At 50.6% G+C, this 116,067-nt stretch overlaps 2 long non-coding RNA genes across 6 annotated transcripts; both read right to left on the bottom strand.

Moving 5' to 3' along the window:
* Positions 1–25,125: 25,125 nt before the first annotated feature.
* LOC125338377 lies at positions 25,126–51,428 on the bottom strand. 5 transcript variants are annotated; one of them, XR_007208266.1, is made up of 9 exons: positions 51,251–51,428; positions 45,695–47,683; positions 39,381–39,537; positions 36,283–36,337; positions 30,995–33,424; positions 30,708–30,743; positions 29,342–29,744; positions 28,718–28,820; positions 25,126–25,440 (listed from the first exon to the last, which is right to left on the bottom strand). It is a non-coding gene; the product is annotated as an uncharacterized LOC125338377 (long non-coding RNA). The 5 variants fall into 5 exon arrangements; XR_007208265.1 differs by having other exon boundaries at positions 29,342–30,619; XR_007208263.1 differs by adding an exon at positions 26,791–27,409 and having other exon boundaries at positions 29,342–30,619; positions 30,708–33,424.
* An 11,608-nt stretch (positions 51,429–63,036) lies between these two features.
* Positions 63,037–83,747, bottom strand: LOC125338159. The gene is made up of 4 exons (XR_007208214.1): positions 83,737–83,747; positions 72,471–72,475; positions 68,134–68,138; positions 63,037–63,217 (listed from the first exon to the last, which is right to left on the bottom strand). It is a non-coding gene; the product is annotated as an uncharacterized LOC125338159 (long non-coding RNA).
* Positions 83,748–116,067: the final 32,320 nt, after the last annotated feature.

The following is a 116,067-nucleotide window of genomic DNA, read 5'->3' on the forward strand; positions in this document are numbered from 1 at the left end:
AGGAATATGGAGTTAAAAGGATTGATGCAAGCTGGAACAGCACTCTCACATCCTGGAACAACCCTGTCTGTGTGTTTCTCCTGAAATTCTCAGCACACCCTCCCTGAGTCAGAGCTCTTTCTTCCCTGTTGCACCAGGGCCAACGGTGAGATAAAGCCCTTCCTTTTCCTGGGCCGTGTCAGCTCAGGGATGCCTTATGTCACCCCCTCCAGCTCTCAGCTGAGTGCCTGGGATTTTATTTTCCCCCAGCAAATGCAATTTATTTCCCTGTTATGATGTAATGATTTGGCAAATTTCATGTGTTTTATTGGGGGGGAAAGCTCAGTTTGCTTTTCATCATCACAGAATCCCAGAATGGTTTGTGATGGAAGGGACCTTCAAGCTCATCTCATCCCACCCCCTGCCATGGGCAGGGACACCTTCCACTGTCCCAGGCTGCTCCACGCCCTGTCCAACCGGGCCTTGGGCACTTCCCGGGATGGGGCAGTCACAGTTTCTCTGTGCCAGGGGTGTGAGAATTTCTCCCTAATGTTTAATCATGAAGAAACGGACACAACTGGGAGCCTTCCCCCTCAGCAGCTCCTACAGGGATATAAAGGATTTATTGCCTGTGCCTCCCCTCAGAGTAAAATTCACTTTCACCTCAAAATATCCCACACTGCAAAGGCACCAGCTGCAAATGAATTTATTTGGAACAGGGAGGAAGATTTCCACCCAGTATAGCCATAACTTCTGCCTCAAGTATCTGTTCAGTTAAAACTATCACCTTGCTCCTCCAGGTGACAGCCCCACACTTTTAACCAGGTGCCCCTAAAGATCACCCGGAGAGATAAAAACCCCACACAATCTCCAAATATTTACTTGGTGAGGAGGGAATAAACCCAGCATCGATGCCAGAAACACCCTCTGGAAGGGAAGGGGGGTGTTGAGGCAGGGAAAGCTGGTGATGGCCTCGTGGGGCAGCAGGAGGGTGACTCAGGGGATGTCCTGCATCAGTAGCAAGGCTCAGGCCACAGGAACAGGCTCCTGGTGCAAGAGCAAGGCCGTGCCCGAGCAGAAGGGATGGCTTTTCCCAGTGCCACGAGATGCTGCCAGCGATGCTTCTCCGGATCCCTCATTTTCCAGCACTAAAAGGTTTTATTGTTTCTTCCCCTCACTGAGAATTTGTCATCTCTGGATTCTCAAGTACCTAATAAAGGACTGAACTGGCTGCTTTTCCCTTCAGGGGACACTGATGTGTCTTCACCTGCAGGGAAGTGAAAGTGGAGGATGGTCTGATGGAGCAATAGGCATGAGACTCATCCCCTCAGGCCAAGGAATCATGGCCAGGAATCCCCATTTTGGTCCAACTCCATCCCTGGCTGAGCTGGAGAGCTGAAGATGGCTTGGGCAGAGCACTCCAAAGGTCTTTAGGAAGCTAAAACTCAATCCTGCCTCTGGGACCGCCTGCAAATCTGCTTGTTTACATTTGTCCTGTGCTGAAACCCAAGAAGCTTTAAAAAAAGAAATTAAAAAAAAGGGACTACCTGGAGTGCAGTGTGAGGGAGAGAAACCATGGAGGGTGAGGGAAATGCTCCTGCCTCATCTGTTGTTCTGGTGCAGGGCTTCGATGTGGCTGTGGATCAGTTCCCTGGGGCTGGGGTGCTGCCTTGCTATTTTTGTATCTCTATACACACACACACACACACATAAATATATATTACTGCCATTACTATTAATAATAATTATAATTACTGGGCTTTGCCAGGAGACAAAAGCAAAACCAGACGTACATTGAACTAATGGACTTAATTGATAACACATGTCCTGCAGAAAACCTCTCCTGCGAGAAGAAAGAAACTGGGAAGGGCTCTGCTGTGCCTGGGAAAATGGGAATGTTCACTTGAGCTTGGAGATGTAAAACAAAATGCTGCCGTGGAGCCAGGATGTGAGATCCCAGCCCCTCTTCCCGCTTTTCTCTGTCAGCTCCCCCGGCACCGACACCTCGATAATGCGGCTCCAGCTGGTTCTCCCTGAACCTGGCAGGGAAAATCCTGCTCTTCAGGCACAAAAGGCCTTTTCCCCACTCTGAGAATGATCCGAATCCCGGGCCAGGCACTCAGAGGAAGCCTGGGCAGCTTGGGATGGAGACGAGCCCCAGCACGGCTGTGGGACCTGCTGGGAAGGGATGCCAAGCCCCTGGCAATGCCGACCCCCCGGCAATGCCGGCCCTTGCAGCAGACTAAACTTGCCCTGTTGTCCTCCCAGCCAGCAAACTGACACATTCCCACAAGCATTTCTGCTGCTTTGGGTTTATTTCTTTTTTTCTTTTTTCTAATATTTTTTTTCTAATTGTACAACACGGTCAGTGCCAAATTTATCTGGCCGACACTAACCTGGCAAGCAGAGCTCAGGGATTTATGGCAAGCAAACTCCCACCTCCTTATTGACCAGCGGCAGGAGGAGGGTTTTATCTTTTTGGAAGTCTCCATCACATGCTTTCACTCCTATAAAGGCATCATCCTCGGAGAAGCGATGGCAGGAGGAGCAGGACAGGATTTGTCAGCCGAGCACGGCATCAGCATCTCTGAGGGAATGAGCTGAGTAAATCAGGCAGCTGTTAAAGATTATAATCCTTAACTAGGTAAAACCCTTGGAAATTGCAGCCACGGGGTGAGTGGTGAGAGCTTTCCAGCCAACTCCTGGGGAAGGTGCTGCCTTTGGATTTAGCCTAATTAATATCAAGTTCAGCCAAGCAAGCCTGGGAGGTGGATGGGCTCCCAAATGGTTCTTTAATGTGCCTTGATTATTTTTTAAAGGTTTTTTATTTTCCCCCCACTTGTAAATGAATTTAGCGCCAGTGAAAGGTGTTGGATTGACAGCCCTGGAAATACAAGTCCTCAAGGAACAATGTTTTGGAGTTGTGAAGGGAACAACACTGTGTAATCCAGACGTAAGGGTAATTATTTGCAGTAACAGCTGCTTTTTGCTCTAAATTAAAAAATAGAGACCACAGGGATCCATCAGAGCATCTGAGACATTTTCAGGTGGCTGAAGCTTTGGGCACGGTCAGAGCTGGCTAAACAACACACTGTCCCCGAGCTGCTGAGGCACTCGGGGCCACGTTTCAGTATTTAATTGCTATTTTCACTTAAAAAACCGCACATTTTTTTCAGCCCTTAAGCACAGTCTTAATGTTGAGCAGGGACCTCAGCACCTCCCTGCTTGATACAGCCTGTAAGCAAAGCTGGAAGCTTCCACTGAGGTTGAATCAAAGCCTTTGGGGTGCACAGAGAGGAGAAAATATCCTGAATATATCCCTCCCCACCTCGCAAAGCAGGGAGGGCTTTTTTGTTAATGTACTCCGTGGCCTTGTCTGCAACTCTCTACCACTCAGAATGTTTTCAAGGGGCAGAGTATAAACACGTCTCCAAATTGTGCTCATTGCAGAGAATCATCGTGACAGAGCTAATGAAGGATCTCTGTGTTCTCCATGCCGTGTGCTGCCCAGGAGCAGCCCCATATGCTGTAGAAACCTGGCATGAGAGGTAGGGAAGGACATCTGGACCAGGGATGGAGGGAAAGAAGCAGCAGGATGATGAGGAGCAGACTGAGTCTATTGAAGCGTGGTCAATCTGGGCATCTTAAAAAAATCTCAGGGAATTCGGGGATAAAAAACCGATATCCCAGTGCTAGATGTTACATGAAATGAGGGACACTAAAGGCCACACCTTCATCCATCTTCGGATACCCCCAGGATTCAGGAGGTGAGATCTGGCGTTTAGGGTCTTACTTGGGGTTGTGCAGGATCATCGTGGCAAGGAATGGCCTTGATTAGAGTTTTCCCAAGCTGCCCATTAACCCCTGGGTTCAGCACTTACTTTGGAGGTGAGGATATATTAGGTGGAAAAACAAACACAGGGGAAAATGGACACTGAAAGACAGGGGGAACCTGGGCTGAGCTGCTTGCTCCCAAAGGAAGGAGAAAAAGAGTGAGCAGAGAGAAAAGGAAATGAGGAGAAAGAATAAAAACAAGAGAAACCTCAAGAGGGAGATGCTAATGCAAAGCAGATGTTATCCCACCTGAATCCTGGGGGTTTTGGCTGCTCCACATCCCTGGAGCACCACAGAGCAGCCGGAGTCCCTCAGAGAGTTGGTGCCTGCTGTGCTCCACCATCCCTGGAGGGGCTGCCACAAGGAGATGGGAGAGGAAGGGAAAATCCCTTTCCTGCTGCTCACACTGTGCTTTTTTGGGGTGCATAAAACTGTTTGAAGTGTGTAGTTTTTTGAAAAGAAGGCCTGTGGCTCAGTCCCTTTGAAAGTTTTTTCTGCTTTTGAGGAAGAGAAGGGAAGTGAAAAGAGATGACGCATCTCATGTCAGTCCTTAGACTGTGTCCTCAAGAGCTGGGACCTGGCATCTTGAAGAAAATGGGAAGCACAGGATTTTAAAGCAATTAAGATTCTCTTTATTATAGAAATTCTGTCTCTGTATAAACAAGTCTCCACAATTCCTTCCTTCCTTCCTTCCTTCCTTCCTTCCTTCCTTCCTTCCTTCCTTCCTTCCTTCCTTCCTTCCTTCCTTCCTTCCTTCCTTCCTTCCTTCCTTCCTTCCTTCCTCCCTCCCTCCCTCCCTCCCTCCCTCCCTCCCTCCCGTTTTTAATGCATCCAAGGGATTACTGGAAGTGTTGGTTTTCCAGTCATGGCTGATGGTGATGATGTTTCAGGTCCTATTTGGACCTGGAAAAGCCAAGTTTCCTGGAATTAGTGTGTCATGTGAGCTGGAGGCATCAATGGTTTGTTTCCTCCTAGTAAAGAAAAATCAAAGCCCCAAAATTGGTACAAAGTGAGGGGCACGCAAATATTCCCTCTGGAGCTGCCCCTGGGGAAGGCACAGTTGGTCCTTGGTCCCTGGGGCGATGCTGAGCAGAGCATCCCACACAGCTGGGCCCTCAGCCCGGCACGTGCCACACGCCTCCACACCCAGGCCTGGGAATTCCTCACCAAATCCAGCTGGGATTCACTCCTAACAACACCACTGGGGCTATTATATGTATTTGTTGGGGGGAGGAGTGAGTTTATATGGGAAAAGAATAACCGTGCCCTTGGCTTTGCCCAGACTGCAGGGCTTTGTTCTGCTCCCTGCCAGGGATTCCTCTTGCCTTTTGTTGTTTCCATTGTTTCTGCTTGGTGGGAAGCCAAAAGCACCAGGGAACCTGTTTCTGATTCATCCTCTGTCTCCTTCCCGCTGCTGGAGGATCTCAGCCCTCTCCATGGTGCAGAGATGTGGCTCTGGGAAGGGTTAACTCTTCCAGCCGCCTTTCCACATTTTTCCATTTAATATTGCCTCTGAGGAAACAAACAGAGGCGAATCCCACCCTCTCCCCAGAGACTCTTTCTTGGCTTGTTCCAGAGAACATGTAAATAATAATTATTTGTCCTATATTTTCTTTTTCGGTGCCTCATTTCAGCAGCGTGGGGGACTGAGTAAACGAAACGACAAAACGAACAAGGAAGGCAATAAACCCAAATAAATAACCAACTGATAAAACTGGAGTGAGAAGGAGATAAAAAAACCCCAACAACATTCCCCTTGTGGTGTGGAGAGGCTGAAAATGTGGGACAGACGGGCAGGGGACGTGGAGCTCCGCTGATGGATGCCAGCAGTGTACTGGGAGAGATACGAGCGCAGATATCTAGGAAAAGGCCTTAAATCCTCCTTACTCTGGGTAGAGAGCCCAAATGTTTGGGGATGAATCCTTCATGGAGCAGCAGTGAGATGTTTCAGTGCCTACATTTGCTCGTATTAAGGTGAAACCCACTTGGGATGGGACCTTCTGGTTCTGCATCCCATGTGCTGCTATTTCCATCCCTTTTTCTCTCCTTTTAGTGTTCCTCATTGTATTTTTAGTCCCTCAAATTGGTTCACCTGTATATCTATATCTCTATCTAAATATATGGACATACAGATACCTCTTCTCCCCTGACTGTTGGGTGTTGTGCCAAACAACATCTGAAGCCAGATTTAAACCTGAGCTCTTGCTCAAATCTAGGCTGCAGAGGCTCAGCCCCTGCTCAGGACATGGCTGCTCCTGCTGGACAGATTCCAAACCCATTGGAGTTGTGTTAGGGCTCAAGTTTGGATAATGAGCAAAAGACATGTATGGAGTTTTTCACTGGAAAAATGTGTATTTACAAGAAACCACATTGCTCTGCTGGATCAGAGACCATCCAGCTGCAGGGGATGAACAAAACTCCTCTCTTGACCCATCACCTTCGATTTCTGCAGGTGCCTCTTAAAAAAAAGAAATCCTGCAGCACAAAATAAAATTTCCACAGTTAGTTTTCCCAAATGGGAAAAAAATATCAAGTTGGTGGGTGCACCCCATGATGTTGAGAAATTCCTGATTCCTTGCCAGGCTGCAGGTCCTGGTTGTGCCTGTGGTGTGCAGGCTGGAAACACCACATTACATAGTCATCATCATCATCATCATCATCATCATCATATCTAATAATGCAACACAGTGATCATAGAAGTAAAGAATTTTCTGAGTTGGAAATGATGACCCACGAGGAGCATCGAGTTCAACTCCTTTGACTGGTACTATTATAATAAATAACATTATATAATACATAACAGATGCAATATACAATGCATAGCATATACAATGTGTAATAATATAGAATAATACAATACAAATAGAGACAATGTCTTACTCTGGATGCAGCCAGTATTTCCAAGACATTTTCACATCTTACCAAAGAGCAATCCTGTATTTTTCTTTCCTGGAGCAGTGGATTTGTGCCTTTCCCTCTAATCTCTCATCTCCGAACTCCTCGGAGCCGATAATGAAAAACTTCCCGCCGTGTTGGGCCCTCTGCTTTTCCAGATTAAGAAAGGCTCCTCGAGGAAGCCGACAACCATAACAAACCCATTTGCTAAGATAACATTATTCCAGGATCGTGGCTGCTCTCCTACGCGTGCCTCAGCTCAGCCCCTGCGGATAATAAACGTCCACGACCAACGAACCCTGCCCGGAGCGTGCCCTGCCAAGGTGATCCCCACCCCGGCACACCCCGTGGGGGATTTGGGCTGAATCAGAGCCAAACAAGGCACATGGGAGTGAGTTTGGGGATGCTCTGAGCTGCTGCCTCCTGCATCCCACCCACCGGAAAGGACCAGATCCAGAGGCCACAGCACCTCTCCCTCCTGGGTCGCCTTTTCCTTTACGCTCCTGGCACATCCCTGCCTGCTGGCCGCTCACATCTGCCAGGATAGCCCTGTTCTCAGGAGTGTTTGTACAGGCTCCGCAGTCTGCGCTTCCATGTTTACTCACATCGGGCTTGTTTAAAGCCAGCTTGACAGGAAAATGGATGTGTGTGGTTTTTTCATGACCCAGGGCAAGCTGACATTCACCCCCCTTCCCCGAGCCCAACATTGCCTTGGTGCAGGGACAGCAATCCCAATCCACAGTCCAGGGATTTGGATCCGTGTGCCGGAAAACAGGGAGAGGCGAGAGGAACATGAACAGCGCAGGAGGATTTTGTTGTACGTGGATTTTGCTGTGAAGGAGGGAATGTCCTTCCCAGTCGATGTCACCCCCATTTACACCAGTTGGTGATGAGACCTCTCCCATTTCAGGGCTGCATGAGATGGAAAACGATGCTTGAGGGCTTGGCTGTTGGGTTAGAAAAGGTGCTCAGCATCCCTTTCCCTTTGGAAAGCAAAGCCCACAAAGCCTCGGAGACGACACTATTCCCCTAGAAAGGTGGAAGTGAAGGTGTGAGAAAGACGCAGAAGGGAAAGGAACAATTACAAAAACCCTCTAGACTCGCAAAAATTGGGATGCTCCTGCTCAGAGATTAGGAGAGTTTAAAAAAAGCATATTTTCCTAAATTGTGCAAATCACATCTTAACAAATCCTATAAATGCCCGATAGAGAAGGAGAGCAGGTTTGATCGCACCTGATGGCAGCAGGATCGTTTCCCAGCAGGAGGCTTTTTTGGGCAGTGGATTGTGGGAACTTAGATGGATTGACCTTGGGCTTACATCGGAGCAGGGGGAAGGGACGTTCCCCAGGGAGGAGGGAAACAGGAGCATCAAAGCAGGGGGAAATTCCTCCTTGTTCGCTGATTTCTTCAGAAATCTAAATATCACAAACAGCCTGAGGAGACTGCGCAGCAGATGGGATTTGGGCCCTTTGGGGCAGCTTTGTGTTCCTGCCACTAAGCATCCATCATGGGAATCTGATCTTGGGAGGCTGCAAAGCTGCAGGCCCAGGAGGCTTGGGCAGCTTGGGAAACTTCAGAGTTCTGCCTTGCCCTGAACCTTGGACAGGAGCCCAGCTCCCATCCTGCTCCATTTAAGCCGTGCCACTGAGCCCCTTCCCAGCCCTCGTCCCTAAACCTTGCCTTGCTGGGTCCAGCTCTGCAAGACCCCCTTGAGTCCCACACACCAGACCCCAAACATCCAGTGAAAGCCACTTTTGTCCCAAACCCACATCCTTATCCCTTTCCTTCTTCCAAGGACTCTTGTACCCAAGCAGAGTCATCTCTGCTGTCGTCAAAAGCTTTCCCACTGTCCTTTCCTGGCACTGTTGACTTGCTCCAGCCTTTTCTGGATGTCCCTTTCGTGGGGACATCTTGCACTCATCAGTGCAATCCCAGCCCTCCTGCTCATTGCACAACCAGGCTCGAATGCCAGGAGCTGGACAGCATTTCTGCCTGCATTGCTCTGAGTGATCCTTGCAGGGAATTTATTTATCTCCTTTGTGGTCCCTTGTGCAATTTGTGTAAAGTCAGGGGTGCTGGCCTCCAGCAGAACACACGGAAATTATGGGGCTGCTCAGATTTCCCCAGATTTCGACATTTTGAGTTTAGGAGGTGGAAAAGAAGGGTGAATTTTCCATTAAATTTGGGAAATTTATTGGAATTGATTTCACAGGTATTCTGTGATCAAAGCACACGATCCAGGATCAAGAGACAGCAAAGCATCCTTGCACACAGCATCTCCTTCACGGCGTCCAAAAAAGTTTTGGGAGAATTAAGGCTGGGGATGAGAATTTTCCAAGCTCTCTGACATTTTGGGGATTGCTGCAACCCCCTAAGCTCTGGCTGGCTCATCCTTTGGGTTTTCCTTTGAAAAAATCCCAGTTTAGCACCTACTTTGCAGAGCTTTGTCTCCTCCCATCTCTCCATAAAGGGGAGCAGGATTCGGGTCGAGCATTTGGTGGGTCCCAAACCCACCCCAAGGGGTCCAGCCAGAAGTGCTGAACCTCTGGAGGTGTGGAACCTCTGGAAGTGCGGGGACCCCCTCATAAGGGGGTAATTTTGGGTTGTGCTTTAACAAGAGGAGCGTTGCCCCTACAGTGGTGCCTCCCCAGAACTCTGCTTTTCACTCTCGAGTGCTTAATGGCTTGTGTTTATGAGAGCTAAAAATATTTACACGGGGAGGAAGGGGCAGGGAGAGGGGACGTTGCTTGAAGATTTTATAGGGCATGTTTGGGAAAGAGGCTTAAATAAAAATAATGTGGTATTAAAGAACAAAAAAACCCAAGCACAACCCAACAACAGCCCGGGACAAGGCCCCTGTGTGACCCCAAGGATGATGCTGGAGGATGGAGACCCCGGCAGGAGCCCAGTCCTTTGGAAACTTTGCCCAAATTTCGCGGCCAGGAGGGTTGATGTTGTGACCTGAGCTTTCCCCAGCATTTTACCCGGTCCCAACCTCTCACATTCTGCTACCAGCAGTCCCAGGAGGAGGGAGGTTTGGGGGAGATGCCGACTCTGGCAGGATAAAGGGCTCAGACAAAACCCAAGCGGGGCTGCTGGCGAGGAGTGGGAGGAATTTCGGCACAGGACAGCCTGGATGCCGTCAGGCCGGGCCTCTGCTCCCGCCTTGCACGTTAGAAATATGAAGTGCTAATTCCCTTCTCCCTGGGGGCTGGGCCAGCGTGAGCCGGGGTTATCGGCATGGCCAGGGCATCCCCCGGAAAGGCCACGCAAGGGGGGACGCGCGGGATCCAGACCCAAGGCACGGCCAGTTCAGCTCTTTCGCTTTGTTTTTAAAGAGCATTTTGTTTCCAGGGAGGAATCGATGACGTCCATCACCCTGAGAAAGGAGTGCCTGTAGCCACCACCATAAACCCCTTCTTGTGCTGCCGACGGCCCCGCGAGGGATCGGTGCGGCGATGCGCCGACGGGCACAGGCTGTACATTGTGTGAGGCATTCCTGGGGTGGACTGGGGCCTTGTGACACTGCAGAATGTCAGCACAGCCCTCCCTGCTGGCATGAGCCCCTCGGGCAGTCAATGGGATATTGTCTCTAAGAGCTGCGGGTGGCATGGAGCAGCGTGGAGTGGTGGCATGGGGGTCAAGGGCATAAAGCCGACACCAAAGCCTTTCACTTGTGCTTTTTAATGCTCTCCATCTGCTCCCATCCCAGCACACCTTGGAGGTTTGAGCAGCAAGCACCAATATTCAATGTTAAAGCCTGACAAGTGCGAACGAGGAGCTCAGGGTACAGGAGGTGTCTCCCAGAGCAGGAATGGGTCTCTCTGGGGTGGCAAATGGCAGCAGGGTCACTGGGAGCTCCCACTGCTGCTCCATCAGGGAAGGAAAAGCACGATGAGACATGCAACATGGTGCTCAAGGACCCCGGGAGCACTGCCAAGCACTTTGCTCTGGACCAGGGCTCATGGATGGTTTGCAGGAAGGCAAATTACTGGGAGCAGCTCTGCATTGGAGTTCAGAGCCCAAATATGGTCTGATCCGAATTTTACTACTTTGCCTTTGTTTCAGCCATGAGCTGAACCCAAACCAGGCCCGAGGCCATCAGTACTTGCTCAGCAGTGATGCTTGGGATTGGTGGTGCAGGTTTGCACACCAAGGAGACGAGTGAGGGCAGGGTCCCTGCACAGGGTGTGGCAGTTTTAGAGGTGACAGCCTCTCTGGTTATTTCGGAGCCTTGTGCCAGCAGGTTTTGGGATAACCAGAGACAGCAGCTGCATTTGTTGAATTTTCGGTGTTTGGAGCATGGTGAAGTCAACAGAAACCTCCTGCGAGTTCTAACAGGAATGGGGTTGGGGCCGGAAGGAATCTGAAATCTAAACGCCCACAGACCCCATGGACATCTGGACATGGACCTGACTTCTTCCATGGTCCTGAGCCACTGCTGAGGTCACACATTCCTCATGGAATAAGCCCCAAACATCCTTTGATGTTGCAGATGGAGTGAGTTTGTTCAGCAAATCCCTACCTGGGATCCTACCTGGCCTCAGGGAGCGATGGCACCAGGAGACATCAGCTGGCACGTCCCACCAGCAGGGACGATGGCACCAAGAAGTATAATTTGATGGCCTCCAGAAGGAGAAATCCTGGGTTGCTGAGGTTGATGAGACCCCCCCCAGTCCCTCACAGCTGAGCTCAGGAGATGTCTGATTAAAGGACAGGGTCCTCAGCAGTTAACCCTGAGAAGGAGAAGGCAGCATCAGTCTCTGTTCCCAAATTCCTACTTCATCCACACGGCATCATTTTCCCCACTTGAATTCCTCATGTCTGCTCAGATCACATCTGACTTCTATCCCCAGCACGTTTGGATGACTGGAAAGGGAAAACAAGAGTTGGGAGGATGGAGATAAGGTTTCTGCTGCTGGAAATCTGTTTATCTCCCTCGTCCCGGGGGTTACCTGCAGCGTGTAAGAAATTCTCTGTGAAAAATCAAGTTTCTCCAAGACTCCCAGGAAAAATCTGCATTCCTGCCTGTCTCACATTGTATCGATGCTCTGCAGACAAAATCACCCTCTGTGCCCAACACGGATGATTTTTTTCACGTGTCTTGGCCCCACCAAGCGGCCCTGAAGCCTGGCCATAAACAGTGAGTCAGCTAATCCAAACCACACGGCCGTAAAACGCTTGAGGTCAACCCAGTGCACGGTCCCGATCCTGAAAAGCAGAACTGCTATCTTTGGCAAAACCAATAATGAGACAGGGATGGAGAAACAGCCTCCCCTTGGCAGGGCAGCAGAGCCGAGGCCCCAGCAGCAAGTGGGACAGCACCCAGTGCCACCAAGGAGCAGAGCTGGCTCTGGTGGCACCCACCTGGGACACAGTTCCCGGGAAGGTGTTGGCTTCCCCATCTCCCGGACTGCTTTGCTCTGCAAATCCTTCCCACTTCACAGTCTCTGGACCAAATTCTCTGTTACCTTGCTGCCCCATCCCTCTTCCTTTGGGGCTTATTTCCACCCCCAGTTCCCTGCACTTCCCTCTCTTTTGTTTGCCACCTTTCTCTCCTGGGAAGGTCTGGCTGGGACATGCTCACATGAAGTTCAACCCGACCTCCCAGCTGCCAGCTCTGCCTTTGGCCTATTGCTCCAGTTTCATATTTGACTCTAATTCCACAATTTATACAGCAGAAAGCTCTGGGCCAAACTGACTGTCTCGGGAACCTGCCAGAAACCTCAGCTTTTCCTAAGCCTTATAAACATTTCCTGCCCCCATCCCTGCACCTGCTGTCCGTGCTGTGCCTCCAGCCAGGATGCTGGGCCATCCAGGGGAAGGGATGCCCACAGGGTGCCCTGAGCTGCCTGATCTCACTGGCATTGAGACTGCTCCTCGTGCTGATGGGAAATGAGCTAATGGCACTGCTCCCCTGGGATAACACTGTTTTTCCTGGCAGGTCAGGCACCAGCCCTCTCCAAAAAGTGCATTTCTGCTCAAAGCCGTTTGCAGCTTTTTTATCACGTGGCGCTCCATGGCTGGAGCATCCTTTGGAGGGATGGGTGCCCACGTCCTGTGGTGGTGGCCCCAGAACCCAGGGGGAGGCTGGGATATTTAGGAGGAGGATTCGTTAGTGACTTTCTCTTCCTGCAATATCTGAGGGTTGTAAAATGCTCCCTCGAGGCTGGAACAGGGAAGAACAAAACAAGCACCTCCTGTGTGCCCTTGGGCATTCCAAGAGGAGGTCATGGGAGCAGGGACAGGAACAGGCATGCAGGTGTCCCAGGCAAAGGGATATCCAGAATCCACGAGCGGTTTGGGTTGGAAGGGATGTTATAACTCATCTCATTCCTACCCCCCACACCTTCCACTAGACCAGGTTCCTCCAAGCACATCCTGGCCTTGAAAAGGAGAGCACCAGCTTGTAAGACATGGAAAGAGAAGAAAGGAAAACCTTCAGCTCTTGCCTCCAAGGCCGCTTGCTCATCTGAGCCATTGTGCTTCACCCCTCTCCATTTGCACATGAGAAAAACCAAAGCCTCCTCTGCAGCAGATGGAAGTGGAACATCCAGGGCAGATAAAGCCAACGGCACGATTAGGGGTTTTATCTTCCCAGGCCACTGGGAGATTCTTTTGACACTGAACTGCAACGTCCTTTTTTCATGTTATTTTTCCTCCTCCAAATGTTTTCTGACCAAACAAAACCTTTGGGGTGCAAACAAGCAGCAGGGTCAATAAAAAGCTGCTTTTCTGGTTAATACCATGATGTGTTTGAAACAAAGTCAGCACGAAGCAATAAACTGTGCCTCAGCTTGCCCTGGCTCTTTTGGTGCAACAAATGCTTTTTAATCCTCCTTCTGCTGGGAATGGACCAGCTCATCCCAGCCAGGATGCTGCAAATTATTGAGCACCATCTGCTGGCACCTGATTTATGAACTCCATTTATTTGCATGCGACACACGATGTCCTTTTCCTAATGGAGCCAGTTCTGCTTTGCTGAGCAGCCAAACAGCCCCTCTCCATCTGGTCTTGCTCCTCATCCACGCACTGAGGAGGCTTTCTGTGGGTGTTACACGAGGATAACATCTAAAATAAATGTTAAAAGGGGGATGAAAAAAGGATGGTCAGCACGTGGTGCAGAAAGAGTTGCTCTGCAGGAGACTAAGGCAAAGTCTAGCACTGAGGGCGGGAGTTCATCCATAAACCTGACCAAAAGGTGAATGCAGAATTTAAATTCGTTACATTGGTGCTGTCCTTAGCGAGCACAAGGTTGAAAGCAGGAGGTTTTGCAGGTCTGTTGGCAGTGGTCAGGACTCCAGTCACAAAGGACACAAAGCTGTTCTTCCTGTGTAAATCATCTGAATATTTGAGCTTGCTCTGAGGCCTAAACCAATGACTTCAGACTCCAGTTTGCTTCTTGGTAATTCCTCCTGGCAGCTGGCTCCTTCAGTCCCTGGAACAGGCAGGTAGCTCGAGCCTCTGGCGAGTGCTGATTTACAGCTTCAGAGAGGAAATCAGCACAAAAATCATCACAGTGGTGGCTGATATTTTTCCAAGCGGCGCCTTCTCACAGGGAAGGTGAAAGGTCCTGGGACCCAGCACAAGAGCCCTTGTGCTTATTTTGGGAGACAAACCACAGGCTGTTCTCACCAATGTCCTGAGTCCTGCTCACACTGCAAAGGAGCGTCCAAACCAAATCCCTGTGGTGCGGAGGGACGGAGATGCTGGGAAAGGAGCGCAGCTGCTGTGAAGGCAGCTTGTGCCTGCATCAAGCTGGCATTGCACCGCTCTGCCAGCGGGATTTCAGTGTGGAATCTGTAGTAGTGGTGGGCTCAGTGGCTCCATCACAGCCAGGAGCTCTTCACCTGTGTAAATCCGTGTGAGATCCAACTTGCTCCCTGTTATCACAGAGGAAACAGAGGGCAGTGATGCTCCTTAGGTGAATTAACAGTGTGATGTTATGGGGGTGATGCTGGAGCAGTGTAAATGAGCCAGGGTCTGTGATTCCCAGCATGGATGTCTCTCCTGTGCGCTGTTCTGCTGGCAGTACGGGAATGTGAAATTTTCATGCTTCAAAGCCCCTCTTGCAGTCTGGGCTGTGTGATCCGAGCCAAAGTGCAGCCCTAATCCATCATCCAAAAAAGGGATGTTTGTATATTTATGTAAAATGACGGATTGGAGAGACCCAGCACTGGAAACCAGATGCTTTCCCAAGAAATTGAAAGGGCTGAGGATTTAGAAATGCAGGAACGCAGAGAGAGCCTGTGACAAAAACATCCCTGCAGCTACTGTCTTAAAATACCAATCCTGGGCTTTCCACAGGCTGAGGGGCTGGGGATGGCTGCACACCCACGAGCACCACAGGGCACCTCTCACGCAGGAGATGAGGGAGGTGAGATGACCAGGGCCACCCAGCAGGTCCATGCTGGAGTGGAAAGCAGCAGCCAGTCACCCCTTGGGATCAGAGGAGGTTCTCCTTTTGCAGTTCCCAACTATTTCACCATCAATGGGTAAGTCCTTAATGGGGTCAGTAAGCCAGGAAGTTCGAAGGAATTGCAGAAGTGAACATCCACCATCACTGAGAGCTCAGACTCTCTCCAAACAAATATCCATCAGGAGGAGGAGATGTCTGACGGATCGGTTTGTTTCTGTAAACAGTCTCTTCATCCCCCAGTCCCACTGGATCCTCCCCAGTTGGAAATAAAAAGCAAAGGACAGCAGGGTTGAAACCCATCCTGCAGCCCTACCAAGATATGAGAGCACGTGGTGATTTCATTCCTGGCTTGGATTTCTTCTTTTCCTCTTTTTGTTTTTTTTTTTTTTTTTTTTTTTAAATTTTTAAATTGTTTGGATTTGGCCATAAGCAGGAAAAGCTGCTCTTATTACAGCTGAAAATCTGCTCTGAGCTCTGGTGTCAGGCAGGTGCAAAGGAAACCTCCTGCAAGATCCCAAAATGCTGGGCAGGCCCCGCTGACCTCCAGCATCTCCTGGCACAAGCCAAAGTCCTTCCCACCTATCCCAGGTGGATTAAAATCCATCTCTGTTTCTGTAGGGCATGAACCTGCTCCTGGGAGGAGATTTGTCTCCCCAGCCACCCCCTGGGAGCAGAGGTGTCTCCCCAGCACAGTCCCACATGCATGGGGTCTGTTTGGAAAAAGCATTTCCCTCATGGATTCAGCAGAGGATGCTGCTCCGGCCCTTGCTGGTAACAATAATTCCCGAGAGCAGAGAAGGGTGTTAACAGTCCAACAAAGCTGTTAAAAATGTGCAGGGGGGGCTGGCACACAGGCTGAGTCTGTAAAAACACAGATCAGTTCCCAGGTGCTACCCAGGAACAGGGAAAACTGCTTTTTTCAGAGTGTTTTGGAAATTTCTCAGCCATCAAGATGGGATCAGCTGCCAGCTCTTGGGTCCTGCTGGTCTATGGGCATGAGGAAACCAGCAGGATTTGTTGCTGAAGACCCTAAGAAGAGGTTTCTTATTCCCTGATGTGTTCCCTGCACAGCCCAGGCTCTGGCTGTTCCCAAAAGCCCGTGCAAACAATCCTGTTCCATTTCACACGCTGTGATCAGCCCTGTGTATGATGGGGTTGACCACTGGTATGTGTGGCAATGCCAGAAGTAAATGAAACCCTTCCCTGGGGAGAAGGGTCAATTGCTTTTGGCTGCAAAACTTGCAACATTTTCATTCTTTTTCTCCAAAATGTCTCCTTGGAAAACACCTCTGCGTTTTTGTGCAAAGGGAAAATAAGCCCCTGCTTTTGATTGTGCAAGTTTTAAAAAAAAATAATAATAAAAAAAAGTCATTTATATCTTTGAAAGCTGGATAATTTTAGCCAAACATGGGGAACAGCATTTGAACAGGATCCATGGCCATTGGAAGGGCTTTAGAGGGTTTGGAGGAGTCTGCTGACAAGGGAGCATTAGCCTGTTGACACCTTTCAGATGCAATGAGCTGAGCTTCTTGCTACAACACAAAACACACTGGGGAGGATGGCAGGCAAGTTTTTGCTGGGATCTGGGGTGCTTCTCCCTTGTCTTTATCAAAAAATAGAGGTTGGAAGAAAGCAATGGCAGGAAAAGAGAGTGTAAAAGATAAAAGGATAGAGAAACTCACTGATTTTTACAGTTTAATTTCCTTCTTTGGGTGGGAGCTGCTTTAATGATATGCACAAGGAGTGAATAATGCTCTCAAATATCCCCAGAGAATGAATAATATGTAATAATATTCCCAGAGTATTTATTTGACTAATTTCCCCAGTGTTTTTGAACTGAGATCTAACAGCCCTGGATCTTAAAGTGGAGATCCGACTTCCTTGGAAGCGTGGATCAGGCCCCAAACCCGATGAACCCACGTTCAAACATCACCAAAGGGTCAGCTGACGGACATCCAGTAAATTGTTGGGTCACTTTTCCCTGCTGATCCACAAATAAATTACCTGCCAATAAATGGAACCAGAAGTGGCTTGGCCAGGTGTTCCACTGGGGCCCCAGAGAGCTGTGGTGAAGAAAGGGGAAAATGGGGGGGGGGAAAGGAAAAAAAAAGCTAATAAAAAATATAAAATATTAACATCCCCAGCTCATTTGCTGCTCGGTGCCTGCAGCAGCTGTGCCCGTGTCACGGGGCGAGCTGCAATGGCCCAGCTGGGAGGACGTGCCAAAAGCAGGATATGGGAAAAGACTGTTTCTAAACGCAGATGGATTAAACCCTTATTCCCTTTTAAATTACATTTTAATGCACTGGCTACTCTGGAGGTGTCGGTGGGACTCGCTGGGCTTGAGCAGGTTTGGGATGAGTGTCCCCAGGGAACCTGCTAAACCCAATCCTCTGTGACTTGGGGAGCCCTGTCAGATCTCTGTGCCCCCAGCCCCCCTTCCCCATCCTGCTGTTATTCCCAAGCCCATCCTCGTGGTCTGCATCACCTCTGGCTGCTCCAGGTCAGCTCCATCCCAGTTTCAGTGCCGAGGGGTCACTGAGCAGCTCCCGGCCTTTGTCCCGTGTTCAGCTCCTGTCTCCCGTTGGAGAAGCACATCTGGAAAGGCTGGGCTTGCTCCCCTTCCAAAACACCTCTTGGAGCATTTGGAGTCCTCAGCAGAGCTTCTCACTGTGAATTATCCATTAATTTAGAGATTTGGTTACTTTGACAGCATAAATCAGGGCTAAATCCAGGCATTCCTGGATTCTGCCCCTCCACCTTGCTGGGACAGCACCCCAGACCCAAACAGTGACACCCAGAGCAAGGTGCCACCCTGGGAATAAAAAGAAATTCCTAAATGTTTCCTGCCCGAGGCAGACAGGCACACAGACAGGTGTGCTGAGCTCTGTGGGTGGAAAGGGGTGTCTGCACATCCCCAGCCTGGCACTTCTTGGGGCTTTTGGTGAGTGATTTGAGTGGGAAAGGGTGATAAAGGGGCTGTGTGGGTGACCCTGGTGGTGGGAGAGCTGGCAGAGGGACATGGAGGTGGATCAGGCTCCTCACCCAGCAGCCTGTGTGAGAGGGGACAGTCCAAGCGCTCCACAGCCCACCAGAGAGTGCAGATTTACAGATAAGGAAGGGGACTAAAAGAAACTGTTCCGTTTGTTTTGTTTTTCCATCTGGAAAGAGAACGAGAAGGGAACATTCCCATGGTGCAAACACCGTATTTACTTTTTTTTGTTGCTTTTTTCATGTGATTGAGCTGAGCTGTACCAAGCAGCTTCAGCCCCCTGGAACACAGGATTTTCTCACTTTTCGGTAAACTGCAGTTACCATGGAGAGGGCTGAGCCGAGCCAAATGCAAAACATTGGAAACTACACCCAAACTCACCGCAGCCATATCAAACAGTTAATTAGAAAGCCCGTCCATGTGTTTCCCATTCCCTGGAATGGTTTGAATCAATGGCCCTGTGATTTATCACCTGTTTTCTGTGTGAGAGGTTCAGCTCTGCTCTTGTGCATGTGCTGGAAAGGGGATTTGTGCTGCACAGTGAAAGAAGGAAGGGAGATATTAAGGACTTTAAAAAAAACCCCAACACAATCATCAAATAACCACTTCTGCCCCTTCCCCCAGTATAAATCTCCCACTGGAATGACACACTTTGGATCTTGATGGGATTCCTAGGCTTTGGCAAGAGGGAAAAAGGAGACAGAGCTTTTGTCTTGCTTTGATTTTGGAGAGTGAGAGATCAGAGGGTGCTGGGCCATTCCCCTTATGCGGGGGTGCCTTATGCTGTGCTCAGATGGAAATTCAGAGCGTGCTTCCCTGGGGCTGCTTCCTTTCCCACTGCCCTGGGTGGAGAAGCAGGAAAGGGGTGGCTGGAGGGGAGGAGGGAGGAGAGAGGGAGAGGAAGAAGAAATCCAAACTTCCCACAAGTTCTCTCGATGTGTGAGGTTGTTCTCCCACTAAGCAGGAACACCTTGACGGTGGCAGAGGTGCTCCAGTGACATGGCTTATGGCTGGAAGGCCACTTGGAGGAGGTCCTGTAAGAAGCAGAGTCTGTCCATCCATCCATCCAATCCATCCATCCATCCATCCCTCCATCCCTCCATCCATCCCTCCATCCCTCCATCCATCCATCCATCCCTCCATCCATCCATCCATCCATCCATCCATCCATCCATCCATCCATCCAATCCATCCATCCATCCATCCCTCCATCCCTCCCTCCATCCCTCCATCCCTCCAATCCATCCATCCCTCCATCCATCCATCCATCCATCCATCCATCCATCCATCCATCCATCCATCCATCCCTCCAATCCATCCATCCCTCCATCCATCCATCCATCCATCCATCCATCCATCCATCCATCCCTCCATCCATCCATCCATCCATCCATCCCTCCATCCATCCCTCCATCCATCCATCCATCCAATCCATCCATCCCTCCATCCATCCATCCATCCATCATCCATCCATCCATTCATCCATCCCATCCATCCCTTCCTCCATCCATCCCTCCATCCATCCATCCATTCATCCATCCATCCATCCATCCCTATCCATCCATCCCCCATCCATCCCATCCATCCCTCCCTCCATCCATCCATCCATCCATCCATCCATCCATCCATCCCTATCCATCCATCCATCCATCCATCCATCCCATCCATCCCTCCCTCCCTCCATCCATCCATCCATCCATCCATCCATCCATCCATTGCCCGTCCATGTGCCCAGAGATGTGGATCTTCTCCAGCCTGCCCACATCTGTGACTCCTCCTTCTCTGGGTGCCGTCTCCTGCCCATTAATGCATCAGGTCCCTCTGCTGCCCAGGTGCCCCATCGCTGCCATGCAAAGTGGGTGACCAGCCAAGGGGGTAACAAGCTGATGGAAAAACACCTGGAAAATTTCACTCCTGAGCCTGATTTGTCCTCCCAACATGTGCTGGGGCAACAGCCCTGCCATATTCCTGCTCCCCCTTCACTGGGCACAGGGGAAAAACACGCCTTGGTCTTCAAAGCAGTGTTGGTTCCTCCTTCCTCCTGCTGGGACAGCCTGAGCATCCAAAAGAGGTCTTGGACGAGATCCCTCTGTGCTTCAGCTCTTTCCAAAGCAAGCTGAGCTGGTTTTATCTCTGCAATCTCCTGAGCTGCCAAGCGGAGCAGTTGCTGTGGCTTCCCAAGGTGGGATGGCCCGGGATGAACGCGGCATTATCCCGGCCAGCATCCCCCGCAGCCCTGCTCCGCTGAATCCCCTGGCTGGGATGTGTGGGGCTGCCTGGAAATCCTGCATGTTTATCTAACCCATCCCCCGAAGCAGCTGCTGGCCTGAAAGGTGGCTGCACCTTTCCACATCCACATTCCACCTTCCCTGCCAAGACCGGGGAAGAGAGGGAATAAAAACTGCTTTCCTTTCATTAAGAGATGATTGGAAAACCTTACAGATCCCCAGAGCCAAGAGTGAGAGATACCAGCCCCTCTGGGATCAAAAAAGGGTTTTTTTGGGTTTTGGGGGGCTTGGGAGTGAGGGTCACACCTGAGAGAGCTGGAAAGGGAGATCTGTGTAGGATCCCAGAGCGGAGAAAATCTCTGTTCAAGGGGAAACCGAAGCATGGAAGTACAGTCAAATCCCTGTCTGGCAAATAGGGGTATGTGCCCCATCTCTTCAGATCACACAGAGGTCTGGAGAAGGTCTCCTAAAAAGGTCAGATTTGTGCCTCAGTTTCCCCTGTTGCTGCAAAGGAGAGGGATGGTGTCAGGGAACACACGGTACTGCCGTGGGAAGGAGGGAAGCAGTGACCTCCTGGGAAATAGCTGGGAGAGCTGGAGAGGCTGTTCTGGTCTGGTCTGTTCTGTTCTCACTGGCACATCGCTGCTTTTATTGCAATCTGCAAGGAAGGAAACTGGCCTCAAGCAGCAGGAGAAAAGAGACATTTCCTAGGAATTTCCAAAAGTTTTCCCACCCTGGGAAAAAATGGAAACAGTGAATGTGAGCCCTGAGATTGCTGCACTACCCAAACCCAGGAGACCCCAGCGTGGCCCAGGGCTGAGGTCCTGCAGGAAGCAGGGTACAATCCTGCTGCATTCCATTAGGCTCAATGTACTTCTCAACACCCTCTCCCAGATCTGCTGGAGCTGCTCCTTGGGAAGCTCCTGCACTGGATTTCATTTCAGCCTCGCAGCAGTGACCCTGTGAAACCACAAAGAAACCACCAACACCTCATTTTGGGGCTCTGGGTTGCTCGTCCCAGCCTCAGGCTGTCAGCAGGAGCAAATTCTGCTCTCAGCTCTGGGTCCTGCTGATGAAAATGGACCTGTTTTATACAACAGAGGTGCTGGTGGGACATTTCCCAGGAAAGCTGAGTGAGGAGCAGGTGGTTTCACCAGCAAAAGGGAAGAGGAGCTCTGCTGAAGGCCCTGAAACCTCACAGCAGGAGGGAGGAAAATGGCAGAGATGTTTGCAAGGCAAGAGGGAACGAGGCTTGCAAAGAGCAATGACCTCTGCAAAGTGCTCTGAGGAGAAGCAGCTTGGAAAGCAGGATCACAGCTACAGATGTGTGAGGGATGGATCCAAGATTATTCAGCTGGGATCCAGCTCAAATGGGCGGCTTTTCATCACTGCAATACACTCCCTTCCATGGCAGCCCTCTTCAAACACTGCTCCCATGGTTTAAGGTGTCCCTGCCTGTGGCAGGGGGCTGGGCTAGATGGTCCTTAAGGTCCCTTGCAACCCAAACCCTTCTGTGATTCCATGATTCTATGATTAAACACCATTCTTCCTAACTTTGTTATCCAAATCCAGAGCCAAGTCACAGTTTGGTTGGTTTTATTCTGAAAATAAGGCACTTAGGGGACCCTTTCCCCACTTTGGGAGCTGAAGTTTTGCGTGGGGTTGCATGAACTTCCTTCAGTCTTACCTATTTCAGTGAGCAGGTCTCCGAATCAAAACCAGAGCTCCCAAAACTAGAGGCCTACACACATCCCAGGGGCTCACAGCTGGCAAAGGGGTGTTGGTCACCCCGCAACCTGCAGGAATTAATGGATATGGAGGAGCAGAGCCAAGATTTGCTTTGCAGGCACACAAATGCCTCGTGCAGTGGGGAAAAACCCAACTGCTAAAAACCACACAGAGCCAAACCTGCTTGATCTGCGGGTCCCCGTGTGCCGGTGGAGCGCAGGAAGGCTCTGCAGGTGGGAGTGATGGCAGCAGGTGTTGCTGGCCCAGATTTGTTCCTGGACTTGAACCTCATGATCTCAGCCCCTGCAACAGCTTCAATTGAGGATAATCACCCAGGTAAGCACAGAGCACATCCCTGCCCTGGGCTGGGGTAGGAGGCACCTTTCTGTGCTTGGAGTCAAGGTTACGCTGCCTTCTCATTTATCAGGAAGATGCTGTGGGGGTTTGCATTTTATTATGTTTAATGGGTTATTATTTTGTTGTTGCTGGCTGTTTGCTTGAGAAATGTCTCCCAGGGGAGCCTTTTTTTGATGGCTCGGTTGCCAGACAGAATGACGTCAGACAGACGCTCGGAGGGATGATGAAAAGACAGAGCCTTATTTCTTAATAACAGTCTCTGGCAAAACACAGAGCGGAGCTAAACACCCTGGAGAGCACCAGGCCCCGATGCTGACAGGGCACAGGGCAGGGGAGGGAGGAGGAGGAGGCTGCTCTGCCCAGCTTGGACACCAATATCTCCACACCAGCCAGGGGTGCTGCCAGTGTCAGCTCCAAGGGCATAGGGTGACAGAGGGAATGGGTTTTGCCAGAGGGCAGGGATGGATGGGATATTGGGAAGGAATTGTTCCCTGTGAGGTTGGGGAGGGCCTGGCACAGGGTGCCCAGAGCAGCTGTGGCTGCCCCTGGATCCCTGAAGTGTCCAAGGCCAGGCTGGACAGGGCTTGCAGAAATCTGGTCTGGTGGAAGGCCTAGCAGGGCTAGGTGAGTTTAAGGTTCCTTTCAACCCAAATCATCCTGTGACTCTGCGATTCTGCCTTTCTTCAAAGAAGAGGAAAAGGAGCAGCAGAGAATGCTCATGTCCTCGCCCTATCCTAATTATCCCTTATCATTGCCCACGGAATCTGTGCAAGTCTCCTCCATCCTGGTTTAGCTGAGATTTTCTATGTAATCCTTGGGCCCCATTGCAGTGCTGTTACTGATTTCTCTCTCAAAAACTGGTACCAGCTTAAGAAGATCTGAGCCCGTCTTTGTAACGGGGAAATCCTGTGCCTTGAGCATCTCTCAGCCTCATCCCTTACCCCACCCTGGCGGACAGAGGTTCAGCCAAGGATGTCCTTGCCGAAGGAGCCCTTGTTGGCGTTGCAGGAGCTCACTCCAGGAGCTCACTCCAGTTTCTGGTGGGGAGTGTTTGCTTTGTCCCCCTCAAAAGCCGCTTGTCCCCATTGTGAATGGGACCTTTCCTCCTCAACTCACCCCCTCCTGATCATCCCTCAGCAAAGCCAAGGTTTGCTGGTGTTCCCAGGTCAGGCCAGAGTGTGAGTGTTACGAAGAATACAACACACGAGGCCTTGCTGACCTGTTTAATTTGAACAATTTCTTTCTTTGGAGCTACTTCCCCAGGGTGTGCCTTCCAGAGGAGCTCTGCGCTGCTTGGGGTGTTTCACAGCTCCTGATTCCATGTTTTCACAGCATTTCTGCTGATTCCTGCTGTTCTCTTCCTCATCTCAGCATCTAAAAGCAAGAGGTTAATGAGATGGTCAGATACTCCCTCTTGGATGTGGGCAGAAGACCAAGAAATAAGTGATCAAAAGTTCACGGTTGCCTCAATACCCGATTGCAGACCCGTTGCAAAAATCCAACAGTTCCCTGTCAGAGCCCCTAAAAAATCTGAAACTAAACTAAAAGCCATCTAAAACTGCAGTTACATCTGGCTTTCAGTTTCTTCTCACTGCCTTCTCCTTTTAAGTTGCTCATAAATTCTTTGGATACAATTCCTTTTGGGCTAAAGTTCCCTAAGTTTGGCCATCCCTCAAAAGTACGTTAAAAAATAAATAGAAAACTTGAGAAAAAGGGTTTGGCAGTTGACATAAATTTGTCATGCAAAAATCCTGTCCTGCCCTCACTTTCCCCAAACCAGTTTCCCCCCCAGTCAGACAGACTGCATCAGTGTGCAAACTGGAATTTGGTTGGCGAGGCCACGAGACCCTCGGAGGGGCTGGGTGGAAGAGGACTCGGATCTCCGTCTTCCCGGCCCCTTCCTCCCGGCACTTCTGCAGAGAAATAGGTCAGATTATTTTCTTTACAGCTCCTTCCGCACAGCTGCTCCCTGCTCCACACCACCATGGGATGCATCACAGTGCCAGGCAGACAGGGTTTGCAGGCTGGGTGAGGAGGGGATGGAGTCCGCAACAATTCTGGGATGGCATCAGCTAGGAAAAACCTCATCCAGGGCTCCCATGGTCATGTATAGTCCCCAAAACCTTTTAATTTCTCTGCTAATATCCTGTTTCCTGAGGTGTTCAAGGTGTTCAAGATGTTCAAGGCCAGGTGGGACGGGGCTTGGAGCTACCTGGTCTAGTGAAAGGTGTCCCTGCCCTTGGTTGGAATGGGATGGGTGTGGAGCTCCCTTCCAACCTGAACTGTTCTGGGGTTCTCTGCTCCTGGAACATGCCAGACGTTGGCATGGAAAATGCTAAACCCCAGTGTCCTCTGCACACTCTGGGTGGATTTGCGCCCTCACCTTTCTAGGAAGTGGCTGAGGTGGTTTAAGGAAAATACAAAGCTTATGTGAGTATCATCCAACAGCCTGGCTATTCCGGAGGGCTCTCCCTCCTCTGTTCCCTTGCCACGCTCCTATGAGCGGATTTTGTGGGAGACTCCTCAAGAACCACCAGTAAATAAGGCTGTAAAAGAATATTTTCCTTCTCCTCTCTGTTTTTTAAATTATCCAGGAGCTGTGAGAAGCAGCAATGCAGCGCTAGGAAGATCAAAGCAGGGATTTCCTGGGGGGGAACGCTCCCTTCACCCAGGAGCTGGGAACTCGCCTGGGGAACAGAGAGCTGGTTGTCAGCTCAACACAGGAGATCATTTTCCATTCATTCTCCATCCCCATTGTCTGGATCACAGCGGCCATCCCCAGCTTCGGGCAGGGCGGTGGTACCACGCTCCGGTAGGTGACGAACAAGGGATGCAGTGTGGTCCTTCCTGGGCCAGGGAGGAAGGGGATGCACGCCTTCATTCAGACATACACAGAGGGGTTTGTAGGAATCGGGTGTTTTCTGCTTTTGCTTGTGTTGGTTCTTTCCTCCAGGCTGAATTCCCACTTTTCCAGGCAAGTCTGCAGAACATGGACACCCTGGTTTAACCTGCAACACAGAAAAACAGGAGTTGAATAAGGAAATCCAGCAAAACTCAGACCTTGGAGATTTATTAGATCAAATTTCTCTTCCAGGTTTTTGAGGGACACCTGTAGGATTCAAGACCATATGAACCTTGATTTCTCCAACTGCAGGCAAGTTTGGGACGGGTCCTTAGATAATCTGCATTTAAATGACTTTGCCTCACCTGCACATGCCTTAAAGGAGCTTAAAAATTGTGGGTTTGGAGATGGAGGAGTAAATGTTTTAACCCCTCAAGGGTGCTCTTGGAGCAAGGATCCTGGGTCCACACCCAGAGCTATACTGGCAGTTAAATTAACGTCCTTAATGCAGCATTTGCTTTCCTTGTCCCCTTCCAAACCCTTCCTCTAAGATGCAAACCCAACTTCACTGCCCCTGAGCACACAGGGATGGCTTGACCCTGTGATGTTCATCAATTGGATTTGAACAAAAACCCCAAACAACTAAGGGAGAAAAAAACCCAACCAGAGCCCAATTCCAATGCCTGGCATCACTTTCCCTCCTGCCAAAAATTGTCCATGTCCAGCTGGGATGGACACTGGACTGCAGGCAACTGGGCTCATGTGAAACAGATCATCTTGAGAGGTCCTGGAAGAACTGGCAGCACTGGAAACATCCCTGGAGAATGCTCTGGAGTGGTGGGAGGATGGGACAGTGAAGGCTTCTTCCAGGAAAGAGCCAGCTGAGATTGTTACAGGCAGCTTGTCATCATTTCCAACAAAAAGTGGCCTTGGAAAGCTGGGGTGGGAGCTGGCCTTCCCTGGAAAGAGGGGTCTGGATGGCTGGACAGCACATGTGCACCCTCCTTGCCTGTGTGAACCCCTTTGCTTTCTTCTCTCCTGCTCACAACTTTCCAAATGAAGTGGGAGGTTTCCACCCCTGCCTGTTCTGGTGCCTGTGGGCTCACACTGTCCTCCAGCTCATGCCCCAAGAGAAGGCAGTCTTTGGCCAAATTACCTGGAAGAACCCCCCAAACCCAGACCTTGCACCCCCCACTGGGATGAGCTGGGTGAGTACATGGATCCTCCTAAAATTCACGATTCCTGGAGCTGGCACTGTCCAGAAGCACTGCCCAAGAGCCAGGCTGCGGGTAAGTGCAGCAGTAGTGCCTCATACGTGGACGCTGCCTTTTGCTGTCCAAGCGCCTTTCCCGCATTATCCACCTCGTTAACGGGTAAGGGAAGGAAGTGGGAAGGGCTTTTCCAGCCGGAGCCACGATGCCAGATGAAGGATGCATGATACATTTCCCTAAACTTCAATATTGGCCCTTTTTCCTCCTGCCAAAACAAGCAAACAAACAAACATCTGAGAGCTCACTGTGGTTTTGGGGGACTGGAAGTCATGGGGGCAATGCTGATTCTCCAAGGTGTCTGCAGGATCGCTTTGCAGGGCTGGAGAAGTGCTGGCTCTGATGGAGGAGCACTCCTGATCCAGGTACACAGCTGCCCTTGCCCTGGGGACAATGCTGACAGGACATAGAACAATGGCCCGGGAAGGAGTTGAAAGGTTTTGATCACGGCTGAAGTCAGGAATCAGCAACATTCCTTTCCCTGGAGGTTCCTGTGGCATGGATTAAAAGCAGGACTAAAGTTCAAGCAAAACGTGAGCCAGCATTGCACAATGCTGGCAAAAGGTCCCGCCATGAACGCTTTGAGATTGTGGGGAAAAAGCAATTCAATCCATTTTCCAGCTCCTTTCCTACTGCTGTGCCACCCAGATGATCTCCAGGAGGTCCAGGGGGATCTGCTGAGCTTCCTGATGGCAGCCGTGTGATTTGGCAGTCCAAAGCCATGAGGTGATGGAGGGTTTGCTTTCTCTGACAGGCCTGCCTGTCACACGACCTGCCCTGGGGACAGCTCGGGGAAACCAAGGCAAGAGGCTGTTCCCCACAACTCCCCTGTCAGGCCACTTGGGATGGTGGTTTCACTTTGGGACCCTGGATTTAGGAAGAAAAGAAAGGGGCTTGTTTTCAGAGCAATGCAGCACAGAAACAGGGGCCAGATCTCTTTCCAAATGACCCTACACACCCACCTGCACCTTCCTAACCTCTCACGAGTGCTTGGCCCTGCATCCCCGTCCTGGATTTGTTCCATCCCTCTTTCCGTCAGAGATGTGATATCTATTTCCTGAAACAAGTCCAGCTCCCAGCCATCCCGCTGTTCCTAAGGGGAACTTGGGTCTCAGCTGTCCCAGAGATCACTGCCTGCACCTCCTTACAGAGGACATAAAGCCCATGGTCCCCCTCTGGGAACTTCAGCCTCCTGCAGGGGCACTGAATCCTGAGAAAAGGCTCCCAGATCCACGTGGGCAGCGTGTCCCCGGTGGTTTAGGGGAAGAAGGATCCTCATCTGCACAAGCCACCAGGAGCACCCCACACCTATGCGTGCATAGGCACAAGGAGGGGCCACAGATGAGGGCTCAGGGCTCAGCTCCCCCTCTCTCCCTGCTGCTGGAATCTGTGAGCTCAGCAAGCCGGGAGCTGCCAGCTCCAAGCAGGATGTGGAGCAGCCTGGCACCAGGGCTGGAGGGAGCCAGGGATTTTCACCCCTGGGCTCTGTGTGATCCGAGCTGTGACACCGATGTCCCCTGTGGCAGCGTGGCAGCCCCGAGCTGAAGCATTTCCACGGAATAGCAGGGCTCTCCACCCCATGGAAAAACCATCCCTGGCAGGGGAGGCGATGAGGAAAGTATCATGCCCAACACAGCTGGAATTCAGAAACTCCATCTCTCCCTGCCGAGGCATGAGCCTCTGACACACCAGAGCGCTGGCTTGTGCCTGCTTTCACCACAGCCAGATGAAGTCCAGGAGATAGGCTAGGAAAAATATGGGCTTGGAAAGCGGAGACACGGCTTTGATGTGCAACCACCACCCCTCTCCTCTTTGTTATTCCTTCTCCCTCATGCCAAGCTGCTCTAATAGATGCTTTCCCTCTGCCCCACGATTCAGGGGTCCCTGTGCAGATGAATTCATCACTCAGATAACTATCCAGCAGCCACGAGGCACACAACGCCAAGGAAAACACACATCCGTCAGCAGATGCGTGGTGAAGCTCTCCCCCTCTGTGAGGGATTCACCTTGAGGGTTTGACTGCGAGGTGATGGCTGCAGTAAGGAGAGGTGGGAGGGAATCCAGGACCCACCAAATCCCACAGAGGATGCTGCCAGTGTCCCTGCCAGCGTGATTCACTGGAGAGGAACACAGCCCCCACCTGAGGTGCTCCCAGCCTTTGCCAGCCAAACTCACCTCCTGCGAAGTCTCTGAGGGGAAGGTGTTGGTGCTGCCTGTGCTGGTGGCTGCATCAGGACAGGACAGAGGCCATCAGCTCATGGCCACCGACCTTCCTGAGCTGTAGAAAAACAAAAATAGCATCTTGTGGTTTAAAATATCCCCCCAAAAAGAAAAATAATTTTAAAAAAGTGAAAGCAACACAAATTCCCATGAAGACACAGCTTCACCACGTCTTCCCTCTTGCCTTCCCACGGAGGCACGGATGGCCCCTGGCTCATCTCCAGCCCCCAGCTGGGCAGCAGCACAGCTTTCCCAACACAACACACTGATATGTGTGACACAGGGAGCTGCCTCCCGAGCACAGGGACACCGGGAAAGACCCTCCCCCCCTCACCCACCCCAGAACCGCAGGAATTTGTGGCCTGCTGGGCCAAGTGAGATAAAAGATGTGCCAATCCCATCCAGGACTGGGGGGGATGCTGGGACTGCAGAGATGGGGTTTTTTTGGCTAAACTGGGAGAAGGAGTCAGGCTGAGGGATCACAGCCAGCCCAAGGGCAGGCTGGGGTGGGAGGGACTAGGCTGCCCAGTATCAGGCATTAGCAGAGGGAGAATGGCTCTAGAAACCACGACCACGCACGTGTCTCATGACCGTTCCTCCCGGCTGCTCTTCTCAGGAACACCTTTAATCTCGATCAATCCATTCTTTCCACAGGCTGTGAGCACACGACATGCCTCAAGGAGGACTCCTCCACCTCTCACCTCATCCCAGTAAAGCCCTTCACGGAGCTGCTCTACCCAGAGCGGGGCTGGAACTTCTCCTGATCTAAGGGTGACCTGTGCCATGTGCTGCACTGGTTCCTTGCAGGGTTAATGCTCGAGGAACACAACTTGGAGACTCTGTGGGATGTGATGGGAGCTGCTCGGGGCTCTGAGGAGGAGGCCAAAGTCAACAGCGATACTGGGAGAGGAGCTCAGGCACTGGCTGGGAGAACAAGGATCGCATCAGGATGGATCTGAAAACGTGACACATTTGCCTGGAGCTGTCAAGGAAAACAAATTTATGTGGTGTCAGGGTGGTGTCAAAGAAGAGTGAGGGAAACAACAAGAGGGTGTAGCAGGTTCTCTCAATGCTTTGCTCCACTTCAATCCCACCCTTGGGTGGATTTGGGTCTGTTCGGTCGGAAGAGCAGAAATTGGAGTGAAGTCAGGATCAAAGCCTTAGGAAGTTGTTGGCACTGACACAGTGCAAGAAATAGATGTATAATACAACATTTTCCTGTCATCCCAGTCCATTTTCCATGTATCTGGTGGGAGCCCTGACTCTTCCCTCCCACCAGCTCCATGAGATACAAGTGCTGTGCCTTTAAGTGCTGATCTAAGGGAAACCTGAGAGCTTGGTGCTGTTCCCATGTGATAGATCACCATGAACAGTCTCTCCTCCATGATATTATGGGCCCCAACCCGTGATCTTGGGAAGAATTCAAAGTCTGGCTTATCAGCAAAAAAATAATCTAGTTAAACTTAAAACAGCAAGACTCAACTCAGGCTAGAGGATGATTTATTAAGAATCGTGGACTTTGGAGACAGAGAGAGGGAAAGGAAGCCACAAACCCCACATACAGCCTGTAAAAGTTCCAGTTTATAATCCAACATGAGTGGCTGGACAGCTCAGGCTGGAAAATCAGCTGGGATTCATCACAAGGTAGAGATGAGACTGCGCTGAGTTCAGGGGCAGAAGCTCGACCATGGGCATGAGGCAGAATCTGATTCCTGCCCCCTCCCTGGGTACCCTCATCTCCTGCACTGCCCAGGCTTGGGAGATGCGGCAGATCTCACCTGATCTGGGCACAGCCTGGCTTCCAGAGGAGCTCACAGCAAACTCCCTTTCAGTTACAAAGAGCTGCATTTTTTCTCTCTGAACCAGGCAGAAATATTTCATTTAATTACCAAATAATTTGTTTAAAGCAGGCATCTCTGTTATAAATACATATCTAAATACATACCTGGCAAGTTTTTTTTTACAAGAGCAAGACGAAAAGCTGGAAATAAAGTGAAAAGAATTCATCAGAAACAAGGTGTCATCTTTGCAAAACATTATAATTGGAAATAATCCCTTTTTCCACTAGAAAGCTGTTACATCCCAAATCTTTGGCTCATCCTTACAGAAAGCACTGCAGGCATTATTAATGATCCCTAAAACCTAACGGTGAAAACATCCAAGCTCACCCCTCCCTTTCTGCAGAAGTATTGTGTTCATTCATACAAGGGGGAAAACCCCACACCCGCCAACCTGACATCATCAGCTGGGATGGAAATATTCAGGAAACAAAGCAGTGAGGCTGGACTTGTTCCCTGTATCGTTCTCATTAAGGCCTTACATTTGAATAAAGACACTGATGCCTTGAGGTGGCCACCTAAAAACAGAGGCTAGATGAAAATAAGAGAATAAAAGTAGGATAATAATAATAATAAAAAATATATATAAAACATAATAAAAAGAGAATAAAAGTGGGCCTTCAAAGGTTCACCCTGGGCAGTCCAAAGGCTCCACCCCAGATGGACCCTGGGTCATGGGTTCATCACATTTTTATGAGTTTGGTCCATTTGCATATCAGGGTTAATTCTCCAATTACAGCCTCAGTTCCTGATGTAATTACCTCAAGTTTGTCCCTCCTCTTCAGAGGTTTTTAGTTTACAGCTTTTGGGGCCTGGTGTCCTTGGAGGGCAAACCTAGCGAGGTTTGTTATGTCTGACCAGCACGAGAGAACAGCAGCTGAGAGGCCACACCAAACTTCAGAGTGACACAGCAGGCAGTGCAGGATTTGAGAAATATAAAAGTTAAAACCTAAGGCATCACCCTGAAAACAGGCAAAAACCTGAGATTCCCTCAAGAGCAAAGTCACAGCTTGGCTTCCAGATGGGTCCCAGACAGGGAAAATGGATTAACGAAGCCAGAAATTATTAGGGAGAATTCACAGGGGGAACCTTCCCTTCCCTGCTGCCTGCCCCAAAGGGTTTTTCTGGGGAGGGGGTTACAGGGACTCGTGAGGGGTTCTGTGGGGATGGGAATGTGTTGGGAGGGCTGTTAAAGGCAGGGCTTTAATTCCCACCAGGGCCCAAACCTGGCAGAGCAGCTGAGCACTGCTGGCATTTAATCCCCAGATCTGTGCCCTGCAGGACTGTGGGATGGGGACAGATGTGGGTGGCAGGAGGCTGCTCCCAAAAACCTCCCATGCACTGCTCCTGGAGGAGGCGGCTGCTCTTTGGAGAAGCAGTCCTGAGCGACCCCAAACGAGGATGTCGGTCCCCAGCGTTGGAAAGACCTGGATTATTGCAGTGAGCAATGGAAAGGCCTATTAATTCCTGCTGATTTCTCTCTCCTTCTTCTTATCAGGTCAGGAAACCCAAGCTGAGTCTTGGGTTAAATTGAGTTAGATAAATCCTAGATAAAGAAAAACCAGGTTTCTTTTCCCTGGTTTAATACTTATGACCCTGTGGCGGGCAAAATATGCTCCCCCCCTGAAAACCAGGCCTCTTAACCCCCCAAATGGTGATTTGGAACCCCTCCTCATCCCTTTAAATATTAATTTTTGCTTTTTTGGGGGATTTTCATCTTGCTCTGATAAAACACCCATCGCCAAGGCTCACACGGGATTTACATTTGGGAGGGAGGGATTCCAGTCAGCTGAATTCACCAAGGAAATAAGAGCCCACCCAGCCCCAGCATGTGTTCTGTCTCCTGAATTCCCAAATCCCTGCCAGTGGGAAGTGCGAGGTTTCAGCACCACCAGGGGCTCGGCAGCAGGAGCAGAGGGCAGAGGCATCACTCCCCACATCCTGCGTGGGGCTGACATCAGTTCCTCCTGCTTTTATTGACGTGGTCCCAGCTCTGGCCTGATTTTTTTTTTTTTTTTTTTAATTACCTCATAATTCCTGCAGCACTCAGAGCTTTTATAAGCCTCCTGCTTTCCTCCAGGTCAAGAATGAGTGGCCCCAGCTGCCCCGTTTTTTAATCACCCAATAGCAGCGAGCAGTAAAAGAGGAACGCAGATGCATTTCCTTGAACTGATGAGAGACTCACGGTGGGGTTTAAAGGAGGAAAAATTACTCAAATTTTAAGAAGTTTTGGGGCCTTTCTTGCCCCCTCCATCTCTTGGTGCCAGGAGGTACCCAGAGAGGTGGAGATGCTCTAAAGCCACGGGCATCCTCCACGCCCTGAGAGCTCCAGGCTCCTGCTTCAGGGAGGTTTCTGAGTGTGTTTTAGTCAGACACTTTGGAAATGTCTTACAGGAGAGGGTAGCAGTCAGAGGTGAGTTTAGACCTGGAAAGTAGAGGAGGGGGCCTGGTGGGCTGCCTGTGGGTGGTAGGAAGCAGGTGGGGCTTGGCTTGTTTTCTGGCAATTAGGAACAGATCGAAGCTATACGAGAGCAGGGAGAAAGGGCTGGTTTGAGCTGCAGCCAGGCAGGGTTTTTAGGGAAGGTTTCCCATTAAAACACCCACCGTGCAACAAACCTGAGTGCAGCGATGGAGATAATCCCATCCCACACTGGTGATGTTCCCACTGCCCACAAAGAAGCACAGCTCTGCTCTGTGATCTGGCCAAGACACAGACAAGATATTTTCTTCTCCAACCAACCAGGCAGATCCCCCGGGGCCAGGAGCCATCCTCTTCTCAGGGCACAGAAATTCCTCTGCAGCAGACACCCAGCAGGCAGCAGCTCTGAGGAGAAGATTATATTCTAATACAATATAAAATATGTTACTGGGTCACTCGGCCCTGTTTGGGTTGGCTGGGGGACACGGGGACAGCACATCTGCCAGCATGGCCCCGTTCACAGCACAGCCACGCTCTGCAGCCCTGGGAAACCACGTCCTCCCCGCAGGGAGAGGGCTGAGGGAGGGGAGGAATCCATGGATCCGTCTGTGTGAGATACTCGAGCTGGTGGTTTCATGCAGCTCGTAAAAGTGACACAAGCTGTGCTGCAGCCCCCACCTGAGGCTCTACAGGGCAGGCAGGCCCAAAGGCAGGACAGGAGCTGCTTTTTGGGGAAAAACACAGAGAAGGGCTAAAAGTGACCGTGTTTGGAGAGGGGCAGGAGTCAGAGGGTATTACCTGGTGTGGAGTCTGTGGGGTGGAGCTGGCTCTGGCCCTCAGCAGTCGCACGTGGGCCAGCACAGAGACAGACCCTGATCATCGCCGTTAAGCCAACGCAACAAAATGCTGCCAACGCATCCGCGAGGCAAAGCTGGTGCTGGTTGCAGCATTTTCACTCCAACACCAGGAGCCCAGACATGTCACCTCCTGCCATCCTCCCACCCTCTGGGAACTGCAACCCTGCCACAGAAGCCTTCCCTGTGCCCCAGGTGAGCAGAGGAGAAGGGAAGTGCTCAGGGCGTCCACACTGACCCCATTCCTTCCCCTGGATGGAAGCTGGAGGGAGGATGAGCAACAAAATATCCACTAGAGAGAGACAAGTCCTTCTGACCCACCAGTCAGACCAGTAGCCCAGGCTGGGGAAAAGGGCCAGCCACGTGAATCCTCTGCTGGGGCACTGGAACAGCTGGCAGCAACTGATTGTGTTTGTTCAGATGAGAACAATTTTCCTTTGCTTGTGCTCTTGACAAATTCAACCTGGAGGCCTCCAAGCCTTCCTGCCAACAACAACACCAGGGCGGGATGGGACCGTATCTATTTCCAGCAGAGCTGTCAGCTGCACTGGGGGCTCTGGGGTTCACTGGGCTCTTCAGTCCTACAAGCCTCAAAGGGGAAATGTGAAATCACACACCCTCCAGAGCATTGCCAGACCCCTCCTTCCTTCCTCATCATCCACCTTTGAGAGCTCCCACCCATCCCCAAGGCCACAGGGATGGACAGCAGGGCCTTGGCCAGGGCCAGTGTTTGCTGTGGGGGGAGAGGTGTCAGGATCACACGCACAAATACGCCCAGGCAGGGGTCGCTTGGACGGACCAAGTCTGCTCTTCCCATGAGAAAGTCAGCCTGGAGCTTCCAGTGAGAGCAGCTGCTACAGAAATACCTCCTTATCCCTCGCCAAGCCCTCTGGAGAGGGCCAGAGCTCCTCCCAACCTTGGCATTCCTGGGTACCAGGATGAACAGAAATAACACAGGAAACATGGAATAGAATCACAGAATATCCTGAGCTGCAAGGGACCCACAAGGATCATCGAGCTCAGATCTTGGCCCTGCACAGGAGAGTTCCAAAAACCCAACCATGTGCCTGAGAGACAGGGACTGAAGCAGAAATGTCCCAAGTGAAATCCTCAAGTCGCAGGACATGAGACAGGAGCTGCTTCCCAGCACACGACTGTCTCCATCCCTTTGCACGCTTCCCAGGAGCGCCGTGTGCTGAGAGCATCACTAACCACCCTATCCCCATCCCCACCGTAACCCTACCCCTACCCTATCCCCATCCCTATCCCCATCCCTATCCCTATCCGTATCCCTTCCCTATCCCCATCCCTATCCCCATCCTCATCCCCATCCCCATCCCTATCCCCATCCCTATCTCTATCTCTATCCCCATCCCCATCCCTATCCCCATCCCCATCCCTATCCCTATCTCTATCCCCATCCCTATCCCCATCCATATCCCCATCCCCATCCCCTACCCTATCCCCATCCCTATCCCCATCCATATCCCCATCCCTATCCCCATCCCCATCCCCATCCCCATCCCTATCCCCATCCCTATCCCCATCCCTATCCCCATCCCTATCCCCATCCCCATCCCCATCCCCATCCCCATATCTACCCTACCCCTACCCTACCCCTACCCTATCCCTATCCCTATCCCTACCCACATCCCTATCCCCATCCCTATCCCTATCCCTATCCCTATCCCTATCCCTATCCCCATCCCTATCCCCATCCCCATCCCTATCCCTATCCCTATCCCTATCCCTATCCCCATCCCTATCCCCATCCCCATCCCCATCCCCATCCCCATCCCCATCCCCATCCCCATCCCCATCCCTATCCCCATCCCCATCCCCATCCCTATCCCCATCCCTATCCCCATCCCTATCCCCATCCCTATCCCCATCCCTATCCCCATCCCCATCCCCATCCCTATCCCCATCCCCATCCCCATCCCTATCCCCATCCCTATCCCCATCCCTATCCCCATCCCCATCCCCATACCTACCCTACCCCTACCCTATCCCTACCCTACCCCTACCCTATCCCTATCCCTATCCCTACCCACATCCCTATCCCCATCCCTATCCCCATCCCTATCCCCATCCCTATCCCCATCCCTATCCCCATCCCCATCCCCATACCTACCCTACCCCTACCTTATCCCTACCCTACCCCTACCCTACCCCTATCCCTATCCCTACCCACATCCCTATCCCCATCCCTATCCCCATCCCCATCCCCATCCCTATCCCCATCCCTATCCCTATCCCTATCCCTGTCCCTATCCCTGTCCCTATCCCACTTTTCCCTAGGTTCGAACTTTCAGAGGTATCTGGTGGTACTTTGTGTCACGTGCTGAACAATTCCAGCAGCACCTTCAGTGCCGAATAAGAAAACGCGTTTCTGCTTCCGAAACTCACGGAGAAGCTCCGAGACATCCGAGAGTGGATCCAACCACAGCAGGAACAGAAGCCACTGAAATGAAATTAAAAAGAGAGGCAAATCATGATTTGTGGGCGCCTTGAGATGGAGAAGTGGAGCCCAACTCAGAAAGGAGTGAAAAAATAAGACTTTGTATGAGGTCTAGAGAGAGAACTCCAAGGGGAAAGCTGGACGGTGCTTTTCCAGCTGGATAGAGCTTTACCAGACAGCATTTTGCAGGCCCATTTTGGCTTGATGAAAACCTCTTCAGAGAACACCTCCTCAGGGTTCTGAGAGCGTTGTGCTTCGGGAGGGTCAGTGCCTTGTGCTGTGCCTTACTCCTCTCCTGTACTCAGTTTGACTTGTAAAGGCAAGAGGAGATTTTTCCTCTTGTGGATATTTCTCTGCAGGTGAAATTCCCAACTTCTGTATTTAAAGATGATCCCCACAGTCGGACACGTTTGAATTTTTGGCAGGATGGAAATTCCTTATATCTTTAGCACCCTCTGTGTTCTACTGGTGGGACTGAGGCATTGTGAAGCAGGAGGATCCTCCGGGATCCTCTGGGAACCTCCTGCCTCAGTTTCCCCTCACACAAAGCAAGGATATGTTGGGAAGGGGTGAACACATCCCTGGCACGTGCATTGCTGCAGGGCTAATGGTCCTTGTGGTGTCTCTTTCTGATGGAGATCCAGACGACTCTCAGGCTGCTTGCTCCTGGATCTGGGAATACTGTTGGGAAGCTGGATGGAGCAGAGAGGGTCAGTGGAGGGCTTCCCTCGATGCTCACAGACAGCCTCTTCCTTCTCACCAGACATCCTGGCTGACGCTCGCCGCTCCTCTGGTGGGAGAAGCGCCAGCTCTGTCTCCTGGCACACGGCGGGGCGGTGATGGAGGGATGGAGGGGAAGCCGGGCTGAGCTGCAGCTCTGCCTCCCAAATTGCATCTCCAGCACGAGGCCGCCCGGACCGCGCCGCTGCCGACAGCTTTATTGCTGCTGAGACAGGCCCGTGGCGAGAGCTGGCCCTGCACCATCCCTGCTGCACAGCTGCGCAGGCAGGGAGAAGGGTTTTGGAGAAAAGGGGGAGAAATCCCCTGGAAAGCGGTGATGGAAAGTCGGCCACCCTCGGGGAAGTTCCTGCTTGTGCAGAGGAAGGCTGGTGGGAAAAACTGCTGAGATGAGGTTTGTGTAACAGGAAAAAAGGGGAAAAACCCCAGAGGTTTTGCACATCAGCTGCTCTTGACCCTCCTAACCCTGCCCCAGCTCCTGCCACAGAGGGGGCCTTGCCTGCCCCACGCAGAGCCCAGCACTAGCCCAAAGACAGTGCTTGAGAGCCCCAGGCAGCTGGGGGGACATCAATCCCCCCAGCCCTGCTTGACTCAGGTTCCCCCTTTCCCCAGACCTTATTCCTGCTGGGGTTTGAGCCACACAAAATGCACATTTTAACCTTTTAACAGTGAAGGTGTCACTTCATGAAGGAAAGGTCTGCATGGATGGAGAGAACTACGTCCTGGGCTGGGCTTTTTTCCCCTCTTTTTTTCCACATTGTCCACAGCAACTCCTGGGCATCCTCATTGCTCCTGCAACCACCTGCATCCTCCCCAGGCTCCTGGTACCCACCACGCTCCATGCCATGGTCATTAGGGAGCATTTCAGAGCTCGTTGCCTTGCAGAAGATGCATGAAGCAATGCAGGGCAATATCCCATGGAAAAGGAGAGCGGAAACAGCCGTGCTGGAAGGGATCACGGGGACAGGGATGGGGAAGGGAGGTCTTGCCCAGCATCCCACCACCATCCACCACTGTGGGGAGGGCAGGCATGGAAGCAGCACCTGGCCATGAGGATATTTGGCTGTGCCACAGCCCAAGGAGCTGCTGGGTGCGATGAAGGCCAGGAATGGGGAAGTTTAGAAGGCGGACTGTGGAAAACTGTCCAGCAGCTCCGCAGACAAAGCCTCCCTCACTCCAAAACAAACAGCACACGGGGCTGGGGGGCTCCCACACGAGACGGGGGTGCCAGTGGGACGCTGCAAAGTGAGCTCAGGCCCTTAAGGGCTGCCTGGGCTGCTCCTGGGCTTGCAGTGCTGCTGGAGAAGGGTCCAGTGGGATGTCACCTCTCCCTGGCTGCTGCCCGCGATCCCCGAGCACTGACCCCATCTCCTCATCCTCCCTCTGTGCTCAGCTCACTTGTGGTGCCCCAGACAGTCCCAGAAATGCCAGTGCCCGCCGTGACCCAGGTGTGGAGGGCAGTGTGGGCGGTGGCCGCGAGCCGGCTGCCCCGCCATGAGATCTCCCACTGTTCTCCAAAGAATATCCCCTTGTCTTCCCCGACAGCCCCCTTGGCCAAGGGGCTGGGGGCAGTGGGGCAGGGTGGTGTTGGGGACAAAACCCATCAGTGTGGAGTCCCAGACACAAAAGGGCCACAAAAGGCGTCAGACAGGGCTCCCAGCAGTGGCAGAGTGACGGCTCCGTGCCAGGGCGCTCCGAAGGCAAAGGCTGCTGCCCCTTCCCTGTTAGGTCACTGGGAACACGGAGAACGAGTGGCACACTGGGGACAGGGCGAGGGGGTGCCGGGCACTGAGGGGGTCCCACACATCTGCATTTCCTTGGCTGAGCACGGAGCAGCCTGGATGGCAGGGAGCCCTCCTGCTGCATGGCAGCACCTCCTGCTCAGCTGGGGAGGCACCGGGCAGGCACTGGCTTCGAGCAGCATCAAGAGTTTATTTTTCCAGCTAAAATAACTTAATCCAGTGGAAATTCTTTCTTTTTCTCAACCTGTCTTCTGCTGCAAGCAGCCCATCCTGGGGAATGGCTGATGAGCTGGATGGGATGGCAAGTGGGCAGGCACAGGAAAAGCCAGCGTTTATGTAATTTATTTTCCTACCAAGCATAGCTGAGCTGGGGGGGGGGGGGGGGGGGGGGGGTGGCTTGTTTTCTTCTCCCCATCAGAAACCTAAAGCCCAAAATGACATTTCTACTGGAATTTGTTATTCCTTATGTCACAGCAGGGGGGATATGTTGTACTTGCAGCTTCTTACAACCCCAACAGGCGGCATGGCAAATAATCAGGTCCAGTGATGCAGCGAAATCCACTCACCTGCTCAGGGCTCGGCAAATTCCTCTCCCTGTGAAGATCCTTGTACAGCAAATGCACCAGCTGGGATCCCTGTGGGATGTGGATGGGGTGGATATTGAAGATGAGCCACTCACTTGTGGTTTTGTCAATATCTCCTGAACAGCAGAAGTTAATGAGCCTGTGGGGAAAAAAAATAGGTTGAAATGAAATTCTTTATAGCGAGCTAAACGTTACATTGGATAGGACAGTTATTGTGTGTGAAATGCCGGCGTGATTAAATCCATATTTGTAAAGGATTAACTGCTCTAGAACAGCTCCATGTCTGCTCTGAGGTGGCAAAATCTCCCCAAATATGTCTCTAATCATCTGTACAATAACCACGTCAATAAATCAGAATGAAGACACGTTGGGGTGAGCGTGGATTCCAGGCTGCACCTGGTGGGTTTGTGCAGAGGGAAGTGGGGAGGGAAAAAAACCCGTCAGGAATGAGAGGTTTGAAGGAAAAACAACTGAGGTTTGTGGAAACCCAGTGGTGTGTGAACACGGAGAGCATCTGATGGAGACACAGGTGCCACTTCCCTGGATCACAGCTGACCACGGGCTGTGATTCCAAGGATGCAGTCCTGCCCAGGCCCGAGCACGCTGCTGCACTTCCCAGCTGTTAAAGCCCCGGGAGCCAAGAGAGAAACCTTCAGCTCACAGTGAAAGCATAAAAGCACCGAGGGCAGGCACTGCGGCTGCTCCAGGACTTTTCCTGCACTGTGTTTGGTGCATTCCTCACCCAGCAGCCCAAGTCCCTGCTCCAGCATTGCTCCTGGGGATGGGTTTGGGGCAGTGGCACCCCGCTGTGAGCAGAACACCCGGGTGCAGAGAAGGCATTCAGCAAAAATAAACGCCGAGACAGAGCTTGAAATGTTTATTTTCCAACTCCAGGCCATTCATCCAGTGACACCGCTGTGTTCCAGTGAGTCTCCCTCTGTTTACATCAGATGATTAATGAGACACAGATTGTCTTTAACCCTGATGGATGCCACAGTCACCAGGGTATGAATTTGGGCTCCGTGTCCCATTTCTCCTCCCACCTCTGCCTGCAGCCACCACTCCACCCTCATTGACCCTCATTCTTCCCATTTCATGCAACCAAAATCAAGATTTTATTACAGTATTTGTTTTCTGGCCTCTCCATCTGCCCTCAGCAATCACCACTCCTGAGGCTGGAGCCTCTGATAACGTGGGATGGGGTCTGAGCTGCAGGAGAAGTGAAGGGACAGATCCAACAGTAAAAAGGAAGAGAGAAGGGACAAGACAACTTGGGTTTTGCCTGCCCAGATCACGAAAGGGGACAGAGATCTGCCAGGAGACCCAGGCTGATGCCGAGTTTGTAGCAACCACCAGACACCAAAACCAGACATAGAAAACAAGCCTAAAGCCAGGGTGATGCCACTTCCAGAGGACACAGGGCTGTCCCTGCCCCAGGAAAGGCACTGCACCTTCAGCATCATCCCCGTGTTGCATCCTGCTGGGCTGCTGACCTGCTCAATCCACACGCAGCATCCCAGGATGGTTTGGAAGGGAATTAAAGCCCAGCCAGTGGCACCCCCTGCCGTGGGCAGGGACACCTTCCACCAGCCCAGGCTGCTTCAAGCCTCATCCAACCTGGCCTTGGGCACTGCCAGGGATCCAGGGGCAGCCACAGCTGCTCTGGGCACCCTGTGCTGGGGTGTCACCGCTCTCACAGGGAAGAATTCCTTCCCAATATTCCTCCTGACCCTGCTCTCTGGCAGAGGGAAGCCATTCCCTGTGGTCTGGCACTAATGGGATGGCCTGTGTGGCACCAGGATCACTGGCATCAGGTGGGATTCACGTTTCTCCAAGGAGAAGAGCTTTAAACCAGACTTGAAGGAGGAGGGGAGCAGTCCCAGGTTTGCCCATGGCACGCTGTGTCTGACCCCTCAGGGTTAGGAGGATGTGCTGGGTACGCTGCAGCACACGTGGAGTTTTACAGAGATGAGCCAGAGGTAGCAGGAGCCAACAGGAAACCCCAGAGCAAGACCTCAAAGAATTAAGGGATGTTCCTCTAAGAATGTGACCTCTAAAGGTCCCTTCCAAGCAAACTATTCTGTATTCCTGAATGGGGCTGGATTGAAAGCAGATTGAATGTGTCGCTGCAACAATGCCTCTGCATCCCCCCAGAGCACAGCTCCAGGCAGCAGCAGTGGACACATTTCCCCAGCACTCAAAGCTCAAATTGAAAAGCTGCCACTAACATTAAAAGGAAAAAATGGCTTTTTAAGAACTCCATACGTTTCTGTTTCTTTCCCCTTCCTTTCCTTCTTTCTGATTCACCCTTCTGATATTTTGCTTGGCCTCCAGTCCTAATGCATTCATCCTTCTTAGCACATTTTTGGGCTCTTTCCACCATTGTTCTTGGAAATTTTTTTTTTTTAAGGACATATATTTAGATATACAACCTGGTCTCCTATGTTAAAAAAAATCCTACCTCAGGCTGGAAAGGGAAGAGCATAGAGAAAAGGGAGCTGGGGCTGAGGATGACAGGGTGCCAGCAGAGGAGGTGGCATTGCCACGGGGACATTTGTCTGTGTCTAGCATTTGGTGGCTCTGTCTCCAGCACGGAATGTCTCCCCAAAGCTCTGCTGGCACCAGTGCAGGGGTGGTCACCGCAGCTGCCCCTGCAGCCCCCATCAGGGGAGAAAATGGAGTGACTGCAGCCCCGTGGCTCCTCAGCATCCCTTCACAGCTCACTCCAGCCCTGACCACCAGGGGAAACAGAAGCACATCCCAAAATCACCTAACATGCTCAAATACATTTGCAGCAAGGTTTTGGGGCTGCAGTAGCCACGGTCACCCCATGCTGGTTCCCTGTTTGAGCAAACTGGGACCATCCAGTTTCCTACAGATACCACCTGGAGCCAGTGGAGTGGGCGGCTTTGGCCAGCCTGGTTTTAATAACCCCTGAGCACTCAGCCCTCACCCAAACCTGTCATTCTGAAAGGCAGCTTGGAGTCCAAGAAGCACTCGCAGGCTTTTCATAAACACACTTTAATAATCTTCATCAAGAATTTTAATACAGAGCGAGCTGCCTGCCAGGAAATGCATTTACACTGTCAGCTGCTGAGAGAAATAGCCCTGCACTGCTGCTCAATACCAGAAACACCCTCCCTCCTCCCAGCCTTTCCTCTCTTCCTCTTTGGATGAAGTGTGCTGCTTTGGAAACTAAAGGGGCTAAAAACCTTGGCAGGGGGCCAGGCAGCTCCCTGGAGCATCCCCTGGATTGGGGCAGCCCCTTTGCCTTGCCCGGTGCCATCCTGCTCCCACCTCCTGCCGAGCTGGACCTCGGCTGGCCTCGTACTTCACCTCTTTTTTTATTTTTGGGGGGTTTTAAGACTGAAACCAGCTTTTTTCCCTCTCCCATTGACCTGCTGAAGGTGCTGCTGCTGGTGATGGTGAGGGAAGGGTGTGTTTTAGGCTATGGGAAGAGCAGGGGTTTATGAGCTACGGATACAATTACAAAAGCTTTTCTTTCACAGCAAAGATTAACGGGATCAGAACACATTTCCTTGCTGGCTGAGGTATTAAGCAATTAAAGGGATTAAGCGAGGGCTTTGCCATCCTCTGGCGCATCAGGTTTTGGTTTGTGCCAGAGGCAAAATACCCAATTTGATGTAGTCCGAGCCCAGAGGGCTGGAATGGTGGGAATCACATTTTACAGCCTCTTTCCCAACAGCTGAAAACACTCCGGCTGTAACCACCCTCCATATGCTGCTCCCAGACACCCGAACCCCGCTAAGCCTGCTCTCCCTAAGGACGGATGGACAGACCCCTCCGTGCCCCAAAGCCAAGTGTGACCTGCAGGGAAGGGCCCAGAGACCTGAGAGGGGAAGGGGGAGGTTGGAGAAATACCCCAGGGGGACTCCAGCACCAGCAGCTCCTTCCTCACATTTACTGAACCCTGTATTACGTGCGAGGAGGGTTTTTGAACACCGATTCCTGGCACGTCAGGCAGTTTGTCTGGTTATAAGTCTGTTCTCAAGCGATTGACAAAAAGGGATGAAAAACCAACCTCGATGCAGTGAAATCAAACGATGAGATTAGAAATGCACGTACCAGACGTCCTCTCTGAACCTCATTTAGCAGAGGTGGGGAATGCCAGCTTTCCACCAGGAATGGCACTGCCACCTCCGCTGCTTCCCTTTCCCTTGTGAAGTTCTTGCCTTATTTATTTGCTTGAGATGAAAAAAGCTGGGGGAAGCTGCCCAGCAGAAATACCGACCGTCTGCCAAGCGTTTTGAAGTCGCAGCACAAATCGCCTTTTACAGGCAGGGGTGCTCAGGGGAAGAGGTAGAGAAAAGGTCAGTTCTGCTGGAGGAAACCCCCAAAATGCCTTGAAGAGCTGAAGGGGCTTTTTCATCACACACAGAGTCCATGGAGGGTCAACGTGCCAGATGGACTGGGGCAAGGAGTGATGGGAAGGATGGATGGGAGGCGCCTATGTGGTTACAGCTCTGGCTCTGTCCCTGCCAGGGCGATTCAGGCTGCAGGGTAGAATCCCAAAATAGTTTGGGTTGGGAGCGACTTTAAAGCCCATCCAGTGCCACCCCCGCCCTGGGCAGGGACACCTCCCACTATCCCAGGTTCCTCCAAGCCCCGTCCAACCTGGCCCTGGACACTTCCAGGGCTGGGGCAGCCACAGCTGCTCTGGGCACCCTGTGCCAGGGCCTCCCTACGCCCACAGTAATACAAATAAACCTTAAAATCAGTAAGAATTTAAAAGGCGCAATCCCCAAAACCCTCTCTGGAGCAGACAGGAAGCTTCTGTGACTTTCTCAGCGGTGCCTGAACATAGAGAAATGAATTATTCTCAATAATGTCCTTCTTCAGCTCTTCAAGGCATCCACAAAACTGCTCCCGTGTTCCTCAGAGTTCACTCCCTTTGCCTGCCCAAGAGATGCTCCAAATCTGGGGCAGCGTCCACTTGTCTGCCTCTACTTTCAAACTCGAGGCCGTGGCACAGCAGCAGCAAGATCTGTCGGGAATTGATGCCCCCCAGACCTGGGAGAAAAAGAAACTTCTGAGAACCTTCAGTTGTGCCACAGGAGTGTCAAGGTTGCAGCCAGGAGCTTCCTTGGCACGAGGAGCTACGCGCAGTGTTTCTCCAGGTGATCCTTGCAGTGGCTTCTCCCTGTGCCTGAGGAATCCTAAAAAAAACAAGCCCTGGACCTGCAGACATACAGCTGTGGAGTGGCCATGGGGAAAATGCAGGTATCCAGGTGCCTCCCATCAGGCTGGAAGCAGCAGGCTGCACTGCCACGGAGCTGCTGCTCCCCAGGGGCTCAGCTTTCCACCGGCCGGAGCGAGATGTTGTACCTTGTTTGTGTTTCTATGGAATTACCCTCCCTGCTGGCTCCCCTCCTGCAGCCCCCACCAGCTACATCTCCACGAGGTTAATTTCGACATGAAAAACAGCCCCCCAGGAGCAACTGTGGCTGATTTAAAATAATAAAAAATGAAAATCTCAGGTTTGATGACTAATCCCGGGAGAACGGTTTAAATTAGTGCTAGCCAATCGGCCACAATGTCATGGGGAAAATTCCTGCTGGACTTCTCTCCTCAGTCCACTCCCTGCCTTCATTTTCCATCCCCAGATCCTTCCAGCCTGCAAACATATACAGTGTTGCCTCGGCAACTCGAGGACGAGATATATGTATGTGAAAAAATGAGACAATCTCTTTCCTCCGTGATTGCCTGGAAGGTGGAAAATGGAAACCTATTCTGGTCTTAAAGCTACGTCAGCTTGTACCAGCCACACTCACAGCTCAAAATATGCTCTTAAATATGCCACCTCCAGCTCCCACGTGAAGATAAATACCCCTCCTCTCGTGGAGTACCAGCTCTCATCCCATGGGATGCTCAAGACTCACAGACTCACCAAAAAATGTGCTTTGCCCAAACATGTTTTCTCCCTAGTGCACATCAACTGGCTGACTCCTCCAAGGAAGCCCCCTTGCTTCCAGCCCCCCCAGCATTTCTTCCAATAAAGATCCTCATCTGATATTTCATAGATTTCCAGAATGGTTTGGCTTGGAGGGACCTTAAAGATCATCCAGTGGAACACCTTCCACCAGCCCAGGGTGCTCCAAGCCCCGTCCAACCTGGCCTTGGACACTTCCAGGGATCCAGGGGCAGCCACAGCTGCTCTGGGCACCCTGTGCCAGGGCCTCCCCACCCTCAGAGTCAATTTTCCCCACCAAACAAAAGATATTCCCATTAAACCTCACTGTTCCCTGTGCCAGGGGCGTAGCCAGATCCATCCTTACCTCGTTTCACACTGGGACTCTCATTTGCAAAACCGGGACAGCAGCATCACCACCCCCCTGAGCATTCGGAAACATCCCTCAGGAGCAACTCTGAAGTGCAAAACTGGGGTAGCAGAGGACAACCCATCGTTGCTCATGCAGACAAGGTGAAACATGCTTCGCCAAAGTGTGAAAAATATTTATATCCAAATACAAAGTGTCTCTCAAATTTACAGTTCCCTGCACGCTCTGGAACCTGAACTACATTTGTGGGAGTGGCTGTGAAGGTAAACTGATTCCTGCCTTTAAAATGTGCCCGTGCTGGGGTGCAGAGAAGATGAAGTGAAAAAAAAGGGTGGGAAAATGGGATTTGATCTGCTTTTTAAAGTTTCACTTAAAAGCCTCACAATCTGTAACACACAGGGTGGAGCAGGATTAGGATCATAAATAACTGCAGGGAAGAAAAATGATGCCTTTTCACATGCTGGTAGTGTGTGATCTTTAAAACCAAAGCAAGATAAAAGAAATGTCTTCAAATATTCCCATTTTCCATCCAGAGGGATTGTTTTTAACTTGTTTTACAGGGATCACTTTATTCTGTGGATGCAGTGTGGCCACCTTTGGGCTGGAATGCAGCAGTGCCTGTGCCACGCTGGATCCTGCTGCAGGAGGGGATGGATATTTATCCCATTAAAATGATGAGCTGTTGGAGATAACAACCTCTGGAAGGGTAATTAAAAACTTCTTTGGCAGTGAGGCCAGTCTTGAGTAGATGTGAGAATTTTCTACGTTGTGAACTATTCTGGGCTGTGGCCAGAGTGGGGATGCTGGATCCTCCCAGCGCTGCTGGTCCCTTTCCTCCTCTATTTTTGACAATTAAGCATCCCAGGTTTCCACCACGACACCTGTTCCACCTCTGAACAAGGCTGAAGATAAAGGCTTGAGACACAAACCATAAATCCTACCCCAAAAGCAAGGGGTTTGCTTGTCCCAGCAGGAGGAATGCCGGAGTCCAGCTGAACCAGCCGCGTCCCGGAGCTTTGGCCATTTTCTCACTGGTGAAGGGCAGAGAAATTCAGGCCTGTTGATCCATGGTTGGGAATACAGACCCAGTAAAAAGGCAGGTGGAACTTGACGTAGTTGGGATGCATTTCCTTAAACTGGAATTTAGGCAGGAATCCAAGACCAACACCCTCCACCTTCCCTCTTGCAAACAGTGCCGAGGGCTCTTTAACAACCACAGTGGTCGAGGCCTGGGTTAATGTCTTATCCATAAGTTATTCAGAATTTCCTTTTAAAGACAAAATACTTGGAATACCACTCTTCCTCTCTTTAAATTACAGTTGTAGCTGTTACAAAAACCCCTCTGCACTATTTCCAAGAGCTGGGAAGTGTCCATTTCTCGGGAGTCCCACCTCAGTTTTATGGGAACTCCAGCGTTTGGGAGTTTATAGTGGCGTTAATACCCACAGAGATAAAAGCAGATCCTTGTTACCATCAGAGCTTGGTGGAGCTGGGAAAAGAGGCTTCCCAGGCTTCTGCTCACGTCTCAGTGTATCCTGTGTGGGTTTTTGGGGCAGGCACATCTCCTGGCCCTTCCATGGGGTGACACCAGGGGTTGTGATGTCCTGGGGGGCTCTCTGAGGAATATGAGCTGCTCCTGCTGTCCCAGCCCAAAACCTAAGAACCAGCCAGCTGTGATAACCTGATTTTCACACCAAAACAATTCCACAGAATCTCAGAATCCCAGAATGGTTTGGATTGGAAGGGATCTTAAAGATCATTCAGTACCAAGCCCTGCCAAGGGCAGGGACACCTCCCTCTGTCCCAGGTTACTCATATATGCAGTCAGTGACCCGAATATATCCTGGTCCCAAACACCTTGGAAAACTGGGAAAGCTTAACCACAGGTCTGGATCCATCCAACGCCTCCAGCCTGCTCAGGGAGTTATGTCCCATGGCAAAGCGTGAATAACTTTTCTCCTTCTTCTTCTTTCGAGTTTTTCAGACCTGTGTTGAAAAAATGAACAGAGAAAAGCCCAAACTATTTTGTTTTCTGGCATCAGAACTCCTCCTGGGAAGCTAATTCCCACGTAATGGATCATTGCTGGGAGATACAGCTTTAGATAGAGACAAATGGAACAGGCAGAGCTCTTCAGTGCCCAGAGCAGACAGGGTTTGGCTGCAATGATGATGAAGGGAATCCTTTGCTGAGGTTGGAGCATGCAGCCTAAAATCACGGCTCTTTTTGGCTCCCAAAGGGAGCCATTTCCCCAAATGCGTCAGAGCCTTTAATCCTAATGGGATTTGGGGCTTAGTTTCTTAAACAATTTGTAAACGTGTCCCAGGAATGATTCTCACATATCGCTGCAAGGCTTTGTGAACTGGTGTGGATTTAAGGACCACTACCCAGCACCTCTTCCTCCTCTCCTGCAGGAATTATTCCACGTGGACACACGCAGGTGAGGATTAGGTCTTTCCTTAGATGCTCCCATCCTCTGACATGAGCTGCTAAGGGCTACCAAAATGTTCCAGCCACCACCGAGGAGCTGGAAAGGCCATTGACGGGAGAAGTTTTCCATCCATCCACAGCACAGACATCGGCAGCATTCTTGGAATAGCTCAAAATATCAGGACTCCAGAGAGATGCCATTAGGAGGGGGAGAAAAATGATGGGGGTTTGCTGTCCTGCACCACACTCAATAATATAAAAAATATATAAACACACACACACACACACACACATAAAACAAAGGAGATTCCAGACTCTGGAAAAAGAGCTCAGTAAACCCAGCTCCCCTTTCAGTACTTGGTAAAAACATCAGGCATGAGGTCAGGCAAATTACAGCAAATAGGACTTGACACAAATTCCTGACTGGCTGTTTCTCCCCTAAAAGAGAACCATTTTCTGGTCTTCCTGGTCTTTCTAATCTCATTTGCGTGCCAAGGTAAAACTAACAAGAAATGGGTACTCTGGAATGATGATCTCTGTGATTTTTTTGGAGCTCAGCTTAAATGGAATGGGGCAAATGTGGCTGAGAAGGAGTTGCAGAAGACAACCCCTGGGAAGGAAAAAGGGATATTTTATTGCTGGTGTTGCTCTGCAGGTGTGCAGAGAGAGGATTTACAGGCTCTTCCCATTCCACAGAGCACAAACCCTCCCTGTTACAGCCTCAGGTGCACTTGCAGTCACTCAGAATAAACCCCCACCTTGTGCTTTAAGCCTCTGCTTCAGTTATTCCCAAGTCACAGCATCCCTCTGAGAAATAGTGGGGGTTAAGAGGGAAAAAGCTGTCTGAGAGCACAGCGTTCCCATGAATTTCCAGGAAAGATCATCAGATATTCACGTTGCTGCCCATTTTTCCTGCACGGGTTTGCCATCTGCAGCAACACCTGTGCATGGCACGTGGATGGGTCTCCTGCATCTCCTCCTCCAGGACAGCATTCCTGAAGACACCCCCCTTCCAGCAGTTTGGGACATTTTGCTGTCACTTTGCTTGTCCTTTTCCACCCTGCTCTGGGCTTGGTTTTCCTGGGATAAGGGATTGCCAGTGGTGCAATGTGAACCTGGCAGGGCTTCCCACCCCATCTTCCTCAACACCTTCAAAGGGAGTTTTCCAAAGGCTCCCAAAAGAAAAAACACCCACATCACAGCCAGAGCCTTTCTTGAGCTCAGCCATTTCAGCCAGCAAATAAACTCAGAAAAGGGAATATAGAGCAGCTCTTCCAAAGCATTAGCACCAAAAAACCACACTAGGAGTCATTTTCCCTGCTCTATTTTCACATTTCTTGACAGGAATGGCAGCAGCTGCAGTGGAAGTAAAAAGAAAGGCCTGGCCCAGAGCTCTTTGATATGTTGGTAAGTGCTCCTAAACGTCCATTTGCATTTGGATGGAGGATCTGGATCACTTTGTAGTCTGTCAAGGAATGTATTTCAGTTTCGTGAGAAATGTCAGTGAAACAAAAAAAGTGTTTCCTTTGATATTTCTCTTTAAAAGGTTTCAGGCTTCCTTTTGAAAAGGATCTGCCAGAACCTTGCAAGAGGAGAAATATCCAGTTTGGACATTTCTAACAGGAAACTTCCATTTGAAAATAATTTCTCCCTTCCCCCCTTAGGATCCCTCTCATCTCCTCTTCCCCCTCCCTGTGCTTGAATGGCAAATTGTTCCCATCTCCAGTTTAATTCCTTCGTTCCTGCCAGGTGCAGCTTTAGCTATGCTGCAGAACCCAGTGGGTCTAAAGGAAGATCCCACGGTCCACTGCAGATGTTTCACGATTCCATTCAGTGCCAGAGGCACCCGGTGCTTTCCCAAGTCACCTCTTTTTTTCTAGGCTGGTAAAGAGACAGATAATTACAAATCAAAGATGGCACATTCTGGGATAGGGTCAGAATCGACAGAACGTGGTTCTGAGTGAGGGTTAACACGAGGCTGGCGATCATTCACAGGCTGAATTCAGCTAAAATGAAGCCAATGCTCCTGTCAGGGGGGTGGTGGGGTCCAGCTCTCCCTCCACCTGACTCCTGCCAAGGAGCTGAATATTGGGGTGATCCTGCCTTGCAGAAAATCTCACCTGAGGCTGCTCTATGCAGGACTTCTCTCCAGCTGGCCCGTTCAACTTCCAACAGTCAGGTGTTTTTCCGTCTCTGTTGTCCTGTGGAGCCCAAACTCAAATCCTGGCTTTATTATCATGGAATGGTTTGGGCTGGAAGGGACCTTAAAGATCATCCAGTGCTATCCCTGCCATGGGCAGGGACACCTCCCACTGTCCCAGGCTGCTCCAAGCCCCCTCCAACCTGGCCTTGGGCACTCCCAGGGATCGAGGGGCAGCCACAGCTGCTCTGGGCACCCTGTGCCAGGGCCTGCCCACCCTCCCAGGGAACAATTCCTTCCCAATCTCCCATCCAGCCCTGCCCTCTGGCACTGGGAAGCCATTCCCTTCGTCCTGTCCCTCCATCCCTTGGAAAAGGTACCCTCCTGCCTGCAAGGGCTTCACCCACACAAGCAGAGAGCTAAAACAGTAAAACACCTTCTCTGCTTCGGAGCTGATCCAGATTTAACCTTATTTTGCTTCACTCCCACAGCCCAGGGATTCCCTCCCTGCACACCTGGCAGGGTCTGGCTCAATTTCCCTCCTCGCAGGCTGCTCCAACACCCGAGCAGAGGACAGAGGTAAAGCAGGAGTGAGACCAGGGCTGTTCCTTGGCTGTGCCACCTCCAGCTGCCCTCTGAGAATCCCAGAGCCCTTCCCTGCAGAGGGCTTTGGGCTCTCACATGAATGCACCCTTTGAGCTGCCAGTATTAAACACACCTCCGGCTCCAAATCACGACACAAATGATTTTTTTTGGATGCCTCGAGCCACCAGTAAAAGTTTCCCTTGTTTTCATCTTCCCAGCCCCAGCAGAATGCTCTTCTCCTGCCAACCTAGCCAGAAAAACAGGAAAGGCCAGAAAAATCACCCAAAATATGGGTGTCACACCACTCACAGACATCCTTCCACGCCGGGTTTGCTGCAGCCACTGGACTATCACTGATACCTGGAGACTGAAAGGAGAAATAAAGGCAGGCTGGACTTACCTTGGCTACACCTATGTGCCATTTTTCCCTGGAACATTCTGGAAGATTCATAAATAGCTCAAGTTCAGGCTGGTTTTGCAAATTGTTCCAAAAGGAAGCAATTTTGACAGAATAAAAATAGGCCCCTTGAACTTTTTCACCAGCCTAGGCACTGGGCTGGTTCCTCTCATGCCTATGATTTTCCAGTTCCAAGTAGATTGCCACTTCTAAATTTTCACCTTTTAAATTTAGTTGAAAGAATGGGAATAGAAACGGGGAAAAAAAATTCCCTATGGACCAGAACAAGTCTTGATTTGATAAGAAACACTTCAGATTTTTTACTAGCTGAGAAAAATCAACAGAATTATTTGGACTGAGCCACAAGCACTTTCTTAATTATTAAGCTTTTAGGAGCTGCTTGTAAACCACAGAAACCATTATTCACACAGGTCAGGCTTTGTGTACCTGACCTGGGAAACCTCGCAGAGGGCGGAATTTAAGACTTCCTGAAAGTTCTGTCAAGCCCAGGTTTTCTGGTGGGTCCTTGCACTCGGGGACAGAGCTTAAACCCCCCTCAAAAAGCTGCAGATGCCACCGGGATTGGGGGGGGGTTGGTCTGGAAGTGGCTCAGAGCAGAGGTTGATGCTTCATGAGGTGACAGCAGCAGCCCCAGTTTCCAAAGCAATCCTTCAGCTGTTTTCACGTGGGGTTTGGAAATGTGGGGAGAACAGCTGGGCTGGGGCCCGAGGTTTGCCCATCCCAGCTCCGGGTGAGTGGGACACGGCCAGGCCGTCGCTCACTCCTCGTGTCCAAGCCCCGGCTGTGGGAATTGGCAGGGAAGGAGCTGGAGAGGGGAAATTGGGGTGGACAGGAGGCTCTGCAGGGCTGACATCACCCCCCTTCCCCGGGCTGGGGATGATTTAAAGCAGGCGTGGGGCTGGGTGGGCCTGGAGGGAATTTTGGGGGCTGCAGCCTGGAGGAAACCTGCCCAAAATTCCACGCTGGAGGTTGGGGATGAAAAGCTCCAACAGCCTCCAAACCAGCACTGGAGCAAGCAGGGAGCCAGGGAGGCAAATCCTAGAATCCCACAAGAGTTTGGGTTAGAAAGGACCTTTCTAGTCCAACCCCCTGCCATGAGCAGTGTGGAAAATGGACCTTCCACTCCATCAGGTTGCTCCAAGCCTCATCAAAAACATTTGGAAACATCCAGAACTCCACTAATTTAAAGGTAGCACCTCTAAGCAGGAGTAATTTTTAATTATTATCATTTTTTTTAAACCATTATTGCCTTCAAAGTGGGTTTGCCCAGTCAGAAAAGAAGTTAAAATGTGTAGGTGTGAGCAAGCTGCCTTCCCTTGGAGAAATCAGACAGCAAAGAGTTCATGACTATAATTTGAGAGGAGCTTTTTTTGCTGAACATAATAGGTTTGTGACCTCGGTGGTTTTAAGCAGAGGAAGGAAAAAAAAAAATAAAGCAGGAGAAATTTGCAGTTTGGGTCAAAAGTAATTGGCTCTTGGGAGAGTTTTCAGGAAAAAAATCCAAATATAAATAAAACTGGGTCAACTTAATATTTTCACTGATTTAAAACAGCATTCTGTTTCACTTTGATTCATTCTTTTCATTTGGTAGTTTATTCTTTTAATTTAGTAGAACATTTTATTCTCTTAATTTGGTCACTTCTGGAAAATCCTCCATAAAAAAAGAAGGGTCAAAAGGGTTTATTTTGAAAAATGTCAAAGCAAAACATTTCTACATCAAAAAAGAAAAAAAAAAAAAAAACACCAACAAAAAAACCCCAAACTTCTTTCTGGCTGAAATGTACTTGCCAAATGAGCCTGGTATTTGTGAGTCATTTCTCCACCACATTTTTTAGTGAATTTACTATTTGTCAGAAAGAAAAAAGAGAAGTTAAACCTGACTCTAACGAGAGCACGTATATGTTGGGTTCACATAAACAAACTCATGAAGGAAAAAAAGGGATTGGAAAGATCTTCCACTTACTGGGCATTTATTTCAGCATCTGTCCCTGCACAAATTGGGTGTAAAATAGAGGCACACAGATAAAATCCAGACACAGTCACCCCCCTTCTCCCTTCCTACACGTATTTCCTCATCAAGGCCTGGGGAGCCACAAGCCAGCCTGGGGAGAAAAGCAATTTAAGTAATATATTCACCAAATACGCTTTTAGGTTTATTTCAAATTCAGAGTGGGGCTCGGTGAGTGGGATTGTTCAGGAAAAAAACCCACTGGTGGTGCTGACATCTCTCATCCAAGCACCAGCAGGATCTCCATCCATGTTTTTCCCTCCTTTCCTTTACATTGCCCCAAAAGCCCTTCTGTTTTAGGGAAGCTTTCTCCTCCTGATTTTCAAGATTTCAGTAAAACGAGCACAGGGTGCACGGAGAAGCTGTGGCTGTCCCATCCCTGGAAGTGTCCAAGGCAAAGTTGGAATAGCCTGATTTAGTGGGAAGTTCCCTGGAAGGAGATGCTCTTTCAGCTCCCCTCCACCCCAAACCATCCTGAGATTCTGTGATTAAACTTTCCAATTATCAAAACAAAGAAATAAATGGCGAGTCCTTCCAGGTGAGCTGCCACACCTTGGTCCCCTCCGCTGGGGCCAAAGAGGTTTCCTGAAGCTTTTGCTTCTGAAGAAGGAGAAAAAATAACGATGAACACAACAACAACTGAGGTCCAGCTATCAGCGTGGAGAATTTAAGCATCTCCAGCTCCTAGAATTAATAAAGCCCAAGTTTTTACGCTTGTCATCTCCAAATGACTCTGGGCAGCTGCAGGGGATGAGATCAGCCCGTGCTGCTGTGCACGGGGGAGCTGCAGACCCACATTCCAGTGTGGAAAACGGCCCCCCCTGCTCCATTCCCACTGCCCGTGCACCCATCCCGCCGCACTGCCGGGCGCACTGCGCTCACCCTCACCCCGGGAATAACCCAGCCCCAGGGCACACAGGATGCGCGTACAAAGCCGCCGGTTCCCCAGGCTGGGATTTGCCCCTGGGATTTGCCCTTGGGATTTGCCCCTGGGATTTGCAGTCTGAACGCTCCAGAAAAACCAACAGCGGGACAATTCAACACGGAATGCAAGAGCTGTAGTTCCAGGCGCTGGGAATGCCGGAGTTCCCGAGCTCTGCTTTGCTCCATGGTTCTGCAGAACTTCCTCCCTTCAGGCTCAACTGCAAAATTCCCTGCTAGGACAGCTGGAAAAATGTCCATGGAACCATTTTTCCAAGGGAAGATTGTGCTTTCATTTAACTGGGAAACGCTCACCAAAAGCATCTGATTTCCTTGAAAATGATGGACTTGTTTTATTGGAAAATAAAATCACCAAAACCTGAAAATTGAGAAGCACCACTTTGAGCAGTGAATGATAATAAAGTTTTGGTCACTAATCCTTTACTTTTATTACCCAACAAGTGTTAGCACTTCCCTTTCTCCCCTGGCCACATCACAAATGAATATTTTTCCTGGACATGCAGCACTTTCACTTTGCATTCAGGCATCAGACACTCAAGATCGTGGTTTTCACCTGCCTGGCCAAGGATCCAAGTGCAATTCTCGAGCACTGCTGTGTCCATGAGACCAGCAGAGTGTCCAAGGCCAGTTTGCCCCCACAGGACATTTCAGCAGTTGTGCTCTGGAAGGCAGGGAGAGAGGGAGCACCCGACCGTGTGGGCTGAGACCCCGCACAACAGGCAGCTCTTTAAAGCTTCCTTAAAGCTTCCTTGGGTGTATCCCACACCTTTAACCCTTCCTTGGGTGTATCCCACACCTTCTGCCTGCAGATTGGACAGAAAACAGCTCAGGTCCCTGCAAAGGAGGGGGGACAAGACCTGTGCGCCTCCGGAGACAGCACTCCCCTCCTGCTCTGCAGCTCCTCTGCTCTCACCTCCACTAACCCACCACAGAACATAAATGCAAAACCTTCCTCCAAATCCCCTTCCTAGCATTCTGTTGGGAGACAGGAGCCTCTCTTCACTAAGATTGACTCAACCACCCACACTGGCAGGGTTAATGGCCTAAAAAGCTTTAGATTTAGCTGTTCTGAAAAGCAATTTCCATCTCCCCATGCCCCCCAACTCAAGCAGCCCTTTGGTCTCCACTGAATAATTCATGGTGTTTCCCAAGGTTGCTGTTTTTCTTCTTTCCATGAAGGCAGGCTATGAATACACCTGCTTGTTCTTGATTTTTCTAATGAATAATCCTGAATTATCCATGAAATGCTAAATGGCACCATGATCTCATCAGGCATTAACCATGCATGAGACAAGCTTAGCAACCAGGCAAAACACAGCAGCCCAAGCTGGAGACCGCTGCAGACAGGGATGGACTTTCCAAGTACTTAACAAGGCAGGAAACAGGAATATCTTTCCTAGAGATAAGGACATCAGCACCAGGAGAGATCAAAGAGGCTGGGGCTGGGTCTGTGGTGCTTTGGGGTTTCACTCCCACCCTGACAAGCTTCATCTGACTTGGTTAAATCCTATTTTTCTCTTTCATTCTTATTTTTTTTCTTTCTTCTTCCTGCTATTTGTCCCCTCTCCCCCCTTTCTGGGCTTGTCTGCTGCAGTAGAAGCATCTGCAAGGGCAAGACTAACACCTTCAGTCAATGTCTTTTCAAGGGCAGCATAAGCAGAAAAAGCCTCGATTTGAGGAAATTTTTTAGTTGAGAGTCAACTATCAGCAAATACTGATCACTGGCCTAGGGGTAATGAGAAAAGAAGCAACTAAAGAACTTTATTATCCCCTTCCCTCCTCTATTTGAAAGGAAAAACAGCCCAAGAGGAATCTGGGAGGGTCGGTGTGGTAGGGTCTGGTTTTTGCACGGAGCTGTGCTGGAGCTGGGGCTGGAGCAGGGACCTGAGGGTGCAGGATTCACCAGTGAGAAACCCACCAGCTCTAAAACCCACCCAGCAACCCTGAGAGGGGGTGCCCCAGTCCCTGCTGACTCCCTCCAGAGCAAGGTGTGAGTGAGACGCTCAAGTTACACTTCCATAGAATCCTGGAATGGTTTGGACTGGAAGGGACCTTAAAGATCAACCAGTTCTACCCCCTGCCACGGGCAGGGACACCTCCCACTGTCCCAGGGTGCTCCAAGCCTCATCCAGCCTGGCCTTGGGCACTGCCAGGGATCCAGGGGCAGCCACAGCTTCTCTGGGCACCCTGTGCCAGGGCCTGCCCACCCTCACAGGGAAGGATTTCTCCCCAATATCCCATCTAACCCACTCTCTGTAAGCTTGATGCCCTTCCTTCTTGTCCTGTCACTGCAGACCCTTGTAAAGAGTCTCCCTTGTTGGCTCCTTCAGGCACTGGAAGGCCACAATAAGATCGCTCTGAAGCTTCTGTTCTCCAGGCTGAACATTCCCAATTCTCCCAGCCTTTCCTCCCAGCAGAGCTGCTCCATCCCTCTGACCATCCTGGTGCCTCCTCTGGACTCTCTCCAGCAGCTCCAGGTCCTTCCTGTGCTGGAAGCAGCTCTGCAGGTGAGGGGCACTGGCAAAGCCACAGCACTGGGGAAACTGAGGCATCGAGGCAGTCAGACTTCCCCAAACCAGCAGCAAACCCTGCAGCAAGGTCAGGTGCTTCAGCTGCAATAATCCGAGGCTTCATCTAATCACAACCCCCTTTCTCCCCTCCACTCCAGGAGCCTGGTGTGCTGCATTCCCTTTCTGATCAAAGCCAGTGTGAGCTGTAAAATGGGGATGGTTTACAGTTATCTAATCATCAGCTCTGCAGTCCTGAGACACACTGGAGCCAAAGGTTTGAGTCCCACCAGGATCCACAGCGTTGTTTTGCTTTAGGAAGTTCCTTTCTGAGGAGAGATGTAAAGCCCAGCTCTGTGCTGGGGAGATGTTTCCTCAGAGGGATCAGAGAGGTAGAAAACTGCAGCCTGGCCCTGAATTATAAGTTTTCCTACACTCTTTGAAGTCCACAACCTCCATCCTCTGCTCAGACATCCTTTCTCTCCAGGTCTGCATTCTGCAAAGTGCTCCGGCATGTTTGCAGGGGAAGAGGCTGCTGATCTAACATTTCTGCAGGTCCTGATCCTGATGTCCCAAGCTCCATGTGCTGACCCAGGGGCTTGCACAACACTTCTCGATCGGGAAGAAATGCAGTGATTCATGCTAAAGAAAACACTTCTGGAAGCCGTCATGAGAAAGTGACTGCATGAAGAAGGACTTTGAGTAACTTCTCCAGCCCAGCCTTACTCAAGTTAACCCCACTGTACCAGGAAACCCTTGGGCATACCCTGCCCTTTGTGAGCTAGGAATGAAATCTTGTTTACAGCTATGCTGACAAATTCCCAGGAAATACAGAAAGCTGGAGCAGCTCTCCCTGCAGTAAGCATGGCCCTAAAGGCATGAGAATGCTCCTGAAGACCCGCTCACAAACCAGACATCCTCCTTTCCCATTATTCTGGTGCCTGGGCTCATGAAGATACCTAAGGTGAGACTCTGGGAGTGTGTTCACACTGTAGGACTTTGTCACACAGCCAGTCCCTGCCCTGGCACCCTTGGTGCCCCTCAGCAGGGCAGCAGCAACTCTTCATACAGAGCTGGCCACTTCCCGACACCAAAACAGGGTTTCCAGGCTCAGGCTGAAACGAGAAGTGGCTGGAAATCCCCCTTTCTCCTACCTGCTCCCTCTTCAGAGCAGGGAGAAGGATTTTGTGGTATTTGCACAGCACCCTCCCAGGGGCTTTGACGCCTTTGAAGCCTCCAGCTGCTACTTCAGAGCCTCACCAAACTCCCATTGATCCAGAATACAGTGGAAGGGGGAAAACCCCAGCCACCAGGATGCTTTTCAGTTTGAACTCATTACTCCTCATCCTACCCATCAAACACTGAAATGTGGGGCAGAAACATCTCATATGTTCCAGCCAATTCAGAGCAACACTTGGTACTAAAACATCCACAACCAATTTCTCTGTCAAGTGCGATACTCAGGGGACCAACTCAACAAATTCTTATTGCTGGATCCTGTTCATCCCTGGCAAGCAGCTGACAAATTCAGGAGGAATGGGGTTCATTTTGTCCTGACGGATGTCAGAAGGAACAGACAGAGCCCCTTCACTGCCCACATCTCATCTCACAGCATCATCACTGATTTCAAAGTATCCTCTGAGCTGGCAGAGCAGTCAGAGTTGGACCTGAGCTTGGACGTGTGTGTGACACATGTTGGGGTGGCTCAGCTCAACAATTCTATCCCTAAGTACAATTTGTATTTCAAACACTGGAGACACAGTCATCCAATTGTAGTGAGGAGAGGGAACTGGGAATGATGCGAATTCTCAAAAGTAAATGGAAAAAAAAATAGCAGGAGAGTAAATGAAGCAACAAAATGCAGATGGTAAGGGAGGCTGGAAGAGGGCAGCAAGGGCTGGCTAGGGATCCAGCTGGGATTGGGAGGGTTGCGAGGCAGCAGGAGAGGAGCAGAGGGAGTTCAAGGGGTCCAGGTCAGCGGGACATAATATGTGGACTTAAGGGAACAGAGCTGATGCAAGTCCCATGCTTTGGGAAAGTCTGATTCAGACCAACGCCGAGTCATTTCCCAGGTTACCCTGAGGTCTCTGGAAGCACAGACCAGCAGTCCTGGCCTGCCTTTCTGTGAAGGGATACTGGGCACCGTCTGCATTCAGGAGAGGTCTGAGTTTACCTGCATTGGCCCATCTCCAAAGTCAGCTCTGTCACAGCCTTGGAGACACAACCCAAACCCTGTGTACAGCCAGGGAAGTGCGTTTATGGGCGGGATATGCCTGGGGAGGACCAGAGCTGATGGTTGCAGGCTTGAAAACCAGTTTGCAAGAGCAAGCTGTGCCAGGAAGGCAGCACAAAATGGAAAGTAACCCACCTAAGAAAGCAAAGTGCAGAGCTGAGCAGTCACTGGGAGGACGCAGGGGTGGTAAAACTGCTGTGGGACAGGATCCAGTAAATAGCTTTCCAGTGGCTTGGGAGTTTGTTGTAGGTTGTCCTGAGATTTTTCCAGCCAAACCCCTGTGCTTAATGCACTTTGGATATTTGTGCCTAGGTGTTATTGTTATTGTACCACGGTTTTATCATCACCTAATAAGGAGTGGGATTCCTTTGTGGCATCCCTCGCCCCTGCCTGCTCGCTCGGGTCCCAAAGCAACGCGGCGTCCTTGGATTGTTCTCCGAGCTCACTAAATGCAAGGACAGCATGAGAGGCACCTGATCCGAGACTTCCAACCCAATTCCACAGACATGCAGCCCTGGGCATGAAATCCATCCCCGTGATTTTGGGGGGCAGGGGTGAAGCAGCTGCAGACAAATCGAGTGCTGTGGTTTATTGGAGCATTCAGGCAGCTGCAGCTCCCCCAGGGAATTAGAGCAGCATGGAAAAGGCTGTCTCCACACAGTGCCCACCCATGGGGGCACACGGGCGAGCTCGGGACACAAACACAGTTCTGCAGCATGCTGCAGGCAGGAGGAGGGAAGGAGCCTCCCTTCTGGAGATGCTGCAGGGGAACAGAGATGTGGGCAGGACAGCAGGACTGAAACCTCTCCCTCTTCCCAAACTCCTGCTGCAAGCAAGGCTTAGGCAACACTGCAGAAAGCTCAGCCAGTTTTCTTCCCCTGCATCAACCTCCCTCGCTGGAACAGCGGCTGTGCTTCCACTGCATTCCTCCTCCTAAGGGTGCTCCAGCACTGAAACGAGCTCCCAGATCCCAGGGCAGGAGCAGGCTTCAGGGAATGCATCTTCCCCCCACCCCCAATGCCTTGCAAGGAGTCTTAAAAATGCCAAATTCCAGTATATTCCATTACACCATATAATCTCAGCTTAAGGCTCCCAAGCATGCCTTTAATTTAAGCTTAATAAAGCTGTTATTGTCCACTCATTAATGATTGCTTATTAAAACCATATTTATTGCATGTGGTGCTGAGAGATCTCGCAGAGAGCCCGAGGCAGCAGTCCTTCCCTGCAGCCTGTGGTGTTTAATGAGGGATCCATGTGGACGGGGCCGGGAATTCCCAGCAAACGTGTTTCTAATAAGCACTTGTCTCAGCTGAGGTGCTGTGCACATACCTGTGGGTGCACCCACACCAGATGCAAATGAAATGCAGATTTAGGAGCTGTGTTTTCACAGCTTTAGTGTTGCTTTGGGACAGGATGAGAACACGTTACAGTGTGACACCTAACAAAAAATAAAATCAGGGTTATATTAACTAATAACGGTTCTAAAGATATTTAGGGGGGGTGGTGGGCAGCAGCCAGACCCTCCTGCATCTTCCCTGCTGCCCAGCACTGCTCCCAAATCAAACACTGGGACTACAGGCCTGAAAATTGGTTTTATTTTGAGGCTGACAGACTTGCTGGGATCCAGAGATAATATCAATACCAGAAGAAAAGCCCCGTGTAAACACCAGGCTTTTGGCTTCCCATAGCCCAAGGAGAAGAAATAATCTGATATTGGTGTGAGGCAAGCTGGCATTGCTCAGTTTTATGAACGGGACTTGCAGGAGGCAAAAGCCTTCTGCATCCCAGAAACTGCATTTTCAATGCCATGTCTGTAGACTGGAGCCTCCTGATTTGGGTGCTGTAATCCCAATTATTGAAATATCAAGAGTCTCAGTCACACTGCAGATAAGGAAGGTCTACGGAGAAGAAGAGGGAAGGTGGGGTTACCAGGGATCTGTCAGCAAAGGCATCTTACCTCGGCACCCATCCTCTGCTCATCAAAGGGAAATCAGTCCCCAGCAGAACTGTCTGGGATGGGGATTCACAGTGAATTTAAAGAGCACTCAGTGCCTGGGATGCTTCGGGATCCCCAGCCACACCAGTCACCAGTTCATGGTGTGAGAGGGATGTGTGTCCTTCTTTGGGACCGTGTGCCCTATCAAATAATGATGTCTTGGATGCACAGACGATCGACCCCCACCTGCAGCACTTGACCTGCCCAGCTCACTCACCCAGGCTTGTTTGCTCAGCTCCACGAGCCTCTCTGGGTCTTACAGAGGGGGCTTTTCTACCTCTGACTTTTGGAACATTCAAAAACACTCCCCCCACCCCTTCTCATTCCTTGTTTTCCCTTCGAGCAGCTTAACCAGAAGTTGGGGGCAGGAGGGGAAACGCTGCCAGAAAAGCTCCTAACAACCCTCTTTGGAGACAGGGTTTATACACTCAGCTGTCCCTTGTAAACTAAGCCCTGTGTGAGATATTTTTCCCCCAAACCTTTCAATCCCCTTCCTTGCCCTCACCCCTCCTGCTTTGCTCATGCTGCAAAAATGCAGAAAAAAAATACTTGGGTACAAGAATGTCCTTTTGTGCTACAAGAGAGAGGGGGCAAGAGGAAAATAAAACAACCCAGGCTGCAAAGGGGCAGCGGGGAAGCATTAGCATTGCTTTGGCTGTCCTTTCCTGGAGGGCTCAAGCAGGATTTTGCAGATGGAGAAAGGTCCCTCTTCCAGACCCAGGTGCCCCAGACCACAGTGTGGCTAAAAACCAGCATGGCAACATCAGCCCCACAATGTGTTAAGTGGAAGTGACAGCACGGAGAGGTTGTGCCAGGATTGTTTTCCTGAAGTCCATGGGCTGGGGAGGTTCAGATGTTGCCTGAGCAGACAAGGTCAAGGCCTACACACAGAGCAATCCTTGGTGGGCACTACTGATTCTGGAATGGAGCAGGAAAGGGGAGTCCCATGTGAGGTGGGAGATGCTTTTTCATGGAAGCATGGTGTTACCTGGGTGGGATCTCACTCGTTTCAGCTGGAGAAGGAACTCATCCTGCTGGCATCCCCCTCCAAGGCCCTCAGTGTGCACAGCCCCTGCCCCTGCAGGATCTGACGTGGCCCAAATCCTTTGGAAAAGGGAAACACTGAGCACTTTCTGGCTTGGAGCAAGATTAAAAAACCCCAACAAGCAGGATTTGCTCTGTTGTGGTGACAGTGGATGTGTCAGCACAGCGAGGCTCCGGGGTGAAGGATTTCCAGCTCCGGCTGGGACAGGATCACAGTGCAGGAAAGAGGGTCCTGGAAAAGCATGTCCCTGCTGAGCAGATGTGTGTTCTCTGCATGCCTGGGAGAAGAAACTCCAGCTGACCCAAGCAAGCCAGGGAGCTGTCCCCTCCCAGGATGGAAGGAGCACGGGGCACGGCAGCAGGGGCCCGGCAGCAGCGGGGCCGCGCCGGGAGGCTGGCAGCAGCGGGCATTACTCAGAGCAGCCTTAGAACAGCCCCAGGATGAGCTCAGGAACAGCTCAGGGCCGGGTGATGCTGTCCCTGGAGCCATCACGTCATGGGAAGGCAGTGCCACTGTAAGAGCAGGTGGGAGCCCCACGCCGGCTCGCTGACACCCGTGATGGACGAGCACCGCGACTGCAGCGCGGCCTGGGCCCCGCGCCGGCAGCTCCGCTCCCTGAGTTAATGGAAATGTTACACACATGGAGCTGGCCCCTTCCCAAAGGCACTCCTGCCTCGCAGAGGGAGCCGCTCCTCGTGGCGCTCTGCGCCGGAGGGAAGAAGGAGCCAGGAGCCATTCCCAGGCGGCAGCACATGGTGAGGAGCACCTGCCTGCCCTCCTCGGTCCTCGTGCAGGCTGGGGAAGGCCGGGGCCCGAAAAGAACTGGCCACAGCCTGCATTCCAAAAAGGCTCTTTTCCGAGATGACTGTGCAAGGAGGACCCCGGGCGTCCCCATCCTGTAGGCACGAGGTGCAAAAGCAGCAGGACTCATCCCTTCCCAAGCTGTGCTGCACTGAGGTGCTGAACAAGAGGTAAAATCCTTCAACATTCAGGAGAGGGTGAGGTTGGATATCAGGAAAAGGTTCTTTCCCCAGAGGGTGCTGGGCACTGAAGAGGCTCTCCAGGGAAAGGTCACGGCCCCGAGGCTGCCAGAGCTCCAGGAACATTTGGACACTGCTCCCAGGAATGCCCAGGGTGGGATTGCTGGAGTGTCTGTGCAGAGCCAGCAGCTGGACTGGGTGATCCTGGTGGTCCTTCCCAGCTGAGGATATTCTGTGACTCCATGAACATCCCATGAATTTGAGGTAACATTTAAGACAGGAGAGGTCAGAAGACTTCTGCACTCAGAGCCCTGACAGCTCCCTGGTGCCTGTGGCTGTTTTCAAACCCTGTGCAATGCACGGGCCTTCCACCCTTTACAGAGTCCAAACCCGAGGAGGGTCTTGTTTTTATTAAAATGTTTTACATCTTTTATAACCTCCCTGCCAGCTGGACGGCTGCACTCTCAGGGCAATTATGTGCATCATCTAAACATCATCTAAAATGAAAGGACTTCATTTAATTAAGTTATTTAAATGACACGTTTGATGGAAAAAGCCAAGCAGACTTAGCAGGATATTTAATGCTCACGTTCGTTTGCATGAGTACAAAACATTATCTGAGAGCCTTGGAAATGAACGGCAAAATTTCTGGTGACTTCAGAGGCTGTGGACCAGATGTTGGCAAGGAAATGATCAGAGAGATGACACAGGAGCTGCCACCTGGAGAGAGCAGCACCGCTGCCATGATGGAGGTTTCCGAAGGAATTCTCCCTTTGGTCACTAGCCTGTGGTTTTTTCTCTCCTACAAAAATAGTCCTGCCTACAAGTTTAAACTGTTTTTTCCTCCTGCTTTTCTCCTGATTTCTTCTATGTGCAAAAGAAAGCACAAAGATGTTTCAAAAATGGAAAATACCTTCTCTTCAGCAAACCAAACCTCAAAGCACATCTGCAGCTGAAAAACAAGAAAACTGGGATTTTATACCAAACCCAAGAGGGGCAGTTCCGATTCTTTCAACTCCTTACTCCCAACTTTGAGAAGTCTAAACCTAAGTGGAGATTTTAAGTCTATTTTAGAGGCATGACAGAAAATACTTCCAATTTCATTGCCTTCTGAAATACACACACTGCAGGTGCCAGGGGCAGAGGAGGCACAAGGTGGAAGGCACAGCCTCAGGCATCACACCAAGCACCACAGCACTAAAAAAGCCCAACAAAAACCCAACCAAACAACCACAACAAAAAACCAACCCCAAACCCACCACAAAAACAAGCTCCCCCTCCACTTTGCACAGACAAGCTGCATTTAACCTTTTCAGATGGTGTTATCTCCATTCTGCTGGAACACACAGAGCTGAGACAGCTTCTCTTTCTGCACAGACAGCTATCAGTGCTGAGAGTTAAAAGCCAATTCCCAAATGCCATTTTCAATATTTTCCCTACTGAAACACGGAACAGCAAATAGAACTGGCGAAAAAAGAGAATACAGAGAACTGTCCTTGGGAAGCAGATAGGAAATGCACATCTGTCAGACTTAAATGAGGAATCACTGGGAAATTTTTAGATTTCACTGACTGCGTGAAGTGTTTTGAAACATCCTTTTCCACAGTTTCTCAGGAAGAATGAATCATGGACCTTTCATGCTTTCCTAGGATGCAACTCCAAGTTATCCCTATGAGCGAGGCAGTGACTAAACCTCTGAGTACTGGCCACGACTGCTCCCAGCATCAGGCATCCTCTGTGAAACCCCTCTCCTGCAGCCAGCCCTGTGCCCAGGCCAGGGAGCATTACAAGGAGCAGCTCCATGGCTTTTCCCTCTGCCCCTTCCAGCCCAGGAAGTGGCCAAAAATGTCAGCAAGTGAGTCACCAGCACTGGAAAGGCTCGTGCTGCCGAGCCCAGCTCTTGGCTCTTCCATGACACAACCCCTTGGGCTTTAGCCCTCGCTCTCCCTTTACACTGTGGCTCTGTAACCCCGTCCCTCTGCTCCACAGGTCTCTCATCATGTCTCACACACACTCCTGGGTCCCCAACACTTCAGGACAAAGTAGTCCCTGAGGCTGAGGGAATAAAAGCAGAGGTGCCTCTTGAAGCTGCAGGAGCTGGTCTTAAATCCTGACACTTCTTGAGACATGGAAAGCTTTGGAGGGGAAAAAGCTTTTGCTCGTCAGGAAGGTAGCAGAGAGAGTAATTCCCGGGGAATTTCCTGGCCATGGGCAGCCTACAGCTGTGGGAATAGCCTTTAAAAGAGGCAGGGAAGGCGGGCTGGGGTGCAGGAGGCAGTGAGAGCAAGTGAAATGGAGAATATTGCACACAGGTGAAAGCCACTTGGGCAGGGAAGGGAAAGGGGGCAGGCACAGTGAGCCCAGACTCCTGGGATGGAAACACCTCCAGGATTTGCCTCCACAGGGGTGCATTTTGGCACCTGATGGCTGCTGGGGTCAGACTGGGAGCACAGCTCAGTGTGAATGGCAGTGACACTGGGACTCCAGGCTCACCACCCTCCCTGTATGAAGACATTCAGATCCTCACCAGCACATCTTTCAGTAATAATAACTTTCATTACGAGGCCTATAGTGACAGGACAAGGGGGAAAGGCCTTAAAATGAAGGAGGGGAGGTTTAGATTAGAGATTAGGAAGAAATTCTTCCCTGTGAGGGTGGGGAGGGCCTGGAACAGGTTGTCCTGAGAAGTTGTGGACTCCTCACCCCTGGAATTGTTCAAGGCCAGGTTGGATGGGGCTTGGAGCAACCTGGGATAATTGAAGGTGTTATAGCAGGGGCTGTAACGAGATGAGATTTAAGGTCCTTTCCAACTCAAACCATTCTGGGATTCCATGATTATCCTTTAGCAGGATTATCCTGATTTGATTCTCAACCCCACCTCACCCCACCCACCCTCCAGGACAACAATTCCCTAACTCCAGTTGTGCAGGATTTCGCTTCAGCACTGGCAGTGCATCTGTGAGAGCTCAGCATGACGGGTGAGGCCCGTGCTTTCACACGCAGCACAGCTCGAAGCAAAGACAAAGTGCTTCCAGCGGGTTCAGGCGAGTCCAACACCATTTCCAAACCCGGAAGAATCCCAGGGAAACCTGTCCATGGCTTGGACCTGCAGTGCAGGCACTTGGGGAGGTCTGTGGGGAGGAAAAGAGCCCTGGAAAAAAATGCAAGTCTGAGAAATTTACTGAGCTTGGCTTGGTATGTGCTTGTGCATCAGAGCTGGGTAAATGAAGATCTCAGAAAAAGCTTGGTTTGGCTCAAGCCAGAACAAACTTTTTCCAAAAATGAATAAAGAAACTGAAAACCAGATCCCCAAATAGCTTCAGTCCTTTTCCTGCTGTTTCCAAAACTCCACTTCTTCTGGTGAATTAACTTTTTGGACCTCCTACAATGAAACAGCCACTTCCAAATACAAACAGAGCACGTTCAAATAAACACTCTCCTTGTGTATGTTTGAATCTTTCATCGTGCACTAAGTTTTGTGTGGCACTTATTTGTATTTGTAAACTCTGAGATAAAGGTACTCTGAGAGTTTAGTGCCATGTAACATCTCACATCCAAATAAACTGCAGCACAAATCCCACCCAGATTTACCTTTCCCCATAATTTCATACTTGAATTTCCTCCTGCCCTAAACCAACAACAACAAAGCCAATGAAGAAAGCTGAACACAAACAACCTTGTTCACTTGATTCCAGGCTGCAAAAAGCTCAAGGATTCAACCTAGAAATCCAGCCAGAAGATTCCAAAAATGGTTGTGGGATTGGCAGCAGCAAGAGATTAATCACTTTTAATGATACTTAACATTCCCACCCCAAATTAATTTAGGTCTTCACGAACCATTTGATTTCAAAATGGGTGAAGAAAACTGGCAGCAAAATGCACCACAAAAATGGGACTGCTGGGATCAGCATAACCCTGAGCGTGATCCCTGCTTCCTCACGTGCTTCAAAACACGCAGGCAGACTGATGGAACATGGTTTTGAGATGGAAAAAAATCCCCAAAATCACCAAATGGAGATGAGAGAAGGCAAAGTGTGTGTGTTTCTCTCCACACTGTAACAGACAGTGTGAGATGCACCAGGGAGGAAGCACAACAAGGCCTCCAAAGTTTTCAGTCCAGCATCCCCTGAAAACACAGACATGACCAAAAGCACCCCCAAAGTTGTATCCAGTTATCATTTTACCTCTCAGCAACAAAATAGGGAACTTGGATTTTTTGTCTGACAAGTGGCCCAAGACACAGGACACGTGCAGGACAATTTCTCACCCCCGAGGATGTGATTTCCATCATTTTCACCCCACCCAGGCTCCTACCAGATGGTGCTTAGGGAAAAACTCATGGGGTACAGGCAACAACAGCCTTCCTGAGCAAAAGGGATGCTGAATCTCCTTCTGCAATGGGCTCTCTTTCTGTTCAATAATGGAACAAGCAAGAAGAATACAGGGAAAAACAATAACCACGTTCCTTCAAAAAACTCCTCAAAGAGCTTTCTTGCGAATTGTATGTCCAGAAAATCATTTGTGTGGGCTAACTTTATCAAAACCATCCCACTTCCTATGTCAATAATGGGCCATTATCCATTTAATGATATTTCTGGCTTGTAACTTGATGTCTTGCCCATGTTTCTTTGCACTGGAATAAAATAATGTCTTGTCTGTGAGGAACCACTCAGATAATCTGAATTTTCCAGTTGTTGGCAGCTCAGAGATTGGTGTTTTTTTTCCCCCTTTCCTTCACAACTGCTTGTTGACTGGTTTAAGAACACATCCCTGCCCTCAGTTATCTCCTCTCTCCAGCAAAGCGAACTCCCAGTGAAATCCCGATATTCCACATCCCAGACAAGTCTCCATGCATTGCAGCAGGAGCCATGGGCACAGAAACCCATCCAGCCCTACACACCTGCAGGTATTTCAGAAGACTGTCAGCAAGGAATAAAACCAGGCACTTATCACGTTCCCAGAGTGGTTTGCAAACACCTTGAACTGGGCTGAATCCAGGGTCTGACCCTGTCTCAAGAGACCACTTCCTTCCTCTTGGATACACAAACCAGGAGTAACTTCCCACAGATCAGGGTTACAGTAACGTAGGACTGAACAGGAGGAGGGGAGACGTGCCCTGCTGCGTCCCTGCTCTGGGATTCCTCTTCTGACCACTTCAGCTCCAAGGTGCAGCTCCGCAGTTGTTGAGTTCTGCTGGTTTGCAGCAGCAAACAGCTTTTATTAACTGTGCTGGAACTACCTCTGCACTGATGCTGCTTTTCCTGGTGATTCCTTGGTGTCTGAGAGCTGCTGATATTGCATCTCCCCTCTCAGGCTGTTCGATATCGTGATCCATCTGATCCCTCTCAGTGCCTTTCCGTGCTTTCCCTGCTGATTGCAGTCCCTCCCATCGCCTTTGTAATTCTTCACCTCTGGGCATCAGCAGCACAGAGCCTTCCTCCGACTTCAACCAAAGCCAAATCCTTGTCCAGCTGGGTCTGCCGTCAGTTTTCTTTAATTCCACATCCTTGTTCTGCCAGGTGGGGATGAGGCAGATGCTTTGCTGTGGGGCTGCAGTTGGGCTTCACGCTCCTCTCCTTTCCTTAGGAAGCACCAAGAGCAGGGCCAGATTATAAATTTCTCCTGATTGTTTAGAATTTGGAAGAAGGAAAAATGACTCCCCCTGGAATGCTGGTTTTTCTGCCTCAGTTTACAGTTTGAGGGAGAAGGAAGGGCCCTTGTGTTGATTTTACAGCTCTCCAGATGCAGTTGCAGTGCTACATTAAGTGAAAACAGATGAACTGAATCCATTAACCTCTTTGGGACACTGTCTCCAAACATGTTGGAAGTCAACATCCTTGAAGGAGCATCTGATTCCCTGAAAGGTGAGGTTATTCCTAATGAATCTCTCCAGGGGGGCTAGAAGAGGGAGGTGGAATTTGTGCACATGCAACTGAAAATCCTGGAGATGGCTTTTGGCTGCGCTGTGCTAATAAATAAGGACTAATTTTTGAGAGCATAACTCATGCTGGTGGGAGATAAGAAAGGAATGTGAGTTCCCTCTGAGAGCAGCCTAGGAGAGAGTCATCCTCCAGGATCAGAGCAGGAATCGAGTCAACAGCAGAGGCCAGTCGCCAATAATAAATCCAACCTTGCAGAGCAGACCCCGAATCACGGATTCCCACCCGTCAGGCAGCAGGAGAGCAGGAGAAGTGCCAAACTCTCCTCATGGAGCAAGAGTTTGGTGTTTGCAACACAAACTCCATTTAAACAGCAGGCCCCTTATCTCAGATTTGAGGGGAACGCGCTCCTCCAAGGGGAGACAACAGGAGACAGCACCAGTCCTCCCAGCAGTGCTGTCTGTGGCCCTCCTGTTCAGGGAATCCTCAGGGAGAAGGGAGTCAGGTCCGAGTGGTTTCAAGCTGGAGGGTGTCCCAGGCTGCCCAACACTTCTCAACAACACTCAAGAGAAGCAAACCTGGTTCCCTCTGCTCCTGCTCTGCCTGCCCCTCATTTCCCAAGGGATGGAGGCTCAACCAGCACCTCAGGAATGACAGGTCACCTGCATCATCCTATGGATTTAAAATCCCCATCCCTGAATGTTCAGTTGTTTGGAAACCCTAGATAAATGTGCATTAACCTTCTTGCCCTGTCCTTCATGCTCTGGCTGCCTGAATTTTCCCCTCTAACTTTCACCACAGGAAGGTTTTCACCACAACTTCACAGCACTGTAAAATCATGGAGTGGTTTGGATTGGAAGGGACCCTCCTGCCATGGGCAGGGACCCTGCATGGCCAGTTTGTCCCACCTCATTCAGCTGTAACAAGGTGATGTCCCACACATGGCTAAATCCTGTCCTGACACATCCATGTTCCCAAGATTAATCCTGTAAGGAGGAATTAATTTTCAGTTGGGAATCCTGACCTAAATTCTATAACTAAAACTTGGGAAATGCTTAGTGTCTATCCTGACCCTTCAACCTGAGTTTTAAAGATCTCCTGATCCTGGGTACACACTCCAAAGGCTGCCAAATCCACAGGTATAACAAAAGCCATTGTGCAGGACATTTCCCATTCCCTGTGCTTTTCCCCAGAACTCCTATTCCTGGTCTCTGGGAGCTGTGTACACGTTTCCCTCTTCAGCTGTTCCAACATTTTTCTGGGAGCCAAGCCTTGCTGTAGCTAGCACCTTCCACTATCCCAGGTTGCTCCAAGCCCCATCCGACCCTCGAACACTTCCAGGGATGGGGCAGCCACAGCTTCTTGGGACACCCATCCCCTCACACACACCTTGGGCTCCATGGAGTGTCCTCCCAGTTTCAAACCCACCTTGTTAATTCCAATGGGGCCGTGCCAGCACGACTGAGGACCCAACACAGTCTGTTACCTGGTTTCCAGTGCCTTCAAAGTAATTCCTTCCAAAGCCCATTTTCTCTATTCACCAACCCATCATAAAAAACCTGCAAACGCCCAACATTAAAGAACTGCTGGGAACACACTGGGGTTTGTGGCGGCAGAAGTGGCAGAGACATCACCAAATAGCTATGCAAAAAGCTCTATTTTTAAACCTTCACCTTGGCTACCTATTAACTCCTTTCCTCCTGGGAAGAGGCACAGAGATTCCTCAGTTTGCAGACAGCAACAGCCCCAATTGCTGCCTTTTAACCTTTACGATTTGTTTTCATCTCCAGGAGGGAGAACTGCACCCCTGGACTCCATCTCCAGGCCCGGCTGTGTTGGTTTTGGACAGGTCCTGAGCTGTTTCATACTTGGCACTGGCAGGGATTTGTTACACCAGCTGCTCAATAACAACACACCTGTAAGCAAAGCTGGGCTGGGGGCTGCAGGGGGACCGAGAGTTGGTTTAATTATCGCAGGGTGCCACGGCGATGCCGGCATGACCTCATGGTTTATTTTAGCCGGATGATCCACACGATGAAGAGCCCATGTTTGCTCAGCTGTCTGCGCTCCCTCCAGGAGACCCGGCTGACCCAACCCCTGCTCCCAAGGTGGGCACCTGCAGGTAGGAGCTGGAGCCATTCACCCATCCTTAATGAAGTTGCATCTCTTCCCTGCTGGTGGATAATCAATTCTCCTCTTGGAAAGCTCTACTGAAAGTGGTTTGGGGTTTGGTTTGGCTTTGCAAGCTGATGAAAAGAATTTAATTCTCTCTTTTGGAAGTCTGTGCCTTCCTACAGCGAGCCAGGAAGCTACAAACCCAATGGCATCCACATAAAGACTGGGAAAACATCTTTGTGGCAAGCTGAGGGCTTGGGCAGGAAAATATGAGCCACATTTACGTAATAATTATAACTCACACTCGCACAGAACCTTTCAGCAGGGGATTAAAAAGCACTTTGCGAACATTATCGACCACAACTCTGCTATGAGGTAGGTACGATTCCTCCTTTCTCTCTCAGGCAGAGAGGTGATTTTCCAGCCTGTATTTTGAGAAGGCAGCCAGCACATTCGGGGACTTTGGTGTTGGGATGCTGAATATGAAATGACAGGAGGTCTAGTGATCCCACCAGACTCAGTGCCTGTGTTTCAGAGGTGACAGCTGGGGCTGGGATGAGCGGAATCCTCACAAACCTGCTCTAAAATTATAGAATGTCCCAAGCTGGAAGGGACCCACAGGGACCACAGAATTCCAGAATGGTTTGGGTGGGAAGGGACCTTAAAGCTCACCTTTTTCCACCTTCCACCATCCCAAGTTTCTCCAAGCCCCATCCAACCTGGCCTTGGACACTTCCAGGGATGGGGCTGCCACAGCTTCTCTGGAATCAAGTCCAAATCCTATCCCTGCACAGGACAGCCCCACAAATCCCACCACACGTCTGTTTTGAGAAAGTCAGCTACGGGGCTCATACGCCCAAAAGCAGTGGCCACTTTCACAAATAAAAACCTACAATAAAAACTGAGATTAGAGTCCAGGGGTTGTAATTACCAAAGCTTTGGAATAATTGCACTATTTCAGCATTATTAATGTGCGGTCTAGGAGAAAAATAACATGGTTTTTATCACTCTTCATGCTTTAGGGAATAACCAGATGAACCATGGAGCACAGCTCATTCCATCCTCACTAAATTCTGAGTTTGCAAGTAAGATTAATAGATTTTTTGCTCTCCCCACAAAATTTAACTACGGAATTGAAGGATACCAAACCACACTGGAGACAAGAAGAATCTGGGATCAGCTCACAATGCTGAGATCACCTCTTTCCTCTTCCCTTGCAAATAGGACATAGTCAGGACAAGGGAGAAGCCAGGAGCTGCCAACACGAGGCGCAGGAGTTGTGACAACTCTCCCAAGCCAACCCCTAGAGCCACAGCCACACCATGGCACAGGGCTGGGAAAAGTTCCATTACAGGCCCTGGAGAAGGAATGCTTCTTGGAAACCTTGAGAGGCCGTGGGAAATCTGACCTTTAGGAAAAGAGGAGAGGTGACCCTGAGCTGGCTGCGAGGGTTAACTCACAAACCCTGCTCCCAATGCAAACATGTACAGAGCTCACTGACTCTGCCCACGTTTTAGAAGGACCATAAAACGTATATTGCATTGGCAGGATAGTCAAAAGCACCCCTGGGATGTGTGCTCTGAACTGCTTAAAGAGGCTTTGCTTGAGTTGGTTTTTATTTTTCGGTTGGGTTTGGTTTGCTTTTTGCTTACCCAATCCATCTGCAGTGTTGTGAGGTATGTGCATAAGCTCTGGGAGATTAAAGAGCTTCTATCTAAGTGCTCTGCTGACATAAACAGATCACAGTGGACCAAAGGGATCAAATTCCAAAATATCAGAGGATCTGTGTCCCAGTGACTGCCAGCACAGCGCACGCTCTTGCATCCCTAAAGCTGAGCCTAAATCAAGGTGTGGACTCCCAGCTCACTGCTGCTTCCCAGTTTTGCTCAGACCACTCCAGCCTCAGTGGTTCTCCCCAGCCTCAGCCCAGCTGCTCCTCAGGCATGCAAAGAAGCCTTAAAATGTGGCTGTATCCAGAGAAGTAACTGCATAAAAGTGACACCTCATCACCACAAACATCTTCCCCGCGTGTTCCTGGTGAGTCACATTCGCTGCACTCGCAGAGCAGAAACACAAACACATGGTTTTACTCCTCGGACCAACACGGTGCCAGTGCAACTCGGGAAAAGCCCAGGAGGGTCTCCCTTAGCTCGTGTTGTCATCACAAAACAACCAGCCCCGCAGTCCACATGGCAACAAAACAGTCTGCTTCCCACACAACACCCTCTGCTCTGACAAATATCTTCTGCAGGTAGGGGAAGAGAGGCTCCAGGGTCCACAAGGGGTTTTTTAAGATGAAGAATAGACTGATGGAAGTGCTTTTCATAATGTCCAAGTGCTGGTGGCTGCAGCCATTGGGGTTGCAAAGCTCCAGGTATTCACTAAGGCCTCGATGAATTTGCAGGCTCAGGGTATCGCTGCTCTGGGCTTGGTGGTGTTACAGCATTAGGCTAAGCATGAATAATATGCAAAGAGGCCTGATTAATTGTAGGAGCAGCTTTAATTGCCATCCGAGTGGGGAAACTGAGGCACGAGCTGACAATTAGCAGACACCCAGTGCAAGTTAAGAGGAGCTGAGAGCTCGATGCACAGAAGCACCGAGTGATGTGAAGTTACAGTCCTAAAAACTACACACAGGTGATAGCAGAGGATGCAGCTGCTTCAGCTTAGGTGAAACACAAACACAAGGAGCCTCACAGTCCACATCACCTGACAAAGCCCTGTTCTCCTGCTCTGTGATGGAATTTAACGTCTAGTGCTTTCCCACATCAGAGAGTGGCTGGTTAATGGTATCAGAGACCAAACTGAGGTCCCCATCCCCTCAGAGACTTCAGAAGGGCTCTCTGGGTAAAGCACAGCAACAAAACACAGTTTTTGTAATAAAACACCTAAGCCAGCCTTAGTGAACACCCCAGAAAGCAGCCTGGCACACAGGGCCTTGGGTGAAGCTGGGAGAGCGGTAAGAGAAGCACACTCGGCTTGGGACTAGAGCAATGCAGGGGTTCTTAAACCTCTCTTTAACACAAAACCAAGGGCTGAGCCCAGACTTGCAGCAACGCAGGTATTCCAGATTGGGGCCACCTTGCAGCCGTGCCTCAGGAATTGCTTCCTGTGCTCACACTGCAGGGTCACAGCCAAGCTGGTGAGATTCCCATCCCTTGGCAGTGTCCAAGGCCAGGTTGGACAGGGCTTGGAGCAAGCTGGGATAGTGGAAGCTGCCCATGGCAGGGGGTGGAACAAGATGATCTTTAAGGTCTTTTCCAAGCCAAACCATTTCATGATTCTACAGTTCTGTGAGATACCCTCTGCTCGAGTTGAACTGAGTCACATGAGTTTAGTCATCACTAAAATGCATCCAAAGTGTCTGGTTCACTCCTAAGATGGTTTCATCTTATAGTGCCAGGAACGACAACATCCTGGAAAATGTCTTGAGAAAGAAGTTTTGCTTCAGCAAAATACTTTGGACTTGCAAAACCTGGCAAAACAAGCCCAGTTCAGCAACAAGAACGTCCCCAACTCTGCTGGAAACGAGCCTTGGAGGCTAACTAAGCACCAGCACCACAGCGTTCTGTAATAGCTTTTAACGAGTAATACCTGACCTCATGGGGTGAGAGAAAACACCCCTGGAGCCCCCAAAAGCCGGGCTGAAGGCCCCAAGCACAGTCCTGCCTTCCAGCTCCAGAGAGAGCATCACCGAAAAGCAAGTCAGAGCCAGGCCCAGGCGGTTTTTCAGGCTGGAAATGACTGTACTTGGAGCTCGGGGACTCTTCTGACCTGCGCTTCCTCACGTGTTTCTCTCCCTGAGTTTGTACCCCTCCGCTTGCCACAGAGCGTGGTCACACAGCCCCTGAGCCCAGCCCGGCCCAGCTCAGGCACTGGTGTCTATCTGCAGCCCACTCCAGCCAGAAATGGCACCCAGGGCACAGCTCTGATGAGGAAAAGCTGTTTCACAATGAAATGCAGTTACAGGACAGCTGGTGGATTCTGCCAGGGAGAGTTTCTTTTGTGCTTTTTTGATTTTTTTTTTTCCCAAAACTAAGCTAAAGTAGAAAAATGTGTGATTTTTATTGCTGGTGAAAGGTGCTGGATTTGTACTCAAAGGAAGTCCAGGATTGTGAGATGAGCTGGGGAGAACTCATTGCCTGATCTGATCTACTTTTGCAGTGTCCTGACTTTCTTCACATCCACATCACAGCAGCAAGAACCCAGAAACACCATTTTTGACGATTCTCCATTAGCTTCTGCCTGTAAATCAGAATATCTGACCTAAGAATCATCAAAATTCAAGTGTTCGTATTCCTCCCCTAAGATTTTTCAGTAGAAAAACCTCAGTTCCCTACAGGAATTTCCAAGGACTGAAAAACATTTAACCAAAATCCCTCTAGAAGGGATTAGTAACCAGCATGGTAAGCAAACCTCAGCAGGGGTTGCATCTTAATTTTCCATCTGCAGATGAGGAACATGAGGAACAACTCACCCTTGGCTTAGATTGTTTTCCCACCTCTGGTGGTGTAAGGGTTGTGGGATTATCCCAGAAGCTCTTTAAAAAAGCTGTCTGGGTTTAAACACCCACCACCCAACTAGTAAAAACACATCAGCTAATGCAGAATTTTGGAGAAATGGGAAAAAGGAAAGATATTTGTGCACTGATAGCGTAGAGAAGATGACTGAGAAGGAGGTGGGGTGAAGAAATTTTAAATCCAACTCCCCTTTAGCTAAAGCATCACTGACTTCAAACTGAGCATTGGCAACCGCAGCTCCAGCTGACAGCTCTGACTAATCCCAGAATCCTGGAATGGTTTGGGTGGGAAGGGACCTTAAAGATCATCCAATCCCACCCCTGCCATGGGCAGGGACACCTTCCACTGTCCAGGCTGCTCCAAGCCCCGTCCAACCTGGCCTTGGACACTGCCAGGGATCCAGGGGCAGCCCCAGCTGCTCTGGGCACCCTGTGCCAGGGCCTCCCCACCCTCCCAGGGAACAATTCCTGCCCAATCTCCCATCCATCCCTGCCCTCTGGCAGTGGGAAGCCATTCCCTGTGTCCTGTCCCTCCATCCCTTGTCCAAGACCATGGCATTGTACTTGCCCTTCTATCACAGAGGGAAAGAACATCTAAGCAAAGAAGAATCCTGTTCTGTGGGAAAGGAAACAAAATGGTTGTGCTGCTTTCAGCACAAATCCTGCACGTGCCCATGGCAGGGTCTCTGTGGTCCCTTGTCCAACGCCCACCGTGTCACTCGGCACACGAGCACAGGCCCGGCACAGGCATCTACGGTTTCAAAGCAAACACAAAGCTGGGCTTGCTTTACACTGTCAGACAATGCTCTCTCCATCATTTTTCTTGGCCAGGGAAGGACTCGCACGCTTGATTAATTTTGTTCAGGGGAAAGGCAGTGAATTCCAGGCCACAGAGCTGAGGGGACACGGGGATGGAAACCATCACTGCTGAGCACGCGAGCGAGTCTTCTCCAGGGAAGTCCCCAGGACTGCTGAACCCTTCTCAAGGTGCAGCTGGTCGCACCAAAGCTTTGCTGTTGCCCCACTGCTGTAAAAAACAGGGCTGGGAAAGAGTTCAGGCAGTGCTAGGATACAATCATTCCAAAGAACTCCAACCACAAAATAACTTCCCCGATCATGTACAAAAACAATCATTTTGGAAAAGCCTCCTGTGAGTACATACACTCATTTACACTCTGTTGTTATTATTTTACATGTTATTCTCCATTGGTGATGAAATCCATATGTCTGCTTTTCCCTTCGTTCTTTCTACATTACTATCTGAACCTTTGATTTATTTCCTGGCTTTCCAAATTGATTATTCAGAGCCATAGAGGAAGGAAAACATGATACTGGAGGCCCAGAGACAAAGTCATAAGCAAAAACAAAGGGGGGGGGGGGGAATAAAAAAGGCCACAGTGCCAAGTATCACACATCTGTAGCGTCTCTCAGCAGAGGTGGGGAAAAACACGGAGCTGTTCTCCGAAATGAAGCAGACAGGGATTTATTGGGAAAGCTACGGTAAACTAAACTTCTTGGGCAAGGGTTAAGAAACCGAAGACCCGATCTTATAAACACTAAAGCACATACTTAACTCGATTTTGACATCAAAGCTGCCTCACGTGAGTAAAGTCGTGCAGCATGTGTTTGCAGGGCACGAGGGGTTAGTGCTGCAGTCATAAAAGCCTGAGAAGGCTGGGACAGCAAGGCAAACAAGCAAGGATTAAAAATAACCAAAACAGAGAAAGCTGGCAAGGAACTCTTGGCAGCTAAAATAATAATAGTAAAAACCCCCCAGAAATTAAAACATTGTTAACATTCTGTGTGCGAGGGATCCTCGAGCTGTTTGTTTGCCAGACCCAACGCTGAGATGCTCTTGCTGTTGGGACCTTTGTTCTCTGTCACCCCTCTTACTGCACGTGCAAAGCCTTGCAGATGAGAAAACAGCTTTCTTTGCTTACAGCTTCTCACCCAAACAAGAGAGGCTGCAGAGCAGGATGACTGCAGGATCGGCAACATCTTCCCAGCGGGAGCTTCTCTCTATTGATGCTCTGACACTGCCTGATGTAGATAGAGCAAAATGTTAGTGATAGAATGATAAAGAAGTTTAATGAGTTCTCTACCTGTCCTATTCCTTTTGCACCGCTGGGAGAGCTCCTGAATGTTCCCACTGTGGCTGAGGACCCACATCAGCCCATTCCCAGGGACCTCAGCCTCAGGAAACACATCCACTGCAGGACAGTGCAGACCAACCTTCAATATTCCCACAGGTGCCACAACACAGCCTCTGTGAGCCACCTCACCCTTTGAGGGGCCAGTTGTTGCCACCTAGACAACCTCAGGGGAAAAAAATACCTAGTAGAAAGTTTGCTGTGGTTCAAAATTGCACTTTTTAGTGGTGGATTTCCACCTTCCTCTCCCAGGCAGAGAGGAAAAGCCTCGACCGCCAGTGCCCTTGTGCACCTCCTGCCAGCTCACAACAACAGCAACACTTGGAAACATCAAGCTCAAGCTGGAAAAACTTAGAGACAGCAAAAAAAGTGAGGAAAAAACCCACTTACCCACGACTTGCAAGTTTCCTGTGGGAAAATTAAGAATTTTTTTTTTTTGTGGAATGCTGTCAAAAGAGGGATTTTTCCCATAACTTACTTTCTTTCAAGGGAAATGCTAGAGTTGCAGCCAGGTCTATTCTAAAGCTCTTTGGTTTCCAGTATTAGGCTGGGAATATAATAAAAATAAGCTTCTTTGGAAGAATGCTGGTATTTCTAACTCCTAATAGAGCTGATTTTAGGAGCAGCACGAAGAGCGATCAGTAGTCTCTCAAAAGCTGTCAATGGGAGACAGAGCAGCACTGATTAAAAGTGTCAGGAGGAGCTTTGGAGAACAGTTCAGCTCCCGTTCCCTTCCCCAAGCTATTTCCTTTGCAATATTTCTCAGAGACAAATTATTAATTACTCTCTGTGAGAAGAGAGAGCCTTCATGGTGTGTCTGCTGTTCAACGTCCACGTCAAGCGTGGTCTGCCAGACTTTGGCTGAGGAGCTTGATCACTTCTTCAGCCACCTATTCCTCCCTTGGCTCAGCTATAAACACCTATCCCAGGCCAGATGTCCAAAAAACCCAGCTCTGATACACAAACCTGCTCTTAGGGGAAGCGGTGGGAGCTGCTCACTGTTCTGGCTGCTGGGAAGGATCCCCCTCTCGTTGTTTCTTTGCCTCCTTTCAGGTTGCTGGGAGGTCCCACCAGCTCCACGTTGGGCTGGGAGGGCTCTATGGAGCCCCCTTGGAGGCAGATGTGCAGGAGAGGCAGATCCTGCTGGCTATCACACATCAAAAATTGCTTTTTCTGGGCCCTGCTCTTCCACCAACTCATTCTGAACAAGGCAGCAAGTCCCGTTTTTAATATTTCAGGCAGTTGAGGGATAAAGCACTCACAGCTCAGATTAAAGGACAGTCCTTTCCACGGCTCCCACTGGAAGTGAGCCGCAAACCGGGAGAGTTTGACAAGAGATTCTCACTTTCTTTACTTTAAGGAGCCTCATCACTGTGTTAGGCATTTCACTGACTGGTTTAGAAGTTCCTCCCCACATTCAGTCGGGAAAATCAAAGACGACTCCTGTCAGTAAAGTTATGGAGCCTGTGCTTGCTCTGTACGAGAATAAAAGTGGGAGAAAGCAAAGCCACCACACGAAGAAGTCAGGGCTTTGTTAAAGCTGAAGCAACAATCCCACAGCACTGCATTCCAGTGGAAGCCAGGGCACTTTACTGGAGCAGCTGATACCGAGGGACTGAATCAGCACGAACTGCAAACACCGAGGAATGTGGGGTATGGCTCTCAGGGGGCCGGGGGTGGACAACGCGGTGTGCTGTGACCTTCCTAGAGAGAGTGTCCTGCACAGAACCACTCTTGCAGGGGTGGTGGCCGGCCTCCCTGGGCAGCAGGGGATGGCAGCAAGTGCAGCAACTTCTCAGCTACAAGTGATCCCAGCTCTTTGTGAAATCACCCAAGGCGAACTCGGGGAAGAGAGACAGGAGCCTCGTATGGCAATTCCACAGAGGCAGCTTTTATTGTCCAGCAGCCGCTGTGAAGGGAAGGCCAGGGAGTGGCCAGGGGCAGAAATAGGGGCTGTTTATGGGAAAGGCAGGGGGTGGGGTAGAAACCAATCAGCCAACTGGGTACAGGCATTGCCATATAGAAACAAGGCATGCTGGGGGTGGTTCACTTTGTCACCATGACCCACAGGAAGGTTGTTTATGTCTGGGGGAAGTTGTCTTGGCCTCAGACCTCTCTCCTCCAAGGGAGTGCAGAGGGCTCTTGTGCTGAGGGCTCATGGCCCTCCTCAGCGGGGCATTTGTATCCCCCGCTTCTTCCAGCAACCATTAACTTCCTTCCACTGCTCTTGAGCTGTCTGGGTTTTCAGCCTTTGGTACCACATCCCACACCCAGAATTGGCAGGAAGGTTGCAGAAGTCTGCAGCCCTTGTCTTTACAAAGCGCTGCAGAGGGATCATGTCACGGCCAGTCCCTCCCCCCACACCTCGCACTTATTATTACAAGAGAACTAAATCGCCTTGGAACCGGCAAAGTCCTTTTTTTCCTGTCTTAAGATTGTCTCCCCTTACAATCTCTAGCGTAACATTAAACCCTCTCTCCATCCAGTAACACGAGCCCCACTGGGCATCTGATCTCAGCAGCCAAGGGCTGTCCTGCCCGAGCCACGGAAGTGCCGGCAGACAGAAATCCGGGATCCAGACTGGGACAGGGAGACTACCTTGTGTTCTGATAAGACACAGCAGAGGGAAGACAGAGCCTCGGGGGGTTTCAAGAGTCACTGAAGCCTTGCAGCTGGATGAGAGAGCAAGCACAAGGCTTGGTCCCGAGCAGTTGTTGCAAGGAGAAAACAACTTCCCTTGGAGATCCCATCTGGGCCAGTAAACAGTAACCTGAGAGGGGCTGTGGTTACTGAGGGATGCCAGATAACACCCTCAGACCGTCACCAGGACCTAGACCCACCCTTCCCCAATCGCTTTCCCAGAAATTCAACCTTTTCCCAGGCTTGCGTTGTTTTTTGCAGAAAAGCTTGTTTGCTCTTGCCCTGCAGAGCGATGGTTGCAAACACACTTCTGCACCCACCCTGATGACCCCGTTCCCTCTGCTCCTTCATCAGCCACAGCCTCTCCCAGACTTCCTGAAAGAAGCCCTGCAGCATCCCTTAACTCAACAACACAGGTATGAAGCAGAGGGTGCCAGGAGCATTCAAGTTCACCAACCCTTTCCAAGGGAAAACCTGCAACTAACTGGACTCCTCATCCCTGGAGGTGTTCAAGGCCAAGTTGGATGGGGCTTAGAGCAGCCTGCTCTGGTGGAAGGTGTCCCTGCCCACGGCAGGAAGTTGGAACAAACTAATCTTTCATGACCTTTCCAACCTATTCTGTGATTTTACGATTCAATAAAGACAAGCTCGGGATAAAGAGAGGGAATCTATTTGCCCCCACCACAATGCAGAGGCATGAGCAGACACCAGTGACCTCAACTCCCAGCCCTAAGGTCTGTCCAGCCTGGGAATACCAGTGATTTTGCCTTTTCCATGGCTTCTTGCCACAAATAAAAGCGATCGTGCTTCAGGGGCTGCGCTTTCTTCCCATAGCCGAGCTGCCTGTGCACATTCCCAAACAAAGCATTACACTATGAGAAAAGAAGGCACAAGCCCTGCAAAGCCCATCCCGCTGGCTAAGACAGGAAATATCTCCCATCATCTCAGCTAATCCTCCACCAATACAATGAGAAATGATGTCCAACAGCCGCCAAAAGATTATTAAGTGAAGAACAAAAATACTGCACCGCCCATCGTGACAGAGCCAAAGGCAATAAAAGGGGAAATACAAACTGCAGCCAGTGGCTGAAGGAGGAGGGGGCCAGGAGAAGCAGCAAACAGCAGGCAATGCCTTCAGCAAAGCCCAGAGCTGGAACACGTGTGGGATCATAGAATAGAATCAGCAGTGGTTTGGTTGTGAAGGGACCTTAAAGATCATCCAGTGCCACCCCTGCCATGGGCAGGGACACCTTCCACTGGCCCAGGCTGCTCCAAGCCTCATCCAGCCTGGCCTTGGGCACTGCCAGCGATGGGGATCTGGAACCTGTAGGGAGCTTTGGGGTTCAGTCTGGACCGGGCGTAGACGGTCGGTGACGAGAGATCTCTATAGGCAGATCTTGGAACATGCGGTTTATTGCAAAGGGCGTGGGTATGGGGGCACTGCTTAGAGCTGCAGCTGGCAGCTCTGAGCAGGCCCAAGAGAGCAGGAGAGTAAGCAGGTAAGAGAGAGAGAGAGGAGTGAGAGTGAAGAAGAAGTGATGAGAAAAGGATGGAATGGAATGGTGAAGTCCTGGTTACAATACAATAAATCATCTTCTGTACTGAATATTCTAATTGTCAGTAACCAATCTAATACAAGATACAAATCCTATAGCATTTACATACAGCCTGTAAGAGTTCTTATATTACCATAGAGTGTTACATCTTAACTTCTAAAAACTACTCTTTGGACCCCTTCTGCTGAGCTAGTAGGGTCTGCTCTGACCCTTGGACCTGCCTGCAAGCAGAGGGTATTGTTCCATCAAGAGGGGATTACTTCAGTCGGCCATACCATTGTTTTCCAGTTGTTCAGTAACTAAGACTTGGTATTTCAAAAGTGGCTTTCATTTCGATGTTGCCTGTAGTTTTCATATTCCCAAAATCTTTTGTCAGGCAATCATATTTATAAGGCTTTCCTGTTTCATCTTCCCCAACAGGAACCCAGGTGGATCCAGGATGTATCAGCTCCTCAGGAAGCACCAGGATTGTTTTTGCAGTACCTCTGGCTATAACAAAAGCAAACACAGGCCAGGGGTTGAGTTTGTGGTACACCCCAAAACCTGCCTGCAGTTTACACAGAGCTTCCCAAAACAGGACACCTCGGGAGCAAGGTCCTACCTGTGCATCCAGCCACAGAAATTCTCTTTTGTTTCCCTCTTATCAGCACCTTCAGCTAACAGATGGGCTTCAGCTGCAAACAGGAGACTAGAAAAGCCATTTGCAAATGCTTTGGTGACAACATGCAGCAAGCTGATGCTGCTGAGACATCTCAACACTGGGAGATTAAGAGTTTTTGATTACCTGTGATAATCACAGAATCCCAGAATGGTTTGGGTAAGAGGTGACCTTAAAGTTCATCTCATTCCACCCCCTGCCATGGGCAGGGACACCTTCTGCTGTCCCAGGCTGCTCCAAGCCCTGTCCATCCTGGCCTTGGACACTGCCAGGGATCCTGGGGCAGCCACAGCTTCTCTGGGCACCCTGTGCCAGGGCCTCCCCACCCTCCCAGGGAACATTTTCTTCTCTATATCTAACCTAAATTTCCCCTTTTTTAGTTTGAACCCATCAGTCCCTGTCCTATTACCACATTTCCTGATGAAATAATCACACATAACCACCCCTAAATAATAATCACACATAAACCAGCACTGGCATTCCAGCTGCTTTTAGGAATAAGGTGTTTGGATGCTTGGGATGAAATTCCTGCAGTATCTCCCTACAGCTCTTCTCCCTGGTGCTCCAGAAAGTCTGTAAAATTAAACACAGCGTTTGGATGGACAGCACTGAGGGAAACTTGGCATCTGCTTCAATACCAGCTTCCAAAATGCAGCTCCCAGGTTGAATAACTTGTTTTTAAAGGCAGCATTCCTCGAGATATTTTTATGTTTTTTAACAAGTGCATTTGAGGCAAACAGATCTGCAGAGGCAGCGGAGATGAGCCTCCTCCCCTTTGATCCCTCTTGGAGGAGGTCTTCAATTTTAGTGAAAGGGTTCACATCTGCTGCTGACACAGGAAATCTTTGTTTGGGGGATTTATCAGGAAGTTATCCCCCCCCCAGAAGGTTTAAACTTGATTTATTTCTTTCCATATGACATAACCCCTCCAATTTAGTTCTTCAATTCCCATTTTCAGTTAAAAGCAGTGCTCTGAAGTTTCACATAGAAAACACCCACATTACCAAGTCCACCCTTAACCATTCAGATTTTCCATTCGACCTTCTCGACATCTTGCTCCATCCTCCCTAACAAACCTGGCTCAGCATCTGACCCCTGCCCCACCCTCACAGCCGAGGAGATTCCTTAGCTGACTGTGCCAAGTGATGCCACTTAAGAGCATCAGGACTCGAGGATCCTTGTGGGTCCCTTCCAACTCAGAATATTCTGTGAAATGAAGAGGTGCTTCAGCCCCAACCACCTGCAGAGCTCTGAAGGACAAGGAAAATGAAAAAAACGCCTTTTTTTTTTTTTTTTTTTTTCCAGCCTACATCATGCAGACACCCCAGATGCCCTCGCATACCTAAACACTCATCAGCACTTCACTAACTGCTGGTTTGCACTTCTCTGCCTCTAGGCAGCAATTCTTCCCTGGCCACCGAGCAGAGGCGGGTTCAGCTCGAGCTGGGCTCTGTCCCTTGCCAAATCCCAACAGCTGAAGCCAGGCTTAATCCCCTGGATAAACAAAGGCCTGGGAAACAAACATAATTGGGTTTAATTTGTTGTTTGCTTACATTTTTGATAAGGAGCACGGAGATGGTGGCACCCTGCAGAGCGCAGTCTCTCCTGGGTGAGCTTTTCATGGCTCTCAGTTACACACAGGGATATTCACTCATCTCCTCCCTTCAGGGAAACACTGCTCTTGTGTGCTGGAGCATCCTGCCTCATCCTGCCTCGCAACACCCCCAGGCACTCCTGCTCTTCCCAAACAGCTGGGAACACCTACGGATCAGTTTGGGGTCAGCTGAGAAATTACGGCCAGTGGAACCTGCCTGAACCCACATGAGGTGTAAACACCTCAGTCTCAGCTGACTTCCCCAGCAATCTTCACCCAGCTAGATTTGAAGGCAAACCAGCATATTCCATCCCATTCTGCAGTCAGAAGCACCTGAGGAGACCCAGGGATCAATTGTTACACAATCGTAACACAGTGAAAGCCTGGCTCTCACTTTCAGCTCCTGTTGAGTCAGGTTAGAGTTGTACGTCCCCCAAAATTTGGTTGTTTCATTACAGTTCAGCAAAAACCAGGAATGTATGATAAAGTTTGTGACTGTGGCACCGCAATTATGCTAATCATGATAATAATAGAGGACGTTCCTTCCCAGAAAGTTTGGAGTCTGGTGAAGCTGCCAGACAGGACTGGAGCAGAGGATTATCGTTATCTCTGGTTCCTGTGACTCAGAGGGGCTCACAAGAAGTCACACAGAGACTGCAGCAGTGCTGGGAAGGAGTTCAGCATCCTAATTCCCACACCCCTACCTCCCACGTGTCGTACTTCAGCAGCTCCTCTCCCTACGCCTCCCCCACCACTGGGACCATCCAGGTTTGGGGACCAAAGCTGTGTTTTAGAGGGAAGAGTCCTGCAGCTACTCACGTTATCATCACATCCTCCAGTTTCATAAATCCCCGAGACTCTTGACAACAAAGTCTGGTTTATGACAACTCCCAGCTCAAACTTCTGAATTTCTGCACGCAGGACACTGCAAATTGTTCTACAACACATCGTTAAAACCCTGTGGGGACACTGAAGTGGTTTCACCAAAGCTGAAACACCCAACACATTCCAGAAAAGGTGCTTTCCTTGAACACAACAAATCCTTGCAACAGGGCGACCTGTCCCAGCCTTTGGGTGTTACATTCCCACATTGCCAAATTTCCCACACGGGTAATGGAGGGTAGGTGGCACAGAGGGAGCACAGATCCTCCCTTACGGCATCTGCCACAGGCCCCAAACCAGCAGTGGGGCAGGGGGGCCCGATTCCCAGCTCCTCTGCCCTCCAAAGACATAAGCAGCAAACTGGAGAACGTGCAAGCCCTGATGCTCTGGGTGCTACTGGGTGATTTCATGACTTGGGTCTGCTCCGAGCTCAAATCCCACCTAACCCTGGCCTCACCTAAAAGCTGCCGTTTCTGTTAAACGGAATGATTTTCTCCTGGAAGGCTTAAGAAGAGGGTGGTTCCCCGTGAAGGCTGCTTGCTATTAAACTGTCAGAGTCATTCCAGGGTTCGAAGCACTGAGAAGAATTTGCCACTTGGGAATGGCTTTTGCTCCAAATCCTGAGGACTCCTCACCCCTTTAGCAGTTCAAAGCTCCCAGAGGAGTCATGGAGAGAGGAAAGGTGCCACCGGCACTGCTCACCTTTGTTATTCTCCATCACTCCCGAAGGGACTCGTAAATCCAGAGAGATGAATATGCACATACTGCTGACTCCAAAACCTGAGTGTGCACATAGAGAACACTTAGAGATAATCCCAGCTTCCTCCAGCTCCTCCCAGGGGCAGCTGACAGCACGTTAATGTGGAGCCCGAGGGCTTGAGAGCCCTGTTTATACTTCCCAGCACGATACTTGTCTTTTTATTTGCAATACAAAAACCACAAGAGACCCGGGCCTAGGTCAGCTCCAAACCCTCCCAGGCAGAGCTTTCCCTGGCCAGTGTTTCTTCCTCCTCTATTTATGCACCTGGTGATTTATGTGCAAACCTTATCCATGACAAATTACATCCAGGGGTTTGTTCCCCACCCAGAAGGGAGGAGGTTTCTCTCCCCTGCAGCATCCACCTCCAAAGCTAATCCCATCCTCGGGCAGCACCTCCCTGACTGGCAGCACTGACACACGTATTCCCTCTCCTATCATCCACAACCTCCGGGATTATGAAACACTTTGGGTTTGAGTGGGGTTTTTTTCCATGCCTGGCAAAATCTCACTTTATTAGGTTTGCTGTTTTGGCAGCGAACCACCAGCAACTGTTGTGTGTCTGGTTTTCTCCTGCTCACATCTACCTTTTCACAGCAGCCTCCAGACCGTGCTTCCCGAGGCAGGGAAAGGGCCACGACACAGTGCCAACAACCTGAACACACACAAGTTTACTCTTCCCCATCCTCATATGTGGTTACCCAGCAGGAAAGGCAATTCAGTTACCTGGCTGAGAATAAATCACCAGAGGTAGCCACTGCTCCCTGAGACTGACTTGTTTTCTTCTGTGTCATGGCAAGCACTTGAGTAAATACCAGGCGAAAAACTGCATATTTCAAGGATTCCATTTCAAAAGAGATCTGGAGCCATCACAAGTAACACAGGTCACAGGGGTAGAGTTTCTTTGCACTGACACATGTTTATTTGCAAGATGCTCACAGAGCAGTTCGATGGGAGTTTGGGTACTATTTATGCTGAACTTGCCCAAAGTTTTGAAGTCTGGATTGATCAAATGGGCTAAACCCAGAGGCAGCACATCTTCAATTCATGTGGGATCAGAAAAGCCAACAGAAGCATGCATGGAAGCTTCCGAATTTTTTTATTCCTGTACAGCTCACCTTTTGCAATATAAAGCTTAAATTCCCTGTATAGGTCTTCAGGAACACAGAATTGGCACACAGGCTAATTTTAAACTGCCTGAAGCAGAGAAAAGCATAATTATAGGAACCTGGGAGCCACTTCTGCTGACTGCTGAAGGTTATTGAGCTCCCATTCTGTGCTCAGTTGCTTCTCCCCCACCAAGAGTAGCAAAAAAATCTCCCACATCGTATATGGCACTTTATTTCCAGAGATTCAGAACACGGCTGTGATGAAGCAGAAGCAGCAGCAACAGAAGTGATCCAACAGCTGCTTCTCTGTGATACTTTTCCAAAACAAAGCTCATCTTTAAACAACCACCTACGTACAGAGCACTCATCCTGCTCACCACTTTGGCCAGGCACCATCACACAGCAGTTAATATTTTACTTCCCCTTTCAAGCAGGAAACACTGAGTTGTCCAGTAATAAGAGAGACCTAAACACCCACATTGTACCATTTTGCCCACTCCCTGTCTGTGGTCAAGGATTTCCTGCCTTCCACTTCCTCAACCCTTCCCAGCCTCAGCCTGGCTTAAACTCCTGCTTCAGATGTGCAATGCCAGATCTTCCACAGCTTATCCGGGCTCTTGCATCCATGTGGCAGCGATTAAAGGATGACTTCCACACGGCCTCTCTTTTACTGTCACCTCCCTGGCTCACTGCTAGACCACTGTTCCTTTGCTCCCCTTCTCACCCTTTTGTTTCCACGTTAGCAGCGTCTCTCCAAGGAGGGTCTCCAGGAGACCCCGGCTAAGTCTGGTTTTACTCCTTTATGTGGATGTGTTCTTGTGCCAGTTATGCCACAGATGTCCCTTCAGTGCCAGCCCAGATGGCCTTTTCTCACTTCCTGCCTTCATCCCATCACGATCCTGCTGTGACCCAAGAGCCCTTTCTCCAAGGGCCACGCACACGGCCCCTGTCCCACCCTAACATGTCCCAGGGGTTTCCTCTGAGAGGTTTCTGTAGAACATGGGGGAAAGGATTTAAACTGAAAGAGAAGAGGTTGAGATGGGATATTGGGAAGGAATCCTTCCCTGGGAGGGTGGGCAGGCCCTGGCACAGGGTGCCCAGAGAAGCTGTGGCTGCCCCTGGATCCCTGGCAGTGTCCAAGGCCAGGCTGGATGGGGCTTGGAGCACCCTGGGACAGTGGGAGGTGTCCCTGCCCATGGCAGGGGGTGGAACACGATGATCTTTGAGGTCCCTTCCCACCCAAACCATTCTGGGATTCTCTCATTCCTGAGTCTGGGCATGAATGTACTCTCCACTCTCCACTAGGACAATCTCCACTGCACAAAAGCTCTCTTGCCCCTCTTTCCTTTTCTCCCTGCCCGTGGACTGATGTTTGTGCCACGTCCAGTCCCTCCCCCCATGGTGATGATCTCCCTGCCTGGGAACAGCAAATTTCTGCTTCATTCCCTGTGGGACAAACACCTCAAACAGCTCTAGAGGAACAAACCCCCTAACAATGGTATTGACTTGAGAAAAGGAGTACAATCACACTTAGCCAAGGGGTATTTCCACAGCTCCAAGGTATTCCAGTCACAGGAGCAGCCACTCGGGCTTTGAGAGGAGGCCATGGGATTTGCTTGTGTCACGCAATGATGAAATAGCTCCTAATCCAACAGTAACTAAGGAGGATGTTAAGCCACAGCTAGTAAATGAGGTCTTTTGAAATCAGCAAGCACAGAGAACTCGTATTTAAAAGGGACCTGGCCAGAGAGTGCTCTGGATCGTTAATGTTGACTTTTAATAAGTCTTTGGAACACTGAGGGCTGGAAGAAAGCTCATGTTGTGCCAGAGTTTTAAGAGGATAGAAACAGGATGACCCACATAATTATCCACCTGTGACCCTGACTCTTATCCCAGGTGAAATAATGGAACAGCTGTAAAAGAACTTCATTAATAAAGCATTAAAGGAGTGTAAGAGCAAATGCCAACAGCTTGGGTTTATAGGAAGCAGATTTGTCACTAAGTTGAGAAATTGTTTTAGAGTTGAATACGTTCCCTAAGTTTGCAGGCTGGACGTAAAAGGAGTATGAAGTTTATACAATTTAAAGCCAACTGAGGCCTTACAAAAACCTCAGCCTTCCTATCCCTGTAGAGGGACTACCAAAAGAGTTACAGAATCCCAGCAAGCCAAGAAACCGTGGGGTAGGACGGGCAAGAGATCCTTGAGTCTCTGTGTGCTGCAGGAAGGCACAGCCGGATGAGCAAAGGGAAAGGAACAGCCACAGCAGGAATTTGTGAAGCGCAGGACATTGTCACTCCCTGCTCTGGATTTCCTTGCCTCAACACTTCCATCACCAAGAAGCTTCTAATTAGCTTTGTTTGCAGCACAACCTCAACAGGACATTCATAAAAAGTTCATTTATTTGAATCCAAACCCACGAACCGCAGCTCAAGGATGAACACTGGGGATGTTCCGGGCACACACCAAAAGCTGTGACGCTCTGGCAACGAGAACCAGGCCAGAACAGCATCCCACTGGTGAGGGACCAGTAAATCCATTACACATCAGGAAGGGTTTGGGTCCTTGCCCAAGGGCAAGAAGGGAAATGTGAGGGGAAAGAGTTGCTGTTTGTGTCATCTTCCAGAATGAAGCAATGGGTTTTGAGCAGCCAAACTTCCTAATGCTTTGGAGTTCCATGTTACCCAGAGGATACAACTCGGCCCCGGCAGCACCACTGCCCTGCCCAAGGCACAGCGGCAGCCTGGGAGGTCAGCTCTGGTGTGACCTTCACCAGCCAGTTTTCCAACCCAAAAATCTTCAGGCACAACCCTGTCGTCTTGTGCCTGCTTGGGAGGCCCTGCCAGCTCTGAGTTGAGCAGAAAAGCCATTCTCCACTCCAAAATTGCCAGTGCTTAGCAATGCACTCCCCTCTGCCAGACAGCTGGGGTACCCTGGGCATCCCAGGGACAGAGAGAAGGTCTGGGAATTATTTCAAAATCCCCCCTGATGGTCATTGCAGAGCCCTTATGACTTCATCTCAGTCACTGCTATGTTTTTGAGAGTCAAGAATAACATGAATTTTTCCATATCTTGTGGTTTTTGGAGGGTGTGAATAAATTCTCATGCTGTGAGTTATTTACGTATCAGCAAACCCAACCCAGCAGCGGTGAAGCCGTTGAGCAACACAAAAACCCCGTGGAGGAGATGTGGCAGGCAAAGACTCACCAGCGTGACACATCATGAGCTCCTAAGTGTCCAGAACCACCAAGAAGAATTGCAGATGCTCCTTATGGTCATGATAAGCCTACTCAGAGATGTCACTAAATGCAGAACATGTGGAAAATTATATAAAACTCCAAAAGACAACAGACTGGTGCCCTTTTGGACCACCAGGGATCAAGTAATGCCCCAAACCCCTCGGAGAAACAACTCGTTGGCACGTCACCAAGAAAAGCGGTGCCACAGTGACTTCCCATGTCCACGCTGTCCCTTCCTGAAGATGGATCTTGGCAGGAGCTTGAAGCTGCAGGCCAAGAGTTGGAATTGATGATCCTTGTGGGTCCAACTCAGTTCACAGTTCTAGAATCATGGAATATCCTGATTCTCATGAGTTCTCAGGGTTGGAAGGAGCAGGGAGGGCACAATGAATGATGGATCCTGAAGCCTGAATGCTTCCCAAAGGCAAAATTCTACCTCTGGTGGTGAAGGCTACCTTCCTCCCCAGATATCTATTTTTAAATGTGTGCTCCTCAGCGGTGCTAAAGCCTACAGAAAGATGCTGGCCAGAGCAGGCCACGGAGCTGCTCCAAGGGCTGGAGCCCCTCTGCTCTGAAGCCAGGCTGAGAGAGCTGGGGGGGGCTCACCTGGAGAAGAGAAGGCTCCAGGGAGAGCTCAGAGCCCCTTGCAGGGCCTAAAGGGGCTCCAGGAGAGCTGAGAAAGGCTTTGGACAAGGGGAATGGCTTCCCAGTGCCAGAGGGCAGGGATGGATGGGATATTGGGAAGGAATTGTTCCCTGGGAGGGTGGGGAGGCCCTGGCACAGGGTGCCCAGAGCAGCTGTGGCTGCCCCTGGATCCCTGGCAGTGCCCAAGACCAGGCTGGACAGGGCTTGGAGCAGCCTGGGATAGTGGAAGGTGTCCCTGCCCATGGCAGGGAGTGGAATAAGATAAGCTCAAAGGTAGTTTCTAACACAAACCACTCTGGGATTCCATGATCCTACAAAAACCCCCCAAAAACCACACAAAAAGCCTCCATTTTATTCCCTGGCTTTTTGAATCTAGCTCCTACATGAACAAGTGCAGGAAGAACAGGAGGAGAAGGAGAGACCTCATTTAAAACTGTACAAGGGGAAATTGCAAAAAATTACCTAAACCTTTAGGAACATATTTATATTTTGATTTCATGTAATATTACTTCCTGGTTTCCAGCACATATTCCCTGGGCGTCCCCTATCAAATATCAGGCAGTATTAAATCACTGATCCCTGATCCCCGTAGCTCTCAGAAAAACATCTGTACTAATTTGTTGGTTTTCCTTAACACGAGGGCCAGCTGAACTCCTCCAGGGCTGAGCCAAGTGAGATCGCTGACAGATGCAGAATAAAAGTGCAAAGATTTTTCCTTTATTAAAAATAAGGTTCCACACTCCAAGCCCTGAGCTTGTCGCTTGCCAGAGTGATGAAATGACACGCGGCAACCTTGATGCAACGCTGTTGTGGATACAAACACGGGTTTACCTAAGGCTGCTCCCCCAGCAAACAGCTCCTGACAACACAGCCCGACTGGCACAGGCCAACAAGGTGAGGGGTCTGGCAGGGGGGGACAGCCCTGTTCTGCTGAGGGTCCCCGAGTGTCTCAGAGGGAAAGAGTCATTCGAGTTCATTGCCCTGGGAACGCAGCAGATCTGGCACCCTGCTCCCCACTGAGGAGCTCACTGTGTTTTGGACAAACTTTGCTGCAGCAGCTCAGCATGAAGCAGGGAAGAGGGAGAGAACGCAGGTAAAAAGGCAGAATTTGTCCTTGTTGTACATAAGATACATCAACCCAAACCATCAAGGACTGCTGGGACAGACTCCAAAGCCCCCGAGGGATGAGGCAGCACCTTCTGTGGGCAGTCCCCAATGCTTCCAAGGCTTTTGCACAGATGAGGCACCTGAAACTCATGTCACAGGTGTGCCACGCATCCTGCAAAAGCACACAGGAATTAAGAACAGCTTTCCTTTGGAACCAAGAGCCATTTTCCCAAGGAAAAGCTCCCTTCCAAGTTGACAAGAGTCCCAAGTAACAGCACAAGGCCTTGGTTTGCATTTTGCCTGGTGGGCTCTGTGAGAGGGATGCTCCTCTTGTGCAGAAGACCTCACGCACGATGTTGATGATGCATCCATGGGAATATTATCCAAGTGCAATCCAGCTGCCAGGGAAAGACCTGCTGGCATGAATAACCTCGGCCATGTGTTTCACCCCAAAGACTCACCACAGAGCTCGTCAGCACCTCATCCCTGCACAGAACTGACTCACACCCTGCGCCAGCGCCGGCGCTTCCCAGCGGGCATTTCCCTGCAGGAAATTCTCCCTCTGGATGACCCAGCCAAAGCGTGGAAAATGCCACAAACCCACATCCCTTCTCCAGCAGCCTGGGGGTGAATCCCAGCCAGGGGCACTGGTCAGCCCATTGACAGGCTCTATCTGCTTCCAATAAACTTTTACAGCCTGTCAATGGGCTGAATCCTGTGCAATAAAATTGGTGCCATAAAAAAGGTCTCGCAGTGCCAGTGTCTGTCTTTTTTTTTTTTTTTTCCCTCTTTTTAATTTGAGGACATATGGGAGGGGCTGATTCAGAAGCCAAGTTTGTAATATTTTGGGGATGGGGGGGTGGAGGAGGAGGGAAAATGACTTTAAATTACAATAGGAATTTTCAGAGCCTCCTTCTGGGGAGAGCAGCCATTTTCAAAAGTGACTTCATTTCCAGAGCTGGCTTCCCTCCCAGTATTTGAACAAGCAAGCAAAGAAGAGTTCAGAAAGTAAATTGGTTTCAAGTTCGACTTGATTGGTTTCAAATTTAACAGCCATAAACCAGACTTTAGAATTCCAGGCAAATTTTAGGCTGGTTCATTTTATCAGGCTGCCAATCCTGAACCTCAGCTCGCTGGGCAGAGATGACCCTGCACAGCATTGCCTTCAGGAGACAGCTTCACACACAAACCCGGCACAGACAGGGAACCTGGGCAACCTCAGCTGGCAGATCTGGAGATTTAACACAAGGCTTTTGGACTTTTACAAGGGTTAAAGTGTTTTGCATCCTTTCCCTGGGATGCACTTTTGTGGCAGTCGTTAAGGGCCATATTCAGTCGTCTTAAATCCCTTTCCAGTCCCTGGACGCAGTGATATGGGGAGCAAGGGGACATTTAAGAGCAATTCAGACTCCAGTAAAGCACCAGCTGGAGACACTGGGACCAGGGAGACTCGAGGGCAGTAAGAGTCTCTTCATTCCCTGCCTTAAGATGCAGATAACTTTGTTCTCTTAATGGGCGCATTAGGAAGATAAAGAGGCTGCCAGTGGTTAAGAGGCTCCGAGACTCTCGGGATCTGCAGCCCAATTCCCAATCCCACTGAGGGCTGTTTGGGGCACTTCCCACCCCTTATGGCTGCTTGCAGTGCCGGGTTATCAGGAGAAGCTTTCCCTGGGAGGAGCAGGGCTCTGATAAAGCTGTGAGTAAGCAGGAGGCATTTCCCCGCTGTCAGTCACCCCAAACTTTGCTCCGAGCCATCCCTGAGCCTCGGAAGGAGCTGTAAGCCCCGTGTCCCAGCGCGTGGCTGAGGGAAGGAGGTTCCCCACGCAGGGTGCAAACAGCTGGAGCTGCAGACAGATGTTCAGCACGGCAGCGGCCGACGGGGTCTCTCCCTGTCAGCTCTCACTGGTGCTTCAGCACAGATAAGTCACTAACGACGCTGCTTAAATGATTCTTGGCAGGGAGAACAACACCGAGGGCTTTATGAAGAGTTGCTCTTTATGTGTCAGAACGGCAGAGCCAGTTAATTTATTTCCATGCTATTGCTGTCCCTGGGGTGGGTTGGGGGATGCATGGAGGGGAAGAACGGCTTTCCAAGTCTTCTAGGCTGGATGTTCATGTCCAAGAGGTGATGGAGTTCCACAGCTCCCTCTCCTATCACATCCTCAATTTTAAAGTGATTTTTTAATGTTTCTGGTGAAAAGCAGGGATTGACAGCCATCAGTCTGAAGAGCCACGGGAGAGAGCAGGAAAGCTGCCCTGCTCTGACACGGAGGGACTGGCCCAGTCCCTCTCCCCCACTCCCAAGAGGGGGATTTAGGCTGCTGGGTGGCCTCTGGTCAGACTGGTTTCCCACAGCATCCCAAACAGCAGCTCCTTGGAGAGCTCTGCCAGCAATCGTGCTGGCCAGAAATTGAATTCAATAACAGAATCAATGCCTGGTCTCCAGGTGGCATCACGAGAAGGGAAAGCAAAGACAACAACCCATCCCCCGGTGGCAGAAACCTCACTCCAAACTCCAGGAGTTGCTCATTCCTGCTTTCCTGCTTACCCAGGCTGTCTCCTGCTTCTTTGGGTTTCAACCTCCGCACTGCACAAGCTTTTTGCATGACAGCGAACTCCAGCTCTGTGCTTTTTGATCCGAAATAAGAACATATAAAGACAGCAGCTGCCAGATCCCTTTGTAAGGAGTGGGAGAGGCTCCTACAAGGCCATGGGGTGGATGCAGTGGAACTGCAATGGGGAGAGCAGGTTCTGGGCAATGTGGGGCTAATTCCTTCCTGTTTGACCTCACAAAGGTCAGCCTTTCCCTCTCAGCCTCAGCACGGAGATCATGGAATCACGGATGATGGATTGCCAGCCTGCCCTACCAAATGGTGAGAATTAAGTGCTGCCTGTAGCGCATGTTGGGAGACTGGGATGACAGGCAGTGTGTAACTGCAGACTCTATTATATCACTGCACCGTCCCCTGGGCCAAAAATCTGCCTTTGCAGAAAAGATCCAGACACAAAATGTGTTATTAAGTGAGGACGTCTGACAGTAGTTCAGCTGCATAGAGATGTTAAATAGTAATAATAATAATGAAACAAAGCTCAGCATTCGAGGATGCTGTACATCTTCAAAGCACTTCACCACAACGTTAACTGACTGCACCCAAAATAAATTGCTCGCAGCTGCTGGAGATCCATGAGGTGTCCAGAAGGAATGGATGGAACCTCATCCATCCTGGATCACGTGCTAGAGCATAATCAAGAGCTCAAAGGAAATAACTCACAGGGAGTTGAGATTTAGAGCTGTTCTGCACACCTCAGGGTAGGGTTTATTGTCAGAGAAAGCAGAAGAGGCCTGAGCTCCCTCCTCTCAGTGCAGAAAAAAACTGTGACAGAGCCAAAGCCTTTATTCAAAGTTCAATGTCATCCCCTGAAAGCTCCAACTCAATCTTAGCAGAAATAGCCCCATGCCAGGCACCTTGAGGCATCCACGGTGTTGAGACACAACCAAGAGAACACAGATTTGGCGCTCTTGTGCTGAGCACAGCAAACTCCTCCAACAACTCCTTCCGCACTCATCTGTCTTAATTTAATGTGGATTTCACCGCTGAAGTTCCACATTATGTCAAAGAATCAAGACTGTCTCCCCCAACCAGTTCCCATCCATGGCTTAGAAAGCATCCCAGCCCTTCTCTCCCAGCTTCAAAAGCCCTTTCAGGTGAACAGCAAAAAATTTGTAGCTTCGAGTGCCAGGTAACAAATGCCCTCAAAAGAGCAGCAGGGCACTGGTATCTAAATAAACCCACAAGTGTTCTTTCCACCATTACTGGCTAGCTTTCCAACACTGGAGCCAGTTGCTGGCCTGTTCCCTGCCAGAGCATGGCACCTGCCCAGGCAGATGTCTGGAAAGACACACGAGAGACCTGGCATCCGCAGTAAGCATTGAGGTAGAAAAGGTTGATTGTTCCCTCACTCACAGGCACGGCTGATCTCAGCCCTGTGCTTACCACTGCTCCTCTCTGTGGTCCCTGAGGGCAGAGGCTGGAAGAAAACAAGCCTGAGAAGCCCAAAACCAACCAAGCACTTGGCCTGTTGTCAGGATCCGGTTATTGACGTTCTTAGAAATGCCCCTGCCTGAATTAAGGTGCAAATGAGACCACAGGCCAGTGACAATAGTGTGGGTTTTATTTGATAGTAAATAGAAGAGAGAGGGAGGGAAAGAAACAGAAAATGGGTGTGGGGGAGGAACAGAAAGAGCTTGACAGAGACAGAATAAAGAACATATCACCACTCCACGGATCCCAATGATATCAGTGTTTGAGGCATGAACTGTTTCAGTCTCTGACACCTGTTCAGTCTGCCCCTTCCAAAAGCACGAACACCTGATCCTGACCTCAGAGCAGGATGCAGCACAGCAGGGCAGCTGTGCTGTAACAGGAGCAAGGATGGGGCACGCCTGAGGGCGAATGGCACAGGAGCATCATCCTTGATAAAAGCTGCAGACAGCAGCACCAATCGAAACTGACAGGTCCCGCAAAATGTTTTGGGGGATGAGCCCAAAGGATTGTCACCATGGAGAGATTTGATGCAGGCCAGGAATAACACAGGTCAGGAGCTTTCCAGATGCCAATGGGTAAGATCCAGGCAGATCCCTGCATCCACATGGAGCTTCTGTCAGACTCCAGAGAAGCCAAGGCTTGGTAGGAAAGGGGAACAGCAGAGCAGGAGTGCAGACACACTGACCTAGGCCATATCTAGGGAAGAGCAAAGCAGTCCCTTATTTTCTTTCATCCTAAAGCTCAGAGCACGCGGAGCCTCACAGGGGCTTTGGATTCAGCCTTCCCCCCCCTTGCCGGAGATCATCCTGCCACACATCATCACCATCTCCACAAACCCCGAGTGACTGCCTTGCAAATGGAACCCCCAGCAGCCTCCAGGACTGCCCTTGGTAATGGAGGCAGCAAACCAGTTAAAGATGACCTACTTCAAAGCAGGAGCAGCCTGGGGTGCTTTGCCCAACTCTTCTCACCCGAGGAAAGCATCACAAGACATTTCTGTGTCCTTGCTTCATCACACCCCCTCGGAAGTGGGATTTTGCTTTGCAAGCCACATTTTAGGGAGGGGTCACCATGTTCATGGAGTGTTCTAGGCTCCACACGAAGGGAACCACACCCTTACACCGTGCTGCAGCTTTACTGGGTCCGTGTGGGGTATTTTAAGGAAACTTTGAACACAGCCCATGTCGTTTTGAAATATGGGCTTGAGGGCACAGGCATGAAATAGGGGCTGAAGCTCTCATCCCGACCTTGTGCATGGTGTAAAATATCCTCAGAATCTCACACCAGCCTGAGTTATTAGGTCTGGTATCAAGGGACAGCGCTGCACTGGGCAGAAGGATGCTGCAAGGGGCCCTGAGGATCTTGCTCAAAACCCTTTTTTAAGCAGCTCTGGCACTTGGGATTTGCAGCATAAAACCTGTGGCAGGCTGTCAGCAGGTTGCATTCAAGCCTGAAACACAGCTTAAAAAATAGATCTGTGTGGGGCATCAGAGTGGGACGAGCCAAGAGCAGCTGGACATCAGCACTGGAACAGATTGGCAGAACTACATGGGAGCTCCCGGGGCAGCGGTGAGCAGTGCCCTGGTGCTGCAGGGATGCTCAGACAGGCCAGGTTGAGGCCTTCTTGTGGCCATCCCCAAGTGCTCCATGTGAAAAACGGGGTTCAATCTCCTGTGAGAATTTAAAGAGTTTAATATAAAGACAATAAGAGACACATAAAATAAAGCAAAGGGATAACGGCCGGGTGCCTTGGCACTCTGCCAAGAGCACACCTGATGCTCGAGGTGAGTCCTTTTTATACCATTTTTACTGTCTGTTCTCTATTCATATTAAAACTTTTCTAGGAATTGATCTGCATGGCCACTCCTTGGTTCCGCCTTTTTAGAGCATGCGTAGTCTTCAGCCTTGTGGTTTTATTTCTCTTGATTCTTGGGGTTGGGCCCGCTAGGTGAGAGTCGATGGTAGGGTGGATCTCTTAATTCTCCAGACAGTCAGGGCTGATTGCAGCTTTGGGCCTCTTTGCCCCCCGGGCAGAGCGGTGATAGCGGCTCTCGGACCCTCCTGGCCGCCCGTTCTCCAGGCAGAGCAGCCTTTGGGCCCTTTTGTTCTCTGGACAAAGTGTTGATCAGCAGCTCCTCGGGCCTCATCCTCTGCTCGCTTGGAGGTTATCTTACTTGCTCACACGTGCTAACATTCTTGCTAAAACGAGAGAAAACTACATCCACACAGCAAAAAGCATTTCTAACATTATATAATATCTACCTTAATACTTGCGAGAAGCCAATATTATAATACATGTTTATAACATCCAGAAGGGTCCAGGCACAGGCAAGGGAGGAGAAACATGGGAGGGCAAAGCACACACAGCACCTGCTCAGGCTGTGCCTGGATCCAGTCAACTCCGTCAGCCTCTCACTTGGAAAAAAAGCCACCACTAATACACTTTCTCCCATCCAAGCCTCTCTCCTTCCCCTCTGAGCTCATTCATGGCTCAGGCTCTGGGACAGCTGCCGGGTTGCCAAGTCCCCCCAGCTCAGTGAAGCACAGAGCAACACGATCGGGATGATCGCCGGGCCAGCTGTTGGAAACCACTGCAGGACTCCAAACAACCGAAGGCAAAGCAGGGGAAAACAATAAAGCAGCAGAAAGCCCCTCATTCCTTCGCCTGTGCCTGCACGTTGTGGTCTCATTGTTACCACCAGCCCTAAATGGCCAAGTGAGCCCTGGCCAAAATGACAGCTCATTATGAATATTTTAAAAATACTCTGGGTGGGGACTGAGGAGCCCTGGGAACAGGCAGTGGATTTTTTCACACCTAAGTGATTGTTTTGAATGCAGCTCAGGTCGATAGAAGTGACCTCCATCCTGACTGGGACCAGTGCCAGGCGACTCCAGCGTGAAGTTCCCCCCTCCAAGCACCGTCAGAGCCACGCTGAGGTTCATGGAATTACAAGAAGGTTTAGGAGGGCTCATACACATTTTTATACAGGCTCGTAAGAGCTGCCCGACTCAGCAACCTCAACTCAGAGGCAGAATCCCCTCTCTACAAAGCCCCCCCCCCCCTTTTTAAAGACAGACTTACTGCCTTCTGCAACAAACCCCGCCAAGCTCATTTAAAAACAGCATTTTGTTTAAATCAGAGCACATTAAAGCAGGCAACAATGCCCCTGTGTAAATTAAGGGGAAATGTTGTCTTCCCATGGTGGCTTGCACAGTGGGCTACCAAATGTCCTCAGATAATGCCAAGCATCAGCCAAGGGACATGGAGAGGATGGAGAAGAACAGGATGTCTGCTCCCTGAATCAGTGGGGGCCAGAAACAACAAAATTCAACAGCTCAGAAAGGAAAATGGGATTTCGGGACACAAATACCCACAGGACCCCCACTGACAGCAGCTGGATTTTGGCTCTGGCTTTTTCTTCCCAACAAAACAAGGGAAGGGGAGAAAACTGATTAAAAATGTCCATGGCAGTGCCCAAGTACCACGAGATGGTACATCTCACCAAGATGGGGGGACACAGGGCAGGCTGGGATGCCATGAACACCGGAGATGGTCACAGGGGATGCCCTGGGAAGCTGAGGAAGAGCAGCAGCACTCAGAACAAGGTATTTTCTCAGCACATCACCTTCCTGCAGCTCCACAGCCTTCTAGGCAGGTCTTCCCAGCAGGCAGGACAAGGACTTGAAGCTGACTTGAGTTTGAAGCCAGCACCGGGGATAATTTTGCTGTCCCCCTTTCCCTCTGCTCTGTCTGGCAGGGCTGTCCAGGGGCAGAGCAAAGCCACTCTCCCTCTACACCCCACTGCTTCCACAGCGCCCACGCCAAGGCACAGCAGCCTGGGAATCTCCCTCAAGATTTTTGGTGCCTCTGGGATGGGGAGGAGGCAAATATTCCACTGCACCACCATCAGCAGTCCTGCAGGCACCCTGATCCACCCTGAGCATCAGCACTCTCAGGAGGGACCCCCACACCCCTCTGTGCTGTGCCAGCCCCGTGGAAACTGCAGAGCCCCGACGTGTCAGCTCTGCCCAAAGCACATCTGACGAGGCAAAGCCAAAGGTGACGCTTCCCTTTGCCATCTGGAAAGAAGCCTGCAAGGACAATAAACCAGAGGGGATGGAGCTCTAGACTGTGCCTGCCATCGAGGTGCCTCCTGAGCTGTCTCCACCACCCTCTCCCCAGAGCGCAGCAGCGTTTCTGTGCAGTTTTTCACTCCGCTTTTCAGGGCAGCACATTGACCCCGGTGTGTGACAGTGCCAAAGAGCCTTTTCCTGGTGTTCCACAGAGGAAAGGAAGGGTCTGCACCTCTGCTCGTCAGGAGACTCTTGGCTCTTCAGAGAAGCAATCACTGCACACGGAGTCCAGCAGATCCATGGGCTGCCACATCCTCTCAGCACATTAACAGCTGACGAGCTCATTATCAGAGAGTCTGGTCCAGCTGAACTCCTCCCTTCCTGTCCTTTGCCTTCCAGAAAGAGGGGCTCTCCCTTCGGAGAAGTCTCTCACCTACAGCAAAGGCTCTGACTGGAGAGCCCAAGGGTTTGTTGTTTTTGGTGGGAACAGGAGCCACCACAACCTCTCCCTTGCTTTTCTTCCCCCAGCCCCCAGCAGAAGCCTCCTGGCAGCTCATTACCCTCACTACAGCCCCAGATCCCCACTCCAGGCTCACCCCCACTTCTCCAGGTGAAAGACACAAGCGTGTCCTGCCTGAACACCCCTCCTGGGCAACTGGCTTCTCTCTCTTCCATTCCTGTATCCTCCGAAGCTTCGCTGCATGCACAGAAAACAGGACAGATGGAGAGGCTGCTGCAGCCCAGGGTGCCCTGAGGGACACTAATTGCAGGATGAGGTAAGGCAGGAGGAAGTGGGTGCTCTGGGCTGCAGGGAAGGACAGCTGTGGCTGTTCCCAGGATCTGGAGGAAGTTAATTGATAAATACCAGAGCTGGACCTGAAGGAAAACTGGGCATTTCCAGCCAAGAAAGCAGAGTTGCTTTAGAAGAAGCCCTGGCCTTTGTTGCACAATGTCCATGGAAAGCACTCACTGTACTCACAGAGCAAGAGGCAAACCAGGCATCAGCAAACTCACACCCCCTCACTCAGCCCAAAACAGAGCTCAGCACAGGCCTCCAGCTTCCCACCTCCCCAAAAACGCCCTCTCCAGCAGCCAGCACTGCAGCATATCCCATGCAGCTGCCCTGAGGAACTCAGTGTGAGAAACTGCAAGATTCCAGCCTTTCCAGGGCTCAGACAAGTCCAAGGCACACACCATCCTGTACAGCCAGGGCCTGTAACTCTCAGTGCCTGACAGCCTTTGAACCCTCAGGGGAGGGTCAGCAGCAACCAGGACCTCAAGCTCTCTTTACAAAACAATATTAAATACCCAGCCAACTGCGTGGTAAATAAAAACCACAACCCCTTTTTTTGGAAGCTTCACAACATTCAGCAACACAACCTTGTTCTTCTCTGGACACTTGCAGCTAAAATTCAATAAGAGAGAACTTCATTGGTTCCCACCCCCCGTAAGTTCAGCTAAACCCTACCTTATCATGCAAACAGCAACTCGGATGCAGCCAGGACATCCTTTGCTGTCGTGTGGTAGCTCAGGATGCTCTGTTACAGAAAGGACCTGGAAACAGGGAAAAAGAAAGGGGCAAGCCTTCAGAAAAATCAGGGTATAACACACTCACATCCTCCTTGCTGCGCCTCAAGCCTTTCATCTCTGAGGTCACTGCAAGCTTCTTGCCACAGAAACGACATCAAACAGGCCAAGAGAGCTGCTGCTCTCAACCCTTCCCAGGAAAACTCTGCCTCTCCTGAGCCTGATTTATATAACCTCGTGCCCTCACACACCTGTGAGGACAGGTTAATTGGAGCCACAGGGTCAACCCTCCTTCTCTTCTGCAGGTGGTACAGTTTACTTTGTTAGCCCTCCTCCGCCTTCTTCTCTTCTTCCTCCTCCTCCTTCTCTTTTCCCAAAGGGATGGCCCAGGGCACTGCCTTTGAGATGCACTTTAAAGCCTCTCTGTGACTGATGCTGGAAGATTTGGGAAGTTCTGTATTTTTCCACTTTATCTCAAAAGCTTCACAAGGCTTAGCGAGAACTCAGGGAATTACTGAGAGAGAGCACTTCCCTGAGTGCTCTCACTTCTCACACACCTCCACTCACCTGCACCTCCAGGAACAGCACATTTCACTAACACAGACCACTGACGGGCACCTCCGGGGGACGCAGCCCCAGCCCGTGCGCGCACATGCACAGCCCCACGCGCACATCCCTGTGTGCAAACGATCCGTGTTCCCTTCGTATTTGGCTTGGCTGCACAGCCTGCTCTCGGCGGGCTGGGCCTGGAGATAGCCAGGCAAAGATAAACACCGGACAGCTGCTGGGAGCCAGAGATATTTGGTGATTAACAGCTGCGTGGAGCTATGCAGCAGAGACCCCCGCGAGCCCTCCAGAACAGGCTGTTCCGTTTCAGATTCCTGCTTGTCAGGCGGAGGCTGGGACTGATCGGAGGAGACTCTGTGGAAGTCACAGGTGGGGAACCTGACGAGGAGAAGCCGTTGCCCAAAATCCCATCCCTTTCCCAGCATTCCAGCTTTGCCCAGCACCTCATGCACAGCCATGATTAATTATTTCAATGCTTCTCAAATTTATTTATTTATGAAGGGATGGCAAAAAGCCCGTTCTCTCCTGGTTTAACAGAACCAAATACTCCAGAAGAAGGTCCTCTAAGTGTTTCACTCGGAGCTCTTGGCAAATGGGCTCTTCTCCCCTGGTACAGGCATCCAGCAAGTGACAGACTGGACTTCTCCTCTCCTGGGAGAGGAGAAGCTGGGAAAAGGGGCTTTGGAATAAGAATGGGGCTGATACATGGGGAAGACAAAAAAAAAAATATTATTACCCCTTCATACCAAGAGGGAACAGAATTACAGAATGCCAGAATGGTTTGGGTTGGACGGGACCTCTAAGCTCATCCTGTTCCATTTGGGCAGGGACACCTTCCACTATCCCAGGCTGCTCTAAGCCCCATCCGACCTGGCCTTGGAACACATCTTAGGCCTCGATGCCTAATGACTGTAGCTGATCTTGTCCAAAGAGCAGCAGGAAGTTCCCAGTCTGACTCTCCCAGTAAGAAAGAGGATTCTGTGGGATTCAGCAGGATTGCTGAATGGAAATTTACCCCCTGCAGCAGCAGCCCGGGTGCCTTACACACCACTCCAGAGCCAGAGTGTTTTGATGGAGAAAAGGGGTGAGAAGTGGGAAGTTGCTCACAATGTGACTGTAAAAACAAAGTCTGGGGATCAGTTAATAATGTGTGGCCTGAGAAAACAAACACATCTCCCCATAAAGACCCTGGTTCAAATAAACTGGTGCTGTTGTCATTAAACCCCATCATCTGCAGGTCTGTTTTCCACTGGGTCTGGTGTGAATTTAAAGGGACCACTTATATGGAGAAATAGCCCCCAACACCATCCTTTGGGACACTTTGAAATCCAGATGTGGCTGAAAGACACCATGGCTTGGGCTCATCCCTGCACCACGTTCGTAGTGAAGCTGGACATACAGAGCTGCAATTCCTTAAGTTTTTATGCAGGAAAGCCTGCACTGAAGGCAATGGCTTCTTGTCTTCAAAATGCTGAAGCCTGCAGATTCTAAAAGGCCAGAAAATGTGAGAAGACCTCTGGATCTCCCCACCTTTCCCTCTTCCTTTCTCTCAGCTCTCTCCCTGCAATAGGTAAAGCTCAGACCTGAAAAACCAGGCCTAGTCCTAAACCTCCCAAGCTCCGTGGGGGAGTGGAGACCTCCATGGGCTCAGGTTGCCCTTTCACGCCTGACTGCAGCTCATCAAGGCTCAGATCTAATAATGAAACAAGGAGGCCGAGAGCCCCCTCTGACAGCTTAACTGATGGGTGTAATTAGGGACTGGCCCACACAGCTTTTCATTAGTGCACAGCCCAAGACTTATTATGGCTGTTGTGGAGAGATGGTGCTGCATGGCCGGGAAAAAGCCATGGAGGCTGCAGGGGAAAGGGGAGCAGAAGAGCTTGGAGCGACCGGGGAGCTCTCTGTGCTCTCCTGGACTCCCACCTGGCCATCAGTGTGTGTTTTCAGCTGCATCCTGGCTACACCCAAGCACATCCTGATTTCACTGCATGTGGCACAGTTGTAATTTTTTAAACTTCTGCGGTGCCCTGGTTATTCCCTGGATGTTGGTGACTGCACTCACCAGTGTCGGAGTGAGTCCTGAGGCTCTGCTTCCTCCTCTCCAGACATGCTGTGTACCCCTAGAAGAGCCTGACCCTCTCTTTCCTCAGCCCAGGGCTGGCTGGTTTTGGTTGAGATGTCTCCCAACAGCTGTGGCAGTGCTGGTACCACAGGTGTCCGTTATCACTTCCTCTCTTTTCCTTCCCGAAAAATTAAAAATATTTACTTACATGGCAAAACCTAAGCATACTAAGAAATGCACTCATTTTCTAGGGGGCAGAACAGAGTCCTCTGGGCTCCCTTCCTTCCTCTGCTTTTCCAAGCAGGACCTGCTTCTCCTACATTTCAAACAAGATTTTGGGTGTCATCAGTTCGATGCTGCAGCTTCAAGTTTTCTCACTCCAGGGTAATGTGTGCTCTTCTCGGAGCTGTTTTATAGAAGAACTCGTGATTCTAAATGGCAAAGTGAAGGAAAAGGAAGTAAACTGCTTATTGTGCCAGAAACACTCCTGGCACACCTCCCATTTCTGTTTTCCCTTACATTATAAAGCTGGAATAAATCAAAGTGAGCAATACCCTGGCGAACTGATGAAAGGGAGCAGAATCAGCACTCTGGTCCCTTGTACTGATATAAAAAAGGTGTAGTCCCATGCAGGCAACAGTCTGCCTGAATTACAAGTGGTGGGGATGGAGAATAGCCCTGGAGTGTTTATTAGCAGTCATAACCTTAATCAAATAACACTCAAGGATATGTAAAGAAATCTGTTCCACTGCAGCCTCCCAAGCCAAATAAAGGAGTAAATGGGACTTCTATCAAAAATCCCTTTTAAAACTCATGCACGCTGGGTTCTAAAAAAAATATCTCCCTATTTCTTGGGGAACAGCCAAAGCTCCAGAGGAGCTGCCCTAGATCAAACCAGCAGCCCAGCGTGCCAGGCATTCAGCTCTGCTGGGAGCAGCTCCAGTGCTGGAGAGAGGGGATGCTCCAGGGGGAACCTGCCTGCTCGGGATACGTGTGCGAGGAGGAGGATGAAGAGGATGCTCTCCCAAAGCCAGGTTGGGTGGGGCTCTGAACAGTCTGGTTTAGTGGAAATTGTCCCTGCCCGTGGCAGGGGGGTGGAACAAGATGATTTTTAAGGTCCCTTCCAATCCAGACAGTTCTGGGGATCCATAATCATCAGCCCCACAGGCGTCTCCCAGTTCAGAGATCTCCACCTGCCCATTCCACTTTGCCCGGCAGGAGCCTCATTCACTCCCTCTCCCCCATCTACGGGGCTGCTTCAATCAAGGTTTGCAAATTATGTGGAATTACTTGGGGGAAAAAGAAAGGAAAGAAAAGAAACAGACTCTGTGTAATAGAGGTGCATGTAAATAATCGCTGCCCTAATCCCCTCTGACAATGAAAGATATCCAACCAGAAATTGTTCGAGCCTGTAACTCAACCTGAAATTTAAGCACAAGGAAGTCGTGTCAAAAGGGGACTTGGGTTCCCACAAAAGCCTCTCTACTTCCAGACCCTGGGCCCCTTAGCCAAAAAAACAGAGCAAACTTCCAGACATAACATCTGAGAAGTGCAGGCCTCTCAAAGGGACTCGCTGGAGAGACAACCACCAGGAAAACAAGCGGAGGGAAGGAAGCCTCGGAGCCCAGATGAAGTACCTGCCACGGAACAGAGGCACGGTTTCCATCAGAGCTGCAGCAGGCCGTGGTACATGATCCCAGGAGGGCTGGAGAAAGCCCTCTCAGGGAGTGCATTCCAAACCAGATGGGACAAAGCCCTGGGGAAATTCGTGGCTGGAGTCTGTTCTCCTTCGCTCCTGTGCAACAGCCCTGAAGTTGATGCATGACAGAAGAGTCCAGCGTGGTGCAGGAAGAGGAGACCCTGGGTAGAGAGAGGGGGATTGGTGACCTATTCCTGGTTTCAGTTCTCTGGCTCCATCACTTCTATCCCGCTAAGGACACACTGAGTGTGAGTTCCACCAGCACGGCGTGGGCAAGGCTGGAAACCCTCCTGAAAGCAGCACATGTCACCTGGAGAGTGGGGGAACCTCCCGTGGAGCGAGTCCTCCTCTCTGTGTGAGGCACCTGAGGTGAGCACCTCCCTGGCAGCCAGTGATGATATCAAAGAGAAGCATCAAGAGCCAAATTTTGGGTTACTTTTAAGAGCACAGGGCCAGGTCATGATCCAGCTTTTGGTTTTTGATGAAGGGCGAGCACCCCTAGGAGGGCACTGCCTTCTCCAGGGCCAGCAGCCGGCCTGCCCCATTCCCTGCCTCCAGGCACCTCGCCTTGCCTGCCCTACCTCAGCAGCTCCTCATGGATGCCAGAAACCTAGGTCATTTTCCAGCCACAAAGCACTGAGGTGAGTCCAGGGTGTTCCAGTGCCGCCCCTCATAGCAACGTCCCACGGTCCAGCAGAAAGGTCCCTCGGGGGTGCAAGAACTGGTCATTGCTCTAGGGGTACCCCAAACTTAAAAAGAGAAGAGCTGCCTCCATTGCACACCCAGAAATTTCCTCCACAGCTGAGGCACAGGACTGGGGAGTGGTGGGGATGTGGAAACAGCACCACTGAATAATCAGAGCTGTTTGAGAGCAGGTCATAGAAACACGGAATGGTTTGGGTTGGAAGGGACCTTGAAGCCCATCCAGTGCCACCCCCTGCCATGGGCAGGGACACCTTCCACTGCCCCAGGCTGCTCCAAGCCCTGTCCAGCCTGGCCTTGGGCACATCTTAGGCTTCGATGCCCAATGACTGTAGCTGATCTTGTCCAAACCTGGCCTCGAACACCTCCAGAAATGGAACAGCAACAGCTTCTCTGGGCAACACGTGCCTCACCATCCTCACAGCCAAGAACTTCCTCCTAAAACCTAAATTTGCTGATATCTAACTTGCTTGCCTTGGTTTCTCCCATTATTTCAAATTTTATGGATCCTCTTTAGCTTCAGACCCGCACCAAGGCATCAGCTTGTGCTCCCAGTGCCTCCACAGCCCCAGCTGCTCCTGCCTCTGGTCCGTGCTGCTCGCACGCTGCACCCTCTGCCTGCACTGAACGCAGCTTCACCCTGATGGGAGAGGAATTCCTAGAGGAAAGTGTTTGGAAAACAAGGAGCAGCCTGTGGAGAGCAAAGCTGTTCAGCTGCAGGACTCCACAGTTTCCCTGTGCTGGGAGCAGTGTTGGCCGCACTCGCCCCTCTTTATCCAGAGCCTCCGGACACAGGATTCCGCTGGTGTTGAATTCCCGCTGCGGGCGGCAGGATGCCTCCCCCGACACACCACGGAGCTCCTCTCTGCTGGTTGGGAATTTCCAATGGGACGGTTTCTCATCGGAAAATGCCAATACACTGAAATCAAAGCCCCTTGTGGGAACGTACCAGTTTCAGGGAATCTTTCATGGGAAACTTTTTCTCAAGCCCAGGCTGGAGCTTTCCCCTTGGGAAGCGTGAGCAAGGGCTCTCCACACCCCACATCCCCGTCATGTGGCACAGCTGGCGGTCCCCAGGGATGGGGACACCCTCACCCCCTCTGGATTTTCTGCCCCCCATGTCCCCACCCCCTTCACCGTGAGGTTCCGGGCTCCACAGATTGATTGGACCCCTTATAAAAACTGCAGCCCCAGGGACGCAGACCCTTCACCCCGAGGGCAGGACATTAGCCCAGGACACGGGAAGTGCAGGTTGGAGGTGAAGCCACGCTTGCTGGCACGTTTCTCTTCTAGATCGTCGGTCCACCAGCTTTTCCTGAGAAAAACCAGGCAGAGCCTTGGGATCGCCCTAGAGGAGGGCTGGAAATGGGCTCGGATTTGGGAGAAGCTCCCATCCGGGAGCTGGGCTCTGTCCTGCACGGGCGGTGTGGTGGCACGGGGGGGTTCCCGGGGGTCCCCTGTCCACAGGGGCTTTCCCTTGTCCCTCGCAGGCCCTGCGATGGCCGAGACAACAGCACCATCTTCTGACTCTGCTTGGCCTGGGAAAGGATTTTGGGGATGACCCTGGAGCTCCCTCTCGTGGATCCTGCAGCCAGCGGGTCACAGCAGCCCAGATGTTCCTCTGCACGTCAAGGCCAGGCTGGACAGGGCTTGGAGCAACCTGGGCGAGTGGAAGGTGTCCCTGCCCATGGCAGGGGGTGGAATGTGCTGAGCTTTAAGGTGCTTTCCAACTTAAACTGCTCTGTTATTCCACGATCCCTTGAATTGGAGGGTTGGGAGCAGGCGTGAGGGCAAACCGAACTCTGCAGCTTGCCTGCTCCCCAGAACAAAAAATTTTGGAGAAACCACTCCTGGGCATGGCAGGACACAGCATGTTCACCCCCGAGTCCATCCACAACACCCGGGATCCACACGGGGACATGGTGTGAGCAAAGGTTTTACCCTTGGGGTGGGCAAGGCTGGATCTGACAGCTCAGACTGCCCCCATGGAGCATGACACACGGATTTAGGAGCAACCTGGTTCCACGACATTTGTTTCCCCCAAAAATGGGAAGAGCTTGGGTCCCTCTTGAGGTGCCCGCAGGCACAAATCTTACAGGCAGCATAACGAACTGATGAGTTTTTTGGCAGTTTCAGGCAGTTTCAGGAGGATGCTCCCTGCAAACACCCTTGCAATGCTGCCCGTGCCTGCCAGGCTTTCCACACCTGCAGGATCAGAGCTGGCACTTTAACGGGATTTGGGACAGCACTGGAGGGGATTTACTCGTATGAAGCTGTTCCTTTTCTTTCCCATGTGATTTCTTCCCCAACTGAAAGCATCTTCTAATTTCGCAGCATGATGAAATCGGGTCCTTCTGAAGTTTTCCCCCAGAAGGCTCCAGAGGGCTCAAAGATTGCAAAACCTCCCGGTGCCACCTTATCTGCCAGTGCTTGTGCCGCACTCCAGGCCAAACACAGCTGCTGCCAAGCACAAGAGATGAGCTTTTTCTTGAGGACAATACAAGCGTAAGGAGCTTTCTAAAGGGTATTAGGAGCTTTAGATGTAGCTTTAGTTCCGTGTTTGCCACCCCAGAGAAGGACTGTAAGTCCCCTTCTCTCACGCTGACCTCGCACCCGGATGTTGTGTGCTCCTCTCCCTCAGCCACGGAATTTTCCTCTCAAGCCACAGCAAAGAAGTGCAGATTTCACATAAATTCAAAGAACCAGCACAGCTGGAAGACACCTTCAAGATCATTGAGTCCAACCACCAACCCAGCAACATCATAATCACCCCAAAACCATGTCCCCAGGTGCCACATCCAGACACCACCACCTTCCTGGGCAACTTATTCCAATGCCTGACCGCTTTTCCAATGAACCTTTTTTCAGATATCCAGTCTGAACCTCCCCTGATGCAACTTCAGGCTGTTTCCCTGGTCCTTTCACTTGAGACACAGCAGAAGAGCCTGACCACCACCTCACTGCACCCTCCAGTCAGGGAGTTGTAGAGAGAAATGAGGTGTCCCCTGAACCTCCTTTTCTCTGGACTGAACAACCCCAGTTTCCTCAGCTGCTCCAGAGATTTCAGTCCTGTTCCCCTCCTTCCCTCCCTGCAATCTGACTTGTTCATTCCTAACCATTGTGCTGTGGGACTGTTCTCAGCCTTCCTGCATCCTCTGCCTCCCTGGCCTACTCTGCCCTCCAGCTCCATGGAGATACTTTTCCGAGGCTGCCAGGACCCTTCCACACTGGAGTTAAGCCTCGCTGTGTCCCTTGCCACATGCACTGAACCTTCCAGGGAATATCCTGCCTGATGGTGTGCCAGCCTTGCTGTTGTCCACTATGGGTGAGATAATGTCTCTCCAATCTGGATCTCTGACATGAGGGCGTTCAGCCCCCTTTTGCTTGTGGCTGCATTCCAATTTCAGGACAGAAATGACCAGGAGAAATATGAGAAGTTAGTGACATTCTTGGCTTGGGAATCGTCAGCCTGGGGTGGAGAGGAATGTGATCAAAAGAGACCAGTGTTATTTTCAAGGCCTTGTTGTGTGAAGCACTTTCGTACGCGCCGTTCCAAAGAGGCTTCTGGGCTCCAGGTGAACCTCGCTGAGGGGGGTGGAACAGGTTATTTTTGTTAGTGGAGCACACTGGGACAAGAACAGCCTTTAAAAAAGAATCGTGGTGCATTGTGGCTGTTTGTTCCCTGGACGCTGTTTTCCTTGAGACAGAAGAGCCAAGGGGTGGACAGGAATGCATCCTGCTTTTCCAGGCAGGTGCTGGCAGGAATATTGCCAAAAAACACTGCCAGTGCCTGCCTCACAGGAGAGGGGGATTTTCAGCTGGTGCTTTGGAGGTGCACATGAATCTGGGATAAAGCTCTTGGAACATGCAAGGATGTGTTTGAAAGCGTGTTGAGAGTGGCAGCCAGAGAAGCCAGTTTATAGAATTCACTTGTGTGGGTGAAAGGAAAAGCTTCATGGTCTTGATGGAGGGTTGGGATGATGCCTTAGGTTTTAACTTTCATATTTTTCAAATCCTGTATTGTCTAGTGTGTGACTCTGGAGTTTCTTGTAGCCTGTTCACTTCTGCTCTCTCGTGCCAGGCAGACATAACAAAGCCTCTCCGGGCCTGCTCTTCAAGGACACTCAGACCGTCCTGGGTCCAAAAAGTGTAAACCAAAGCCTCTAAAGGGGGGGGCAAGCTTGGGGAAACGACATCATTAACTGAAGCTTTAATTGGAGAATTAACCCTGATATGCAAATGAACCAAACTTACAAAAGTGTGAAGAACTCATGACCTGTTGTCCATCTTGGGGTCCATGTGGGCAGTGCCCTCTGGCTCCCCAGAGGTACCCCTTGAAAGCCTTTCAAATAAATTCCTACCTTTATTCCCTTATTCTTGTCTAGTCTCTGTTTTTGGGTGGCCCCTCAAGGCATCAGGGAGCCTTGGTACAATACAGGCACGTTGGCTTTTGAGAGAGTGATGAGGTGCAGTGCTGGGGACCACCTGGCAGCCACGCCAGCAAAGCTCCAGTGTCTTCATCACTTTGTCACAAAAGCAGCAACGAGAAGCAATCTCTGTCCTCTCAGAGCTGCTTGTTCCAACAGCGACTTCCTCTCCCAAGGCTGCATCCAGGGGGGCATGGGAAGCAATCGGGGTGAGAAATGAGTGTGCAGTTTGGGTGCTGGTGTTTGCAGCATGGGCATGCTCGTGATGAGGGAGGAATCCAAGACTTTTTGTTGGCCTGATTAGATAAAAATCTTGCAGAAATCCCTGCTGGTGCAGGAACAGGCTCCTGTCGCACAGACAGATCCCTCCAGTGGCTCTGATTGTACAGGAGGCAGATAAGCACCAGAGCATCTGCTGAGGAGAGCAGATTACCCAGAGCTAATGCTCTGAAAGTGGCTGCAAACACGAGCAAACTGGAGAATACTTCGCAGACAGAGCATTCAGCAGCATTTTTGCAGTAAACAAGTCTCAAGAGCTCTCAGCCATCGCAGGGAGGGGAGCTCAGCTCTGTTTGCTGTGCCAGGACTTGTGTCCTGCATCCTGTGCCAGCCAGGCTCAGAGAGGATGAGCCCCTGAGCCGCCAACCTGACCTCAAGTAACCCCAGCTCACCTCCCATGGCTCTTTCCCCCCATCCTGCACTGCGAGAGTGCCCGGGACACCCAGAAATGGCATCGCTTATCCCAGAATCCCAGAATGGTTGGGGTTGGAAGGGATCTTAAAGGTGATCTTGTTCCCAACTCCCCGCCATGGGCAGGGACACTTTCCACTAGCCCAGCTTAGTGGAATTCTAGTCCTTCTAGTGGAAGTCGAGTGGATTTCTCCGAGGGCTCATAGCTGCCCTCGGGGCGCTGTGCATGTCACAGCCCCACAGCAATCAAGTGAAGCTATTAAATATCAATCACTTCCCATGAAGTTGACGTTTTTAATCCCCACGCTGCCTTCTCTTTTCACACACTGCTGACTGGGGCCTTTCCCCACTGTGAGGGCTTTTCCCCCCTCGCCTTATTGCTCCCTCCCACTCGCAGGCGAGAATTAAAAGACATAATAAAGAGCCCTTGAAGCGGATGGGGGGGTGGGAGTGGTGCGTAAAAAAGAAAGCAGGTCCCTTGTTGGAGGCAGGGATTCATCTGCCTCTCCCCGTGGAGATGAAGAGGCCCTTTCACCCCAGCAACCAGAAGGCTGAAGCTGGATATGTGCTCACCAGCACGGCCGGGGCTGGGAGCTGCCAGCCTGGGGTGTGACGGCGGTGACATTTCTCCCTCAGATTAGAGGGCACGGTGCAAAAACGCATTAGAGTTGCTGGGGAGACTGTCCCTTCATAAGGCTGCACGCTTGGGAGCGAGCTGGGGTAGCTATGAAACGGGGCCCAGCGTGGCTTCGAGCCCTCTCTGCAGATCAAGGTTAATAAGAGCTCCGCAGCCCGCCGTGCCCACCGTGCTGTCCCAGCACAGAGCAGACCGGCCGCAGGTGGGAGCCCAGCGCCTCCAATATCCCCACCCAGTGCCCCCGCTTTGTTCTCCGCTCCTGCCCGGTGATTTTCATTACAAATATCCTCTTATTGTGCACTCACGGAGGGAGAGGGAGGCGGGAGAGGGCCCACACAAAGAGAAAGAAAAGGCTGCTAGCTAGAAAACCAGTAATTACAGGGCTGGGGCTTTCCTGGAGGAGGATTCATACGGATTCGACACGGCAGTGGTTCACACGTACGGACCCTCCAGGGGCAAGCTCCTGGTTTGATTTCATTATCAGCAAGCTGGGCTGCCAGGGGACTTCTGCCCCGAAATGAGTTCCCAGAAAGGGAAAGTTGCACTTCTTTTATTCGTGGCTTTGAAAGCAGTTTTGCTGCTGCCCCCATAAGCCTCTGCCTTTGCTCGGCCATGGGATGGGAGAGCACAAGTGCCACGAGTTGGGCTGTCAGCGCAGCCTGTCGTGGCCAGTTAGTGTGGGGAAACTTCTTACAGGATCCCACAATGGTTTGGGGTGGAAGGGACCTCAAAGCTCATCCAGTGCCACCCCCTGCCTTGGGCAGGGACACCTCCCACTGTCCCAACCTGGCCTTGAGCTTCCAGGGATGGGAATCCATATCTCTCTGCTCTATTTATATGTGGTCACCACCTATTTTAGCAAAATCTGGTTGACTCAACCCTTCAAACATCTGCTAACCCCAGACAGGAGGAGACTCTGCTCTCACAGATAAGACAAATCTCTGTCCTTTCACAAGGGAGGTAAAACATGATCCAGGTGTAAACGGATGCAGGTGAAGTCTCACCAAACTCGACCTTTATGCACTCCCTTGTCACAGGTATGGCGTGGTTTCCCTGGTTCAGGCTAGGTGGGGCAGTTCAGCACCCAGAGCACGGCAGTGTCGGGATGTTTGCACAGCTCTGGGTCAGGTACAAACCCCATTCGACACCTGGGTGAAACGATGGCTCAGATGAACCAGGCCGAGTCCATGCAGGAGCTCTGAGAGAACCCAGCCTGTCCCCTCCCTGCTCAAAAAGCGCGTTAGACACCTCTCCCCTTCCCTAATGCCTCCTCATATATTGGACACAGACCTGAAAGGAAGCCTGTTTGGGGTCACTTTACACCATTTCTCTGGGAAATGCATCTCAGGACCAGATTTTCACCTTCCTTGGTGCTTTGCCAACAACTCTGGGACATTTGTAGGACACCTTGCAGTGGCAGGGCTGATGACGAGACAGAAACCTAGAGGGAAGATGTTTCTGCCATTAGAACACACACTTTTAGGCAAGTTACCTTGATCCTTTGTGGTTTTACGATGTGCACAAGATGAGGACTGGTGCATCGATGCACTCTGCAGTCTCGGAGGTGAGAACACGCATCTGGTGACAAACAGTAAGAGATCTGCTGTCACGGACACAGACCCCAGGAGCAGAAGTCACTTCATTCCCTGTAAGCTCACAAACAGCATCTGTTCTTGTGGGTGTCTGGGTCCATTGCTCTTGGAACAAATGCAGACTGGAGTCTGGGTTTCAGATAACCCCAATCTGCTACTAAAAAAAATCCCAGACTGGTTTGGGTTGGAAGGGACCTTAAAGCCCATTCAGTCCCACCCCCTGCCATGGGCAGGGACACCTCCCACTGTCCCAGGGTGCTCCAAGCCCCAATGTCCAGCCTGGCCTTGGGCACTGCCAGGGATCCAGGGGCAGCCACAGCTGCTCTGGGCACCCTGTGCCAGGGCCTCCCCACCCTCTCACGGAAGAATTCCTTCCCAATATTTACTCTAATTCTATCCTTCAGCTTAAGGCCATTCCCCCTTATCCTGTCCCTACATGTCCTTGTGAGAAGTCCTTCTCCAGCCTTCTTGGGAGCTCCCTTAGGTGCTGGAAGGTGAATACTGGAAATTGGTCCCAGGTTAATGGTTTGGCTCCTCATAAAGACAAGCTGACTCACGAGCTCAGACCCCAGCCCAGCATTTGGTTTCCAAACACGCTGAATGTTGCTTTGGTTCTCTCTCTTAATTCCCATCGTCTTTTCTTTCTCTCTTTATCTACTTCTTAATTTCCATGGGTCTTAATTTCCTGCACCCCGAGCCCTGCTGAGCCCAGGCACTGCCTACATGGGATTGCACTCCTGAGCCTTTCCCTCCTCAGGGAAAGGTCAGGGATGGAGGTTAGTGTGGCGAGAAGAAAGGCAGCAGCAGACAGACAGAGAGCTCTCATAAAGGTCTGGCTGTGAGCCTCTCTGAGAAAATGTCAGCTTGGGGAGGCTGTAACAGCTTTAATCTGCAGTACAAGGGGATTAAAAGACTCGTTCTCACAGGACAAAAGGGAACGGAGGGAGCGGAAGGAGCGGAACAAGAGGAGAAAGGAGCCTGCAAGGGGAGGAAGGGAGAAAGTTAAAGAGCTCAGCTCTAAAGAGCATCAGGGCTTAAAGAGCTCTGGCTTGGAGTGTAATAAATGTGAAGTGGCCTGCACAGAAAAGGGGCTTTGGCCAATGGCTTGGCTTTGCTTTTTCACACTAAGCACACACACTTCAGGCTGCTTCAGGCAAGGCAACTTGTTATGTTTGGCTTTGTTGATTTTCAGGGGCAAAGGAGTAGGAGGGGGAAGCAGGTTAATGAGGCTCTGCCAGATGCGACTCTCAAGAGGAGCAGTGGGCACTCTGTGTTTTAAACAGTGGTTCAGGGGCTTTGATCCTCACACCCCTGCTGTCCCTCAAACCCTCCTTGTCCTCGAGGGCCGGGGAAGAGTGGAGGGGCCTGGGAACAGGAAGGAAGGACGTGGAATTGCGGGATGCTGTCCTCAAGTACTGCTTGAGCAACCTTTTCACCCGCTCAGCAAGGCCGGGAGAGGGAGAGTGGGATTGAAAGGGTAGGGAAAGAAGGAGACTTTATAAATACTTTTCGAAAGGAAAAAAAAAACCCAACTCAATGCATCAGTTGCAGGAGATGTAAAGGCCAAGGAGCCACCAACACACACAAGCAGCTGTGCTCCAACAGGGAAACCAGGCACTCCAAACCAGCTCAGGCACTGCAGGGAAATGGAGGCTCCCAGGGCTTGACCTCAAACCAAGGCAGGGCTGCTTTGCCTGATGAGCAAGGTTTGGACATGGCAAATATTCCTGAAGGCAGGAGGACTTTTCCCCCCCATTAAGGACGTATGTTAGTCTTCCAAAATCTTTGAAGAAATGACAGGAGAGGAAGATAAGACACCACCCACGAGTCCTGAATTTCTCCCACAAACACACTCACCACCAGCCTCAGGAACTGGCAGAGGAGAAAAGCAGGTTTCCAGCAGCCACTGAATCAAACAGGACTGTAACACGTCCCCTCATCTTCCACGTCACCCACCTTCCCAGCTCCACAGCCTTACGAGCCAGGAGAGATGCTCCAGGACAACACCAGGCACAGTCAAACATCTAGGGCAGCTTTTCCCTGTTTTAGCAGCTCAGCACAATGCTGGGGCCTGGCTGGTGCTCTGTGCACAAATTCTACTGAGAGGGGGAAGAAAAAACCCACTTTGTAACCTAATAAGCAAGTTCCAGACAGGAATTAAAGAGTGTAGCATATCCAGGGGAGACAGGGGCTGCAGAGGCATTAAGGTAGGAAGAA

The sequence above is a fragment of the Corvus hawaiiensis genome, chromosome 25 (assembly GCF_020740725.1).
Source record: "Corvus hawaiiensis isolate bCorHaw1 chromosome 25, bCorHaw1.pri.cur, whole genome shotgun sequence".
In the NCBI taxonomy this organism is placed as follows: domain Eukaryota; kingdom Metazoa; phylum Chordata; class Aves; order Passeriformes; family Corvidae; genus Corvus; species Corvus hawaiiensis.